This window comes from Amblyomma maculatum, chromosome 1 (genome assembly GCF_055883805.1).
Source record: "Amblyomma maculatum isolate TAMU_Amacu chromosome 1, ASM5588380v1, whole genome shotgun sequence".
Classification (NCBI taxonomy): Eukaryota; Metazoa; Arthropoda; class Arachnida; order Ixodida; family Ixodidae; genus Amblyomma; species Amblyomma maculatum.
The window spans coordinates 90,040,219-90,184,397 of NC_139344.1; the positions used below are offsets into that span (position 1 = coordinate 90,040,219).

Here is a 144,179-nt window from a genome sequence, read left to right on the forward strand (position 1 = left end):
TGGAGAAGGAGACCAGAGAAAAGGAAGCAAGCCGAGAAAAGGGTGAACTAAAGCTAAACGCAAGCAAACTCCTTATCCCGTTGATGAGAAAATAGATTATTTAGACGCATACATAAGACGTTTTGAAAGCCTTGCGAAAAGCCAGAAGTGGCCAGAGAGCCAGTGGTCGACGGTTCTGGCTACTTGTTTGAGTGGGGAAGCCCTCAGCGTTTACTGGCGTTTGCCACCGGGGGATGTAGCCGACTACACCACAGTTAAAACGGCCCTTTCGAAGAGATTTCGTTTCACGGCGGACGGCTTCAGAGACAAATTCAATTCCGTAGCTCAGTTCTCAGTGCGTCTCAACCACTATTTTGATCGCTGGATCGAGCTGTCAGGTACGAAAACGGAATTCAAAGACCTGCGAGAGCTCCTGATTAGGGAAAAGTTTCTGCATGGATGTCATTCCCACATGGCGTTGTACCTGAAGGAAAGAAAGGCGAATGCGCTGGAAGAGATGCTGGATTTAGCTGACCAGTTTTTAGAGGCTCAGGGAAGTCTAAATCTTGCTAAATTTTGATTTGGCAAGATATAGCAAGCCGAGACGATACCGGGAGGCCCGAAGCAGACGATAAAAGAGGAAGCCAAAGGACAGCTTCCCGATGTTACCTTTGCAACCGCACTGGGCATCAGGCTTCACAATGCCGGACTCAGGCCACTAACAACTACAGCCCCACCTGCTTCAAGTGCGGGCGAAAGGGTCACAAGGCGGACGCGTGCCGTGCAGGGCCGAACGATAGGACACAGGCGTCATGTGTTTACTCGCTCGCCCAGGAAGTGAATCGAGAAAGCATTCGCGATGGCTATGTGGAGCTCAAAAACGGGGAGAGAATCCCTGTCGTGAATGAAGTTATTATGACGCGACCAAAGTTTCTGGTCGAAGGACTGCCGGTGGTGGCGGGCGCGTTTGAAGGCAAATAAATTTCCGTATTACGGAATACCGGATGTAATACAGCCATCATGAGGAAAGAGCTCATCCACTACGATCAGTTGACTGGAAAGAGCAGGCCTGTTTACTTAGTAGACGGAACAACGAAAATGCTGCCCGAGGTGCGGGTTGAGGTTGACACCCCGTATTTTTCGGGGATCATCACCACTCTCTGCATGGAGGAACCTCTCTACGACTTGATTCTGGGAAATGTAGAAGGAGCAAGGGCACCTGATGATCCGAAGGAGGTGGTTGAAGAACCAGTTTGTAGCGACCCCTTCGACGAGGACGCTGTAGCAGCAGTTGTAACTCGCGCACAAACCAGGAAGCAACAAAGAGAGTTCCAAGCGCTCAAAACGCCCGATGTCGTGGAGGAGCCGAAAGAAAGAGTTACGCGGATCAACAAGCAGAGGACAAGTCGCTCGAGCCTTGTTTTTCCCAAATTGGCAAGGAGCTCACGTGCCGGGACGGCGAGCGCAAGATAGAATTCAGGCGGGAAGATGGGCTATTATACAGAAGCTACACAGAGAAAACTGGGCAGGTACTGCGTCAGCTGGTTGTCCCAAATTGCCACCGCGAGGCGGTATTGAAAACCGCACACGACGGAATAATGGCCGGGCATTTGGGCGCGAAAAAGACCAAGGAACGAATATTGGAAGAATTTTTCTGACCGGGCATCACCGCCGACGTAAAAAGATTTGTTGCTTCATGTGACATCTGCCAGCGAACAATACCGAAGGGCAGGGTACCCCGGGTGCCGCTAGGAAAGACGCCACTAATTGAGACCCCCTTCAAAAGAGTGGCCATAGACATCGTGGGTCCAATTCAGCCCCCTTCCAAGCACGGAAATCGGTATATCCTGACCCTAATGGATTATGCAACCCGATACCCAGAAGCCGTAGCGCTGCCGAGCGTGGAAACTGAGAGAGTCGCTGAGGCGCTGGTAGAGATGTTCTCTCGATTTGGAGTCCCTAACGAAGTTCTAAGCAACCGGGGCACCAATTTCACTTCCGACTTGATGAAGTAGGTGGCCAGGCTTCTCTCCATACGCCAGCTTCACACGACGCCGTACCACCCGATGGCGAACGGGATGGTCGAGAAATTTAACGGCACCCTGAAATTAATGTTGAAGAGAATGTGCGCCGAAAAGCCTAGAGATTGGGACTGCTACCTAGCGCCGTTGCTCTTCGCAAACGGGGAAGTGCCGCAAGCAAGTCTCGGTTTTTCACCCTTTAAGCTTTGCTGTATGGAAGACAAGTGAGAGGACCCTTGGCGATTTTGAAGGAGTTGTGGACTAACCGCCAGCTCGACGAGGAGACGAAGACAACGTATCAACATGTTTTCGACCTCCGGAATAGTCTAGAAGAAACTTGTAAGCTAGCGCACGAGGAGCTCCCAAAGGCCGGAGCACGCTACGCGAAAATGTACAACCGAAAAACCAAAGAAAGGATGTTCGATCCTGGAGACAAGGTCCTGATTTTGCTGCCTACCGACAACAACAAGCTAATACTTCAGTGGAAGGGGCCCTTCGAGATCAAGGAAAAGAAAGGTGAAGCAGACTACATAATCGAGACAGCAGGAGGGAGAAAGATTTTTCACGCCAACCTGCTTAAAAGATACGAGGAGCGAGAAAGCCAGCCAAGAAAAAGGGTATGCCACGCGGTCTTGCGACATCACTGAATCGGACAGCGATGGGGCTATTCCTATTCCGGCTTGTCAGAAGACAGAGGGCGAACAAGACGTGAAGCTTTCTGATAGCTTGACGGTGGATGAACGACAGCAACTTCGAGGTGCAATTTCAGAACACGGTCGCATTTTCTCCGGCGTTCCGGGAAAAACGGACTGGGCTGAATGTCGGTTAGAGCTCACCACCAGCACTCCGGTGCACGTAAGGCAATATCCCCTTCCATTCGCAACGAGACAAGGTGTCGAAAGAGAGGTGCAGCAGATGGAGAAACTCGGAATAATCGAGAAATCGCAGTCCCCTTACAATTCTCCAGTCATTTTGGTGAAGAAGCCGGACGGCACGAACCGGCTTTGCATCGATTTCCGGCGCCTGAACAACGTCTTGGTCGCCGATTCGGAACCCATGCCCAGAGCTGACGCTGTCTTCGTTACAGCCGGAGAGAAGAAATACTTCTCCAAGGTAGACTTCGTCAAAGGATATTGGCAAATTCCGTTGATCGAAGAGTCCAAGCCCAAGGCTGCGTTTTCAACAACTGCGGAACTCTTCCCATTTTGTTTTATGCCGTTTGGCATAAAGACAGCCCCCGCAGTATCTTCCAAGTTGACGCGGAGAGTTGTGGAAGGAATTCCTGGAGTGCAACACTATTATGACGATGTCCTGGTTGCCAGTACTACGTGGGAAGAGCACCTATCTTCGCTACGACAGCTGTTTGCAAGGTTCCAAGCAGCCGCTCTGACAGTGCGACCCAGCAAACGCGAGTTCGGGAAGGAGAACATCGAGTTCCTCGGGCATCGCATCGGTGGTGGTGAACTCGCGCCACTTGGAAAAACGCTGGAAAAGATTCAGGCGGCACCAACCCCTCGAACAAAGCGTCAGATACGAGCATTCCTCGGTTTGAGTGGATATTACCGCGACTTCATAACAGAATATGCTCGAATAAGTGAACCCCTCACCCAGCTCACGAGGAAGGGTGAGATTAACGTCGTAAAGTGGACCCCGGTCCACCAGGAAGCTTTTGAAGAACTCAAGCGGCGAGTTTCGACCCCTCCCATACTGCGACTTCCAGACTTTTCCAAGCAATTCGTGCTGCGCACGGACGCCTCTGACACCAGCCTCGGCGCGGTGCTAATGCAGGAGCACGGTGGGACGCTTCACCCAGTGGCTTACGCTAGTAGAAAGTTGCTCCCCAGAGAAGCAGCATACAGCACAATCGAGAGAGAGTGCTTGGCATTGGTTTAGGGGATTCAGAAGTTTACCACCTATCTGTAAGGGGTGCCCTTCCTTGTTCAAACGAACCACTAACCGCTGAGCTACATGCAACGGGCCAAGCAACTAAACAGCAGGGTCCTGCCCTGGAGCTTGCTGCTCCAAGAGTATCAGTTCAGAATAGAGCATATAAAGGGCAAATAAACGTGGTAGCCGATTATCTTAGCAGGTTATAGATTATTTCGCATGATATTCACTGTATTGACATTCAAATGCTGCATCATACGTGTAGGTTGACTTATGTGCTAGCTTTACATAACGGTTATGTTCGTCCCGCAAGCTTACATGTGTATAGTATAGGCCCATGTGCCGCTTTCTGTGTGTCTAGAATATTATGCGATAATATTCCGAAAGTGGGGGGCCGTGTCACAGAATAGACGGCATACATTAATTTGCCCATGTTGCATGCATACACACGCAGAATTGTTGTTCTGTAAACCCCATATGTTCACGGGACCTGTATATGTGACCATCGGTCGGGCGCGCAAGAACGCGTACGTGCACGTTGCCTCGGAACGGTATAGCTTTCCCTGTGTCAGCTACAACTCTCTCCATGCTCGAGCAGAAGAGTACGTGCTGCCTGTGTCGTACGATCCCCACTCAGTCACCCCTACTACTTCCTTTGTATATCCGTATATTATTTTCCCCTGGCAATGTAACCCCCAGAAGAACCGAAGTTAGGGGCGTACGTGACTGTTGTTTTTGTTGTGCGTTATGTTTTTCAAACCTAAGATGGCGGTCATGCACTGCTGAAGTGTGGTGTGTCTACGTGCGCCTTCCTCTGAGTGAACTACTTTGTGCGCTCTATGTGTGTGTTTTGTTTCGGACCCGACCCTGCGCACAAGGCATCGTCGACAAGGGTTTAAAAAGGAGCCGCCGAGGCCCCAAAGTCAGTCCGCCCAGTTCGCTCCCGAAGAGGGTAACCCGAGCTGCCGCGTGCTCCCGGGGGTTACCCCAGCGCCGCCGCCGGCACCGCATTCTCAGGCCGCAAGCTGCACCGGAAGGACCGTCGCCTTCGAGTGTCGCCCGTCTGCGTCGTATCAGTAATGGACTGCCGCCGCACTCCCCGGTCAATTGTATGTTCGAAACTGCTATGAACTTTCCTTCCCTTACTGTTGCTTGAATTGTTACTTCCATCCCGGAAAAGCATGACCCTGTACACGTAATTTGAAGTATTTAATTCTATTGTTTCTTCACTCATGTCGTTGCCTTTTAGAATGTTAATTGCTGCCCTCTAAATGTTTGTGTATTCCTTGTTCTGAGCTTATAAACGTCTTCTTATTGTTGTTTCATGTCAACGCGTCTTCGTCTCATTCTCCACGTTTGCTTACCGGCTACGCCGGGCATCGAACGACCACCCCCCCTCTTTTTTCATGTCTCGGTGATGACCTCCGGTGATTACCGAGCGCGTGACAGTATTCTTTTCCTCCAATGTAATAAAGCAAATTTGTGCCGAGGGAAGTGATCCTTAACTCCTATCTTTAAAGGCAACATCGGTATGCTATTTTTTTAATGCGCTTCCTTCAGCCTCGAAAACGTTGACCACACTTGCCAAAGCGATGGATGAGCGTTTGCATTCTATAGCTCACGCACAAACTCGCATAACACATCATGAGCTAGTTGGTTTTTGATCAGAATAAAAACAGCCCGAACTCCATGACGGACGCAGAAAGGGAAGACTGCGTCCTTCATGAAGTTTGCTTGGTTTTATTGTCACAAACTCGTCGCGAAGCGAAGAGCGAACCACGGCAGTTACGCAGGCTACAAATCATGGCATTCCTGAGAAAGAAAAAAGCGCGCGCTGCCGAACGCCAACTTTCTACACGGCGCGGACAAGCAACAAACCCTTGCATGATGTATTGAATGTGCCCCTGGCGAGCATTGATGGTATCAGCGCAGCTTCGCTCGTGGCGGCGATAACGCGACCATCCAGTTGTCGAGATGGATCAGCCGGATGTGCCGGCGTACCCTCGCTCTTTGCCGCGCATCTGCTGATAGAGGGTGTTATTTTGGCATGCATTTTTTTTCCAGTTCGGCCACAGCTATCGTGCTCCGCATTACTTTTGGGGCACCTGTACTGTGTTATCGAGGTTTTCCGGAGAGGCGACAACTAGGAGTAGGTTTCCTTGTCAATAAGTATATAGCGGGTAATATAGACGAATTCTATAGTATTAATGAGAGGGTGACAGGCATCGTAATTAGGCTTAATAAGCGGTATAAACTGAAGGTTGTACAGGCCTATGCACCTACATGCTTAGGCCTATGCACCTACATCGTAGAAGCTTTCAACCGCCTGGTCATCATAAGATGACCACGCGGCTGAAAGCTTCAACGATGTAGAATCGGCAATGCGAAAAGTAAAGACGCAGTATACTGTACTATAATGGGCGACTTCAATGCCAAGGTAGGGGAAAAGCAGGCAGGAGACCGGGCAGTAGGTGACTATGGCATTGGTTCTAGGAATAGCAGCGGGAGTTACTAGTTGAGCTTGCAGAGCGCAATAACTTAAAAATCGTGAATACCTTCTTCAGAAAACGGAAAACCCGGAAATGGACATGGAAAAGTCCTAACGGGGAGACCACAAATGAAATTGACTTTACACTGTGTTCAACCCCCGCCATTAAGCAAGATGTAGAGGTAATCGGGAAAGTGCAATGAAGTGACCACAGGATAGGTGAGGTCCCGAATTAGCCTAAATCTGAAGAAGGAACGCAACATATTAGTAAGAAAGAAATTCATTATCGAATTAGCGGTGAGGTAGAGGGCAGAAGAGTTCAGGACCTCGCTAAAGAAAAGATAATCAGCTCTAACCGAGGACGGCGACATTACCCTAGAAGCAATGACACATAATTTCAGAGATATCATTACTGAGTGCGCTGTAGAAGTAGGCGGTAGGATAGTTAGAGAGGATACCGGTAAGCTGTCTAAGGAGACGATATTAGGAAACGCCAGAGTATGAAAGCTTCCGGTCCTCTTGCATGCGAGGCAGATGGACCGGGGTTCAAATCCCGGTGCCGCGCAATTCTCCACCGGATGAAACAAAAAAAAGAAAAAAAAAATCCGCTTGTGATGGAATTGCATAAACAGGTTTGGGGTGCGACCTGATGCCGGTGAACACCTCCGGCAACGCACTCCCTCGCCAGAACAGGAGTTGGCCACCCTGGTGCAGTAATTGGCCGCAACTTCCTATGATAAGCTCTATAAAACCCCGGCCCTCAGTCACCAGCGGCTGCGGAACAACTGACCACGGCGGCGGTCAGACACGCAGCAGGGGGTGCCAAGAAAGCCTGGCTCCGCTGGACAGGCCGCCATTGGAAACTGACCCTGGCTACGTATAACGCTAGAACCCTAGCTAGTGAAGCTAGTTTAGCAGTGCTGTTAGAGGAACTAGAGGGCATGAAATGGGATGTCATAGGGCTTAGTGAGGTTAGGAGGCCGAATGAGGCATATACTGTACTGAAGGATGGGCATGTACTGTGTTATCGAGGCTTACCAGAGAGGTGACAACTAGGAGTAGGTTTCCTTGTCAATAAGTATATAGCGGGTAATATAGATGAATTCTATAGTATTAATAAGAGGGTTGCAGGCATCGTAATTAGGCTTAATAAGCGGTATAAACTGAGGGTTGTACAGGCCTATGCACCTACGTGTAGTTATGATGACCAGGCAGTTGAAAGCTTCTATGAAGATATAGATTCGGCAATGCGAAATGTAAAAACGCAGTATACGGTACTAATAGGCGATTTCAATGCCAAGGTAGGGAAAAAACAGGCAGGAGACAAGGCAGTAGGTGACTATAGCATTGGTTCTAGGAATAGCAGGGGGGAGTTACTAGTTGAGTTTGCAGAGCGCAAAAACTTACGAATCATGAATACCTTCTTCAGCAAACGGAAGAACCGGAAATGGACATGGAAAAGTCCTAACGGAGAGACTAAAAATGAAATCGACTTCAAAACGTGTTCAACCCCCGCCATTATGCAAGATGTAGAGGTAATCGGGAAAGTGCGATGCAGTGACCACAGGGATGGTGAGGTCCCGAATTAGCCTAAATCTGAAGAAGGAACGTAACAGATTAGTAAGAAAGAAACCCATCAACGAATAGCGGTGCGGGGGAGGACAGAAGAGTTCAGGATCTCGCTACAGAATAGGTTTTCATCTCTAACTGAGGATGGCGACATTACCCTAGAGGCAAGGAACAATAATTTCAGAGATATCATTACTGAGTGCGCGGTAGAAGTAGGCGGTAGGATAGTTAGAGAGGATACCAGCAAGCTGTCTAAGGAGACGAAAGATTTGATTAAGAAACGCCAGAGTATGAAAGCTTCCAATACAACATACCAGATCGAATTGACCGAGATATCAAAGCTAATCAATAAGCGCAAGGTGGCCGATATAAGGAAGTATAACATGGAGAAAATTGAGCATGCTGTAAAGAACGGGGGAAGCATTAAAGCGGTAAAGAAGAAATTGGGCATAGGCAAAAACCAGATGTATGCGATAAGGGACAAGGCGGGCAACGTCATCACTAATATGGAAAAGGTAGTCAAAGTAGACGAGGAGTTCTATACAGATCTCTACAGTAGCCAAAGTAGTCAGGACCGTAATGAGATTGGCGGTAGGGAAAAACAGCCAGACGTTCCACCAGTGACGAAGGACGAGGACAAGAAAGCACTAGAAACTATGAAAAGGGGGAAATCAGCTGGAGAGGACCAGATAACTACAGATTTGTTGAAGGACGGGGGGGATATCGTGCTAGAAAAACTGGCCACCCTGTATACGCAGTGCCTGGTGTCATCGACGGTACCGGAACCATGGAAGAATGCAAACATTATCCTCATTCACAAGAAAGGGGACCCTAAGGACCTTAAAAATTACAGACCAATCAGCTTACTGTCTGTTACGTATAAGGTATTTACTAAGGCAATCGCTAATAGAATCAGGACAACCTTAGACTGCAATCAAGCAAAGGATCAAGCAGGGTTTCGGAAACGGTACTCTACTATCGATCATATCCATACCATCAATCAGGTGATAGAAAAATGCTCGGAATATAACCAGCCCTTATACATAGCATTCATTGATTACGAAAAAGCATTTGACTCAGTTGAAACCTCGGCGGTGATGCAGGCATTGCGAAATCAGGGGGTAGACGAGCCGTACGTGAAAGTGCTGGAAGATATATATAGTGGGTGCACAGCAACCATAGTTCTGCATAAAGAAAGTAACAAAATTCCCATAAAGAAAGGTGTTAGGCAAGGAGACACAATCTCCCCAGCACTATTCACAGCTTGTTTAGAGGAAGTATTCAGAGACTTGGAATGGGAGCAGTTAGGGATAAGGATAGATGGAGAATACCTCAGTAATCTGCGATTTGCTGATGACATTGCCTTGCTAAGCAACTCGGGGGATGAACTGCAAATAATGATTGATGACCTAGACAGGCGAAGTAGAAAAGTAGGCTTGAAAATCAATATGCAGAAGACTAAGGTAATGTTCAACAGACTCGGGAAGGAACAGCAATTTACATTAGGTAGCGAACTACTGGAAGTAGTAGGCGAATATGTCTACTTAGGACAGGTAGTAACCGCAGATCCGGACCACGAAAAGGAAATAACAGGAAGAATACGATTGGGATGGAGCGCATTTGGCAAGCACTCGCAGATTATGACTTGCAGCTTACCGGTATTGCTCAAGAGGAAAGTATACAACAGTTGCATCTTGCCTGTACTCACCTATGGGGCTGAAACGTGGAGGCTAACCAAGAGAGTTCTACTTAAGTTGAGGACAACCCAGACGGCTGGAACGAAAAATGGTAGGGGTAACATTAAGAGATAGAAAGCGTGCAGAGTGGGTCAGAGAAATAACTCAAGTTACCGACATTCTAGTGGAAATTAAGAAGAAATGGACATGGGCAGGACATGTAGTGCGAAGAGAAGATGACCGATGGTCGCTGAGGGTAACAAACTGGATTCCAACGGAAGGAAAGCGTAGCAGGGGGCGGCAGAAAGTTAGGTGGGCGGATGAGATTAAGAAGTTCGCAGGGGTCAAGTGGATGCAGCTAGCACAGAACCGAGTTAAGTGGTGAAATATGGGAGAGGCCTTCGCCCTGCAGTGGGTATAATCAGGTTGATGATGATGATGATGATGATGATGAAAGCTTCCAATCCAACAGACCAGATAGGATTGGGCGAGATATCAAAGCTAATCAATAAGCGCAAGGCAGCCGATATAAGGAAGTGTAACATGGAGAAAACTGAGCATGCTGTAAAGAACGGGGAAAGCCTTAAAGCGGTAAAGAAGAAATTGGGCATAGGCAAAAACCAGATGTATGCGATAAGGGACAAGGCGGGCAACGTCATCACGAATATGGACAAAATAGTCAAAGTAACCGAGGAGTTCTACACAGATCTCTACAGTAGACAAAGTATAGTCAGGACCATAATGAGATTGGCGGTAGAGAAAAACAGACAGACGTTCCACCCGTGACGAAGGACGAGATCAAGAAAGCGTTAGAAACTATGAAAAGGGGGAAATCAGCTGGAGCGGATCAGATAACTACAGATTTGTTGAAGGACAGGGGGAATATCGTGCTATAAAAACTGGCCACCCTGTATACGCAGCGCCTGGTGTCATCAACGGTACCGGAACCATGGAAGAATGCAAACATTATCCTCATTCATAAGAAAGGGGACTCTAAGGACCTTAAAAATTACAGACCAATCAGCTTACTATCTGTTACGTATAAGGTATTTACTAAGGTAATCGCTAATAGAATCAGGACAACCTTAGACTGCAATCAAGCAAAGGATCAAGCAGGTTTTCGGAAACGGTACTTTACTGTTGGTTTCACCGCGCTAACACATTGAACGACAGAAAAGACAAACACCAACATGAATAACCAACTAGGCCCAATTCTCGCCATTTTAGCGGTACTTTACTATCGATCATATCCATACCGTGAACCAGGTGATAGAAAAATGCTCGGAATATAACCAGCCCTTATACATAGCATTCATTGATTACGAAAAAGCATTTGACTCAGTTGAAACCTCGGCGGTGATGCAGGCATTGCGAAATCAGGGGGTAGACGAGCCGTACGTGAAAGTGCTGGAAGATATATATAGTGGCTGCACAGCGACCATATTTCTGCATAAAGAAAGTAACAAAATTCCCATAAAGAAAGGCGTTAGGCAAGGAGACACAATCTCCCTAGTACTATTCACAGCTTGCTTAGAGGAAACATTCACAGACTTTGACTGGGAGCAGTTAGGGATAAGAGTAGATGGAGCCTCAGTAATCTGCGATTTGCTGATGAAATGGCCTTGCTAAGTAACTCGGGAGATGAACTGCAAATGATGATTGATGACCTAGACAGGCGAAGTAGAAAAGTAGGCTTGAAAATCAATATGCAGAAGACTAAGGTAATGTTGAACAGCCACGGGGAAGAGCAGCAGTTTACATTAGGTAGCGAACTACTGGAAGTAGTAGGCGAATATGTCTACTTAGGACAGGTAGTAACCGCAGATCCGGACCATGAAAGGAAATAAGAACCGGATTGGGATGGAGCGCATTTGGCAAGCACTCGCAGATTATGACTATCAGCTTACCGGTATCGCTCAAGAGAAAAGTATACAACAGTTGCATCTTACCTGTACTCACCTATGGGGCTGAAACGTGGAGGCTAATCAAGAGGGTTCTACTTAAGTTGAGGACAACCCAGAGGGCTATGGACCGAAAAATGGTAGGGGTAACATTAAGAGATAGGAAGCGTGCAGAGTGGGTCAGAGAATTAACTCAAGTTACCGGCATTCTAAAGGAAATTAAGAAGAAATAGGCATGGACAGGACATATAGTGCGAAGAGAGGATAACCGATGCTCGCTTAGGGTAACAAACTGAATTTCAAGGGAAGGAAAGCGTAGCAGGGGGCGGCAGAAAGTTAGGTGGGCGGATGAGGTTAAGAAGTTCGCAGGGGTCAAGTGGATGCAGCTAGCACAGAACAGGGTAAATTAGAGAAATATGGGAGAGGTCTTCGTCCTGCAGTGGGTATAGTCAGGCTGATGATGATGATGAATCCACATTTGAGAGCAGGGCTTTCGGGTAACTGTGGAGCCGCCCGACTGCCGGAACATGGACGAGCGTCTGCAAAATTATGCGGAGATTCTGGAAAATTACAGGTTAAGTAGGAGACTGGTGCCACCCCCGGATAAAACCTTAAACAATAGGGAGGCAGTCGCATGGCGGCGCCTGCAAGCTGGGAACTTCGCCAACCCCGGTCTCTATGTCCAGATGGGCTATAGAAAAAGCGATAAGTGCTAGCATTGTGAGGAGAGAGGGGCCCTCGACCACATAATCAGGGAATGTGCTAGCTTTCCAGGGGCTAAAGCAAATATAAATTGTCGAGAAGCCTGGGAAGTGCTGCTGCGGAGCGAGGTCCTTGCTTCACAGCAACAAGCCGTCCACCTGGCGGAAGAAGCCACGAAGAACCAAGACCTCTTTGCCTGCTTCTGAGGTCCCGGCTACCGTCCCTTAGGCCTGCGTGCCGGGAACGGGGACTGGGGGCCTCCTTATCTGATGGAATAATAAAGTTGTCATCACATCACATCTTCGGCAGCGTCGTCTGCTAGGAACCGAACGCGTTTCAGGCAGGCTGAGAATTCGTGGCTCAACACAAGGTGACGCAGTCAACATACGAGGAGCTTGGCAAGGCTGTCTACGCCTGGTTCGTCGAAACGCGAGCCAAGAACATCCCGCTTAGCGGCAGCATTGGTCAGCAGAAGGCCCTCAATTATGCCTGTTTGCTAGGCCTGGATGACTAAGGCCAGCACCAGTTGGCTTCAAAGCGAGGCACTATATCGTAGGAAAAGTTTTGTGCGGGGAAGCTATAGTTCCGCGGACACTGGCGGCGCCTCAGAATGGGTGGTGGACAACGTGGCTGATCTTAAGAGCGGCTACGTACCATCCAGTATTTGTAACGCGGACGAGACGAGCGTCATTTATGAGATGCTTCCAGCAAGGACGCTAGATTTTAAAAGGCATCTTTGCCAGGATGGCAAGCACAGCAAGAAAAGGGTGACTGTGCTGCTGTGCACAAACATGAATTGGTCAGACGAGCGTCCCCCGTTAGTTATTGGGAAAACTGTCAAAACGCGCTGTTCCAAGGAGAACAGAAGCCTTGCCGTCAAGTACGTCGCTGACGAGCGGTCGTGGATGACCCGTGCCATATTTGCGGACTGGATTATGACATTTAACCGCGACATGAGCAGGCCGAACCGAAAGGTTTGTTTGCTCTTGGACAATTGTTCTGCCCACCGCATCGACGTCAAACTGACAAGTGTCGAGGTGAGATTTTTCCCGCCGAAATGCACTTCGATCATTCAGCCACTGGATTAAGGTATCATCCGAAGCGTGAAGTGCGCTTATTGGGAGAGGCTGACTCAGAGGATTCTCTTTAACATACAAACTGGCAGGGAGACAAAGGTGGACCTATTCATGACTCTTCAGATGATGGCTGCTGCGTAGAACGTGACCCGGTCCACTTTGATCTACAACTGCTTCCAGCACGCCGGATTTGTTTACCAGGAAGCAACCAGCACAACTGCAACCACGGAAGATGACCCTCCATCATCATCGACTCTAGGGATCAGTACGGCTTGGAAATCCCCCCAGGATGCAGGAAACATCAATGGCGATATCGAGCTGGACGATTTCCTCAACGCTGACGCGAATGTGCTTGTCTACGAGGAGCTGAGTAATGAGGACATTATTAAAAGCGTTCGCGAGCCTAAAGAGCCGCCGTCTGATGCTGAAGACGGCTCCACCCAGGATTCACCCGCCTTGTCAACCTCTTCGCAGGGGATGGATGCCTTCGATGTTACCAGAAAGTTCCTGGGCTCTCCCGATGACGACGTTGCAATGGCTCTCTTAACAGAGTGTGAGAGTCGCGTGACGCCGCTGCTGGCAGTGAAACGCAAAGCTTACGAATTTCTGGAAATAATTTTGTTTGCTTGAGCTAGTTGTCTGTAATTTCTAGACAACGAAATTTTTCGTACGCCCCGCCGATTTTGTTGTATCAGGATTCAACTCTTGAACTTTCAACCTTTGGCACAATTTAGCTGAGACAAACAAACATACACATCTACAGACAGACAGACAGACAGGCAGACAGACAGGCAGGTAGCTAGCTAGCTAGCCCCGCCGATTTCGATGTATCGGGATTGAACTCTTGAATTTTTAACCTTTGGCACAATTTAGCTGTGGGGGTTGAACACATTATGAAGTGTTCAACCCCCGCAATTGTGCAGGATGTAGAGGTAATCGGGAAAGTGCGATGCAGTGACCACAGAATGGTGAGGTCCCGAATTAGCCTAATCTGAAGAAGGAACGCAACAGATTAGTAAGAAAGAAACCCATCAACGAATCAGCGGTGAGGGGGAGGGCAGAAGAGTTCAGGATCTCGCTACAGAATAGGTATTCAGCTCTAACTGGGGATGGCGACATTATCCTAGAGGCAAGGAACAATAATTTCAGAGATATCATTACTGAGTGCGTGGTAGAAGTCGGCGGTAGGATAGTTAGAGAGGATACCGGTAAGCTGTCTAAGGAGACGAAAGATTTGATTAAGAAACGCCAGAGCATGAAAGCTTCCAATCCAACAGGCCAGATTGAGTTGGCCGAGATATCAAAGCTAATCGATAAGCGCAAGGTGGCCGATATAAGGAAGTATAACATGGAGAAAATTGAGCATGCTGTAAAGAACGGGGGAAGCCTTAAAGCGGTAAAGAAGAAATTGGGCAAAGGCAAAAACCAGATGTATGCGATAAGGGACAAGGCGGGCAGCGTCATCACTAATATGGACAAGATAGTCAAAGTAGCCGAGGAGTTCTATACAGATCTCTACAGTAGCCAAAGTAGTCAGGACCGTAATGAGATTGGCGGTGGGGAAAAACAGTCAGACGTTCCACCAGTAACGAAAGACGAGGTCAAGAAAGCACTAGAAACTATGGAAAGGGGGAAATCAGCTGGAGAGGATCAGATAACTACAGATTTGCTGAAGGACGAAGGGGGGGGGGGGGGGGGGGATATCGTGCTAGAAAAACTGGCCACCATGTATACGCAGTGCCTGGTGTCATCGACGGTACCGGAACCGTGGAAGAATGCAAACATTATTCTCATTCACAAGAAAGGGGACTATAAGGACCTTAAAATTACAGACCAATCAGCTTACTGTCTGTTACGTATAAGGTATTTACTAAGGTAATCGCTAATAGAATCAGGACAACCGTAGACTGCAATCAAGCAAAGGATCAAGCAGGGTTTCGGAAACGGTACTCTACTATCGATCATATCCATACCATCAATCAGGTGATAGAAAAATGCTCGGAATATAACCAGCCCTTATACATACCATTCATTGATTACGGAAAAGCATTTGACTCAGTTGAAACCTCGGCGGTGATGCAGGCATTGCGAAATCAGGGGGTAGACGAGCCGTACGTGAAAGTGCTGGAAGATATATATAGTGGGTGCACAGCAACCATAGTTCTGCATAAAGAAAGTAACAAAATTCCCATAAAGAAAGGTGTTAGGCAAGGAGACACAATCTCCCCAGCACTATTCACAGCTTGTTTAGAGGAAGTATTCAGAGACTTGGAATGGGAGCAGTTAGGGATAAGGATAGATGGAGAATACCTCAGTAATCTGCGATTTGCTGATGACATTGCCTTACTAAGCAACTCGGGGGATGAACTGCAAATAATGATTGATGACCTAGACAGGCGAAGTAGAAAAGTAGGCTTGAAAATCAATATGCAGAAGACTAAGGTAATGTTCAACAGCCTCGGGAAGGAACAGCAATTTACATTAGGTAGCGAACTACTGGAAGTAGTAGGCGAATATGTCTACTTAGGACAGGTAGTAACCGCAGATCCGGACCATGAAAAGGAAATAACAAGAAGAATAAGATTGGGATGGAGCGCATGTGGCAAGCACTCGCAGATTATGACTAGCAGCTTACCGGTATCGCTCAAGAGGAAAGTATACAACAGTTGCATCTTGCCTGTACTCACCTATGGGGCTGAAACGTGGAGGCTAACCAAGAGAGTTCTACTTAGGTTGAGGACAACCCAGAGGGCTATGGAACGAAAAATGGTAGGGGTAACATTAAGAGATAGCGTGCAGAGTGGGTCAGAGAAATAACTCAGGTTACCGACATTCTAGTGGAAATTGAGAAGAAGAAATGGACATGGGCAGGGCATGTGGTGCGAAGAGAGGATAACCGATGGTCGCTGAGGGTAACAAACTGGATTCCAAGGGAAGGAAAGCGTAGCAGGGGGCGGCAGAATGTTAGGTGGACGGATGAGATTAAGAAGTTCGCAGGGGTCAAGTGGATGCAGCTAGCACAGAACCGGGTTAGGTGGAGAAATAAGGGAGAGGCCTTCGCCCTGCAGTGGGTATAATCAGGCTGATGATGATGATGACAATTTAGCTGGCACACACAAACATACACATCTGCAGGCAGGCAGGCAGACCACCCCCCCCCCCCCCCCCCAGCAACCTTTCTACAATAATATAATAATTGGTTCACAGGAGGGGAAAGGGGCAGTATCTGTCACATTTGTTTCTGTGGACACTAGACCCGCGCCGTAAAGGAAAGGGAGGTAACTGGGAGTGAAAGACATAGAGACAAGCACATTGTTTTCCTACAGACAATGCGCGTAGAGGAAGAAAAGGCAGATAAATATTAATGAAGGTTTTACTTTGGCTTGAAGTCCTTTAGATGAATCGCACACAACCACATTTTTAGGGCGCATTTGTCCTTGAATAGCGTAAAGACGTGCAGCTGGAAGCAATATGAAACGAAACTCAGAAGCGCGTGGTCTCCACGCTTTCAAATGTCACCGACAGGTGATAAGAATCAGTGGTAAAAACGCATCCAAAGTAAGCTTGGTCGGCTGATCTTCCCGAGCGTGCCCTAGGTGCCACCCATTCTCGTCTTGTGTTGATGGCAGCGCTTTGTAAAGCACGGAAGCCACGTACTCCTGTGTTCCCTGTCATACTGATTCTAGCGGTACTTTTTCCCAGTAATGTCGGCAAAGCACAAAAATTAGGACACCTAACTCCGCCGTTAAGGTTACGACGCGATAGCGCTTCACACACACGGACGTTTTTCTACATTTTATTTACTTTTAATTTTTATTTTTACGCCAATCTTAGCATCAGCGAAAATTGGATGTTCTATTCATTCTGAGCAGTTTGACACCTTTGAATGCATTTTTCATTATTCAATTGCTTCAAATAATTAATTGATCAATTACAAACTGCAAGTATTCTTAACTGGCATCATCAAGCATTCGCTTTCATTCCAAGAATTTTGACACCTTTGGCATCCTTTCTACAATATAATAATAATTGGTTCACAGGAGGGGAAAGGGGCAGTATCTGTCACATTTGTTTCTGTGGATACCAAGACCGCGCCGTAAGGAAAGGGATATAAATGGGAGTGAAAGAGGAAAGAGGGAAAGAGGAGCCGTGGTGGAAGGCTACGGAGCAATTTCGACCATCTGAGGATCTTTAACGTGCACTATCATCGCACAGCACACGGATGCCTCTGTTTCGCCTCCATCGAAATGCAGCCGCCGGCGGTCGAAATCGAACCCGGGAACTCCGGCAAAGCAGTCGGCCGTCCTACCACTGCACCACCGTAGCGGGGCCACCCTTTCTACGTTTTCATATTTTGAATTTTTAATTCATCAATTACAATGAATTACACAAATTGCGATCGGTATCACACAGCAGTCAATGACTAGAAGCACAAATTACCATGATTCAAATTTTTTACGCAGTCCCCAATTATCTTCGACACTTATTACCATCTACTACGCCGACGGCTTTTCAACCAAACCACGTGTATAAGCTATTTCTGACAACCTGAATGAAACAAAGAACCCTGTTTTCAGCTCTCATGATGAAGCCTAGCGGCCAGGAGGGTGATGGTGATGAAGTTGATCACACACTGGCAGTACCCTTTTTAACAAGATCACGACGTCAACCGCACGGTGAAGCCACAAAAGGAAAACAAAAGAGAAAGCTTGTACGCAATGCTTCGGACACTCGAAGGGTCTCTTGAAGTCCCTAGGGGCCGAAATGCACTCGAAGGGTCTCTTGAAGTCCCTAGGGGCCGAAATGCCCGCAACGAAGTCCCAAGCCACCAATGCTCAAGACAGCGCTTCGTCGCTTCGAACGCCACGCTTCCGTCTCGAGTCACTAAAAGAAAACATGGCCATAGTGAATCCGTGCTGGTCCACGATTGAACTGCACTGCAGGCTTTCACCACATCCTGCATTGTTTCTTCATTTGACCGCAAAGGGGACAATCTGTCGATATGTTCGCATTAATCTTATCTGCAGAGCACCACAGCGTGCGACTGCCAGCCGCCCACTTCATCTTCGTTTATAACAGCAGTCCATTGCAATAGCGTTTCTTTTTATTATTTATTTCTTTCTTTTATTCCTTTTTTCATTGCTTTCTATTACTATCGGCTCAAAATTACAAATTATTTCAGCAACACTAACTCCTAATTATTAGGTTATCTATCATACAGTCAAATCGACATTATCAATTATATTATGTCACCTACAACGAATTCTGGCCAATCCCCCATTGTGGGTATCTGCCATTATAACGAGGGAGAAGAAGATAGTTTCCACTGAGCCTACAGCGCGAGGCAGGACCGCGGTGCAGGCAACACGCCCACGCTGAACGCCTGTCTCCCGTGTCGCTGTTCGCCACCGGGCGCGTATACGTGGTGTAGCGGCCTGAGAGCTCGAACGGGGATTCCGCCTGGTTGTTCGCTACGACGAGGATGTGTCACGGCCACCACGAGTAGAGGATGCCGCCATCGCGGATGCAGTACCTGGTGGCGACGACGCGCCATCACCGCGATTCGCGCACAAGACCGTGAGTGCTTCATCTGCCCGCCACCCTGTATGAGCGTTCTGTGCGACTAAGCCGGGGACATGGAGGAGATGCTCTCCGAGGTCGACCCCAAGGTTCAGCTATCCTTGAGCAGCAGCCCACCAACTAGACAAAGTGGGTCTGGTACGACAGCGGGCTCTCAACTAGGCTCGCCCACTTCACTGCCCGCGACGTTCCCTGCACCGACATATCATAGGGAAGGCAGCAGAGGAGGCAACCCCTCTTATGGCGGCTCCGCAGACCGTGCAACTCTACATCAGCTAAACAAGAAGTGCAGCCGCTGCCATGGTACCTTCACTATTCCGAAAATGTTAGACTGCTTACACACAATTTGTCAACTATGCCTGGAAAAGGAGCGCGTTGGAAACAAAATTCGCTGCTCCCAGTGCAGCCAGGACACACCCTTGCCACCAGGAGGCATAGCTAGCCTTCCATTTGACAGCGCAGTCTCCAACATCCTAGAAATTGCGCCCCTTGAAGACGCTAGCCTTGGGTGTGCAGGTTGCAAGAGCAAAGAGTCGAGTGCAGTCGCCCGCTGCTTTGACTGCGCCAACTTCCTGTGCTCGAACTGTGTGATGGCGCACCAGTTCATGCACTCCTTCGACGGCCATCGGCTATTTAAGTTGGGAGAGCCGCAAAGCACGAACAGTGGATCGCAGGTGCCCCAAGACAAATCGGTCACCTGCCTGCGCCACCGTTCGGAGCCACTGTGCTACTTTTGTCTATCGTGCGGCCTACCTATCTGCAAAGAGTGTGCTTTGTTCGACCATCCCGAGGCAATGCACGAATTGAAGGCACTAAGTGAGGCGGCCCCTTGGCATGTGGAAGGCTTGTCGCGCATTATGGAGGACGGATGGGTGATGTCACGTGACCTCCGAGAAGCACTCAAGACCCTTGATCAGGTATCCAGCCGTCTTCAAGCTCAGTACCAGCGAGCGGAGGGGGAGATGGCAGACATATTTCACTTCTACTGCGCCATGCTGGAGGAGCGGCGGCAGGAGACGCTGCGTGAGCTCGAGAACATCTGCAGTGGCAAAATGATGGCCCCTGACTTTGTCGAGCAAAAGGTTCAAGATATGGTCGAAAGGATACACCAGGTGTGTGCCTTTGTGCAAAAGTTGACTCCCACTTCTACAAACACAGAAATATTGTTCTTGAATCTTCTATTAGAGAAAAAGTTACAAGGATTTCTCTCATTGCATCCTGAGCCTGCGCTCCATTGCATGGACCTGGAGTTTGTGCCCAACTATCAGGCCACCCAAGTTGCAGTGCACAACACTTTTGGCTACATCAAAGAAGACGCAAGTACTGAAGGTGCTCAGCGCCAACCGCCATTCACACAGTCCAGTGGTGTTCTCGATCCCGCTGACACATTACATCAGAATGGCCACCATCCACCACCTCTGATGTCCCCTTCTGAGCGGAAACCTCTGTACATGCGCTTCAGCTCTGAAAATAACCTAGGTACCTTCTCAACCAGCCATGCAGATGTCAACACTTGTGCGAAGTGGTCGAGTGCAGCTGCTGAAGTCTTTCAGAATGGTTCAAACTTCGGTGCTTCCCAGGTTGTTCCGGCGCCTCCACCGCCGACAGCTCTGGCTAGTCTCTCGTTCGAGTGCCTAGCTGGGACTGGCGCAGGGTTGAGCCCTCTGAGGTCGCAAATCAAGCGGCGGAGAATTATTTACCATTGCAAGTTTGGAAAGTTCGGTACCATGGAGGGACAGTTCACTGAGCCTTCTGGTGTGGCTGTGAATGCCCAGAATGACGTTATCGTCGCCGACAGCAACAATCATTGCATCCAGATATTTGACCGCAAGGGGCGGTTCAAGTTCCGATTTGGCGAGTACGGGAAGCGTGATGGCCAGCTGCGTTGTCCCAACCGGGTCGCTGTGGTGCGCCAGTCTGGTGAAATTGTAGTGACTGAGCGCTCACCGATTCATCAGATCCAGATTTTCAATCAGTACGGACAGTTCATGCACAAGTTCGGTGCTGAGATACTGCAGCACCCTCGCGGCGTCGCCGTTGACCCCAAGGGTCGCGTTGTGATCGTAGAAAGCAAAGTGATGCGTGTCATCATCTTCGACAAGAACGGCAGCGTACTGCAGACCTTTGACTGCTCCAAACACCTTGAATTTCCCAACAGCTTGGTAGTAAACAGCCACCAGGAGATATTCATCTCCGACAACCGGGCCCACTGCGTGAAGGTGTTCAACTACGACGGCATGTTTCTGAGGAAGATTGGTGGCGAGGGCGTGACCAACTACCCTATTGCGGTCTGCATGAACCAAGGCGGCGATATCCTGGTGGCGGACAACTACGGTAAATTCAACCTGACCGTGTTCACCCAGGATGGACAGCTGATTAACGCACTTGAATCTAAGGTGAAGCACGCCCAGTGTTTCGACGTGGCCCTCATGGATGACGGCTGTGTAGTGCTCGCCAGCAAAGACTACCGCTTGTACGTGTACCGCTACATGAGGCAGCCCGCGCCTTCAGGTCCCGCTGGCTCTGGGGGCTTCTGATGGAAGAAGAGGGGGGGGGGGGGGGGGCGCCCTTGTTTGTTTTCCCATCTTCTCTATTTGTTGCAGAATCACAGGACCTCATTTTCATGTATCTTGTTCCTTATTTTAGAACAATTTGGCAGATATTGTCAGGGGTTGTTCCGGGAGCTCGAGAAGGCAGCCGGGAAGACCAGAGCGTCCTGAACCAGCAGCTTGGCAGAAGCAGGACCGGGCATCAGGCGAGCGGCGGCCACAGAATACATGTTCACACCACACGCTCCTCTTCCTTGCCGACCTGCCCCGTGCAGGCACCAGCAGGTATAATTAGCACGCATGAGACTACTATCCGCAGAAAGGCGCATCGTTGCGATGGCCTACCTGAAACAATAAAGCTTAAGCAGAGTGCAGACTCACAATACGAGGTCCTATCAATCTCAGTAGGTTTCAGGCGAATCACGTGCACGACTTCAGATTCAGGGGGCCAACGGTATGTTTGCGGTAGAATCGAAAGCATCTCATATTTTCCTATACGGCGAACCCCTCATATGGGCCAAAGTAGCGTTTCAGGAGCTTCTCGCTAAGACCACGGCGTCTAACTGGAATTGACCCCCACACTCATGCGTGCCAATTATGCTTGCTGCTGTAAGGTGTGGCAGAGCACGGCGAAAGTTAGTGACAGGAACGTGTGCGCAGCCTATATCCAGCGGCTCGACTTCGAGCAACATCAAGGCACAGGTCATGAAGCAGCTGTTCACTACTTTAGAGTAGAACCTCTCCAAAAACTACGCGATCGGACATGACACGCAATAACAAGCTCCACTTGAAGCGGTAAATACACGCGGTCCGGCAACACTCGTGCCGCGCAAACCGTTGGCTTCATCGCAGTATTGCCAAGTTAGCGGATTTTTACATGTCTAGAGGGCAAAACATTTTTATTCCGAGAGGTGGGAGTTTTAGCGGTTATAAGTCCTTTTGGCTTTATTATCGGCGGTTTTAATGGTCCTACGGCATTTGTTTAGAAAAATCCAAGTTTTTTTTTATTATTACATTCATTTTTGAGGGACAACGTCGCTGTGAGCGCATGACGTCACAGAGATCTCAGAGTGAAGAACGCTCGAACAGGCTCAATACCCACTAAATTGATTTATGTAGCATTTTTAATGCAATCATCAAGTCTACACTACAAAAGTCGGGCAAGCGGTCCAGCGGACTGGGACCTGTCAAGTCTGTGCAGAAGTTAAGGGAACAGTTGCTGCAGGACCCTAAGTTTTCAGAAAAAATCACTGCCATTCAAATGCAACCGAAGAAGTCCGCTTTTGTCACGTGGGACAGCTGTGGGAACACAGCCGAATTCTTAGATGAAGTACTAGTGCATGCATGCTTCTCACAAAAATTCCTTCTTCAAGCAGGCAGAGTTTGCTCTATCCGCACTGATGCTGCTCCGGGCGAATGCAGAGGCTGGACTCCATATTCAGTCACCAAAATATTGCTACGGAATACTGTTGCGGAGTATTGTTAAACCTGAGAAGGCAGGCAGGATATTCCTGAGAATAAAAGTGTTCGTATTCCGAAGTTTCCAGTCCAAAAAAAAAGAAGCAAAACAGGACTTTCTAGCGTATTTCAAATTTTAGTACCGTCGTTCACAGTATAAATAACACAATAACGTGCGTAAAAACTAGTCCTGTCTTTCTTGCCTGTTTTGTCGTCTCTGTTGCGCTTATACAAGTTTACGAACATGAACCAACTAGCCCCGCAACGCATATTACGATGTCAGTAATCAATTTAGCCGTTTTCAGCGCGTTTTGGAGATTTTCATTGCAGGATTTCTATTTTTGAATTGGCAGCACTGCTTCCTTTTCGTCCGGATAATGCGAGGTCGCCGAAGTGCGAGATGGAAGTCAGTGAGGTTGAGAACAGCGCAGAACCATTTGAGCAGCCGTTCCTCATTTCGGCGGGCTACGAAAAGATGCAAATACAAAGAACTGGTGCTATATACATACGTTATTCCTCCGCTCCTCTGCTTTATCATTTTTTTTTTATTATCTGAGTGATTTCTCAATATAGCTACGTCTGAAGCAGCTGTCGGTGGCCTGCCCATCGCTTATCGCAGGACAGGGCTTGCGATGTACGGACAGAATGCTCTCTCTCACTTTCAAGATACATGCTGACGATTAAGTTCGCTTTCAGCATGTTTTAGGTGACGAAAGCGAAGGCTGCATCAATTCATAAATCGTTCGGAAGCTCTATAATGCGCTAGCAAAAATATGTGAGCGCGTTTTTGTGTATTGTATCTTCTGTGGGTCTTCTTAAAATTCTGGACAAAAGGACCAGGCAGGGTGGATTTAAAAGGATGGTATGGTTTGGTTTGATCTGGCTATGAGGTTTAACGCCCCAAAGCGACTCAAGGTGTGAGAGACACCGTAGAGGAGGGCTACGGAAACTTCGATCACCTGGGGTTCAGAACACCGGCGCCTAGCTTTCCACTTCCACCGAAAGACAGCCGGGCCTGAATTCGATCCCGCATCCTCAGGCATACCAGTCGGCCGCCTTAACCACTGCACCACCGTGGCGGGGCTAGAAGCGTGACGAAGATGGGGGCCAAAATGATTAAGATCGTTTGCGACACAGCCTCCGACTGGTAGACAAACAAGCACTCAAAGAAAGTAATAAACCATTATTCGAGTGCTGTGCATCAACAAATCAAGATCAAATATAACAGACCCCGTTTTAGAAATCGCTAAATTGTGGTGCTGAAAGCGTTGTGCTCAATTTTGTATTTTTATGGCAACAAACTTACTGCACCCTTGTTCATAACAGCGTTTGTATTGGCAGTATGACCAAGGTCAATGTATGACTTTCCAGACCTTGTTGCGGCGCTCGCCAAGGACGCAACGAAGCATTTTCTTATCGCTGCAGTCTCGCTGTCTGCGCTGGTACTCCCGAGAAGGTTACGAAGTTAGCCGGCTTTTATCAAAATGTGCCGGTTGCGAAGCTTATGTTGGTAGGATGCCTCCCAGTTTTGCAAGTCTGTCGTATTATCGTTTTACGTGTGTCCAGAGCGAAGTCTTCGTGCGTCGTTGTGACAACCTTTCCGTTTCTTTCAAAGCGCTTGGGGGCATAATCAACTCAGCTCCCTGCTTCTGAAGCCGCGATGCACCATGGGACATCGTGGCATCGTGGACTCTAGCGTTGGTGTCACTACAGTGTTTCCAGCTGAACTTTGACACGGGAGCGGCTGTGTCGTTTGCTTTACGTATTCGCATTGGTCGCTGTGCTGCGTCATGCATTTTGTTGACATGCTAGCCATTGTTCGTTTAGATTTGTTGATGTATTCAACGTCCCAAAGTGATTCTGGGTATAAAAAAACGTCACATTGGAGAGGTTCAGAAATATCTATCACGTGTTTTTTTTTTAATTATTATTAACGTGCACTGCCATCTAACAGTGCACGGGTGCCTTTCTTTTTGCCGCGCCGAAAACCAGCCGCCACGCCATCGGGATTTGATTCCTCGCCTTTGGCTTCTGCGGTACAGCGTCCCAACTATTCAGCCAACGAGGTGGGGTCTTAACTTTCTGCATGTGAATGGTTGGTTGATTAATAAATAACAAATAAATACCAGGCATACATGTGCACTGTTGCGATTTCCGCGGGTATGCCAGCGTTTAATAGGTGACAGCGCGCTTCAGAGGTAAAGTACTTGTGCAAAAATTTGTAACAGCAATTATACTGAACCTGTCCTGAGCGCTCCTCGCAGGCTCATTCTGATATCACCCTGCCATATGAAAGGACCGGCAAATGTTGGCAGCTCCTGCCAAACGTAATGTCAGGCAACCCTGCGTCCAGTCAGTGTTCGGCCATGTCAGCCCCAGCTACCGCCTGCCAGCGTCATGCTTGTGACTTCGCTCACAACGCCAACGCCGGATGTCCGGTGAACGGGGCCTTTAACGCTATCGTGTTAACAAATGTTATAGACCTTTGCATCGGGCGAGGAGTATGTCAAAGCACCTCCTCTCTGGAGTGTTGCAAACCTGTTCCGCTGCCGCTTCCACCGTGCTGACGTCAGAAGCACAGGACAGCCCAGCGAGCAATATGGCAACGCCTAGGAGGCCCTCGTTGCAAAGGTCCACTCAGGGGCGCTGGGGAGCCCATGAGCCACCATTTTTGAACCTACGGGAATCTATAGAAGCTTCTCTATATCAGAGGGCATGTATCTATATTGAACCACGTAAGTGATACCTCGGTAAAACAAAATGGATCAGTCGTTTGTTAACCCGTTCTACAAAACGAAAAGCGCCTGATGCTAAAGTTAACAACAAAAATTCTAAGGCAAAAGCCTTTCTAAAGTCATGGTAAAACTCGTGTCGGCGAGATTTGTTCGAGAGATGAAACAATTTCCCCAGTCAGGATGTCTCAGTAGGTTCATCATAATCATCATCATCAGCCTGACTATACCCACTGCAGGGCGAAGGCCTCTCCCATATTTCTCCACTTAACCCGGTTCTGTGCTAGCTGCATCCACTTGACCCCTGCGAACTTCTTAACCTCATCCGCCCACCTAACTTTCTGCCGCCCCCTGCTACGCTTTCCTTCCCTTGGAATCCAGTTTGTTACCCTAAGCGACCATCGGTTATCCTCTCTTCGCACTACATGTCCTGCCCATGCCCATTTCTTCTTCTTAATTTCCTTTAGAATGTCGGTAACCTGAGTTATTTCTCTGACCCACTCTGCACGCTTCCTATCCCTTAATGTTACCCTTACCATTTTTCGTTCCATAGCCCTCTGGGTTGTCCTCAACTTAAGTAGAACTCTCTTGGTAAGCCTCCACGTTTCAGCCCCATAGGTGAGTACAGGCAAGATGCAACTGTTATATACTTTCCTCTTTAGCGATACCGGTAAGCTGCTAGTCATAATCTGTAAGTGCTTGCCAAATGCGCTCCATCCCAATCTTATTCTTCTTGTTATTTCCTTTCCATGGTCCGGATCTGCGGTTACTACCTGTCCTAAGTAGACATATTCGCCTACTATTTCCATTACTTCGCTACCTAATGTAAATTGCTGTTCCTTCCCGAGGCTGTTGAACATTACCTTAGTCTTCTGCATATTGATTTTCAAGCCTACCTTTCTTGATGTATTTGTAATTGCTAGTTTTTGTTTTTTTTTCATGTACGCTACCTTAACTGTGTTGTTTTAAACGTCTGTAAATGCTTGCGTCGTATAATCCTGCGTATAATACTGAGAATATATAGTTCTTCCATCATTGACTTCGTGGCTCTGTTCTCATTCACAACGCTGAACCTAACCGGCTAACGCTGGGTGTCAAAGTTCCAACTACCTTTGCCTCGGTTCGAGAAGGTGTCTCGCACCCCTTCCGGAGCCGTGACAAATTCTGGCTTCCGCGACAGGACGCGCACGTACGCGTGCTCTTGACATTACCGACAAGGCAGAGGCACACAGAATACACTGAAACATCCCAATCAACTCTTCTAGAATACTGCATATGATTACCTGCAATATTATAAAAATATAAATGCTGCCACTTTTGTCCTTGTCCTTGCGGCGGGGGAGTGATGCTGCGATCGGTCACAGGGGAGACAGTGCGTGCTCCGCGTTGTGGGAAAGAAGGCCGATAAAAGGTAGCGGGGGGCTGCTTCCACTGGGTGTCATTCCTGAAGCGTGGTGCTTGTTATAGAGGGAGTCGAGAAATTTGGCGAAGCGGTCAAAAGCGGGAAATTTGTCCGCTGTGGATACAGCCATAACATATCAGTGGATGGTGACCCTGGTAGCTGACCGCAGGATCCCTTGGAGAAGGTATGTTGCTGGGCGAGTTGGTTATTCATTGTCAGAGAAAGAACCCTAGCAGACGACGGACAAGGAAGATGAGGATACACACATGCTCTTGGAGGCCGAGACGAGGCGACGGACGCGCGACGAGGCACTGCACCCAGATGGAATGGAAGCTGCTGGAAATAAGGATGCAACGTCGATTGCTGGGTCCGCTCAATACCGTAGTTGACGGTTCGCTGTTTGGTGCAGTCCATAGCATACGCTGCTCGCATGATGGCATGGACCTCAATGTCTGGTGGTTAGGTAAATCCAAATTTGTACGCTACCGCTGAGTACCCAACTCCTTGCGCACAGTCCTCTTGACCATAAAAGCGATGTCTTCAGCCTCCGGAATGTCGATGCTGGCAACGGTTGTCACATTGGGAAGGCGGCCGAATTTGGGCGTTATACGGCGTGCTTTGAGCGCCTCAAATGCACGGCATTGCTTGATGACACCTGCAACTGTAGAAAGGGCGTCTCGGGAAGTAAGGAAGTTATACATGTCCCCAGCAATCCCTTTGAGAAGGTGCCCTACCTCGTCTCCTAACATCTGCCGGTTTACAGTGCGACACTCGATGTATCATGTGCATGTCTCACTGGGCAGCTGGGCGCGCTGGGAAAGCTGATGCTCAGCGCGTTCCTTCTTCGCAAGAACGTCTCGAAACGATTTAGTAATCTCAACAAACCAATTTCAGGTCGAGAGGATTTCCTCGTGGTTGGCCAAACCAAGCCAGAGCCGTGCCAGCAAGGATGAAAACAACGTTGTACAGGCGAACGGTAGAGTTTCAACGGTTATACTTGCTGCACTTTTCGTAATGTCGGAGCCATTATTCAACGTCATCTTCGGGCTCACCATGGAACGTGGGCTGCCCTCGATGATGGGGTAAGGTCGTCTCTTCTCCAGCTCGCCGTTCCTGAGTCTGTTTCTCTTGGGTGATAGAGCCATTGCAACTATTGAGACGATAATAGTGGCAAACCTGCTACACGGCGGCTGCGATGTAGTACTGGCGAATCCGGGACGTTTTTCACACATCACCTGCCCCAAATGTAGCGGATGAAATGGTTTTAATACAGGTGAAGGCTTGATGAATGAAAGCTGGTCGCAAGCGCCTCAGAGCCCAGATCAGTCTGCACGCGTCTCCATCTACTTCCTTCAGCTCCAACTCCTCAGAAGCCGCTACGCGGCGTAACAATATATTACCAGTAACGATCCCTCAAGTTACTGACATTCTAGTGAACATCAAGAAGAAATGGGCATGGGTAGGACATGTGCGAAGAGATGATAACCGATGGTCGCTTAGAGTAACAAACTGGATTCCAAGGGGAGGGAAGCGTAGCAGGGGACGGCAGAAAGTTAGGTGGGCGGATGAGGTTAAGAAGTTCGCAGGGGTCAAGTGAATGCAGCTAACACAGAACCGGGTTAAGTGGAGAAATATGGGAGAATCCTTCGTCCTGCAGTGGGTATAGTCAGGCTGATGATGATGATCCCTAAAAGGCCCCCTTTATGAAGGGTGGCATGAGCCTGGGGTAGCCGCCATCTTGAGTGGCACCACGTGACCTAGGGTGGGCCTTACGGTGGCCGCCATCTTGGATGGGCGTGACTTAACATGGCCCTTAAGGTGGCTGCCATCTTGGTCGGCTAAGGTGGCAACCCACCATGATCACTGCTTCGGACTTGAATTCTAACTCAAGCCGTTGGTGGTCACGTGACAGACCCGGAAAAACCAAAGTGAAATCGCCAAACGTGAGAAGCGGGGACACGTGCGAAAAGCCAGTGCGATTAACTGCGGCGCCTGCGTCCAGCAGGTAGATGTCGACGACGGGTCGCGTGCGGCAAACGAACTGGTAGATGGCGACAGCCAATGCGAGCGCGAAGAGCGCCGACGTCATGGTGACGTGCGTGGAGGTGCTGCCGTGCGGGAGACCCGGCCGCGACGGCCTGCCAGCGCTGAGAGTCTAAACAGCCAGTACCGACCGCTTGCATCTGAAAATGCTGTATTATTGTTTCTTCACATACATAAAAAATCATTGAATACAGAACTGTCAATGACGGGTAAATTGTGAAGATCACTGGTCGACACTGAAGTGCTGCGACGAGTGAAAACTGCGACACAAGCGACACAAGCAAGTTTTTTCCCACAGCCGCTCAGCTGCTGCTTCCCAGTGCAATCGCCAGGTGTCTGCTAGCTCCGCTGCTGAAGGCATCGCGCAAACCGGCCACATCCTCATTTTATTATTACATGGGCTTCCCAGTATATCGGTGATGAAATTCGAAACCTTTATTACAGTGTTGGCCCGTTCCGAGGCACCATCCACTGCCGCTTTGATGCAAAAACCTCCTAGGCCTAGCGACTAGTGCAGGCAGGCAGCTGTTTGTCGCCATTGCTAAAAGCCCCGCATTTGCGCAGACATGCTGTTGTTGCACGAGTACAGTACATCAAGCAATCTTTCTGATAACGTTGCTGTGCCGTCTTTTCCGTTGCGAACATCAAGGGAAGAAGCATTTAGACTGCTGCGCGCTGATGTCGTCTGTGGGCGGAGATTCGGAGAATCCGCTCGCTGGTGCTTTCTGCCCCATGTGTGCCTGCTGGCATTGTGGCGGCAGTTCGCAAGCGGCAATTGGTGCGGCGCGTCGGTGACGCTTTTGCACATGTGTCCCCTGCTTAAGAGAAAGAGGAGGAAACTTTATTGAGAAATTGGAGCTATCTTCTTACGTGAGAGGACGCTTCTCAAGCCGCCCCAGGGGTGGTCGTCGCTCGATGGCACTCGACGACCTCTTTGGCAGAGCTAAGCAATGTGGCCTCCTATTGTTCTGGATTGGTTGGATTGGTAATGTGCATGCAGGCCCTCCGGCATACATGGCAGTAATTGAATTACAGTAATGGAATTACTGTAGTGTAAATACTTTTCTCGGTAATTTGTAATGTAATGAATTCCTTTTTCGGGTTGGTAATTTAGTAATGTAATGAATTACTTTTTAGCAGTAATTTCGCAGCAAAAGTAATCAATTTCTTTCGAAATTACTTTTACTAAAATGCGCCACTACTCGTTCAATAAACAACGAAGTAGAGTGCCGCGAAAGCAGGAACGGCGTGCGGCAAGCGAAGCCAGCGTAAAGGCACGCTCACACTAGCGGGAAAACGCGCAACGCTGGACGTTCTCCGCGCGCCGCTTCCCGCAGAAACCGGTTTTTTTCCCGCAGGCTGACTTGTTTGACGTTCCGCGGAGCGATGGGGTCGGGAGCTATTTTTCCCGTCCCGCAGAACGGAGTAGCCAATCGGAGCGGAGCGCAGACCGTGACGTCAGTCCAAGTTCAATGACTCCCGGCGGCGGCTGTGCGGGCGACGGGAGCATCGCTGGTGTCGCTTGAGTAGCCCGCTCACTTGTGCACGAGAAAAGCGCGTGCTTTCCCTTCGCTCTTGTCACGTGACTACTCTTTCTCGCTCCGCTCGCCTTCGCCTCCTCTACATTCCACGACAAACGCAGCGGGAAAACGGGCGTAGTGTGAGCGTCCTTCCGAGGAGCTGCGACGCTGCGGCGCCATGAACGTTGCGCCGCTGCGGGAAGTTTCCCGCTAGTGTGAGCCTGGCTTAACGGATCGGCAAAGGGGGACCAGTGCGTCTGAGACCTCAACCATTTTCCAAGCAGCAGGATACAAGGCGTCAAGGGAATGCCGAATGGAGAGATGTTGCAAGAAGGCTGGAGCTGAAAACTAGTTTGGAGCGCGGCGCAGCGTCACTCCCTGTTGCGTCGGCTAGGGCACAGTGGTGCCTGGTTACACTCAACACCACGGGGCGAGGAAGGATTGGGGTTGGGGGAGATAGGCAGAAGGGTCCATGAAGTGAGGCACCGTGACTTGAACAGCGAGTACAAATATGCCGACATCGATTCTTGGGACCTAGCTTCTTAGGCCCTTCAAATGGCGGAGACAGTTCCGAGCCAGCAAGACGCTGGGTTCGCCGGTCATTTCAAGACCGTTCGACCATGCTTTTTTTTTTTTTTTTTTTGCGGTAGTTTTGTTTTTGTAATCGCCCGTACTGTAGGAAAGAGGGAATAGCTCTCTGGAACGGAATTTGGCGGGAAGACGAATGTTGTTTTGTTTACTAGCTTTGCTTAGTTTTCGCATGGATGGAAACTAGAAAGTAATTTAAAAGTAATTTAATTACTCAGTATAAGTAATTATAATGTAATTTCATTACTTTTTGAGAGCAGTAATGAGTAATGTAATTTAATTACTTTTCTGCGATTTTCAGCGAATTAGTAATGTAATTTAATTCCTTTTCAAAAGTAATTTTGCCATGTATGCCCTCCGGTGGTTGCATGGTTTCACATCTAAACATGATGTGCTCTATATCTACCCTTTGATCACCGCAAATGGAACATGAGGGGCTGTATTGGCCTGGATACCATTGTGCTAATTTGTGGATTAAAGTACGTATTTGTCTGAAGTTTTCTGAGTAGTGTTGTGATTTGCTCAGCGTGAGGTGGGGCTCTGGATATTTCGGTGTTCTGATACCAATTCGTAATTCATTTTTACGTGGGGTCTCTCTCGCGAGCCGATCTTAGCTCGAGGTAACGCACCTTCCGGCCTACGACGAATCCTCGGGCATACTGGTGCGCCGCCTCGTTTCCAGGGTGATCCGCGAGTGCGGGGACCCACAAAATTTTGATAGAACGCGCATTTTTAGAGCGATCAAAAGCCTTCAAAATTTCGGCTGCTGGTTGATGAATTCTACCTTTTATAAAATTCTGAATGGCTGTTTTCGAGTAGCTAAAAATTAATTTCGAGTTCTTCGTGGCAATCGCCAGAGCTACAGCTGCCCATTCTTGCCTCCTCTGGGGTTCGTGCTTCATTTATCGTTGCTGCATTTTGTAAAAGCTAACGCTCTTAAAACGCAATTCGAAAATCCCGCAGTCTAAAATCAACGTCCCAGGTCCATCTTTGTTCTGCGTGGGCTGCAGCCACGAGTTGGGGCGAATATCGCAGCGCAGGCGGGACAGAGAAGGGCGGCGCCACAGATTGAAGACGCTGGGTATTGCTTTTGGAGAGCGGGCTTTATAGCGGTAGCCTTACTACTCCATGTATGAACCCGGGCACCGTTTTGGTACCTGCGGATGACCTTCAAGCTCTGCCAAGGTCGAACTGGTACTTGGCCTGCCTAGAGACAAGTCTCGCTGAGTGCAGTGTCTTATGGTGAACTGATGCGTGGCCGCATGGCTTACTGACCGTTTGATTAACTGACCGCTTCACGTGTCGTAATTATTTATTAAAATTGAACGTTATGGTAGTAATCAAGTCATATATCGTTCGATAGCTTGAGCATACTTGCAGGATTAAAGTTACCTTTACATTGCAGTCTCGTCATATCGTTGTATAGCTTATATCGAGTATAACTGCTCTACACTATTTGCAGGCCTTTATTACTCTTCATTAATCGCGTGATTAAAACTAAACTTTAGCTACGCCATTGCTGCTGAAAGCAGAATCCGTATACAGCCACACAGCCATCACTCGATCTTGGGTGTACCCAAAGTCAACCTTTTTTTTTTTTTTTTTTTTTAGAAAGTGCACTTTGGTCGCGAGTCAGTGAAATTTCATTGAGCCACAGTACTGAGAGAAATCGCGTATTATTCTAGATTCGTATGATCATTGCTAATGACCAGCTACAAATATCTTAACAGCGACTACGCGCCTATTAATGCTATTATGGTGCTGCAGGAGCCATCGTCACACCTAAAAATGCAAATTAAAAAAAAATAGTCGCCGGTTTTCCTAAAACTTCTGAAAGTATAAAGGGAGAAAGCGGTCGTCACAGCTCGGTTGGTACAGCACCACACGCGACATGTATTCTGTTTGTTGCTCACGCTGGAACCGAACAGATGAGCATGCAAGCTCAACAGGCACGCACATGACATCAAACCCAAGAGTGCGGTAATACACTTCTATAAGGAACCGCTATTCAGGGGCTGCCCGTGGGCTATGACTGTGGTGGACAAGTGCTGCCGTTTGAGCCAGCAATCGCATATTGGAAAAATTCGGGTAGAAGTGGAGGCTTGAGCATGCGTTGCACGTGCAAGATGAGTGCCATGACGGCTTGTTGCGAGGGGCAGTTTGGGCATACTTACGCTCGCCTTTCTTCATTCTTTATCGTGCCGCACGAAATGTGCACCGATGACTGACGGCTAATAATTAGCAGTGCAGACTACTGCTGCATTGTTACACTTTGTAGGTCATCAGATGCGCACGGAGGTGCACTATCTCCTGTATGTTACGTTTAGGTGGCCTGCTCAAGAACAGCGCTACCCAGTTCTATGCAATGCTTTGCAACCAGGCGCACGCTTTCCAGTGACTAGCCTTCGATAGCCAACACGCTTCAACCGCGCAGGAGGGAACGGGCCACACCAGCCGCGCTATACATGCCAACTGGTTTGAGGCAAGGTTTCTTTTTTCACAGTATCGAATGTATGGATTTTTTTTTTTTTTTTTGCCGGATAACAAATGTCGTAGTTAAGTATCAATTGATAAACTTGATCTGCCCCCGCCTATTCCACCAGGTGAAGTTGATCTACCAGGAACGGAGTCGAGTCTCGGAGCCATATATGCTTTGGGTGGGCCTTGCAACCGGTTCACTTATGGAGGTGGGGGGATAGGAGGGGGTGGGGTTGGGGGTACGGCGTTTAACCACTACTGCAACCTGGAAAGGGCGAAAGTTGGTTTTTTTGCCGTTACTTCTGTTCAAATTCTTGGCTACCTGTACACCAAGTTCCGCACGCACAGCATGGTCGGCATTCTGTGCAATTAAGTATGCGTGCAGCTTTGCCTAAGCCTTTTTTACAGAACAAATCAATTTCGTGCATAGGACACTAGAGTAAAATATGGCGCTGCAATCTTGAGGAGCAACCAGTGTATCTCACGCGCGAATTATGTTAAGCACCATGCTTGTTTGCTAAAAAGCTTAATAGGATTTAACGTCCCAAAGCGGCTCACGCTATGAGGGACGCCGTAGTGCATGGATTCCAGAAAATTCGACCACGTGCTCTTTATTAACCCGCACAGACACTACACAGTACCGAGGCGCCTTGATTTCGCCTCCATCGAAAAGCGGCCGGAATCGAACCCGCGACATTTGAATCGGCAGTAGGCTGCCCTCAGAAACTGAGCTACGGCGGCGGAGCGAAGTACCATAAATGATTGTATATGTACCAGCTGAAGCGGCGAATCACATTTCACAGATTTCCGAGCGGGCATCCCGCTGGCGCTCACACGCACGCATCAATAGTCATGTCCAACCGGGCTGCGCTGGAGAGTTTTAGAACGGGGCATCGAACGTCTTGCCCCCTTAGTGGCTTTTATACTAGGTTTGTCACGTGGCAGGCACAACATATATGCGCATGATTTATTTATTTACCCCGAGGCAAACTCGTTTCCTTGCCTGCAAAATAATGCAAGAGTTCTGTTCCCAAAAACGAAGTAACAATATCATATCGCTGCGCTTACTGCAACTACAGGAGACTCCAAATTTTGAATGTTTTTTTTTTTTCCTCCTTTGGAACGATGAGTAATTGGTTCACAGGAAGGGAACGGCGCAGTTTCTGTTACACGTTTCTGTGGACACCTGACCCACGCCGTAAGGGAAAGGACGAAGGTGGGAGAGAAAGTGGAGAAAGTGAATAGAAAGAGATGCCGTAGTGGTGTGCTACGGATTAATTTCGACCACCTTAGGATCTTTAACGTGCGCTGAAATCGCACGTTAAAGATCCAATGAGACTTCAGCAAACAGAGATGCCACATCAAAAATTCGTAGTTTTATTTCTTACACACATGTCATTTCACCTGTAGAACCTCAGCTGCAGTTCCAAACGGTGGCGAGATTTTGTGACCAGTGAAGTATACAACAAAACTCACGCCACTCGGCAGTGTGTGCCCGAATCACCAGTGGACACGCTGCTAGCATAAACTGAAGTTTTTGCATTTTTGAGTGCCTTTGCTGATCAGGAACCTACCAGTCAAAACCATATATAGTTTCACTGCTGAAGCCGAAACTACATGAGAGAAGAAATTCAAATTTGTCATGCACGTGCGAACTCCACGAGTCGATGCGTTTAGTCTTGCGCTTCACTACAAAGAAAACTCATGCAACGACAAAAAATAGCGTGTCAAGCCCTTAAAGCATCCCAAAAACGAAGCAACATACATACCTCACCATTTTGCTACCACCGCAGAGTACTAAAACCACAAGAAATCGCGCTACTGGTGCGTAACCCGTGCTGGTGTCACTCACCGCTAAGCGAGTTAGAGGAGCACAATGTCTATGCAGCATTTTTCATAAAACTCATCACTCCCTTTCCCGGTGCTAAGAGTAATAGAAAGGGCACTGATATCCCTCAGACCAACCAATATCTCCTGGCCACTCACAGAGTGGCTGCACGACTGCAACGTCATACCATCACCTAGCAATCCAGGTACACGAGTATAACTGCAGCCTTCTGTGCCGCTGCATTCCCTTCAGCATGTTTTGAAGCATATGTATTGCGCCACACTCGCCTGCATTGGCTATATCGCCGCATGCGTAAAATTCCCCAAGCCAGAGTACGCGGAACGAGTTTCCGACGAAGTGGCGAATTCGCTCCGTCCGACGGCGTTCATCGAACAGCCAGCATGAAAAACTAAGCAGACTCTAGGCAGACCCTAGACCTCTATGAAATTGGAAATGGCGGTAGACTTCAACCACGTGCAGCGTACATCTATGGCGTTGTGTACCGCAGACTTTGCAGCACAAGTTCGTTCTATTTGAATCAGTTTTCGTTCAACCCGTAGGTGGCGAGAAAGACCGCTCCCACCAGAAGCCATCCCCATCCCTCCCCTCCCCTCTTCCACTACGCCGTGGAACGGCTACCAACACACATCGGTAGCCAACCAATCATGTCTAGCAGTGGGTTGATGCCGCTGCCGCACCCTGTACGGGTTATGGGTAAACTATGGGGGGGATACCCACGGAATGCTTCAGTTTCTCTCGGAAAATTCTACAAGAATCACCAGACTAGGTGTCGTATAGGTTTTTTTTTTTTTTTTCAAGCCAGTCTACAATTTTCTATTTATTCGCGAGAGTTTTGTATTTCCCAAAGACAAATTTCGAGCAAACGCGGCACGCGCACACGAGAGCAATCAATCAACGGCGTCGCAGCAACGACGGCACTCTGGTCATTTCACTTGGCTCCAAACAACGCCTCCAAATTTTCGAAGCTATTGCATATCACTGCCCATAAATAACTGGCACAATCCAATTTTGATCAGGCTTTTTCATGGCCTGTGGCATTCATGGCAGAATGGGGTTTATAAGACATGTCTCGGGCTTCTTGCCGCCGGCAGAAGATAAAAAAGAAGCGTACTATACCTAGCTGGGATGAGGAACAAGATTAGCCAAGCAAGTACCGAAGCCAGTGCGCAGTCCCTGGTAGCGCAGGGGCTGACGCGACGGTGTAACTCAGTGCTTTAGAAAGACGTGGTCCCAAGAGTTGATCACAATGCATGTGGCTAAAATACTCACTGTCGTGCCCTGAGGTAACAACTCATGCAGTGGGCAAGTGTCCCCTCGTTTCTCCCGCCGGCCGACCGGTTTAGAGAGAGTCGCCCTTGAGAGAAAAGTGAACATCCACTCCGAACCTTACAAGGCTGCCGACGCACGGCCCGACCTCGGCGGACGATGGGAAGCGCGGTGCTAGCGGATGCCGCCGTGCAGCCCCGCTGTCCATGTGGGCCTTGAAGGTGATGTTGGTCGTGTGGCCTGCGCTGAGCGTTAGCGGACAGGAAGTACCCGGCGTGGCGCGCATCACTTCGGAGGCGCCGTACCTGCGCGACGGTGCCGTCAACCTCAGCTGCGGCATCACGTACAGCAAAGCGGCGCACACAGCGTGGACTGTTAACGGCAGGCCACCCGACGACACGGCGCTCGAGAGCATTTACACGGGTCGGACCGGCAAGAACCTGTGGCTGCGCGCTCACGGCCTCGTAATACGCCGCCTCGACCGGGTGCCCTCGGCATCCGGCCGCTACGAGTTGCGATGCCTCGCCGTGGCCGATGGAAAGCTGAGCTCCGATTCCGTCTTCGTGGGCTCGCTCTTCAGTGATGTGTGCCGCGGACCAGAGCCTTGTCTGTCTCGAGGCGCCGTGTGCCGCCAGGGCCTCTGCCGGTGTGAAGGCGCTATGCCTGTGCGCCTCGCGTCCCGCCACACCACGTGTCGCCACGCTGCCATGCTCGGTTGGCCGTGCAACTTCGACGAGCAGTGTATACCCCACGGCGCCCACTGTGGCTTGCAGGGCACTTGCGTGTGCCGGCCGCCGCTACAAGCAGTGGCGCTCAGCTGTGTGACGCCCAACGCCAGCCAGTGTCCGCCTTGCGCCAGCGCCACGCCAGCTGTTGCACAGACCGCCGCTCAGGAACAACCGCCGCTACAGTCGAAGGCAGTCGATGGCGCCGGTCAGGGCGCACCGACGCTGCTGCTGCTGCTGCTGCCGCTGCTGCTTACAATGCTGCTACGATTGCCCCCCTAGGTCAAGGTTCACCGGTGCGACCCCCGGGCCGCAGAATGCTTTATTGAACGCGATTATAAATAAATAGGAGCGGGCTCAGTGCCAGCTCGCTCGGCAGTGGTCGGGCGGCTGTAGGCCGAAGATCCCCCATGAACTGGAGCACCTGGACGAGCAACGCGGCTGCAGCTGCTCCCGGGTGGGCGTCCACGAACCTCGGCTTTCGGCGGTGCGGCCCTCTGCGAGAACGGCTCGACTTCACCGGGCACCCGAGAATCCTCGATGCAGATCTTCATGTCCTACCACGAACGCCCCGTGACACATGCGCGGTCGCGAACGTCAACATCGCACACCAGGGCTTACCCCATTAAGACTCACGAATGAACTAAAGCGTTGCACCGCGAGCTCCTACCGACACCAGACATCACAAACAAACCGGTGTCTCAGATGAGTGTCTCTATAAAGACACGTCAGTGCGAGTGTGCCTCGTCTTTCCAAATGCTGATATTGCATAAAAAGTGGCGTAAAAAAAAAAGAAATTAAACAAAATCTTTGGTTTCAGCAAACGCTTTAAAAACTTCCCTACGCAAGATCAGTAAAAGGGAGAACATTTTTGCCGGTAATCAGCGCGCAATCACGTCACACACGTCACTCATGCGTGTCCTGCCGTTTTTTTTTCTTTCTTTCTGTAGGGAGGAGGGGGGGGGGGGGGAGTGCAAGCTCTCTCTCTCAACTCGAATGGCCGGGAAGGACGAAAAGAAGAGCTGCGCTGGCTGGCCTAACAGCTGAGTGTCGGGATACGAAAATGGCGCGTTGCCGTCGGAGCGCGTTCAAACAAGTGATGATAGCTTCGAGATGCCCTCGACGCTTGTGTGTGAGAAGAGAAAGGGGGTGGGGAGCGGTGTCTAGCCGTCCTGCGAACAAAGTACAGAGCAGAATGCACGCTTGCTTCCCCCCCCGTCCCCTACCATTTCTAGCTGTGAAGTATGGGCTGCGGTAGCCTGAGCGGCATGCGGAGGGGAAAATTTGTCTGCTTCCGTACGCAGCGCGTTAGAACAGTGGGCGCAATCGGACACTTTTGTACCTTAGATTACCAATTATGTGAAACAGCTATGGTGACGGAAAATTGCCGATTCATCAGACAAGTGGCATTTTGTGTAATTACACACCTTAATTCCAAAGGTCAACGTATACGCGCTGTCAGTTTTCAGTTTTCTTTCCCGCGGCCACTACAACCCAGCATGTGCCATGCTGCGCGCGCGGAGCGTTGCGTTTGTGCGTGTGTGCAAACTCATGCGCAGGTACTGCATGCGACCAATTTATTGCCGCACTGCATGGTTAGTATAGTACGCTTGCTTATTACAGCGAAGAAAGCAAACGCACAACCCCTGCGACGCTTCCCTTTCCAACCAGGCCGGCAAACCGGCGAAAAAAAAAATACGCTAAAAAAAGGGGGGGGGGGGGGGGGAGTAGAGAATCGGCGTTCCCTCTACATTCTCGAGCATCGAGCATTTTGACTGAGCAAAGCGCCTCCGGTTTAAAAAGAAAAAAAAAAAAAACTCCACGAGACACGTGTATGTGACCTATACGCTACATCACCCATGTGTCACGCAATTGCGCGCTCAGGACCTGCAAAAATGTTCTCCCTCAGAACAATACAGAAGCTGAAACCATTTTCATGACCTAAAATAAAGATCCAGCTTTAACTGCATGTACTAGACTTTAAAACTATCCAGTTAAAAGCATCCTCAAAGATTTTATTCCTGTACATACCTCATTACTGTGATTTTGGACAAACTAATGACTAAGCAGCTGTACTGCATTCCAGTAAATGCAGCTTTGCAAATGTAAGGACAGCAACTACAGGCTTTAAAGTGAGAAACAGCTTAGTAAAGTTCCAGCCCGCCGCCCCAAAAAAAAATTTTTTTTTTTTTGCTGGAGGTGGATGGTCAGCCTCGCTCTCTTCAGCCCACGACCAACATATGCACAGAACTATAAGTGCGCTTTTCCAGCAGGCATAAGAGCCTCTGGGCATGTCACCAGGACTGAGAGCATTTCATCTGATGCTCGCTTACTTAATATACAATTTTCACTGGCAAGAAGGAAAGTCCAGCTGTCCAAATTACCATTACAAGGCCTAAAATTGAAACAAGAGGGGTCCTAACCTAAACAAAGAAGGGCAGACTAACATCATTGACCATGAAATTACAATTACCTAAAAATTAAGGATGAAATGCATATTACCCTGGTTGCATACACACACTTTTGGCTTTCAGTGGCAAATGCTTCAAAAAGAACCATGACCAAACATGTCAAAACGTTTTCTTGAACAATCCAATAATAACGTTTAGCAGCGCACAATTGGTAACAGTTTTGTGTTAACTACACAGCCACACTATAAGTAGATGAGTACTGAGACTGGAAAGGTACACTCAGCAAAAATTTGTTAGCCTCCAAATAAAAGTGGAGTGTTTAAAAGGACCGACAACTGACCGAAACATGTCATGATATTAGGTGGAAGTAACAAGACCTTACTTTGTATTGAAAGAACTAAGCACCGTAATGTTAAACAAAGTAAGATCCATATTTATTATTTGGCACAGAAATGCACATAGAGCAAGATGATGGAACGTCCCGAAGTGAAACCTTGCAATTATCTTATTTCACCATGCGACCCCACCTCAGTAAAATATTACTAATATATGCTAAGTGCATAGTGTATTCACTATTATGCCCTTCAAGAGTCATGCTTCCAGTATGCTCTTCAGTGAAAAGCAACTCTCTTCACCTCATTGACAAAGTGCTTTCAGATTTTGTTCCAGATGAAAACACAAATATTGACATTTCTTGGCTGAAGCAGTAACCACAGTCCACTAAAACTGTTGGCATCTGAGTGGTCACCAAGTCGTTCTATGCTTGGGAGTAGAAATTTAAATGGATGCTACACTATGCTCACACTGTGTAATTTACTTTCTTGCGACTGGGGCTATATTAGTTTCCAGCTCAATGTTGCTAGTAGGTAATCGATTACTAATCTTGGTTTCCAGCATCAAGATATTCGAATAAATTAGCACATCCACTGAGAAAAAAATTGTAAGTAAAAATATTTACAGAGTTTTTAACAAAACCACTGCAAGAATTGGTACACTGAGCTATAATTTTTATTTGGAAAAAGAAAGATAACAAGTCCTTAAAATTCTGTTCTCAGACTAATTATATTCAAATTACTCTCAAGTGAATGACAAAAATTAATACATTTTCAAAGAGAAAGCAAATCCTGGAGATTTATCACGACTAAGCCTTATCATGACCATTTACTCACTCACTGGTTAAATTTACTAGTCTCTGGTCATGCACAGTTATCTTGTGCAGTATCAAAGCTCCCAATGTTCTTCACAATAAACCATGTCATCAGTTACACAATCTAAAACTCAACTTTGGTTTTGAAGTATAATTAGCTATTACCACAAGGGTGAACTGAATAGAGTCAAAAGACCAAGTATGCAAGAATGTGAAACTCCCCAATAACCATGCCCTTCTGTGAATGCCATTGGTTCCCTGACTATTAGGCGTAGAGATTAATACTGTATGTTTGGGCACTAGTAGCAGCAACAAGTATAAGGACGATGCCATATAATCACAGTTTTGTTTAGATGACAAAAATCAAGAAAGGTTAGCCAAGAACATACTCTGCTACCCATCAGAAACCTTTATCTGCTGCCTGAGGATGCTTAACTGGTATCTAAAGGTGTCGCACGAATGCTGGGAGTATTATGACCCTTACTTAAAGTGTGTCTATATTGTGTGGCCACGTCTTTAGCTGGAGCCTGCTCAGGAAAGTTCTGTCCAGTTCCTGCATCTTTTGACGGCACTCTGCTGTGAAGCCAATGACAATGTGAGGAAAAACCAAGCCAAATGGCTCACAAGAGCAGTCAGTATTTTTCGGGCAGATCTTTCCTGTCAGAGGTAATGAGAGTTGAGCCAGCCCAATTATGTCTACATAGACATCCCAAGCAAGCAAGCCTGTGCTTGTAAAACGAAATTCTTTCATACTGAGCCAAACCACACATTTGCTTGCTGATTAACATGGGCATCATTGAGCTGCTATGACTGCATCTTTGCTGGAGCGAAGCTAGCTTATTTTCTGTTCCCGTTTTTATCAGGACAATGTCCAATAGGCATTATCTTCTTGCTTCTAGGCCCGCTGCCTGTTTGTATGCGCTTTAAAACATCAAGAAATTGTTTCATCCAGTGGTGCACAAGTCTTGGCACTGAACGTTTACCTTTGTAGAATAAATAAACAACTAAAATTTTATTTTTCACTAGCAATACATTTGAAATATTATGCGCATGTTATACATGGTGGCCAAATTTTTATTCTCTGATATACGCATATAATTACGTAAAACAGCATTTAAAAGATTAGATTTCAAGTTAGCTGAGACACCCGGTATATATATATATACATAGGAATAAAATAATGGCATCACTATTCAAGCTGCTACGCACAAGCATGAATGAGCTTTCATAGAAGAAATCAAACCACGAAAAGCACAATACTGAAATAGGTACAAACTTTGCCAGGGTTACTCTCTAAGTTTTTCAAACACAGGAAAAAGATCAAGAGGGCTGAAGAAAGGCCAAATAAAAAGCTGCCAAGTGTACTGTAGTCTTACACTGAATGTTCCAGCATTTCAGGCACATTAGCCAAATAAAGTAGACAGTTTTAAAAATAATGGCCCCATTTTTTCAGTTTGCGTCAAACCCCTTTTTGATGCCCTTCAATTGCTCAACCCTTTAAAGCCCAAATTATGGGCAGGACACATAAGGCAAAAAGGGGGTAACCGATGGTCGCTAAGGGTAACAAATTGGATTCCAAGGAGAGGAGAGCTTAGCAGGGGGCGGCAAAAAGTTAGGTAGGCGGATGATGTTAAGAAGTTTGCAGGGTTAAGTGGATGCAGCTAGCACAAGACTGGGTTAACTGCTGGAATATGGATGAAGCGATTGCCCTACAGTGGATATAATCCGGCTAATTATCCCCTTCACGGATCACTGCCTTGTCGTGGCGGAGGGGCTTGCGAAACTCGAAGTCGTGAGCTCTGCTGTGTAGGGCCACCCAAGATAGACAGGTCACGGCAGAGAGTTCTGACAAAATGTGATTCACTGGAGAAGGTAATGGCAACCCACTCCAGTATTTCTTGCCAAGAAAACCCTATGACCAGTCACAATAGCATTAATGATATGGCGGCGGAAGATGAGCCCCCCTGGTTGGAAGGCGTCCCACATATTACTGGGATGAACAAAGAGCGATTCCTAGTAGCTCCAGGACGAATGAAGCGGCTGAGCTAAAGCCAAAAGGACGCTCAGTTGTGGATGTGTCGGGAAGCGAACGGAAAGTCTGATGTTGCGAGGAGATACAGTCGTGCCCCATTAATATGACCCCCGTTAATATAGACGACCTGAATTATAGACAGTTTTTCTGGGGACGAAACCTTTTCAATGTATTTATGCCTCGTTAATATGGAAACTCGCTGTCCGGACGATGGACAGGGGAAGAATGCACGCGCCCCACTTGGACCCATGTATTTTTGTCTCGTTAATATGAACAGTGCTTGAAAAAAAAGCAGAGGAGTCCGAACGCAAGTTAAAGAAGGGCACGCCGCCCACGAACCTACGCGACAGCCGATACGGCGGGATGCCTGAACGAGTCCTGTGGGGTTGCAAAGAACCAAAACGGATGTGTCGCCGTTCTAAGGGAGGGGGGAGCGCAAGAGCGGAGAAGAACGTACACAGCAAACCGAGGGTCAGCGTAAGAAAGACCCCGAAAGGGGGGAACCAGGAAATTTCTGGGTGCAGCGGAAGCGCCACCGCAGTCGGGAAAACAGCAACATGTGGTTGCAATAAATTCTGCTGAACGTGAACAGAGAGGCCGGTAAAAGCGTAAGAAAGAAATGACAGGAAGAAAGACAGTGGTGGTGGAAACTGAAGTTTTCTTTCCCAAAGCGCAATGTGTGTTCCATGAAGCCGCTAACGCTTTTCGGTGAGAGTTAAGACACACAAAGTAGAGCGACAAAAGAAAGGCGACGTACGAACACGCAACCGGGACCGGGCGTCCCGTCCTGGACGCGCTTCCCTCTCATGCTCCTGGTTTTCATCCCTGTTGCGCTGCCGAACTGCCAAACTATGCACACTAGGCGGTCCGTATGTCGGCTTCGCTCAATGATGCGGCCTTGACAAGGCCTGAGCTCTTCGTAGTCGGCTATCCGTCGTTCTAAACTGTACTTCAGCTTGCAGTGTTTGTTTTATGGGAACACACAAAAACGGCGCCAAGAAGATGGGATGTTCGATAGCCCTCTGCATAGCAGTTTGCCAACTTGACTCCCTTGCTTCCTTACAGAAATAGTACAAAGCAAAAAAAAGAAAGAATCAGAAGAACGAAAAGGCAGAAAGGTTAACTAGGCAAAAAAGTGCACAGCATCAGGAGCCTGTAACCCTCAACTTGAGTCTGGCTTTTGGCATGACGGGAGTTAAACGTGAAAGAATAGAGCTGAATGCAGGCGCGAAGAAATCTGTGAATATAAGCGGCAAAAGCCATCTCAGTCAATCCAAGCTGCGAGCGACTAGTATCGACAGCTCAGCTGTTTCCTCGTCTCAGGAGAATCTCAAGCAGCTACTTAGCGACTACTTTGCTCAGTGAAGAGGCCATTTTGGAAGTGGCGGTGAGTAGAGAATCAGACGCTAATTCATTGGCCAGTGAGGAGTTCGTGCTCGAAAGTTCGACCAACACAAAGCTCAACATCACGGGTGTCATGGTAAGCGAGTCACTTCAGACTGCACTACAATTTTTCGAAGACAACAATGACAAGAATAATGCACTCAAAATTGCCGGTGTTCTGTGAAATTTTGAGTCCAGTGCGCACCGTTATGTACAAAAGCAGTCGTTAATTACAATTCTCTTTTCTCAATAAAATCCTTTTTGTTTTTATTCATGACTCATTATTATGGATGACTCGCTTTATGGACAGTTTTGGTCGGAAACCAAAGTGTACATATTAACGAGGCATGACTGTATATCAAACAGCAACATGGAATGTAAGATCTATGACGCAAGGTAAACTGGGTGTCGTCAAGCGAGAAATGGACAGACTGAACATTGATATCTTGGGTATCAGCGAGCTCAAGTGGACCAGAATGGGAGAATTTAGTTCCGGCGACCATTATGTCTTTTATTGTGGGCACAAATCCAGGAGAAGGAATGGGGTCACTCTCATAGTAAACAGAAGAATGGGCAAAGCAGTGCTAGGGTACAACCCCAAAAACGACCGAATGATTTCACTTCAGATCCAAGGTCATCCTTTCAACATAACAGTTATCCAAGTCTATGCACCAACCACTACTGCTGAAGAAGCTGACGTTGAGAGATTTTATGCTGACCTGCAATGCCTTTTAGACTGCACTCCATCATCAGACGTCCTTTTTCTCATAGGAGACTGGAATGCTAAGGTGGGGAGTGAAGAAATATCCGGAATTACAAGCAAGTTCGGTCTTGGTGAGCCAAATGAAGCTGGGCAGAGGCTAGTAGAGTTTTGTCAAGAAAACAACCTGACCATAGCGAATACTCATTTTCAACAGCACAAGAGGCGCCTTTACACATGGACTTCACCGGACGGTCTGTACAGGAATCAGATTGATTATATTCTTTGCCGGCAGAGATAGAGAAGCACTATACAAGCTGTAAAAACAAGGCCTGAGGCCGATTGTGGCACCAATCATCAGCTTCTGGTTGCCAAATTTAAGCTTCGATTGAGGAAGACGCAGAAAACTAGAAGGCCTTTCAGGTATGATCTGGATCAAATTCCATCAGAATATGCAGTGGAAGTGAGGAATCGATTTCAAGAATTAGATCTAGAAGACAGAGAGCCTGAAGAGATGTGGACTGATGTTCGTGATATAATACAAGAAGTTGCTACTAAGGTAGTTCCAAAGCAAAAGAAATGCAAGAAAGCAAACTGGTTACCTAAAGAGGCTTTGCAAATAGCTGAGGAAAGGAGGATGGCAAAAGTTATGGGGGAAAGAGAAAGATACAAGGTTCTCAATGCGGATTTTCAGAAAATAGCAAGAAGAGATAAGAATGCCTTCCTGAACATACAGTGCCAAGCAGTTGAGGACAACAGCCAATTGAGGAATACAAGAGCTCTGTATAAGACAATCAAAGATATCAAAGGAAGCTTCTGTGCTAAGATGGGCGTGATAAAGGACAAACGAGGCAGGGACCTCACTGAAGCATCAGAGATAAGGAAGAGGTGGCAGGAATACACAGAAGAACTGTATAAGAAGGACCCGGATGTGCAAACCCAACATAAGACGGTTGTGATTACTGACCTCGAGCCGGGCATCCTGAAGAGTGAAGTTGAATGGGCCTCGGCCAGCCTTGCTAAGAACAAAGCTAGCGGAATTGATGGCATTCCTGCTGAGTTGCTTCAAAACCTCAACCATGACGAGGCTGTTAACGTTCTGTATACATTATGTCAGCAAATTTGGACAACCCTGCAGTGGCCACAGGATTGGAGGAGGTCAGTTTACATCCCCATCCCAAAGAAAGGCAGTGCCAAAGATTGTCCCAACTACCGCACAATCGCGCTTATTTCGCATGCTAGCAAGGTGATTTGAAAATCCTCCAAGGTAGGCTGTAGCAGTATGTGGATCGGGAGCTTCCGGACGTGCAAGCTAGGTTTCGCAAGGGCAGAGGAACTAGAGACCAGATTGCCAACCTTCGCTGGATGGCAAGCAAGAGAAGGTTGGCAAGGAGAAGCAAGCAAAAAGCAAGAGAATTCCAGAAACCCATCTACTTCTGCTTTATTGATTATGCGAAAGCGTTTGACTGCATAGATCACAGCAGATTGTGGCAAGCTCTCCAAGAGATGGGAGTTCCAATTCACCTCATCTGTCTCCTCAGGAACCTGTATGAAGGGCGAGAGGCCACAGTCAGAACTGGGCATGGTCTTACTGATTGGTTTACGATCGAGAAAGGAGTGAGACAAGGGTGCATACTGTCGCCCTGCCTATTTAACCTATATGCTGAGTGCATCATGAGGAAGGCCGGTCTGGACGAGTCTTCAGCTGGAGTGAAGATTGCTGGGAAACGTATCAACAACCTTAGATATGCGGATGATACCACTTTAATAGCAGAAAGTAAAGTGGAACTGAAGACACTTCTGATGCGCATACAAGAGAGTGAGAAGTTTGGGCCTAAACTGAACATTAAAAAGACAAAGATCATGGCGTCTTGCCCTATCAAGTCCTGGAGCATCAATGGACAAGAAGTGGAAGCTGTGACAGATTTTCTCCTCTTGGGCTCCAATATTACCTCGGGAGGAGACTGCAGCCATGAAATTAGGAGACGCCTGCTTCTGGGAAAGAGAGCAATGGTTAGCCTTGACCGCCTAGTAAAGAGCAGAGACATTAGTCTGCCAACCAAGATCCGTATAATTCGTGCTATGGTCTTTCCAGTTGTGATGTATGGATGCGAGAGTTGGACTGCGAAGGAGGCTGACCGCCGAAGAATTGACGCGTTTGAATTGTGGTGCTAGCGGAGACTCTTGAGAGTTCCTTGGACGGCCAGAAGATCAAATCAGTCGATACTGCTCATTGGAGGGTCAAATTCTAAAGTTAAAGCTCAACTACTTGGGTCATCTGATGAGAAGAGAGAAGTCGCTGGAGAAAGATTTGATGTTGGGAAAGGTTGAGGTCACCGGAGAAGGAGTAGGCAGCGAACGCGATGGTTAGATGGCATCCTCGAGGTGCTGCAGATGAAGTTATGTGATGTTAGGAAGATAGTGAGAGACCGGAAAGCGTGGCGTGATATGGTCCATAGGGCCACGAAGAGTCGGAAATGACTGAACTGAACTGAATGATAATTATGAATGAATCAAAGAAGTAATCATTATCATTATCTGCTCATTACACAAGCTAATCTACCCACATTCAAAAGTCATCAAAAATTTGTTAGTGCCATTAAAATTTGAGAAACCGGCATGTTGCCAACTAGTAACAATAAGCATTTGGTCCATTTTGTGTACCAAGTGTCAGCTTTGTAACGGGCAAACTTGAAAGGCCTTAAACCAACTCAAATGTTCAGGGGCAGTGTAGCTTTTTGCCCAATAAATTTTCCCATTTTTTTCCACACAAAAAAAAGTGTGGGGGGGAGTTGAATTCCAGCTGGAAGTCAAACACTCATGCTCTCCTTTGTTCTTCATGCAGCTTCCTTCGAGTTATGCCACATATTGCAATCAGAAAGCGATGGCTACTGAGAATATGCTGGCATTGAACTGTATGCAAGTTCCAAGTAGTAATTAGTATATATTACATGCAAACAGCATGTGCAACATCGGGCATTAACTGTATTGAGCTAAAGCTTTAACCATGCCTCCTTTCTCTTGAGCCTGTTCCCTTCTACGTAAAGAAGTAAACAACTAAAATAAATCTTGCCAAAGGTGAAGAAAGATTAAGAAAAAAAAAGAGCTTTTGAGTTTTATTTACTCTACTTTTCATTTACTCTTCATTTAGCTTTTTGTCCATGAATAATATTCCCAGTTCGGAAAGAAAATTCTAATTGGCTAGCATACTCTGATCACGCACGAAAACCAAGCTGCTCAAGCCTATTATTATTACCATGTGTTTATGCACTGTACCTTTCCAGCCACAGCACTATGTTAGTGTAGCTGAAACCCCATACAAAGCCACAAGACGTTTCCCAACAAAAGCAAGTTAGATAAAAGATGCCAAGTTGTGTTAATTTACTCTCAAATGCAACTTCAGCACTCACTTCTCCAGAAGAAAGAAAAGTCTTTCTTTCCCCCTTCAACTACTCGCATGAAAAAAAAAAGGTTCAAACCCAGTGTAGGTACTTCGTTTATCTGGAAAGAAAAAAAAAAAAAAAGAAAACTCACGTGTTTGACGGCCACGGTAGACTTGCCTGGAGCGGCTTGCTGGCGGCTGAGGCCCATCACAACAGTGCCAATCCAGGCAGCTACGACCAGCCCAAAGAAATGCCATAAGTTGCATATTGCAACAAGTCCTTTAATGTGCCAGATATACTTGCATCTTTCTCAATCAGGTCCGAACCTACAAAGTCTCTAATATGTGTCATTGTTGTCTTTTTGTCTTTGTTGAAGCACCGGCTCTAATTAACTAAATACCGAAGCCAGAAACCGTGCCTGCGGCCACAAGTTTAACTTCTCTTCTGAACGCTTCAAAAGCAGTTCTCATTTCAGCTGGGTCGTTTTGGTCAAAAAGCCTGACAAAGACGGGCACACCGGAACAAAAAGTACAGTTTCTGCGCTATAGTATTTTGCTCACTTTACGTATATACCAACATTAATTGGTATTAAAAATGTATACTACTGAACAGTAAACACACAGCTTTTTCAAATCCATTCAAAACTGTGTAGCAATTTTAAGTGGGAGGGTCACAGCAACCACCAAGCAAAGATTTTGAAAGGCGGTGTGAAAAATGGCCAGTGGCTGTTGCCAGGGTAGAACCCCTGCCTGACAGAATATGACCCTATCAAGCACTTGCACATGTCTCGCAAAAGAAACAAGTAGAAAAAAAGGCAGGAAACGAACAGTAATATCATGGATATCCATTATAAAAGACGACTTCTTTGCCCGACAAGAAAACAGAGAGCATAATAATAAGTTGAACTCTGGAAAGCACCCACATTCCTTACAGTGGAAAGTAAAGTGATCCTTTATGTCATTCCATAGATAAGGAAGGTTGCCGTGTATGATCATTATAATCTTTTTCTGTCTGGGTGATGTACAACCGGCGGCAGAATAAGTAGGGGCACGCAGCATGTGGCGAAGATCATTTAAGACTGCATCGCCGCGCGGCCTTACATTGCACTTCTGGTGTGGCGGCATAGCGGGCCACAGAGTCCTTTTGTTCTCCCCGCCGTGTCTTCTCCCTCGCTTGCAGCGTACGAATCGACTGCACGCAACGCTTGGCGCCCAGGGGCAGCTTTCTTTATTCACTATGTCACACGTGCAGTTCGGCAAACCACAATGAGGACGCACATGTGCACTGCTATGTCTCGACACCAAAAACGCAAGGCCAAATAGTGTGGCAATACAGTTTTAACTGATCTTTCCCACTTGTCGCATACCCCTACTTATTTTGCCTCTGGTTGCACACATGCTCACAGCAAAATGGCATCAGATAATGCTCGTCACACATTAAAAATATCTTGTGGCCTGTTATATTTTTAACGCAGCCATCAGCACATCTTTATCGGCATCAGAAAGATAGTTTACAAGGGTTAACATCTCAAAGTGACTTGGGCTCTGCAAGTACTTAGGGTATTACCACATCAGGTCAGAATCCAACTTTTTTTGTTATCTCAACCTTAGTTTTAAAGCTTTCAGGAATTCTGTGATAGCAAGAGCCATGGCTAATACTTTGCCCAATACTTTGTAATACAAGTTAAGACATGAAAGGACTGCCTATTCACAGGGACAGGCGAATTGGGCCAAAACCTAAAAGTTATCAAATGAACAACAGGAACAATGGAACTGTTTGCCCAGCAACCTAACTATTCAACCCTTACTTTTACAACGGGACTGGAGCTCAAGGCACAAGTCAGTCTCGCTTATTACCTCTGCCCTGATGTACAGATCGATATTAGCAACAGTATGTTTCCTGTGGATGGAAAAATTATAACTAGTGGAAACAGATGCTAGATACAAATTTGCCCCAGTTAACGAAAAGCAAAATATGTTCACAGCTAAACACTGCATGACCACATGAAAAAAAAAAAAAAAAAATTTGAAATGTGTCAAAGCGTGATTTCTGCGATCGAATCTTGGCCTCGGCAGCCGCTTTTCGGTGGAGGCGAAAAGCAAGGCGCCCGTGTACTATGCGATGTCAGTGCACGTTAAAGAACCCCAGGTGGTAGAAATTTCCGGGGTCCTCCACTACGGCGTCTCTCATAGCCTGAGTCGCTTCAGGACGTTAAACTACACAAACCAACCAATTGACCTTCAAGGAGCGAGACAACAAAGTGTGGTTATTTTCACCGAATTGTGGCGTGTATTGCATTTTTTGTTTTTCTGTGTGTGCTGGTCACCTGGCATATCCCTCCTGCTTGGACAATAAGGCCTGCATTATTTTGAAATAAATAAATAAATAATAAGCAGAGACCATACTTCATTGCTAACTGCATCGTCATTGCCATCTCAGCTTTGCTTGTTTGTTGGAATTGTTGAGTACAGTCGTGCCCCGTTAATATGACCCCCATTAATATGGACGACCCGAATTATGGACAGTTTTTCTGGGGACGAAACCTTTTCAATGTATTTATGCCTCGATAATATGGAAACTCGCTGTCCGGACAATGGACAGGGGAAGAATGCACGCGCCCCACTTGGGCCCATGTATTTTTGTCTCGTTAATATGGACAGTGCTTGAAAAAAAGCAGAGTAGTCCGAACGCAAGTTAAAGAAGGGCGCGCCGCCCGCGAACCTACGCGACAGCCGATACGGCGGGATGCCTGAACGAGTCCTGTGGGGTTGGAAAGAACCAAAGCCGGCGTGTCGCCGTTTTAAGGAAGGGGGGAGGGGAGGCGGGGGGGGGGGGGAGCGCAAGAGCGGAGAGGAGCGTACACAGCAAACCGAGGGCCAGCGTAAGAAAGACCCCGAAAGGGGGAACCAGGAGGCTTCTGGGTGCAGCGGAAGTGCCGCCGCAGTCGGAAAACAGCAACATGTGGTTGCAATAAATTTTGCTGAACGTGAACAGAGTGGCCGGTAAAAGCGTAAAAAAGAAATGACAGGAAGAAAGACAAGTGCCTACAGTGGCGGTGGGAACTGAAGTTTTCTTTCCCAAAGCACAATGTGTGTTCCATGAAGCCGTTAATGCTTTTCGGTGAGAGTTAAGACACGCTCACAAAGTACAGCGACAAAAGAGGCGAAGTACGAACACGCAACCCGGACCGGGCGTCCCGTCCTGGACGCGCTTCCCTCTCATGCTCCTGGTTTTCGTCCTTGTTGGGCTGTCGAACGGCCAAACTTTGCCCACTAGGCGGTCCGTATGTCGGCTCCGCTTTGAGTCAACGATGCGGCCTTGACAAGGTCTGAGCTCTTCGTAGTCGGCTAGCCATCGCTCTAAACTGTACTTCAGCTTGCAGTGTTTGTTTTATGGGAACACATAAAAACGGCGCCAAGAAGATGGGATGTTCGATTTGCCCTCTGCATAGCAGCTTGCCAGCTTGACTCCTTCGCTTTCTTACAGAAACAGTACAAGGCAAAAAAAGAAAGAATCAGAAGAACGGAAAGGCAGAAAGGTTAACTAGGCAAAAAAGTGCACAGCATCAGGAGCCTGTAGCCCTGAACTTGAGTCGGGCTTTTGGCATGGCGGGAGTTAAACGCAAAAGAACAGAGCTGAACGTAGGCGCGAAGAAATCTGTGAATACAAGCGGCAAAAGCCATCTCAGTCAATCCAAGCTGCGAGGGACTAGTATCGACAGCTCAGCTGTTTCCTCGCCTCAGGAGAATCTCAAGCAGCTACTTAGCGGCTACTTAGCTCAGTGAAGAGCACATTTTGGAAGTGGCGGTGAGTAGAGAATCAGACGCTGATTCATCGCTCAGTGGGGAGTTCGTGCTCGAAAGTTCGACCAACACAAAGCCCAGCATCACGGGTGTCATGGTAAGCGAGTCGCTTCAGGCTGCACTACAATTTTTCGAAGACAACAATGACAAGGATAATGCACTCAAATGTGCCGGTGTTCTGTGAAATTTGAGTCCAGTGCACACCGTTATGTACAAAAGCAGTCGTTAATTACAATTCTCTTTTCTAAATAAAATCCTTTTTGTTTTTATTCATGACTCGTTATTATGGATGACTCGCTTTATGGACAGTTTTGGTCGGGAACCAAAGTGTCCATATTAACGAGGCACGACTGTAATGGAGATGCGATTACCGCAGGTCGTACCACGCATATTTCGGTATCTAATCTTTTAATCTGCTCGAAAACCAAAATCATGGTATTGACGGTTTCAGCACACAGTGGTGGTTTTTTGCAGCGGATATGGCTTCAAATGGCAAGCGTTTGACGATTGGATAATAGTAAATGCACTGCAAATTGTGTCCATTAAGAAAAATGTCATGTTGCGTTGTATTGTATATTAAGTTAATGAATCCAACATGTTTGCTTGAACACAAGGGCACTGCAAAGCAAGAGACACAAAAAGCACCAACAAATGCGTTGTTTACTACTTTGCATCTAACGCATTCACGACGTACACACGTGGAGAGCTACCCGTGGCTATGCAGCCAAAGTTAGGCAGGAATGAACTGACCGACCTTGCCAGTCAATCCCCACTATTGTAAGATGCCTGCAGATGGAGAGAAAGGGGCGGTCAAGGAGCTGGCTCACGAGAAAAGTAAAATAGTTAGGGAGGGCATGCTGACAAAGGAATGTCCCTTCCCCTGCCTGCTCCCGGTCTCTTTACTCCTCAATCTATTTCTGCGAGGCACCCACGCGGTCTTAGCCATGGAAGACAGGTCATCAACTTTACCAAAAACATGTTACAGCGACCAGGAAAGCGTGAGAAGCCATCTTCCGCGACGTTGTAGTGACGTGCTCATGTAAGCTGTTTCGATTGGTTCCACAGTGTGTCGTCTCTAGGCGAGTGAAATGGGAAAGTGAAAGACCAGGAACATTGAGCTGAAGGCAATCTTTAGTTCGCTCGTAGTTTGAAAATTCATTCCTTAATAACTCCCGTTCTAGTGCACCAATCCTTCCTTCTTTTTGATTTGGTATTTGCGTGACAAAGAATTCATCTAAAGCATAGGAGACAGGTGTTACAGGGCCCATTTAAAGAAAAAATATCCGTCTCCACCGGGAATCGAACCACTGTCCCTCCAATCCCCAGTGGGGCGCGCAAACCACTACTCCCCACTGGGCTCGTGAGAAACATCGAAATTCTCTTTTTCTAGCCCAAGAATGACAGCAGAGATGGCAATGACTATGCAGTTGGTAATAATGATAGTAATGACATTAGCAATGATAATGATGTTGCAGTTAGTGATAACAATGACAGTGCATTTAGTTGATAATGATATGATAGTAGCAATAGTGATAATGATGAACAACAAGAAACTTAACCAAGCCTAACGAAGCTTCCACAGCGTCTGGGTTTAACAGTGTTAAACCATTGCAGTTTTTCATGTACATCTACAATATTAATGGCAAGATTAATGCCACAACTTTTGCAGTACCAGACTGTACTTATAGCGGGAATGAAAAGGCTGGTTTATTAAAAATGCCACCGTAGCTCAATCTTGCTGGAAGGCAAAAGGTCTGAGAGCTTATTTTTTATTCATAGTGAAGGTAGAGAAAAAAACGAGGAGAAATGGAAGAAGCAAGACACAACTTGTGTATTCACAAATGAAAATTTAACGTAACAACACAAAATATAAACTCTCCTCGCGAAAAAGAAAAATGAGAAGAATGACGCTGGGTAGGATATTCAACTGAGCAAGTGGAAAAGCTGAGCAACAAGTTCAGACACGTGGTACACTACATAAAAAATACTGTTATAACCAAAGAACTCTGGAAGGAAACTATACCATATTTACTGAATTCTATACACCCTCTTTTATTTCATGATCATGATTCCCGAAGTGAGGGGGGTGCTTAGATATCTCCCTTTCCACGGCAATATCTTGATGAGATGAGTGCAAGAAATAACGATTTACTTGGCGAATTAAACATGGCAAACATTTTCGAAAAATGCGATTACAGTTCGCGTAAACTTCAAGCTGTAGGCAGCCCTCTACCAAAACGTTCCGGCTTCCGTTACGGCTGTCAAACAACTAGTAGCACCAAACCATGCAACAAGCTCCCGCAATGCCCGTGATACCTGCCGAGCGCAGCCGATGCTAGGTCTGCCCGACAACATGGTGACAGAGTTACCGGGGTCACTTTCGGCCGGTTTTCGGCGTTCCGTACCACCATCTATCATGCAGTGTCGAAACACAGCAACAAAAGAAGCCAGAGATGATGCTGTGCCACCTCAGGAGTCGCCAACAGCTCCAGCTTGACGATGGAATGAGCGAGCATGCTTGGCAGCCTTGGATACGTGTTCTTCCTTGCAAAAAAGGGGGTCCTTAGATTCATACGTGATCTAGATATGTTAGTTATTTCACGACTGATGCAACTGATGGTATTCTTATACACGATTCTCCCTGCCTTAAAGTGCAAAACTTGTAACCATAAAAAAACTAACATATCTAGATCACACATGAAACTAGTTTCCTTTGAGAGTTCCTTGGTTGTGATGACATGATTTTTTGTAGATAATGTACGTTCTGTTATACAACTTTTCTGCTCAGCTGAATATCTTACCTAGCGCCATTCTTGTTATCTTTAAAACCTCTCCCTTTTCCTTCTTTTTCTTTCGGAGGTAGGTTTATACAGCTGAATCCCATTATAAGAGACATGCATGTAACAGAAAATTGGGTATAAGAGACACCATTCACCAAATGGTTGGCCACCCTATGACTTTCATTAATTGGACTTTTTTTTTTTTTTAGCAGACATTGGATGTAGAAGACAATTAGCTATAAAGAACAAATTAGCCTTAAAGTTTGGTACTCAATCCTGCTTGTAACATACATTTTAACATTAGATGCGGCACCATCCATCACCAGACTCAGTTGCAGCTACAGTGAAAACAAAAGAGAGGCACACCCAGCGCAGTCATTATTAATTATAACTTCAGCAAACAAAGAGCAGGTCAATCAGCTATGAAATGACTAAAGGAAGCCCCTGCACTGGGAATGCAACATAGAGAAGTTCTCCAGGCTTGCCACGAAGAGCACAAGAGCGACTGCATATGCGAGCATCTACACGAGCCTACCGGAATGTGCGTTGCGTTCTCCAATAGTGGAGCTTCCTACCAGGAATCACCATAGGTGTTGCGTCCACTAGTCTGAAGAATAAAATTGTCTATTACATTGCATCCCAGTATGAGAGACAAATCTATCTGGTAAATGCAAAGAATGCACTCAACTAGTGAAACTGACATAAACAAGCCATTGTGACCAGAAAGCGAGACATAGCCAAGCCAAGACCAAAACAAATGGCACAGAAACAGGAGTGGTTCTGCTCTGGCGAGGATAAATAAACTGCTCTGTTTGCTATTCAACCAGTTTCAACTCCACTCAGAAATGCCTCATTTGCTTTTCATTTATTTTTCGTCTGAGTACCAACATTTACAGACTTACTACCCACAACCGCTGTTATCCTTTGTCAAACAAGCATACATTTCTGCTGGTGATGTTTTATAGTTTTGGCTACTATTATGATTTCGTGCCACATTTTTGTTTGAGTTGTTGCAGTGTTACCAGACACATAACTTAGTTGAGAATTGCTAGTTCGCAACCCACAACGCTGAAAATGCAGTTCACCAGCATATACAGCTTTGGACAGGTAGCCATGAAGCTCTTGGCCTCATTTTCAAGCTGGAAGAGGCTGTGCCAAACAGCATCGATACAGCCATGAAGCAGACCAAGATTTACAACTATTTCAGCAGTAAATAAATGTAAGAAAGTTGAGAAGTGTGGCGAGTGTGTGATGGTCCACCAAGCAAATGCAATATGTAAAAGAAAGCTATAATAATGTTTTTGCAGCAGGATATAGCCTTTTTTGCATATTTTAGCTGTAGGATGCCTACGTTGAAATAATGTCTGGTTAGAAGATGTGAACGTGGTACCCTGCCTAAAAGCGACCTCTAACATAAAAGACAAAAACTGCTCCCCAGTGTATGTCCCTTATAATGGGGTTCAACTGTATTCAGTGTTCTTCCAATAAATTTTTAGTCGTGAAAATAGCGCTCATGCCATGTCTTGTTTCTTCCATTTGTCCTCATTTTTTGCACTACCTTTACAACTGATCCAACTTTCCACCTTAATGCTTATCTTTTAACCCAGCAACAAAAAAAAACAACTGGTACAACTGGTATATGACATCTGGTACAACCAGACAATTTGTACATGCGGAGTTCTGGTTATTTACATCAAAGCATACGAACCCTGCATTCCTGACTGCAAGCACTCTACACCAAAGAATTCAGATATACAATGCTTCACTATTTAGCAAATACTGAATGAGCAGCCAGTCAGCCTTCTTCAGCTCTTATCTCTGGCAGCCTGTGGACAAATAGTAAGTGTGAAGTGGAATCAAAGAAATGGAACAAGCTTGGCCCCCTAGGTGGTGCAGGAGCAAAAATTAAAATTCATACCAAAACCACCTCGAAATTATTTGTCACAGTCACTGATAAAGCTATGAACATGTTTTATCAAGAACAGGTGACAGATGCAATGACCAGTAATATGGTCACATGGCACATTTTCAAAAGCCTGAACGTTCCTTCTGGAACTGACAGTCAAATGGCCTCACCCTTTCACTACTAGATGACCAACAAATTCTCCCCTCGATAGTACAGATGTACAGAAGTGCCATCCCCCAAAATAATGTACAAAAGTGTTCCTTTAAATCTGAAACTGCAAAGCAAACTCAGTCAAAAATACATCAGGCAGCTTATTAGCATCTGGCCAAATGCTAAGCAAAAAAAGAAGCCTTTTAATATGCCCAAGAACCGTTCAGCAGAGCAACGGCATCAGGAAAATTTTTTGGGCTATGATCCCAGAAATAGTGTACATATGCGGGTAAAGGGTGCTGGCTGCTTCCCCCAACTTGTAGCCAATTATTTGAAGAAAAAAAAAACTGCTGATATCAACTGCTCCAATGTGTGCACACATTCCCTGAGGAGCTGCCAGAAGGCAACAGGTGCCTGCTCCTTATCATATATATTTTCCAGCATGCAACACTGTGCAGCTGAGTGCTATCTGTGAGAGTCAGACTTTTGTCCACACAGTTTGGCATCCTTTTCATTCGTCCTGCACTTTGAGCAGTCTATTTTGCCAGTCTGCCACAGGTAACAGTTTTCGATAATAAACACACCCTTAATCATTTATGATGCAGCTTTGAAGCATGCTGTGTCACCAGACAAGAAAAATGCGAAAGGATGTTAAAAAGGAATGAAACAAAGGCAGTTTGCCGACAAGCGCAAAATCGAAATAGGTAAGTATTCCACTCAATTCCTCTTCTAATTAATGGACACTTTAGGAAAAGAAAAGCAAGAGTGATGCAACTGAAGCCCTCCTATTTGCTTCTGTAGATGTATGTACAGTTATAGGTAAGCTTAATCTCACTTACCTGCCAACCAAAGAGGAGTCTAACGAATGTGGGCGTCGCACTCGAGGACGGACCTGAAGAAAAATGCAATCAGATAACTTATGCTGACCAAGACAGTAGACTTGCAAGATTGTAATGCGCATCTTATTTTGAGGCGTAGGTTGGCACTGACTTGTTTATCCTGTATCCTCCCCCTGCAATAATGCCTACTGGCACTGCAGGCATTTTCCATAAATAAGTAAATAAATGAACTTCATAAACAACTAATCCTGTGTAGAAGTCTACAAGCTATTAATGCACAGTTTCAACTTACAAAAAACATGAAATGGCAGACTTACAGCTATGTCGCACGCAATGTGCTGAAATAGAGCATAAAAAATGCTGAAGCTGTTTGCAAGGATTACTAAAGAACAATAACGGTAGCATAAATACACTTCCCTTGGAAAGTACCGCACAACAAAAAAACATTGTTAAACGACAAGACTATATTTATACCTCACAAATGCATACTGAACTGCATGTGCCTTCTTAGGAGAAAGTAGATCCATGAGCAAATATGCACTTTCTTAAGTAGATGCAAACACCAGGCAAAAAAAGTGCAAGCAAAAATTATGCCGCACTATTATAAATTATATTTAGCATCAAAGAAAGAATTACGGCAGCGTAAATTACACCCTTGAAGGTCTACAATGCGGATAGCTTGACCCATATTTCATGCAAGAATAGCTGCCATGAGAATATTACTAATAAGCTAAAACAGACCAATAAATTTACATATTTATACTGCACTGCTAAAAACAACTGTCCTGGCTTTACTAACATTTGTGAGATTCATGCAATGAAGATCTACTTCAAGCTATGCGCCACAAACGTTTTAGTACTTTTTTTAAATTACAGAACCTACATTGTGAGGCACCTAATAGATTTTACCAATGCTGAAGGCCATACCCATTCATCTGTATTTCTCTAGCCACAAATAATGACTGCACTGTGATAGAGCATTCTGTGGTCACATTACCATCTCCACAACAGCAAAGCACGTCAAGCACACAGGTACACAATGAGCAAGACTAAGGGCAAACTTCGGATCAGCATACACTGTGATTTATGTGTGCTGTAGGGATTTTACAAGCTATTTTAGTCTCAGTTAGTTACTCTTCCCAACAGTGTAATATAAAAAGAAATCATAACTCATAAGATCTGATTAACTGAAGCTACATTTATAGCAATTGTGCTTATCTTGAATATGTACAAAGCTAAGTAAAACTGTTGCGAAGACATGAAAAACTTTGCAGGGAAACTTGAAGATTCACATTTTACTGCTGCAATATACAAATAAACCCGGTTATTTTTTAAAAAGTGTTTTATAAATTTTACTTCAATAACTATGATAGGTCGGTGCAGTCTGTGCAGGTGAATTGTTCAACAAGGCAGACATTATGCTTGTAATAAAGCATAATGATTAGACCATTAATTAGCTTCAATCAATCAATTTTTTAGGTTGGTTGGTTTGGTTGGTTTGTGGGGTTTAACGTCCCAAAGCGACTCAGGCTATGAGAGACGTCGTAGTGGAGGACTCCGGAAATTTCGACCACCTGGGGTTCTTTAACGTGCACTGACATCGCACAGCACACGGGCGCCTTGCTTTTCACCTCCATCGAAAAGCTGCCGCCGAGGCCGGGATTCGATCCCGCGTCCTTGGGAACAGTAGTCGAGTGCCGTAACCACTGCGCCACCCCGGCGGGGTCAATCAATTTTTTACTTTTTATTTAAGGATCAATATTATATTGTGGTATTGGAAGCCATCAATATCGAAGGTAGCAAGAGTTGAAGTGCAGGCTAGTTGGTTGATGATGTTTGATGAAGCAGTGCAAAATATGAAGACAAAGAGAAAAAAGAGGACGAAGTGCTATATGTGTGTGCTCTTCTGTCTTTGTCCTTGTCCGTTGTGCTGTTTCATCAAGCATGGCAGAAAGTGAGACCCAGTTTTTAAATCTTCTCAGTCGAGAACATAGTTCGAAATAACAAACGCCAAAAATGTGCATTTAGAAAGCTCAGGGTTTTCCCACGTTGCATGTTCCTAAAATTAATTCTCTGCATATGGCATCAATGCCGAAATCATGTTAACTTCTACACACCCAAATACCCAAAGGCATTTCTATTTGATGCATAAAAAATGCAAGCAACACCGTTTTAAAAATATGCAATGAGTGAAAGCTGACTTGACAAGCTTTCAAAACAACACATTTTTGACATTCAATATTTCAAACCATGTTGCTCATTCACGAAATTTAAAAACTAGGCTCACTTGCGATGTTGACTGCATTCATCTTTGCAATATAATATTGCTCCTTGAAATCAAACATAAAAAAACTTGTAAATATTTTAGTTAATGATTTTTAATCATTATGCTGTATCAAAGACAATGCCCACCTTGCTCCACAATGCACCTGCACAGACTAATACGTCTATAAACAATAAAAAGTCAACCGGTATAGCATGGCCTTTCTGTCCGGATTATCGCATGATATCGGCAACTACTTTGGAAAGAAAAGCAAAGATACTGACAGGACATAAAAAATGTGCTACTGCTTCCACTGATGCAGACCTTAGCTCCATTTCTCAGATAAGAATGTTCACCATCAAAGCTATTCAAGCATTCCATTCTATTTGTACAGGATGGTTAGGTCCCCTCACAGCACGGAGGAAGGAAACTAAGGAGAGGCCCTTGCCATTCCCAATGCATTGGAGAAAGTGTGGCAGAAGTGACGTCCAAATTTAGGATTAGCCAAGTAGGGCCATTAGCAACGGCATCGCTGTTGCTATGAAAACTCGGGCCCCTAGCAACAGCGTTGATAAGGGCCCGAGGTACGTGAGCGTCTCGGAAGTAGTAAATGCGGAGGGTAAAGGAGGAGGAAAGACATTGCAGCGTCCGGTCGCGGAGCGGCCGTGCCGGCTTCAAAAAAGTGACATCAGGGCCTCTCCCAAGTTCTTTCTTTCCTCCATGCCTCACAGCAATGTTATCAGCACCTCTCTGCCCCCCCCCCCCCCCCCACTCTTTCTGAACACTCCCTCCCAGTTCCACACTACGGCCACAAATATACTTGAAATATCAGTAGCATAAACAACCACAAAACAAATACCCAGTGAATTTGCTCCATGGGAGAAATGGCTGCATATCACTGGTACCATGACGGTACAGCAGGCAAATGTTTTAGCATTATCGTGTCAGCGTCAATCAACCAGTGTGTGAGTGCCTTATCACAGCGCTAAGCAGCAAAACTAGCAAGAATAAGCGCATGTGCGCAAGTCTGCTCACAGAGCAATTGCAGTCAGCTAGATGCTTCTCATTAGCACAACACAGCCCTGGCTTCCTTCTTCCCAGTCCTCCCGGTAAATGACATTTGTGTCATGAGGAAAAGAAAGGGCTGCCAACGTTTAGATCACTCACTGTTTGACCGAGTCGCTTGCTCTTACTATGCCGTAGTGCGCCACGAATGCATCATTTATGACGATACCTCCTTAATAGCTGTTCAGGAGGTCTACATCTCTGACTAGAGTGGCACATGGAGGAGGTTGCAAAGTCAGATTTCCTGCCTCCCTGAACAGACAATGCTGTTAGGCTGAAACTGACACACACATATGCTCATACACTCATGTACAGGGTGGTCCTAAATATATGTGAACAAAGCGAAGCGTGGCCGTGCTCCGCAGAGCGTCAGCGCATCCAGTGTGGCTGCGCATCGAAGCAAAGTGGCGCAGGCGCACAGGGGCCTGGAGGTGGTGCTTCGTGTCGTCTGCTACAGCGCAAAAGCGTACTGTCCTTGCACTGCTAGTGTTTTTATCACTGGGACAGCATAATTATTAATCAACAAAGGAAAAAAGGCTTTCATACTTTTAAAATTGATATCGTGTCAATCGTCAGATGATGAACGTAAAGATGTCATGGAACAAACTTTGTCAAATCATCCGAGCACCACTCACTAAGGCAGACTAGCGGCTTAGCTTAGCACTGATTTGTGAAAGCTTATCAGCCTCGCTGGCGGATAAGACATTGCCATGCTCAAGCTAGTATGATAGGCCAATTGATAGCCTTCCACGCAGTGAGTGAACCGCGATAACGCCATCACGGCGCGTTTGGCCACTGCCAGTACACAGGTGCGCTTCTCAGTAAAGAAACACAATGCGATTCCGTGCTGTAGCAGACTACATGAAGCACCTCCTCCAAGCCCCTGTGAGCTTGCGCCACTTTGCTTCTATGCGCGGCCGCGCCGGATGCGCTGATGCTCCGCAGAGCGCAGCCATGCTTCGAGGTGTTCGCACATATTTAGGACCACCCTGTACACACAGAGCATGTGAGTAAAAAGCATAAAGACCAACCAGATGCCTTTTTCATTTTTATTGCAAGAGGCAGGTGATTGTACTGACAGATATTGAATCGCCTACCATCTTCCCACAAGAATATTATACTATATCACGTAAGCACCAACAAATAATAGCAATAAAAAACACCCTCCACGCATTTCCTCTCAACTCATACACATTGGCAAGCGCGAAAAACAAGAAATGAAATGCATCCCCAAGCTAATCCAGCATTGTAGTGTATTTTTTTATACCACTCCTTCTACCCGCACTGCTTGACAGAGGAGTAAGTAGAAAGAAGGTTAGACGCACTGAAGTGTCTTTCCCAGCGTGCATCCTGCCTTCTTTGCTGTGGCCCACTGCGAGCCAATGACAACCTCTGCCCAGTGGCATTTCCTGGGCCTTATGAGGCTCAGAGGAAGAATTTATATGAATTACTAACGTAAATGTTGTCTTTTTTTTTTTTGTAAATTATCAATTCACTTCTGAGGATTTCTATGTGACATGCATACTCAGTTGCATTTTTTGAACAAAATGCAAGCATTTGATAGGAAATTTTTGATCTCCCTTTCAAGGATGCTTTACAGAACCGGCTAGGTACACTTCTGAGTTACAAAGATCATAATGCCATGGGTGTCAGCTAGAGGTAGCAAAAGGGGCATTTGCCCCCACACCCCTCCCAAGCCACCTCCTCCACTCATGTTTTATTTTCCCACTGACATCAGTAAGAAGAAACTTTCCTGGATGTTTATTTTGACCGCAACAACAATAACGAGGGAGGAAAGGATGTTTCTCCTACCCTTCCCCCCCCCCCCCCCCCCCCCCCGCTCCACTCCGAAACAACGGGTCTGCCCCTCCCCAAGATACAATCCTGCCAACACCTATATATAATGTTCTTAAGTTGTGTTGATGCCAGCACAGTCATGAAGCCGAAAAAATAGAAGCACAGCTGAGATTTGCTAATTATTATATTAAGAGGCTAGCACTTCAAACTGGTACTAAGAAAACAAATGAGGCATGCTAAACATTACCCGACTTGCAGCTGACATTTAGCAAGTTCCCCAGTGTTCTTCCATCTTTTAAATCTTTGTATGAAGCGTACCTTCTTTATAATATGCTGAACAATCAACTAGCCCAGCTTCCCACCCTCACTGCTGATTATCAGTTTCACTGTGCAAACTAAGAGAGATGCACCATACATAGCTTGCATGGACATCACAGTAGTCTTCATCTTTGTGCTTAAAAAGCGCAGCAAAAACCTAGGTGCATGGCTAGCATACTTATCACCAACCAGTTCACATGTGCGTACACTGTAGAAGCTAGCCTCAACGTCTATAGATGGGATCTATGATATGACGTACAAGTTATAACATCTATGACATCCCATGCCATGAGCCTGAAGTGCAACAGTTAATAATTGATATGTATACTAGGGCTCTTGAAATATTTCCCTTCGTATTTCTTTTCAACATCATGGGCAACAAGGTTTGGTATTCTGACCACACAGCCTTCCGAGTATCAATGATAATCAAGTACCCAGCATGCTTGTGGTGACATACCTGTTCAGGGGGTCGTGGTTGCTCAGCTGAAGACTTAAAAAAGCCTGGGAAAACGGCAAAGTGGTTGCTTTGAGGCAGAGGTTTAGTGAGACCATAATGCCGCTCCAAGAATGCCAGCATCTTCTCAGATGGCTGGTCAATGGCCAGCTGATTGGCGGTCACTTTCTCCGTCTGCGAGGCCATTCCAGTATCAAACCACACTTGATGGAACACCAGCACTTACCTGGGCCATTCGGTCAAAAAGTCGTCGTCCACATCCTTGTCGCTGCCTACTATGGTGCACATAAAAGTCCAAGACACAAAGTGGTCGCACCTGACAGAGCCGGCTGTGTTCATCCCGTAGGAACAGCTGCTTGAAACCAACCTTCAACAGGCCCAGCACGGTGGCTCTGAAAATTACCAGTCACTCAGAAACGCTACTCAAGTAAGATTACCACTGCTGAGCTGCTTAGCAAATGCATAGCTCTACTCAACGTACACAGTAGGAGAGCAGCACTTGCGGGGAAAAGAAAATGGTAGCCACACATACCAACACACTGCAGATGTTATTGAACATCAAGTGTTAGGACCTCACCCTCGGGCGCCTGGCTCGACCAGAACGTAGAGACGATGGCCCGAGTTTCGCAAACGGTCGCATGTAGTCACCGGTGCTGGCAGGCCCTGCGCCTGCGGCCATCCCCGTCCAGGAGTCAAGGGGCATGTAACAATACGCGCGGGCCACTCACCACACAGGATGCTTCGCCCAAAGCGTCAATGACGAGGCCCAGGCGTTCTTGCACTCTGCCGAGGAGTAAGCCAAGGTGCGTTATACACCCACTCACACAGCTTTCAGAGCGTTCGCTGTCACAACCTACGCTCTATGTATGTGGCATGTGCAAGTTTGATTTAACGGTGTCTGGACTGCCATAGAAAATCAATTTACACTCTTTTTTCAGCAACAAGCATCATCTCATGCCGTCAAAATTATTGGAGCTGTCAGTGTGCGTGGGGCTTAACAACCAGCCCAATTGGGGGTTATAAATGGAATACCTATGACATAAGGGTAACGGTTCATTCGGCAATGTTCAATACAACACTGCTTCACTGTTCAGCCCTTTAAAGGAACATAGTTCGCAAAGAAACTAAACAGTTTACCTCGACGACGAGTGAATATGCTGCTCGTCGTGGGGCAAGTCCTGCAGCGGCCCGACTTTAGATGCATCTTGAACTTTAAGGTCTTTTTCAATTACATTAAATTCAAACTCCAGAAAGTCTACTGTAAATAAAAATTCCATCCCCGAATAAAGGGTGCATCAGAAACGGCATGAAAACGAGTAGCCATGCATGGATTACGGTTCTGCTAGTTTGTTTTGGCAGCTACGCCAAGCTGGCTTTCATGCCGGCTACGCGAACAGCTCTGATTGACTCTATACGACTCTAAACCAAAACATCAGGCAAGAAGTTTCTGTAAGCATATATCTATTTCATAATTATTACATTTACTAATATTTTATTGATGCAAGTATTGATCCTGTTTTTGTCCTGACCCTACAAACGTTGCCTACAACAGGGACATAATCATAAAGTAGACGTAACTTGATAACTGCCGCACTGCCGTAAACGAAACCGTTGCCGTTGGCCCGGTGGATGCCGTTAGCACTGTTGGATATTAGAGTTTATGCAGCTTATCTGTCATATTTTATTCGTGCCAGGTGTATCGTTGTTTACTTTGATTAACATCTTCGGCTCTGACTGCTTGTGAGCGAAGTGCAGACAGCGTGTGCAGGTTGTCACCCATGCGCAAACATGCCGCAGGGATCGAGAAAGGTGCCTTTCAGCGCCAAACAGAAGAAGATCCAGTTGCAACAGAAACGCGAGCGCAAGAAGCTAGGTAATGTAAGCTGTGTTACTTATTGTAACGCGGAGCTTATTTTCATTGCAATTACGTGTTGATCTATCTGCAGTTCACGAAGGTAGCGGAGTCCCAAAGCCACGGCCGGCGGAGCAAGTCGTTGCAGTTCAACAAGAAAAACGCTCTTTGGGCGACGTGATACGCATCAATGCCGAGGGAGATCTCGGGCAACGATCCAGCCGGTGCGCTTATACTTTCCTTCTGAGCTTGTACTGCACATTCGTAGCTATTATAAAACTGCGTGCTTTTGGTGGCTTTCATTCACGGAAATATGAATAGATCAGGCGAAGATAGACGGTAGACGAGCGAAGATAACTTGTTTACGCACCCTGCACCACTGGCATTCGCAGAGCGCTTGCGAGTTTATCTTAGGCGCCGTTTAAAAAGGAACTATTCTTGTATTATCAACATTTGTTTACCGGAAAACACATTCAGATGAATAAAGGCAATGGGTGCGCGGAACTATGTAATGGCTAGCAACCACTTTCCTTAATTTTACTGTAGCCCTGTATACATGGACTCGACAGCACCGGGTCGGGTAAGCGTCGAGTAAGCGAGGTCACCATTACTCGACCCGATTGGTGTCTACATGAACTCGCTTTCTAGCGAGTAAGTATCGCAGCGGCGCGTAGCGTCGAGATTTGAAGTTATTGTGCAAGTTTCTTACTCGTAATTGATTCCGTTGCCTTTTAGTATCGAGAGCTTCGATTATTATTTATTATCGTTGATGAGGGCTAAGAAGCCTTCAACTTTGCTGACGCTCCCCGCCGTTCCGGTTGCTTTTTAATCCCAGAGTTCGCCATAACTCGACTCCCTGACTCGACAGCGTCTACATGCTTTTAGACAAGCGGGTCAAGCGAGTTAACCTACCCCCGGCAAGCGAGTTAACGCGACCCGCTCCGCGGCTATTTTACTCGACCCGACTGCGTATACATGAACCCGACAACTGGTTTTTTACTCGACAGACTTACTCGACCCGACTCTGTCGAGTCCATGTAAATTTGCACAGTAAATGTGCAAATTTTCTGTACGTTTTTTGGGAAGGCTGTTGTTGTCCACTCGTGAAAGTATATCTGCAGTAGTATAATATTGTGTGTTATTTCAGGTAGGCCAGTTTGTAAGTCATGGTTAGTCAAGGGATCTCACTTCTATAATCTGATGCAGCTCAAACAAAAAGTATAGCTGCTCCTCAAAGCAGGCCCTTCAGCCAGTGGCATAGACCAATTTTCATGACGCTGTGGTTAATCAGATTTAAGCCACGTGAACTGCTTTCATCTGCCTCACACTGCGTTGTCACAGTAGCCGATCTAAGTGGATTGTCCACAGCATCATGAGAATTGGTCGACACCATTAGCTTCAAGGCGGTTTCTTGAGCAGGAGATGGCTATGCATAGTTTAACTTGGTAACTAAGTTGGTACCATTTGCACCAGTTGAAATTGAAAACAAGCTACACAGAAAAAAAGAACAATAGACAGAGAAGAAAATACCCAGGTAACATTTAACTTCTAGTTACTTTGACTAAAAGTGAGTGCAGTCATAAAACAACAATGTAAAATGCTAACATCGTTAAATGGACACACTGTTGTGTGAAGCTTGGATAAAATTAGTTGGGGATATGAGGATTAATTCAAAGACAAACAATAAACTACATTAATTGCTTGGCTCTGCTTGAGCACATCATTAAAAGTGACTAGCATGTTTGTGTCAGTCTGAGAACATAGCCTCGCCTGCAGCATGTCTTACTGCAAGCATCCGTCAAAAGTGAGTGAGTGTGCAACTCGGTTAAGTTGACATCACTGAGGCACAGCAGGGAAAGGATGGAGGCTTTTGGTGCTTGCTGGCTTTCTGTTTTTGCTTCATAGGTTGCAGTGTCATAGCAGAGGCATATACATACTAGGATGAAGAAAGTGCAGGGACACTGACCTACAAACACAGTTTCACTAATATAACTGTGAATGCAGAAGCAAGTGTTGTTGACAGGACGGTATGAGGATTGAGGCTTCAAAACAGTCTCATGCATGGGAATGTATAAAGTTTCTCTCCTGGGGTTGATATTAAATAAATTAAAAAGGCCCTGTCAATGTGGCTAAGACATACAAGCAATACAAGTACTTTGGGCTGTGTTCAGTACTATTGAGCATTCAAAAACTATTTTAAAGAAGTGAGCAGAACTCTGCACAAGAAATATTTGAAATTTCTAATAATCTTGATTATGGACTATTAGTTTTATATGCGGCATTAAAGAACTAGATGGCTAATTTGGTGTTTGGAAATTTTTAATATTCTTACACCTTTAGAAAAACACATTTATGCCTCGTTACAGTGAACAGGTAAACAACTCTAAAATTGTTCGATGTAAGCAGAATTCGGAACATAAAATTTTGTCAAGTCTCACTCAGGAGAAGTGCAGTTTAGTCATTTATGGGACAGCAGCTCATGATCCTTATAAAAAAAACGAAGAGACATTTGCCTGGGTTTAATGATGCTACGAAGGCATAGCTATTCCAAGAATAGAAAAAAAAAAAAGCTCCAGTTAAGTTGGCTTCTCCGCTCAGTGTCAAAAGTGTGCAGTTGTAGTAGGTTGGCTTTCTTGCTTCACAACAGCGTTGCGAGGAAAATAGTGTGTCAGTTGTGAAAGTTGCTGCCGTTTTCACCACCTCTGTGACAGCCAACATGAAGGCAGGATGGTGACTGCAAAGCTACAACCGTCTTCACCGCTGCTTCCAGAGTCTCAAGGCGTGAACGCATATTGAATGCCATGCTACCAACCCTCCAAGTCACTGTATCTTCCGTGGCTCTGATAGCGAGCGCGAGATAAAAAAATAACTAACCTTATTAGTGGCAAGACGCCCAACGACTGCCGGAGTACCCCGGTTCAACCCCGACCGCAGGGGCTGCATTTCGATGGTGGCGAAACGAAGCGTCCATGTGCTGTGCGATGTCAGCGCACGTTAAAGATCCCCAGGTGGTCGAAATTACTGCGTAGCCCTCCACTACTGCTCCTCCTTCTCTCTTTCCACTTTCACTCTCATCTTCCTCCCTTCCCTTACGGCACGGTTCAGGTGCCCTCAGAAACAAGTGTGACATATACTGCATCTTTCCCTTCCTGTGAGCCAATTAATATTATTATTATTATTATTATTCAATTTACTAGATATTTTGGTCCTCGCCACCGCCGCAATGCAAACTGTATGCTGATAGTTATCTTTAAATAAGAACACCAGTGCGAGAGAAAAGTGCACACTGTGGCACACTCTCAAGCACCACCATCAACGCTTGTATACTGCGACAAAGCCTGCAGCATGTCATCCGAATGTGCACCATTTGGCACTAGAGAGTTTGATATCATATCTATTTCATTACCAGCTGTGTTAAAAGAATTGTGTGTTTATTAAAGATTTTCTTTTGCTTAAAAGGCAATTATTGCTAGAATTCCTGAAAAATTATGTGAGCCGCCTTGTGATTTGATAGCTAAAATGTAACTTGAACATTCATTTTTGCGAGGGTATACAGTTGATTATTATCACTATCCCCTTTCTTCTTATTGGCTACGGTGACCAGTCGAGGAATTGGGCCATCCTTGTTTCCCAGCTATTTTTTGTAATCATTACTGAGCCAAGGTATAATAGACACAAAGCAATGAAAAAAAATAATTTGGTCTGTTTAATACAAGCGCACTTCAAAATAAAAGTCTCAAGAACGCTCTTGAAGAGAGAATGTACCAGTTATGTTTAATTTAGATTTTAATTTTGTTGCCAGAAAGCCCATTGGCATTTTTAATTGCACCTTGCTTCTTTCTTTGCACAAAAAAAAGGTAGGGGAGTATCTAAAAACTTGTGAAAAATTTCATGTGACTGTGCCCATGGCTGCCAGTTTTAGCTTCACCATGACTTTTTCTGGCCTCTCATACTGAGTTATATCTGTAGTAATTTTGTGGACCTTCACGGAGCAGCTTCTTCATATATGTATTTCTTATGTGACTGACCATAGTCATTCAGTAGCTTTGGGGCTTAGCTACTGAGTGCAAGGTAACAGGATGAAGCCTAGGCCTCGGCAGCCACATATTGGTGAAGGCAAGATGCAATAATACCTGTGTGCTGCTTAATGCCTACCTAACCAAAGAACCCCAGGTGCCAGAATTAATCCAGAGCTTGCTACCATAATGTCCTTCATAGCATGCACAAGGCTTTGGGATGTTTAGCGATACATACTATACTTTTCTTTCTTCACAATGAAAAGTGGACTTATGTTTCTTTACTTTTGATGTAACGTGGCAGCCATGCTATAATTACTCTTTTCTTTTCTTTACCTTTACAGTGTGTTTCGCTACTGCTTGCAGTTTCGTAGGGAGACACCGCAGGAACTCGAGAGACGTAAGAAAATGGCCCGAGAACCATATACTCCCTTGGATGAGGTATGGGCAGGTGACGTCATCAACATAATGCGGCAAGGTTACTTGATATGCAGAATATCTGAATCAAACATCATAAATATTTTCATATGAACACATCTGCCAAGAGCATGGCTGAAAAAGAGCAACCATAATGAGTGAGGACATGCTTTCACTTTAATGTCTTGCTTTTTACAACAGTTTGTCTGTAATGTAAAAAGTGTCAGTTTCAGTGTGTCTTGTGTCTTGTGTCTTGAGTTAGTTTTCAGATATGGCATCTGTTGAGCCTTTTGCACTGGTATTCACACCTCTAGTCTTTGTGCCCCGCCGAGGGGGTGCAGTGGTTAGGGTGCTCGACTGCTGTGCCCGAGGACGCGGGATCGAATCTTGGCTACAGTGGCCACTTTTCGATGAAGGCAAAAAGCTAGGCGCCCGTGTGCTGTGCAATGTCAGTGCACGTCAAAGAATCCCGGCTGGTCGAAATTTCCGGAGCCATCCACTACGGCGTCTCTCATAGCCTGGGTCGCTTTGGGACATTAAACCCCATAAACCAACCATCTCTTCTTTGTTTCTAGCATGTTCTTACTAACCAAATGTGGGCCTTTGTACTGACTTGAATTTGAATTCCCTGGATATTTTTTTTGTGCCAGTCAAGAAGTGGCACTTGTGTTTCACTCCAGAAGAAGCCGATCTAAGTTCTCAAAATCGCCCGTAATGAAAAACACATGGAGTGGCGCATGCGACTAAAAAATGTGTAGTCTGCATTATCTTCAAAAGTGGGCGTAAGTATGAAGTGCTGTGCAGAACTGTTGTAGCATATTTTTGGTTTGGTTTGTGGGGTTTAATGTCCCAAAGCAACTCGGGCTATTAGAGACACCGTAGTGGAGGACTCTGGAAATGTCGACCACCTAGGGCTCTCTAACATGCACTGACATCGCACAGAACATGTGCGCCTTGCTTTCCGCCTCCACCGAAAAGCACCTGCCGAGGCCGGGATTCGATCCCCCATCCTTGAGCACAGTAGTCGAGCGCCCTATCACTGTACTACCACGGCGGGACAGGGCACACAGGTATGACTAGATGCATTTCGAATGGGCTTCTGTGAGGTCCCACTACTTGGCTATTTGCATGAAGTTGAAGCCGTGCTTCTCAAATACAGTAAAACCTCGTTGATATGTTTCTCAAAAAATGCCGAGAGAAAACGTGTGATACAAACCACCCAATATTTTAAAAATTAACTGCTGAATGTGTACAAAGCCATTTAAGATTGAGACTTTCACTGCATAAAAGTGTAGATTAGTATTTATTGACATGAAGTAGGCACAGCTCGGTTTTTAGCTCTCGTAGAATTCAGCATTGTCATAAGCAGGGAAGAGAGCAACAGATTTGGTTCGTAGAAGGAATGAGGAGCCCAGATTGCTTCCTTGTTTGTTTCCGGATCCTTCGCCCCCCTACACCAGTGACATGTGGAGAAGCCGTCGCGATGGCTTACATTCGCTGCACTTTTGCTCATGCCCCTCGCATAATGACCCACACACACACGCACTTTTGCCAGTTCGAATTTGAAAAAAAAAAAAGGGAAACGAAAAGAGTTCGTTAGCGCATCCCTCTGTTTTGCCCCGTCACTGTCACATTCACCGCGCATTTCCTGGCAGTACGCTAAGATGCTGCACGTTAGCTGTTGGTGGAAAAAGAAGGCGGGAGGGGGAGGTAGGGGGGGGGGGGGGGGGGGGTCAACTCGCCAGAGTGCCACAGCTCGTCCAATTGTGCATGCCTCGTTTTCACTTTATGTCGCGTTTGGGGCAGGCGCCGTCCAATGGCCAATGGCACACAATCATTGGAGCGTGTGATAGTGCAAATGCCTTCGACGTCATGATCGCGACTGACCACGTGCTTTCGTTAATGACTCATGGGTGGAAGGATGGACGACTTTCGCAAAAACAAAAAAAAAAAAAGCTTTTCCCGCATGATGGTTGGATTCTTAGAACGCAGCTCTTTGGCGCCCGTTCCTGGGTTTCGCGTCGGCGGCGGCGGCCTCGTAACCAGCTCCGCCCCCCTTTCATCCCCCGAGTTCGAGCCGGCGCTTCGGCAAATGGAGCCTGGTGGGGAAGGGGGAGATTACACTCAGCCGCGAATGATAGACTCGCCGCCGCCACTAGCGAGTCAAGACAACGTGACTGCGTAGAACACCGCCGCCGTGCAGAAAGAGGAGGAGGGGGTCCCCCCCCCTCTTCCTTCGTGGCGGCGAGGGTGCTCTCTGGTTGCGTGCATCCCGTTCTCACTCGCTTCACTGGTTAGCGGCATCAACAGCATTGGTCAGTCACTGCTATCTGTTCACCGCGTAACATTCCTATGGGCCCACGCGCTGCTTCCCGCAACCTCCCGATAATTCAATTGCTCTCTTCATTTCTCTGACCACAAAGCTTCTTTCATGACAGCAAAGAACTGTTAGTGGAGTGTTTCTTGAAGAAATACGCGTGAGAAATCTTTACCTCAATCTAACGAAAAGGTGAAACAGCTGATGAGCTGCGCTCAAATTTTGCATTAGGAAGTAATGTAATCGTGGGCAGTTTTTTATTTGAAAACGTGCAGTGTCTGTCCAACGTCATAGCCTTTCATGAGCGTTGGCTGGGACCGCGCTGACAGAAATGCCTATCCGTACTTTCGATAGTCGAAAGGTAGTCCGATAGGAAGTCGAATTAGCGAGTATTTAGTTTCAAGCTTCGGAGGTTGCGCAGAAAAGAGCAGGCAGCCACCGCGGCCGCCATTCCCTACTCTCCGGTGCCGCTGGTCATGGTGCCATATCGGCTTTATCCTCTCTTCCATAGTTTTACCTGGTTTCATCTTCTGTTCCCGCTTGGGATGTGCGCAGCCTCTAACTATGCCTCTCTATCACGGAGGTCTTCATTTGGCCATGTGCTGGGCGCCAGGCCGCCCATACACGGCGGCGCATATTTCGAATTATTCGGAGCGGAACCGACTCGTGTTCGAATTAAAGGTATTTTTTTATACACGGACCTCTATGGAGCTTGACCAGACCAAGTAGTGTAGTTCGATTTAACGGGCTTTCACTGTAGTTACCAAATGGTTCATCCCCATGTCCCTAAGGCACCGCAAAAGGAGCCATCGCGTTTCTCCTCATGAATTCTCACGTTTCCGCGGGAACGGGCACCTGTTACGTTGGCTCATTGGCTTTCTTTGATGCTTCGCCCCTCTAATCTATGCACTGCAGGAAAGCAACTGTGGCGGAGCGCCGCTAATCACTTTTTCACATCGCGAGAGCTCGTTAGGTTATGTCCGGTTGATTGCAAAACATATTGTATGTTCATAGTTTGTTGAAATTCCGAACGTAGTAACCGGGGTATCATGTTTTCCGGAAACATATTAACCGGAAGGAAAATAGTGTAATTCTATGGGAGATGTTTTACTACCCACGATTTTGAACGTATGAAACGGGAAATCGTATGAACTGAGAACATATCGATAAGGGAATACTGTATTTGGATGAAAATTTGTAGCTTTTTTGTCCCTTATTCATGCTTGTGCTACTTGTTTTGTGTAGTATGTCGAGTTGGGGGACGGGGCTTTTGGAATATGTTTCTGTATTTTTAGGCTCTATGCAATGAAAATGTGCACCCTTGATCAGATTTTTATGCTTATTTCAAATAACAGCTTCTTTTCTAGCTCTCGCAGAATTCAGTCTTTATTTGCTTTGTCCTAAGGATTTAGTAATAAAATCCGGTTCGTAGAAGGCAATGACAAGCCAGGATCGCTTCCTTAGTTGTTTCCGGATGCTTCGCCTGCTTACACCAGTGACATGTGGAGAAGGCATCACGATGGCTTACAGCTGCGACTTTTTTGCTCATGCTGCGTCGCCCAGACATGACTCACTCGTATGCATGCGAATAGCTGTAGTTATCAAATGGTTCACACCTATGCACCTAAGGCACCACAAAGAAGCGACTGCGTTTCTCCCGAAGTCGTGTCTCCGTTGGAACGGGCACCTCATATGTTGGCTTTCTTTGATGCTTCGCCCCTTTGCACCTAGGCACTGCAGGAAAGCAGCTGTGGCAGATGGACACTGCTGATCAGTTTTTCATGTCTCGAGCACTCGTTAGCGCATGTCCGGTTTATCGCAGAACATATTATACAACCACAATTTGTCAAAATTTTAAACGTGGTAACCAGGAAATCATGTTATCCGGGAACATATTAACCAGGAGAAAAATAGTGTAACTTTGTGGGAGATGTTTTACTGCCCGTGATTTTGAGCTTATGAAACGGGAAATTGTATGAACTGAGAACGTATTGACGAGGTTCTACTGTATACGGCATAAAGAACACAATATGTGAACTACTTTTTTTAACGGCAATATTTGTCATCTCACAACTTGTTGAAGTTAGATGTGGGGAAAAGTGGTCGATGTACCATTCTAATTAGAGCACACAAATAAATTACCAACCAGAAAATCAGAAATTTGTTCCCATCATTGTATAGTTTCATTACTCAGGTGTATGCTGAAATAAAAATTATTCCTTTATCTTCTCTAAAAACGAAGATATCCTTCTTATATACTAGAAAACCGTTCAAAATTTGTGTTCTGAGAAAACGAGAAAAAACTAGCAGAGATGGGATTGTTCAACTTGTTTGCACCTTATAAAGTGGAATTAAGGAATGGCCTAGGGAGTGAATTAATGAGTAGATATATAGAAGATAAGCTGTAGGCTTCTAAAATGTCATTTTAAAAAGCTGCTTTCTCTCTCTCTCTCTCTCTCTCTCTCTCTTTTTTTTTTTCCAGTTACCCTTAAGAGCCTTATACCTCCTTTAAGGGTTGATGATCCAACAATGAAGACTTTTATATTCGATTTGTGGTGTAATAAATTAGAGTAAAACCTCAATTCAATAGTGCCCGCTCACCTCAGGCAGGCGCACTATAGCTGGTGCGACGACGATTAGAAGTGCCCCATTCCCAAAGTATAGCCCAGCGATAAAGTTTCAGTTCATTTTCTCTTAAAATCATGCCGTCGATCCCGCCGCCACAATCGGGCATACTTCTTGATTTTTCGGCTGTCCCGACTGCATGGGCAAAACAAAGCACTTGACAAAACTGAAAAAAATTGTTGTTGCTTAACTTTCATCTCAGATATGCAGACAGCTGTATTCCAGGTGTTATTAAACAAAGTTGCCATGACGCAAACGGTTTTCAGCTTTGGGGCTGCTTGATAATTCAACTTTCGGACAATTCGAACATTATTTTCCAGTTCCTTGAAGGCCGTAATTATTAATGAGATTTTACTGTAATCACAGAAAGCTTATGATGCCTGATCTACATTGTAGTGTCAAGAACCTTCTGCTTATCTGGAGGTCAGAGTGAAAATGTAAGTTGGCAGTCATTCAGATTCCATGATTGTAACATTCTATTTCATCAGGAGGGTCATCAGGATTTGTAATGCCAACATACGTTGAGTGAAAATTCGTACAGTGTGGCAGAGTTCTTTTTTCTTTTTTTTTTTTTTTTTTTTTTTTTTTTGCCACCATAAAGTTATTCTCGCAGATGAAAATTATATTGTAGTAGATTTGAAATCTCCCTGTACCCATCTTAAAAGATGTACTCTTTGCTTTTTCTCTTTCTAGTCAGCTTTGGAAGTGAGCCCAGAGCAGTTCTTTCTGCCTGGTTCTGCGCTGGACATGCCTAAACGCCCACCGTGGAACCGCTCCATGAGCAAAGAAGCTTTGGAAGCCAGAGAGGCACAGTACTTTCGAGTAAGTGCCACTCTTACTTTTGTTTTCTAGATCGAATGTTTGCATACAGAGACCTGAAATGACACTTTGTGCTTTCTGGCCACGTAATTGTGTGCAGGAGTACCTGGACAAAATTGAGAATGCCTTTGCCGACCAGGAGCTGAGCTATTTTGAGCTCAACTTGGAGACCTGGCGCCAGCTTTGGCGAGTTCTGGAGATGTCTGAGATTGTGCTTCTAGTTGCTGACATTCGACATCCTGTGAGGGCTTTCTCTTTATTTTACTCATGAGTGCTTAAAATGTTGCTTATTGGTTACGAAAAGATAAGGTGCAAATGGAAACTACAGGGAGGGATGCCGTGCTCTCAAGTTAATTAAACTGTTTTACACAAAAAGTAAAAAGCAACAAATAAGGTTTGGGTTTGGCTTGTGGGCTTTAACATGCCAAAGTGGCTCAAGCTATGAGAGACGCCGTATTCGACCACCGGGGGTTCTGTAAAGTGCATTGACATTCCACAGCACATGGGCGCCTTGCCTTCATCTTCACTAAAAAGCGGCCGCCGCGGCCAGGATTCGTTCCCGCATCCTCAGGCACAGTAGTCAAGCGCCCTAACCACTGCACCACCGCGGTGGGGTGGAACAAATAAGGGAGGGGGCATAAAATGATATGTGCATACATCAGTGTACTGGCAAAGGCTGTTTATTAACCTTTTGAGTGTCTAAACATTTTCGTAAAAAAAATTTACCCCAGTGTCAAATTTTTTTATTGCTGATATTAAACAAACAAAATTACTTGCCTTCTCTTGGAAACCACTGAGTTACTCCTAGCGACCATCATTTATCTTTCCTTTGCCTTTCCAGAGCCAATTAATATTTCTTGATTTTGGCTAGATTATTATTAACTCGCTTCGTTCCCTGACCCACTTCACCCTGTTCCTCTCTCTTAAAGGGACACTAAAGACACCGAAATATGCTATCAAAATCTAATAAATGGCATTTGGTGACACTATCGCTGCATATCCGGCAGCAGAAAATCGAATTATTGCTGTGATATTGCGATAAGAAGTTGAGGGTTTTTTGTTCCCGCCGGTCGAATTCAAACTGTTTTCTCCTACTACATAGTAGGGTAGGATGATGCGCACTATGACGCAAGAGGAGACTCTGCAGGTGCGTGCGGAATCATGATCTTCATTCGATACACACTTAGGGTAGGTGCATCTGCTGCTCCGAGCTCGTATTTCAGGTGCCGCAGGCCCAAACCAAACTATCAGAGCACGCACGATGTGCCTGAGCCGGAACATAACCGAAACTGAAGTGGACGCCTGTGGTGCGGTGTTAGCTGAGAGACTAGCGGCATGTACCGACAAGCGGACGAAATGAGTATATCTTTATGTCGTCGTTTACGTGTGATAAAAGCATGTTACCATATTCGAGACAAACTCGACTACCATATTCAAACGGTCAACGTAATTCGCATTTGTCAGCCTCCAGGATCCCTTGCACGTCACGTGATTTGTAGTTGCGAGTCTCGGCCGTTTTGGCTGTGGCGGCGATACCTGTATTCCTGTTCTTCCTCTTTACTACCTTATAACAGCTCTGTTTTCAGTAAGAGTCACTTTTTTGTAACCAAGAACTAGCATTCTATCGATGCAAGCCCACTTCATTGTTCTCTTTAGTGTCCCTTTAACATTACACCTCTCATTTTCTTTTCCATAGCTCAGTGTGTTGTTCTTAGTTTAAACTGAAACCTTTTCATTGGTCTTTATATTTCTCCACTATGAATGTGTACCAGTAAGGTACAGGTGTTATATACTCTCCTCTTGAGCTATACTAGCAAGCTGCCACTTATGATCAGAGGGTACCTGCCAAATGCGCTCCATCTCAGTCTTGTTCTTCTGGTTATTTCATTACCTAATAATGAAATAACCAGAAGAATAAGGTTGTGGTGGAGCGCATGGAGCTGATGATCTGGATCTGCGGTCATTACCTGTCCTAATTAGATGTATTCCCTCATCACTTCCATCTTGCTACATATTGTAAACCACTTTTCTTTTCTGAGGCTCTTTAACATTAATTTAGTCTTCTGCATATTAATTTTTAGGCCTACCATTCTACTTTGTCTATCTGGGTCATTAGTCATCCTTCATAATTCTACTTAGCTAGGCAATGTCATCAGCGGACCACAGCTTACTGAGGTATTTTCTATTAACCCTTATTCCTAACTGTTCCTAATCTCAGTGCCTGAATACTTTCTCTAAGGAAGCACTCGGCAGTCAGAACTGGAGAGATTGTTTCTCTGTGCCTAACATGTTCTTTATGGGGGACTATGGTGCTGTCTAGAAGTATCTTCGTTTTTTTTCACGTATGGCTCTTTTATCCTCTGGTTCTGTAATACCTGCATGGCTGCTGAGATTTCAACTGAGTCAAATACTTTCTTTGACCTTAGAAGTCTGTATATATGGAGGTTGGTTATATTCGGTGCATTCCTCTATCACCTAGTTGATAGTTCCTTAACGGAAGCCTGCCTTGTCCTTTCATTGAGTCGAAGGTTGTCCTGATCTTATTACCAATTGCATACCTTGCAAGTAATGGACAGTATAGCAAGTCAGTTTGTAATTTTCAAGCCCGGGACATCTCATTTCTTGTGGATTAAGATAATGCTGGTGCTCTCCCAAGATTCTGATACGCTCACTGTCATGAGGCATTGCGTATACAGCAGTGATGACTCAAGAGGTTGAGCTGTAGTGCAGTGAAGGCTAAATGCCAAAAACACTTACGTGCTACACCATGTCAGCATATGCCAGAAAAACCCCAGGTGATCAAAATTAATCCAGAGATCTACACTATGGCGCTTCTCGCAGCTCACGGATTGATTGGCGTCGCAGTTTATACCATCATATCAGTATCTGCGTAACACATACAGTGCCTATTGACACCTTCTTAACGAGTGTATGGTTTCAATTCTATGAAGTGGCTTTTGACTAAAGTTACGGGACTTGTAAATGTATATAAAAATTTAAAAATGTCTTTCATGATGATTTCTATTTTTATTTTCTTTCCTTATCTCTCTCATTCCAATCTAAGGAGCCTCGATGCAAACGCCATCGAGGCTCCCTATTTCAATCTATGGTTCCCTTACTGCAAAATAGATAAAAAAAGAATTCTCTGGAATACCTAATTGCATTGTGTGTTGGCAGTAAGATAGCATTTGAAGCTGTTGATGGCTTTTCCCCTTTTTTTTTTTTTTCTTATAAAATATGAATTATTGAAAATGTTGAATGCACAGCACCAACGTGATTCATATGAGTTTGGTTGTGGAGTTTTCCTATCTGTTTGCACATATTCAGCACCTAATGGTGTTCTCTGGTGTTCTGCATTTAGAAACAGGCTGGCACTATATATTATAAAGTAACAGGATGAGGTCAACCAATCTACAAGAGGAATATGCAAAGAACAAAGAATATTTATTGTGATAATAAAGTGAATTGCAACATCAACAAGAAATTCGTATACTTTCTTAATCCTTAAAATTTATTACTGCATGAAGTTAATTTTAGGTTATTGATCACCTCAAGGAGTGTGCCAAGGGTCTAACTCAAGCAGAGGGCAAAATGCTTAACGTTGTTAGAGCGCAATCCATGCCTTTTGTTTTGTTTTTGAAATCTCCCTGTCATCCGCGTTCGAAAAGGGTGCGTTCAGGTTGGTACATTTAATATGGCTAGCCTGATTAGAGATGCCTTGTTTATTTTTGGAATCTTGAGACCATGTATGTATACTAGTTCCCTATTATCAAATTTAAGCGGTCTTCCTTTTTTTTTTTTTTTTTTTTTTTTTCAATACTGCATGTAACTGGCTATTGTATTCTTGGTTGCTTGAGAACACCTTACCGCACTGAAGGTTGTGCTGGGGTGACTGTGCTGTGTTTAACGTATCAATTTCCTCCTCTATTCCTCTGCTCTTCTGACACGGGGTGCAAACTTTTAAATTTTCAAAAAGGCCATCATAACCGGCAATGTGGCGCATGCAGGTGGTGCACTTCCCTCCGGCACTGTACCTCCACATAACTAAAGAGCTTGGAAAGCGGCTGGTTCTTGTCCTTAACAAAGTGGATCTTGTCCCGGACACACTTACAGCTGCCTGGATAAAATTTTTCCGCGAGCGCTACCCAGGCTTGGTAGTGTTGCCCTTCGCTTCATATGCAGGCATGACTGCCAAGGGAAAGAAAGGTCAGTGTCTGCTTCCTTCCTTCTGCCACATGGGGATGATAGGATTGATTTGCACAAAAGGGGGTGGGAAATGTCTTTGCTGCAAGGTGCACTTGTACCGCACGCAGGAAAGCGTCAAGGCAAGCTACGCATGGCCTCTGAAGCCTGCCGGGGTCTTCTTGAAGCCTGCCAGGAGATGGTCAGCAATCAAGGTCAATGTGTTGCTTTTATTTTTGTTAGTACTTGATATGACTTCAGCTTCTGCCTGGGAAGAATTTGAGTCTTTTGACTTTCCAATAATGGAGTGGTCGATGCACTGTTTTACAGACTTCTTGCCCTGGCACGCAGGTAGTATCTGATTATAGTGATGGACGTACATATGTACCACAATGATGGACATGTTGTTTCCTGAGGTATTGCAGGCTTATTTGGATAATGTTTGCCACCTATTTATTCATTCTTTAAATCTGGCGTGCTTCTGTGAGGGCTGTTCTATGCACTGTCATGTCTTTCTGATGTAGGCATATACCCTTCTTGTGAATATACTAATTGGTGGTACTGGTTAACTGCTTCAAAGATGGACACCAAATGCAGTCAGTGGGAATATGTGCTACAGAAGTAAAAAAAAAAGAAATAAAAGGTGACTTGTTAAGAAATTGTTGTTGAAGTAACTGAGGGCATCACTGTGCCATTACAGGTCACTTTGATGAGCACTGCATGTGATGTGCCTAGTTGATGGCTTTTTCTCTCGCTAGCAGAGCAAAATTGTGTTTTCATGAAATTTGTTTTATTATTATTTCCAGGTTCTAAACACCTACATCATTAACAACAGCTAGTTTGCATGGAAGTTTGTTGCCTTAATGGTGGTGCTTTGTACTGAAAGCATTCACTCAAACACGAACTGGAATGCTAAATGACAACAAATTTTATGTCTGTTGCTCATATTCCTGGTACTGCAATATTTATGATGTGGCTTTTTATGGTAAAATATGAATCGCTTCCGTGGCACCTTTTGGGTGGATGTACTTCCGGAATATATAGACTTCTATTTGCTGTACTCCTGCAACACAGCTGCATCTTTATTAGGTGGCAGCGATGGGGCAAGGATGGAAAATCGCGTTCTACTGGATGTCAAGCCATGTTGGAATAGTTAGTAACAAGAGTGCAGACAGTTGTGCAGCACAAGTTTGACTCTATAAGTAGTCTATAAGTGATGAGTATATTCCTGTACATTTCACAATATTCCTTGTTGCAAGACCATACGAAGTGTAAATACGAAATTAATTAGCAAGCTGAATGAGATAACAAAGCAAAGACAAGATGCACCTTGTAAAACTTATCTTGGGAGAAGAAAAATTCTGCTGGCACCAAGAATATGTTTTTTATTGAGACAGTTTTATATCTCTTTCACATTGAGCACACGCATCTTACAGTTTCACATTCATGCAAAACCTTTGTTTGATCACTGGGAAGGCTAGTTCACTGTAAATCCCATTTTGTTTTCGTGTGAAAAACTAAAGCATCTCACTCAGCGAAATATCTCTCACAGATTTGTCGTAGAAGTATCTTTTCACATGCCTAGTTCTTGGAGAAGATGCATTTGTAGGCAGTTCACTCCTTTTTAGTCTCTTAAAACGTGCATGCAGTTGTCAAGAACAGTATAATTTCAAGGAAAAAGAAAGGCACCAAGTGACCTAGCATTTAGGGCATGATGGCCTTAGTTGTTAATGCATCCCACGTAACTAAACGTGGTCGAACGTAGAAATGTGAAAGACGCCATTTTAATTTGTCTTTTCTTTTTTTTTCATATTTCACTGTGCCTTACTAGGTTTTGGGAAATATTTCTGACTGGTATCTCTGCCACTGCAGAAGCAATGAGTGAGTGGAAGTCCATTGTGAGAGGAAGGCACAACAAGGGTGCTGGGTGGGAAGGGGGATATGGGCAAAGGATGTTAGTCACATCTTGAGGTCGAAGTCAGTGTATTGTCTATTTTGATGTGGCTGGACCTAATCAGAAGGGCTTTAGTCAACACCCTTACACTGCACTGATCAAACCGCTTTGGCTCCCATATATGTGAATAGAACTGTGTGTCAGTATCCTTGAGTAGCGCAGGACAGTAAGCTGTATGCTGTGGTTACTGTGAGGCCATTCTCCTAGTTCCAAATACAGTATACATTGCCAGAGTAAATGGGCAAGCTCCATGGAGCCTGCAGTGCAAGCATGTTACCGTGGTGATGTCACGCCATTGCCATTTCGCCAGGGTATACGGGTATACTATGCCGCATCAGCATAAACATTATTCATGAAGAGCCCTTGAGAACATGTAAGGTGAGTCTCGCAGTTGCATAAAAAATTGTGTGTGTATTAAGTGCGTAGCGCAGTATTTTATGCAATAATTTATGTTAAGCTCCACTGTACTGTGCCTTCAAATGTTCTCACAGTTCTCTGGCCTTTGCAGTGGACCTGACCTCGTGGAGGAAGAAGATTGAGGAAGAGCTTGTTGAGGAGGCAGAAGATGATGATGATGAGGAGGAACATGATGCACTTGCTTCAGCGCCTACAGAAGTCGTAGCACCCGACACCAGCTTCTATGAGGAGGAAAGATTCAAGGGAGGACGTCTCACTCTAGGCTTTGTTGGTCAGAGTCATTTCTTTTATGATGCCCTCATTTTCGTGCTGCTAGCCATTTTATTATCTTATGTTATGTGTATTGTTGACAGCGCATTGAGTGTAATTAAACTTGTTTGCTCGTTTCTTCTTTCTTTCCTTCTATCATTTCTTCTTTTGCTATCAGTGTAAAAGTACAGAAGAAAATAATAACACTCCAAATTGTGTGGAAAAAAACTCCAATGGGTTGTTCCAATGGTGTACATTTGATCTCCATATCCCAATAGCACTTTGGTTTAAATTTTTGTTTGTGTCTTTAGTTTTTAGGTCATGAAGGCTCTTGTTACAACAGGGAATGCTCATGCTCTATTCTGCTTGATCAAACTTGTTGCAGTATTTGAAATATACCCCCAATTTAATTTAAGAACAGAAATCTTTCAAGGGCAGAGAATTTTTTTTAGTGTAACTTTACTTTTTAGCTGTTTGTATGACACTAGTAAGCATGTACGACATGGAATTTACCTGCACTCAATAACTGAGATTGTAACTGAGATTTTTTTTATTCTGCAGTTTCATTTTTGTTTTTATGTTGCCAAAAGGTGTTACCATATGAGATTGTGTGACTCATACAAAGGCTGCAATATATTTGTTGCTTTGCAGTTTTAATTCAGACTAAGTTTTGTGCTAAGCTGCTACATAAGCCAGAATTATGACTGGGCAAAGAGCTATTATATTGCAACTTTTGTGGGCCTCGCTTGGCCTTATATGTATTTACGTCTGATGTCAAAACCATTGTTTGCAACCTGAAACTAAAACTGTGGCAGAAGAAATTAATATAAATTAATTACTTAGCATAGGCAAACTTCACGTGGTTATTCATGTTTACTAGTATCTTATGCACAATTCCAAAACAGAAATACAATAAGCAAAATTTGATGTATCTAACCCTGTAAGAAGCATCCACCTACATCTCTTATGTACTCAGCAACGTGAACATCTTGGCAACATTGATGCTTGTTCTGCACTACAACAAAGCCAAGGCTATAAATAGCCGGTCGTTGAATGCAGTGGTTGCGTTAACTTTTCTACAAAAAGTGGCCAGCACACACAAAATCACGCTTCACAAATTAGTGCCACGTTGGCACAAGCGTGGCTGCTTGCCAATCATTTTCACCAGTCAGTGTTGTCAAAGGTGACTAATTTGCACACAAAACATGGCCCACAAAATATTATAGCTGCGATGCTAAATTGGGATTCTTGCACATTGAAAGCCCCGTAACCAGAAGAGTTCGTTCCTTTGAGGCAAAAATTAAGTGCAGTGTATGCAGAAGGGGTCATAATTCCACCCTCTTTCAGTTTCAAGGATAGGCTGCATTGCCCTGGTGAAACGTTGATGGCTATTCAGTTGTTTTTTTTACAACCATGTTTCCACTGCAGCAAATTTTACCTCATGAATTATACTGTATGTCATGCTGGCAGGTAGGCTAAAAGTAGCAAAGCAGAAGTAGAAATGGTTCTAATATTGTTATTATTAAGAGTCATACAGACACTAATACAGTACACTAAGTACAGTATGTTAACAAGGCAAAATTGGCAGCTGTGGTACTATAAAGAGAAATACACACGTTGCAGCAGCCATATTTCTCATGGTATATGTATGACACATGATGACTAAAGTTATGAAAAGGACATGCGCCTCGAAATTTTGTCTTTCTATATATATTAATGCTAGGTGAATAGAAATTGTACCCCTTATAGAGCTTGATCTCCAGTTTCCAAATCTATTCTTAGTACTGAGGTTCCTCTCTCTGCTTTCCTGTTCTAAATGTCATCCACAAGTGATAAACGGTGCTTTCTTGTGCAGCTGCTTGACACATCAGTAAATGCACGTGACTGTAAGGCAGTTGCATAGCAAGAACGGATGCAAATTCATCAACGGATACAGTGGCGCTGGAGCACTACAAGTCAGACCTACCCTTTTGTTTCCTTATATTATAGGCCCTGTCTAGCGACCATTGACGTTGAACCCCTTAGTACCACCATTTGTGTAAAATTTGTGGGCCGCCCATTTGGCACAGAAGGTTCGGGGTGGTGTCAAATAATTCAGCAGGTCACTGAGCACAAAATTGCTTGTTGGGTTGGAACCTAGTCTACACAGGGGATTCACACCGGCGACCTTTGCTGTCCCAACCCATGCCCCCCGGGGATATTCTAACGGCCATTGCGGCTAAATTATTATATTGGCACACATTATATATTGCTTCCTGAGAGTGTGAAGTGACAGATGTGGGGTGAAGAAGCATAGGCTTACTGGCTTGCGCTAGGCCCATTGCAGGCGATGCTGTGATTTGACCAGTCACGCTCTTGACAATGGGTTATATCTGCACCTCTTGTAGCCCCATGAGTACTTTAATAGTTTCTTAATAATTTCACATCTCTTCTGGCTCTGATATTTTTTTTATATATAGGAAAGAAGAATGGTCAAGGTTGCTCTAATGGTAAAAATACCTAGGCCCATTTTTAAAAATAAAATTGGCAATGTTTTTTATGTATGTGTACTCTTAGATAGAATACCATAGTTTGGAAAGGCTGGTGTAAATGTACACTTCAAATGAAGTTACCTTCCTTGGAAAAGAATATCGTGTTGCTGTGTGCAGGGCAGACAGTATATTCAGAATTAATATGAAGGTGATCATTTTTTATCACTGTGTCCCATTCCTTGGTTCCTCACCCCTCACTGCTGCTTTTTTCAGAGAGCAGGTGATGGTCGCCATCACATTGACGCTGGCTACATACCTGCAGTGTACTGCTGTGGGACAAATGTTCTCAGCCTGTGTGAGCAGCTACTGAAGCCATTATCTTTATTATTATTAGCTAATGGTTTCAGGCCACACTTGTTGGGGTGAAGGCAGGATGCACACACACTGTCATGTACTGAAGGAGTGAGCTGATTCCTGGTGGACGCTGCTCCTACGTACCTGGCTTGTTTTCCATATGTTCTGGAAACATTTTTTTGTCGATTGTACAATATCAGCTTTGGGGGCGAAGGGGAGAGAGTTAGGGGAGGGGGTGTTTTATGTGTTTTTGTAGCCCCCAAAGGTATACGTGAAAAATGTGTTTGAAAAATGTGTTTGAAAAATGTGTCTATGGATACGGGCAACAACTCATTTGTCAGAGCGCATGAAGTGTAAGCGGGTAAAACTAATAATAACAATATTGTTTTATCCCTATTATGTTTGTATTTTCCTCCAGCTCACATAAATGTTGAATCGCTTGTGTGCAGAGCAAGACAGACCATGGCACCAATGTGCCTGAACTGAGATTTTTATTCTCAATTGTACAACATGAACTTTTCCTCTTTTTTTTTTCTGTTTTATTTTGTATTTTCATAATAGTGTTCACTATATCTCAGTTTCCATACCTCAAGCAGTTGCTTCAAAAACCTAGCAAACACAGACACATGACTGTGGGAGCTACTGTTTCACAGCCATGATTTCAGCTTTGCAAAACTGTTTTGGTCTCATCACAATGCTTTTGCTTTCTGCAGGGCAACCCAATGTGGGCAAGTCTTCGCTCTTGAATGCCTTAGTTGGGCGAAAAGTGGTCAGCGTATCACGCACTCCCGGCCACACCAAGCACTTCCAGACCATTTTCCTCACTGAAAATGTGCGCCTGTGCGACTGTCCCGGTCTGGTCTTCCCTAGCCTGCAACCCAAGGCTCTGCAGGCAAGACCACTTTTGGCATGCTATCACCATTGCTCGCGTGCCGGTCAGGTCTATACAGGACGCATTAGAACGCACTTATGTGCCATCATTGGCCTGATTGCACCCAATGCAAGGCAAAGGCCTCTCCCATAACCCTCCTGTTAAGGTATGTGGGAAAGGCCTTAATTATGCAGCCTGTACGTCCTTATGCACTTATATGGTATATGGAGACTATTTCTTGCCTTTGACTACAGCAGAATAGGGTCATTGTTATCCGGACTTTTTGACTTCTCTTACTATACTGTTAGAATCAGGTAGCTGGAGTTCTGGAAGTTTTGTGTGCTGTGGTTCAGCTGAAACTTGTTTACACACTTTCGCATGTGTTCTGTCACTTGGTCTATTGCTGCAAACTGCTCTTTTTATGTACCTTTGCACTGCTCAAAACACTTCTGTGATTTTTATTGCAGAAGTGAAAGTGCCATGTGGCCTTTGGTGAAAACTAACGAATTATGCTGCCAACTTCGTGCCATAATTTGCTGGAAATGTGGTGCCCACAAGAAGGCAATGACAAGCAGCTGTTCTGTTTATTGGTGGCTGGGAATGTGGGTTTTTAAGTGGAATAGCTACCTTTTAGTTAATCATCATATCAAACAGCAGGCTCATTCAACCTTTAATTTTATCATTCAGGTACCACAGCCAAACATGGTTCGAAGCCCAAGCTACTGCAAATTATGCCCCTTTGCAAAATATTGAGCTTATGATGCTCACCTATGCTTTAGTCAGGTGAATCATTTGCACCAGCAAAGCAACAGTTTGTTTGTTTGTTTGTGTGTGTGTGTGTGTGTGTGTGTGTGTGTGTGTGTGTGTGTGTGTGTGTGTGTGTGTGTGTGTGTGTGTGTGTGTGTGTGTGTGTGTGTGTGTGTGTGTGTGTGTGTGTGTGTGTGTGTGTGTGTGTGTGTGTGTGTGTGTGTGTGTGTGTGTGTGTGTGTGTGTGTGTGTGTGTGTGTGTGTGTGTGTGTGTGTGTGTGTGTGTGTGTGTGTGTGTGTGTGTGTGTGTGTGTGTGTGTGTGTGTGTGTGTGTGTGTGTGTGTGTGTGTGTGTGTGTGTGTGTGTGTGTGTGTGTGTGTGTGTGTGTGTGTGTGTGTGTGTGTGTGTGTGTGTGTGTGTGTGTGTGTGTGTGTGTGTGTGTGTGTGTGTGTGTGTGTGTGTGTGTGTGTGTGTGTGTGTGTGTTAATCAAAATGAGCGCAGTGTGTTTAGGGGAATTTTCAAAATTTAAAAGAACATAAAATTACTCATTAGCATCCACCAAAGCTCTATTGCTGTTATCTGAATGCCAATTAATTTTAATTTGTTATTTCTAGCATCTCTTGAGTGCATGGAGCATGAAGTAATCAAGGCACACGAAACCAAAGTTGTGCACATATTGCAGCACTGCTTGTCATTATTTTAAGGTAGGCATCCATGGTGGTTCATTAGGATTTTTGTAGAAAGGATGTGAGACCCATTTTGACACTGCACAGTATACAGTATAGGCCAGCCAGAAACTCCTTGTGAGCCATATGTTGGCACGAGAAAATATTCAAATGCAGGTCAACGTTTAGTTGTATCAGAACAGACTGAAATTTGAGAGCAGGTAACGTTCGTTTTGGTGGGCACTGAGTGCAATAAGAGCCTTGAAAAGTACAGGCAGCCCTGTGAAGCCTTGCATAGAGAAAGGAAAACAAAGTGAAGGAAGTCGACAGTAGATTAGGTGACCAGTGTTGCAGTTTGGAGCAATGCGGGAGCTGGTCTGCTAGGTAGTAGTAGCCCACAGCAACAAGCAAACACTCTTTTATCACAGTTACATCACAAGATTTAAGTAATGTGGGTGAGGTGATTCATCATGTTTTATTCTGGTTAGTTGCTAAATGTTCACTTGTTCGGCCAGTTTTCTGCTTGTGCATTTATATATATATATATATGCATGCGAACATTTATGGGCAGAAGTAGCTTTTCGTTTATTGAAATTAAGCCAGCAGTGTAACCATGTCACATTTATTTCTGGTCAAGCATTGCCTTATCTAAGTGGCCCACGGAAACAATGGAACGTGTTTTGCTAAATGCTCCAGTAATCCATCCAGACATTGATGTAGACACAGCTCTCTTCCTGTGCCTCTAGGGTTTACAGATAGCAAAGCTAATACAGTCAATCCTCGATGTAATGAAGTTGGATATTGACAGAAAATTTGTTCCTTATATCCGATATTCTCCTTAAAAGTGCGACACAAATTCCTGTATACAGGTCTGCTCATAAACCCAGATTGATGGCTGAAAAAAACGAGAAAATATGAGGTCAGGATAAAAAATCGGGGAAATGTAAATTTTCGTAGAATTTGTATGTAAATACAAATGGAGAACGCTAAAATGTGACAGGAACTCATCAATGTAACAGGTTGGTTGAAGAAAAATAACGAAAAATACCAAGCATGTTGGTAGCCGCCGGCACCCCGTTAAAACGGGAATGCTTTTATCATCCATCCATTCGTCCATGCATCCGCGTCACTTTACTGGAATTACAGCTGATATCCGTCGCCATTATTTTGCTTATTTAATGATCCGAGTTATGCTATTAGCCATTTCGCTGTCACAAACGTACCGGTACGTTTTCGTGCTCCCCCCCCCCCCCACACACACACACACACACTGTCACCGACGTACCGGTACGTTCTCTATCATGCATTCAAAACTTCGCGCCTGACCGCGAAGCTGGCGCCCTTGGACAGGTTGCGCCATCTGTCAAACCTTTCTACAAATTCATATTTTCGCTCCGCGTTGTGTTCACACGTATATACTGATGAGTATGGAGCGACCATGCCCACCCCCGCCACCTTCTTTGCTGGAGGACGCGGTCGCTCTGCTTGCGCTACTCTATCATGCTAAGAGATCATGCGGCACGCGTGTTTCGTGGCGCGTGCGTACGGTTACGGGTTCAAGGATTGTTCTGCTATCTGCCGCAGGTTTGCAGGTTTTTATTTTTATTCTGTTGGCGTGTCTGCTATGACACGTCACGTTCAGGAGCTCGTGCCGTTGCCTCTCCAATAGGTCGACACAACTGATCGCTGCTTTCGCTCTCTCTTGCCGCACCCTTGCTTGCGGCTAGCCGCAGCAAAGGAGGTTGTTTTAGCCTCTTTCCACCTCCCTCTGTGATCTTGAATTCACAACGTGCCATTTATCTCAGTTGTGTGGGCCACCGAAAGTGCACCGTCCATGCGCGTTGTTACTTTCGGATGGCTGACCGCGTGGGACCTTCGACTGCGGACTGGAGCGATGGCTCTTTTGATTATAAATACGAGTCGAACTTGGATTCGATCTCTCAAGAAGAATTGAGCAGTTTTTTTCTTACATTAGCCTCGTTTATCTAATTTATGATCAGGCTGATAATGATGACGGTGTTAACACCTATAGAACATTGAAATATGCATATTGCGTTGACTGTGTTATTTGTATAGCAATCAGTCAAACATTAATCGCCATGCTCATTCTCTGAAACCAAGCCGACACTGGGGGTGCGTCATGACCAGAAACACCCGACAGCTAAAGGGTTAAAGGTCACTAGTGTTAGCGTTTGGAATGAACGTCCTGGATCTTAGCATTTTGTGCTAAAGTGGAGCAGCACACGGTTGTCGGCCTGCTTCGGATTACCTGTGCCGAGCATTAAAGATCACCATTTTTCTGTGTGGGCATGCTGTTTAACACCGTACATGGTGCTCAGGAGTTATGCAACTTTATGTACATTCTTTTCTTTGCATCAGTTTGTAGAAGAAAAAAAAAGAATTAGGGATACTGAGGTTAAAAGGGCTGGGTACAGAAGTGTTAATGATATCGGGAAACGGTCCAGAATTTTCTAATTTCTCAGTATTTGTCATGATGAATTCCTTACAGTCAATTAAAGTGAAGGTTATTTTTGCATATGGTATATTTGGCATGTGTTTAAAGCTGCAAAAGTATAAAGTGGAGCTGTGGTGAAATTGTGCAGTACATCTTTTGTCTGTTTTTGTTTGTGCTGGTCTGTCTGAGAGAAAGGTGTCAGATTTCTCGGATTCATCATGCATGTGTCAAATTTGTCAATGATAAAAGCTTGTATAAATCCTTGTTTTGCACAGGTGTTGACCGGGTGCTTTCCCATAGCTCAATTGAGGGAACCCTACTCAGCCATTCAGTTTTTAGCGGAACGAATAGACATACCTTCTATCCTGAAACTAAAACCTCCTGAGGGTGCCGGTGACAGTCACAAGCCTTGGTCAGCTTTTGACCTTTGTGAAGGTAGGTTCAAATTTCGGGAATGATGACAAAGCCACCTTCAAAGCTACTTTGCTGTGAATAGCCATGTTTTGAAAATGGAAATGAAGCGCAACTTCATTTTTGTTCTGTCATATCAGGTTGTAGCATGCATATTTGGAATGGATGTTTTATCATTTTACTCCCTTTTAGACATGTTGCTCCCAGTTTGAGTAGAGCTATAAGAGTATTTGCTAGCAGATCAAGTTTTTGGGTCTCGTGAGAGTGCAGACAAGGTTCAACAAACTGAAAGTCAGCATGAAGGAAACGAGTTATTACCTTATTCGAAGGGTAGCTATATCAAGACAGTGTTGTTGCAAGTACTCTGTAAAAGACTGTAATTACAACAATTGTACTTTGCGTAGAAGAAAAAAAAAAAAAAGAAAAGTTCTGAGGTAATTCTTGTCTGGTCGTGGTAATGTGCAGCTGGTTAATTATAGCACTGTTTATAGAGGCACCTGCATTTTAAACCCTGTGCTGACTTTTGATTCCCATTTTGTCTTCAGCCTGGGCCTTGGATCGAGGGTATCTGACCGCAAAGGCAGGCCGCCCCGACGCCTACCGTGCAGCCAACAGCCTGCTGCGCATGGCACTTGATGGACGGACACTGTGCCTTGCATTCCGCCCGCAGGGTTATTTGCAAAGCAAAGGTAATGTTCCTTTCCTTGCCAGAATGGGTACGATTGCAAGAAACCGAGAGAGACAATTTTGCCTCTGAGCGCAAAAATTTGTGCGGCTTGTTATGCCAAAAAGTGAAAAACTAAAGTGATGTTATGTGGCACGTTATGCAAACAAAATTTGCCTATCTGTGGCCCACTTGCATGCTGTGACAAACAAGACCTCATTTCTTACTGCTGTGCTTCTGAAGCAAAACTACGGCATAATGTGCACACATGCTCAGAGTGATAATTTGCTGGGAAAATTCTGCCGTACCATGTCATTTGTGCCTTTGCCGTTCCCATTATGATACGCATGCACCAGCTTCTGAATAAATATTAAAGTACTTCAAAGATGTCTGGGATGTTATTGAAAATTTTTTGTAAGAGGTCAGAAATATAGATTGTGGTTTATCCCAAAGCAACTCAGTCTATGAGGGATGTCATAGCAAAGTGCCCCAGATAATGTCAACCACCTGGGGCTCTTTAATGTGCACTGACATCATGATTGAGCTCAAGTCCCAAGGATCACTAGTCGAGCTTTAAAGGGCCACCGTAGCGTGGCTGGCGAAGAACATTACATTAGAAATAGTGAACATATGAATGGAAGAGCATATTTACATTAGCAGTAATAGCAGCATCGTGATCACCCAGTCAAATGTATTAAAGAGTGGCGCGCCTTGGCGCTGCAACTGTGGTACAGTGGTTAGGGCGTTCGATTGCTGAACCCAAGGTCGCAGTATCGCATCCCGCCCATGGCGGCCACTTTTCGATCAAGACGAAAAGCTAGACGCCCGTATACTGGCAGCCTCAGTGCATGCTGAAGAGCCCGAGGCGGTCAAAATTTCCCTTACCCTTCATTACACCGTCTCTCATAGCCTGAGTCGCATTGGGAAGTTAAACCCCATAAGCCACAAACCAAACCAAATGCCGCCCGCACCTTGGTATTTGATGTAGTGCAGATTTTCTGAACTTGTGTTCAGGAAGTTATAGAATCAGAATTTTAATGAGTATATAAAGTTTTAATTTTTTTATTATGGGTAGCTTGTTCAAAAGGGTACCCTGGCCCCAACAAGAGGGTGCCATAGCCAAGCACGGTAAAAGGGATCTCGTCACCCTCTTGCTCGTGTCAAAGCCCAGCATTTAGCTTTCATTCAAATTTCATATTTTTAATCCAATTCACAACACTACATTTATGTTGCAATTAGATGCCATTCATTGATCCCAGCCATTTAGACTGGATTTGTAACATCGGTTTTTATGCACAGGAAGGTATGGATTCCATCCTCTGTAACCTAAATATATCGAAGAGTTAAACGATCATCGTTTTGGTGCTCTTTGGCTTTAGTCGCCTTTGCACCGTTAAAACTCCTTAATAATGTTCTGAAAGTGATAGCTGTAAAACATGCCCTTATTTATAAATTTGATTTGGCAATACCCCACTATATATAAAGGCATCAGCCACTGAACATTCTGCTCTAATTGCAAATTCTGTCCAAATTGAACTGTGCTATTGTTCACAACGAAGTGACATCAGATATGGTCGTCCTGGCGGATGGAGCCTAAAAGGCAAGTTATTAACGAAAATTAGGGGTGTGTGAATACAGTGAAACCTCATTATAACGAACAGTTAAAAAATTGTAAAATAGTTCGCTATATCCATAATTCGTCATATAAAATTTCCCAGAAAATACACGCAAGAGCAGCAAAATTCAATCAGAGAAGGCACAGCAACTCGGAAGGTGCTTACTCGGGTCACGTCCACTTATTTACGTGCCAAGAACTGTGTTATCGCGGCCTGCTTTTTTGTGTTGATCGCGTTCCGTGTCATGCCCAGTTCCACAGTTTGCAAACACTCAACAAGGACAAACCCACTGCCCTCAATAGCACTGCAGTGGCGGCGCAGTAAATCCAATGCAGCAAGCACTTCTTGTGAAGTCTGAATGTTCTCATCGTCTGCAGGGTCAGCCTGAGCTTCGTCTGCGGGATGTTCACAAACTTCCGCAGCGATTTCGGCGTCCGTCAGTACAACCGTGGTCGCTGCGATGTCGTCGCTGCCTACAAAGCCTTTTAGTCATTGTTGCGGGCATGACACCAACAAAACGCAAAAAATCGTTCCAGGCCTCATTGAGCTCGCAGAGCTCTGCTTCTGCTTTGTCGGGGTCGTCCCCATCGTCACTTGATGCACAGGCCTCTGCTGGAACAAAACCTGCGTGTCGAAAGCAGTTGGCAATTGTTTCGTCTTTCATGCTGTCCCGTGCCGTTTTAATGCTCCCAGCAAGTTGATCTTCAAGTCCTGCTTCATACGAAGCTTCACGAGAAAAGTGTCAATCAGTCTCCCCTTGTAAACTGCCTTAAAGGCCCTGATTTTATCTCGAGCTTGGTCTTTAACGTCGGTGCTGCTCTTTTTTTCACGTTCACCGCCATCACAGCACTACGCACACCCGCACTCGACACAACGACCGACACAGCCTGCACCGAACGCTACGACGACCACGCCGCAACGCCGCTGCTACACCGCTAACACTAAAATGCAAAAGACACAAAAAGGCAATAGCAGCATTCAGTCGCGCCGCTGCTGAAGCGGCGCTGTCAGCGATTGTGAGGTGCGAACAGTTTCTTTGACTGTCTACTCTCAATGCCGACGTGGCATCTGTGGCGCTGTCAGCGCCTGCGAGGTAGTCCTTAACGTTTGCTGCGCCGCACAACACACTTGTAGTGCAACGAAGCCTGCCTCCTGCTGTTAAAGTGAGGTAGTGCTTGGCATCGCGAAGTTCGTTATATCCATTTCATGTCGAACCGCGTTCACTATGAGAAGTTAAAAATACATGTGTTTGACAAAAATATTTCAGAAGAGTTCGATATATTCAATAATTCGTTTTGTTATATGTGTGTTCGTTATAACGAGGTTCGACTGTATATAAATTTTCCAGTACATGCCCAGTGCCATTTGAACCCACCTTGAGTAGAGCAAACCATCCTGTGCCAGGCTATCCTTGCACCAGGCAAAATGAGTGACACATAAATTAACACATGGTTGGGAAATAATAATAATGCGAAAGGTAGGAAAAAGTCAATAATTCAGATTTCAAAAAGTGATCAAAAGAAATGCTTGAGTTACCAGAAGGAGCTATTAAATGCCCCCTCCAATGACGCTCCATTTAGGATTTTTTTATTATTATTATTTTATTTTTTTTTTTTAGAGAGAGAGTTTGAGATGTAATGTTTTGCAAGAAGGAGATTTTTACCTGGTTTCAGGGAACTTTAAGAACTGAAAATTTCTTGCCTTTTTTTTCCAAATTGGCTGTTTTCAAACTGCTGCAGGGGAAAGGGGTCAGAAATGGGGATTTTTGAGCCTAAATTAAGGGAGATTTCATTTACGACACATGTCATCACTACCCAATTCATTCGCAGGAAAAAAATAAAAGTTGCCCAAAATTTAAAAATGCCGTAAAGCCCTGTGAAAAGGCTCCATCACACAAACAGCTCATGGTGAGTGCGGAGTTCCAGTATGCTGGAAGGACAACGCGGACGTGAGAAGGGCAGGTTCTAAAAAGGAAAAGCAATGACCAGTGATGCACCAGTCGGTTTTTGAAATGGCGTGCAGCTGGCAGCCAAGGCCGGAAGCCAATACTGGTCATCCAGGCTGTTTTTAGGCCTAGAAAGAGGGGCCCTTTTATCATCATCAAGCCTTCCGTTGCACACATTTCAAATCTGCATGGGCTACAGTGCACCATCCAGTAGGAATCGTTTACCCTGCCGGTGATACCTCGACTTGCCCCCCCCTCCCCAGGATCCCAAGCGAAATTCTGCAAGTGGCCTCTCCCGCACATCTTAGTTCATTGAAACGAGGTGACGGAGTTAATTTCTAAAAAATCTGTGAAGGCAACAGTACGAGTGCCATGGATTTGGGTGTAAAGTGTGAAACACAACATGGAAACAAAATATATTATATTGCCACCTGGTGTTCCTGGTGTTTTCAGGTGGCGCCTGAAATAAAAGGACGTTGAAGTGGATTCGCGCACTGTCAGCGGAATGCTTCTTGCTCATAAAGCCTCACCTGACGTTTTCGTGAAGTCTATACAATATATATGTGTGCGTGTGTAGAAATATGCTGACCTTGCATATTGAAAAAAGCCAATCAAAGCATGTTGCAAACCTATGGGTTTATCTTAGTATTTACACGAAAAAATATGTTGAAAGTGAATTTTGGATTAGCTGAATGGTGATCATGGAATCTTTTCATGGCTCTTTATTGCAGTACTGAGCACGGTACAGTGCTGCTTTCAAAACGTTTGACTGTTGCACATGTAGTCCCCACGTGCCTTGTACCTCCAGTGTCCGTTTCTCTCCTCCACAAGCTAAAGGTCTACCCGAGCTTTCTTATCATGTGTATGTGTATTGGAGTTGTCAATGTGACTGCTGTAGTCAGCATCCTAGTTGGTGAATCACTCAAAAACTGGCGCAAGCAAATCCAGTTCCAATCTGTTCCCACCTGTGTCTTTCTTTGTATCCTTAAAGAATTACAGTGCTTGAGCTCATGAAGGTATCTGCATTGGTGTGTTAATGGGTGTGCAGTGTAACAACCATAAAGTTCCTTCGCCATTTCTGTCTCACCTCTATCTTTGCAAGCAGCAGCACCATCAGGTCATCTCATGCAGAGCTGCCGACGCGACTCTGTTAAGAGCCCCAGCAAGCCTGTATTTGAGTAAATAAGGAGAACAGTACTCCATAGAAAGGTGGTCCTGCATGTAACAGTGATCGAGTGTTTGTCATTTTTCTGCCTACAGGCTGTGACAAAGACAATGCTCTGCTCGCCCACCTTGCGAGAATTCGTGGCGAGCCTCCCGTCAAGAGTGCATCCTCGGACAGTGAGCAAGAAGAGAGCGGCGATGACGACAGTGAAGATGAAGAAGATGAGGAGGATGAGGAAGACCAATTCCAGAGCAACAAGTTTGCAGCCTTGGCCAATGCAGCAGTGTAGGCACTGTAATCCGTCCTGAACAAATAATAAGCTGCTACGAAATTGCGCAATTACATTCCGGATTCTTCTTTTTCTTTGGGGGTTGCTTTGAAGCCCTACTTTGTGGTTACATTTGTCAGGTCTTTGTATTATGAACTTGAAGTGCTATGAAGTGCCATACACAGGTAGTGCTAAACAGCTAGCTAATAAATCGAGAGAAAGGAACTAGCCACTGCTGGTTTTAACCCTATAATTCCCAGACATTGAAAATTTAGGAAAAAGTAAAGTACATGCAGGGTTTCATCACTAATGGTCCCTCCATTGCAGAAATGTAAAAACTCTGGTTAAAAAAAAAAAAAAAATTATCAAAGGAGAGTAGACACCTAATTTTTGTAATGTCCTAACATTTGAATAATAGATCTCTGTACTAGGAACTAGTGGTTTTCAAGAGGTTATTGGTTGATTTGAGAGCATGCTAGAGCAATGTTGTTTAAGCAGCATATCATAATGAAGGGCTCCAGATTAATTTAGACCAGCTGAAGTTCATAACATGCACCGAGATCACGCAGCACACCAGCATCTTTTGCACTTTATCTCCGTGGGAATGCAGCTGTTGTGGCAATGATCATGCTTATAGCTCTGGGCTCAACATCCAAGTGCCATAGCCTGTAAATCACTGGAGAAGGATTTTTTCTTTTTTTAATCCCACAGCACTTCAGTACCCAACGATGCCAAGCCCTTGTACATCCTAGTCTGTGAAGGTACAAAAAAGGCACCCCTCCTTTTCTGTTGATTTACTAGTTACCACACTATCTTATATAGAGTCAAAGGAAACCAAATGGGCTGAGAGGGGGCCTCGGTCTACTAGCCAACACTTCAACAAATGGACTTTTGTCAGGCAAAGACAAGTCCACTTGTCAAAACGTTAGCTAGCAGACTGAGACCCCCCCTCAACAACCCTTGTCCGGTTCTCTTTGACTTTGCGTACCCATCTTCTAGACCTCATTCTAACCTGTATCTTGTAGAGTATCGCAAAATGGCCGAACTTGTGAAGTTAAATGAGAGAAAAGCACACAGGGAAAAAAAAAAAACAAGGAATGAAAATATATATACACTACCAGTGCCAAGGCACTGTTTGCTAATAAGGTTTGGATTATAAACATAAACTATGAATGGGCTGGAAGGGCATACAGAAGAGAAGGGTGGCAGTGTCTTCTTTAAGTTATATGAACGATTTTCTCGAGAACAGTCGAAAAGGACCAGTCAACATTTTATATAATATTTCATGTGCTTGAACAGCATATCTCAGTAATGTTTGTTGTAACTGGAAACGTGTAAATACTGGAACGTGCATAATTGAAGTGCAGTGTGTAAAATTCTAGTTTCACTGTCCACAGAAAGGTGAGCTTCAACAGAATAATCTGACGTTAGCAGCATCATGATTTTAGGCTGAAGTTGGTATAGAGAAGAAAGCATGAAATGTTTGCCTGTTCGTCCACTGGCAGCGAGACTAAGTATATTAGGTTGACTAAAGTTTTGCCAAAGATGAACTTCAAAGTTTCTTTCTTTAAGGCAACTCGCACAGCAAATGAATAGCACCTCAATATTCAACAGTGATGGCTACATAGTGCCTTTTTTCAGTCATATGTTGGTATTGCACTGGAGCCAATGAAGTGCCGTTTATGCACTTAGTAGAGGCGCACATTTAAAGCCTTATTAGCCATGTTTTGTATCATTGGAAAGCAAGAGCATATTGTTTGTACTACACTCTTCACATATTCCTGATGCCGGGTTGTATTTGTTACTTTAGGATAGATAGTTTATTTTTGACAAGACAATTTTGCTGCATCATGTGTACTACTTTAAAGAAATGGAATGGGACTTTGCGGCCACTTCAACAAAAGAAATTGGATAAAATCCTGCACTTCTAGACTCTCCAGAATTGGAATTACTGGCTCCACTAGGCCTTCCAACCCTCTGCTGCCTCCATAGGGCAGGAGTGCGTTTGCACACATTCGCAACTGCTTTTGTCATTCAGAAAGTAACCTGAAATCTGTGTACAGCAACATGCTTTGAAGCATCAACTTCTGTGCACACTGTGCCAAGGCAGTAATGCACATGCTTCCAGCAATCTTCTCAAATGGCAGTGCAAGGCAAGGTTGAATTCTAGCATCTCCAACAAGCTAATGTATATATTGGGAAAGCATCTAACATGTTCATGTAATTTCCGGTCCCCATGCAGCCTATTAAGACTAGCAGCCCTGCCATTGCTTTTGCATAATTACACAGCCAGTGGTGATTGCATTGTGAATGTCTCGAAAGCCACATTGATAAAGAGGGCTAATTTCGGCTGGTTGGTTCATAATGATGGAAATGACTGGACAGCACCAGCAGATGGGACGGGAGAGAGGCGGATACATGTGCTAGTGTCGTGTACCACAGCAGGTGTCTGTCTTCTCCTTCCCTGTCTCGTCTGTTGGCACCATTTAATTGTTTCTGTCAGCCACACTGATGACTTTTTCTTAAAAGCGGACACTTGGCTCTTCGTGGTCCTTACTCCGGTGTCCCTTGGCAACAGACAAATGACTATCAAATACCAGACTGTGCTCACTAAGGTTTTCAACTTGTGAGCTCAATTTCAGTACTCCACTGGGCCTAGAAGATGGCTGCAGAAGCCACTCGGGTCCTCTGCATATAAGAGTCTCTATGCACCGGCAAGGGCGGTATGGCGATTGCAGCTACCTATGCAATAGAAATCTTTTATGTCGTGACCAAAACTGACCTCCACGTCACTTCATAGCCTGAACAAGCAATGGCATGGACAGTCCCAAGTGACAAATGTACACAATACATGAAATAATCCAGTCTGCTTTTCAGTTGTGTATCCTGGCTCTTATGCCTAGAAAGCTGCCAAGGTTTCTAAACGTGAAAACGATACTTCTGCCCTCCTACACTAATTTTCAGATTCAGGGATGTTGGTAATGCCTTAACTGGGAACTTTTGACACCTCTTCTGTACATGCAAAAACACAATCATTCAGACTCTTGGCACACATACATGGGTAATCTTGATGCTGCCCCACACAACACTGTTGCCCACCTACTGAAACACACACCTGCACATTCAACAAACAAATATTTGTTCCGGATACCTGGTCATGGAGTCTTCCTTGGGTATGAGCATGCTCGTGTGGCACAAGAATTACTCCCCTAGACACCTGAGGAACAAGTGCCAAGCTCACACCATGACTGTCCTTTTTTTGCACTGGCCTACTTCACTATTGGCAATGCCATCCTCCTGCTCACTCAATCTGGCTCATCAGGAAGCAACTGCCTTTTTTATATGCTTACAGACGCTTTCTCTAAACCACTATTTTAATCCGTTCATTTAGCCCTCCCCCCCCCCCCCTTCTCTGTCTGCCAAACTTTTCATGGGTATGATAACACCCTCTTGCTTATGACTCATTAGAGCCATGGCATTCTCACTGCTCCACCCATCTCTCAAACTACCACGGTAAGAATGGCTGATCACCTCTGCCCTCACAGACCAGCGATGGATGGTCACCAGAGTATACAGGCTGGCCTCTGCCACTGGAACTCTTTACCAAGGGCTTGACATGGAGAGGGTATCCTCTATACCTTTTGTTCACTCACTCATGAGGGCTTTTTCAGTGCACATTTTACTTCCTACCATCAGAGTGAAGAGTAAGGCGAGAGAGAAGTATGATGGCAAGCTTCAGCACCATAGCCAATCACACTGACATTTTCAGTATCCACATCTATGGCACTAACTTCCACGAGCTCACTGGTAGTGCAGACCATTTGTACAAGGATAACAATGAAATAGTACCCCCATCAAGAGAAGCACTGATGGAGGAGCATCATTATTGCTCAGCACTGCTGAGAGTTCCATACAAGGAACATCATAGAGCTCGCTTAATGACTCCAGTACAGCCAAAGGAGAAGGTGTTTCAATTCAAAACATGTAGCAATATTACTGGGTTCCATCAAGGATGATTATTTGAGCATTTCTACTGCGCCGAATTATGACTGAAGGACCACGACACAGGGGCAAGGCTCGACTGAATGTTGCACGACACATCCGAGGACAGCTGCAGTTTTCTTTTCACGCCAAATATCGCAAACGGTCCTAGACCACACTGACCACAAACCTGAATTAACCTAATAACTCTACAAGACTCGCACCTTGTCATATGCAGCATGCATTTATCTACGACTGCTGTTGGATTAAATCACGAGCTGCTGAAGCTCTGCATGTTTTATAACCAGTTGTGGCTGTGATTTAGTTCCACGCACAAGGCCCTGTGCGCCTTGCTAACAAATCTGTAATGCTCGAAGTAACGTGCCAGAACAATTCACAGCCTAAAAAAAAATTGCGCACATGATAGCTTCAGCAGTGACCTTCAAATCGAATGCTTCCTTACAATACTGCCTTGGTTGGGGATAGTGCTTAAATTACTGCTGCTGCACACAGAGTGGCTGATACAAAACAAAGGCCAAGGCACCTTATCAAGAAAATCAGTATCCAACTGGGTCCAGTATCCAATTTGGGGTGTCACTATCTCTCAGTCTGAGAGATAGCACCACTTCCCACAGTGAAACAGGGACCCTGCAATCACTATACTTGGCACAATTCTGCACAATACTGGTTGCAGAAGAACCATGCAATAAACCCCACAAGAAGCAAAGAAATGGCTACATAAAGAACGTAGTTGCAGCAAAATGCCATTTATTTAGCCAGAAAACGTTTGTGCCAAAAATTTACCATAGAAAGGTAGGAGCTGTCCAAGTCACATTGTGCAAAGTTTCCGCAGTAGAAAAACTTGGGATTGCCACTCTACAGTAAGTGTTAGTATCAACTGGGTATTTAAAATACTGAAAGCAATCTTTGGCAGTCGATGTAGCATGGAACCATGGATAACTGAAGGCCACAGTCCAAGACGGCTATGCTTGTTCCTTACACTTGGCATTAGTGCACTCCAGATATTTGTCTTGTCCATTTAATCACGAAAATGTGTACGTATACCAAGGTCACTTCTGATAAACAGCAGCATAGTGCAAGAATGCATAAAAATAATTAACTGAACCTTTTAACAGCGAAATATGAGCAAATTATTCCATTAACTACGCCGCAAGACATCAAATCATTTCTCCACTACTACTTCCCTGGAAAGTGCCCACAAGATTGTCACTGTTCAAGCCACAACAACCATTCAAGCAGCAGGCTCCAAGTATACACTAGGTTTTGTATCCGTGGAACAAGAGAATTCATATCTACCTACAATCAGCAAGTGGAATTTTTCAGCTTGTAACGGTACACCACAACAAAACCTGTACACCGAAGATATTGCCTCGCAAGAAGAACACAAAATGCCACATGCTTCTAGCACAAGAAAGACATAGGTCTGTGTGAGACGTACCGGTCAGTAGCACGTGTGCACATGCCACTTCAGCACATGCTCAGTACGACGCACACCACCACGGTAAAAACCTAAATGCATAGACGACCTCGTCTTCACGTAGGAAGCATTCTACTATAAGCCACATAACAAGATTCACGAGCAAAGTAAAACGCTTACGACATCTCTCTCGCACTACCGCAGACAAAGCACAAATATAACAATGATACTTTTTTTTTTTTACCAAGTAGATTTAACAGCCATTTTCAATAACAAAAGTAGATTACCATTCTTTTTTTCGTTTTGTTACTTAGTGATAATTTTACTAAAACATGCATGTCAATCACTTGAATACCAAAAACAACTGCAAGAAAATGTCCACGCAAGGTGCAAAGCGTTCGCATTCTGGCTCAAAGTATTATGTAGAAAAGTTGGTTCTGCTTTATTGCAAGCTGACATCTCCTCAGCAGCCTTACAGCACTGCAAAGTGAGCATGAAAGCACCATTCACAAGCAGAAATGAAACACAAACGTACACGAACGTTTGAGAACACAGCATCACTTCATTCAGTTCTCGGTGAGAAAACAGCCTCATAATAAATAGCCAGTGCCTCTGAGGCGGGCACAGCAGACAAGATCGGAGCACAAGAATGAGACATCCGTGCTCTTCACAGCAAACAAAAAAAAAAACCTGAGAGTTGACTGCACATGTATCTAGACATGTAGCCCGCCAAACACCCGCTTACAACTGCGCATGTTTCAGATCTATTGGAACTCCACCCAAGAACCTGCCAAAAGATTCGCAAGTTTGTTTTTTTTCTCTGCACATAAAATCAAACAATATTTTGCTCAAACACAGGAACTTTACTGTGCGAAGTTTTGGCAGCACTGGAACATTGCACATAACAGTAACACTAAATCCTTCAGCTACTCATGCAAAAGAAAAATTGATGCCAGCTTCATCATTTAGTCAGTTCGACCAAGTACTGATACTAAAAATGAACTGGCTGTCTGATCGAAAACAGAAGAAACATGCACAAGGACTCAGCAGCCTGTCACTCCGACAAAAAAAAAACACTGCCATTCTTACGCCACTCTTTACAAGTAACAATTTGCATCAGCCACTGACCACGGAAGTCTTAAAATAATCATAAACAACACTATTCAGGCGAAGTTCTCTTGACTATAAACATATACAAGACAGTGCACAAGAACTCCACTAAGAGAAAGAAACGAAGGCAAAGCGAAAAGTACGACCACTGGTTTAGTTACAATTCTTGAGTACAACCAACTGGAAGGTGCCTTGCCGACTACAGGCACAGTCGCGTAAAAGCAAAAAGAGCACTGCGGTAAGGTAAAACAACCACGATCATTGCAGTGGCAGCACTGCGATGCTGCTGTACATACAGAGAGATTCTCAACAAATCGAGAGGCCCCTGCTGTTAGTGAGTCAGCGGGGGGCAACCCGCAAGTCAGGAAGGATGCGTAAACAGGAGCCGAACTGACTAGGGGCCAAGGCCTCAAAAAAGCAGGTCCGAACTGGTGGCTGACAGGGACCAGGCCGTGGCGGGGGCCGCTGGTGGCTCCTCAGGTTCAGGAGCTGCAGGCGGTTCGGGGGCTGGCAGAGGCCGGCTCGGCCGACAGAGCCCCAGCTGGAAGCCTTCACCACTGCTCAATGCACTTGGCGTGTAACTGCCCAGAGAGCCTCCTGCAAATGTTTTCCCAAAATATCGGCTGCTTTGAAGTGCACAGAAGGAAATATCAGACTTCCCTTCACTTTTGCATGCACTTCCAGTTGCAATTAAAACCACCACACTGTCAACGAACCTGAATTACACCCAATATTTGTGGGGACCAAATTCTCTGGAACATGCGATAAGCAATCTAGATGCATAAATGACATGCATTGCAACACTTCCCTCACTTCACAGCTAAACCTTAGAGAGCAACACTCTGACGTAAGTGCAGTCTTGAACTATCAAGCTTTGATAATACAGCTGCTCTATTCAGCGCTATACTTGTGTTGTATAGTAAGAAGCAAGCTCGCCAGTGTATATATCAAGGTCGCATTTTTACATTTTTTCTTTAAGTTAGTTTTTGTGCAAAGGAAGATGCAGTATATTTTGGGTGGACTCCACGGAATGGTGCACACGTACCTAGCTTGCAAACACAACTGCATCACAAGTAAAATTCTTTGCATCATTTTTCTTCTATAAATATATCAAAGAAACCACCCGAAGAGCCACCAGCTGGCTAAAACAAGACATTAAGCAAGCTATTAAACAACACAAACAGAATAACACAAATCAAAAAACACACTGGAATGAAAACCAAGTACTTAATAAAAGTTTTCATCACATAATCAGAACCAACAGACATAAGGTGCCAAAGACTAAACCCTCCATGACAGCCTCCATCATTTAAGGCCTGTTAAGATTCAATCTGTTTGCAACACTACAAAATCTACACACATTTATTTTATCTATTTTCATTTTCCAGCAGAGACCAATAGTGGTGTATCTACCTGTGCCTCTCACATAACTATCCAAAGGATACCATACCGTTAACCACCAAGACAGTCCTAGGGAAGGCACAAATCCTGAGAACAAAGTTTGACGTTCCTCAAGTTTCAAGTTTTAGTTTGCAGAAATGTACTTCCTGCAAAGAGCAGAGGTTTTGTGATATGGACCCAAAAAAACTGCTATACCAACTCCATCCAGCTACAACATGAACCGATCAAGACAAGCACTAGCACAAGAGTAGACAGGTGGGCCTAAATCAGCGTATTTGGTTGGACATACCAAGCAGCATGCCTGTTTCATCTTGCATCATTCCATCTCCAAGAACTTTTACTATTAAAAAAAACTACTACATTTTGCTCCTGTTGTACAGTTCTGCAAACATGGCTAAACAGGTATTTTCACCACATGATCATTCCACTAAGAGACACAGACAGAGCCTCACATGTCAGGTAATATTCCTGCTGGGTCAGCATCGATTCCTGCTTTTATGATTGCACACAGCCATCAATAGCACTTACGAGACAGCGTATAAAGCTCATTCCGTCTATAGGGCATTGCCGTCACCATACCTGAAAATTACTTTGCATTGTTTCAAACAAACCGAAAAAACATGGCTGAAAAAATACACAAGTGATGTTGCATCAAAATTGTGACAGAACCGTTCTTTGTGTAGCATTCAATGTGGCGTCATACCGTTTTGCTTCCCATTTACCATCCATCTGTTAGTAAAGTTGAAGGCTACTTTGCCACAGGGATTCGAACTGATAAAATATGTACAGAGTCTATCACACTTGTCTAGAGCTCTCAAGCGGGGCTATGTGGAGGAAGTAAAGTGAAATGATATTGGAGGTACTGACTCCTACTGATAATACTAGACTTCTAACGCAGGCACAAGGCTATGCAAACTGCACAGGCACAAACCCCTCACCCCTGACAAAGCCGCTATGTTAATAATTCACTCAGTTTGCTCCGAAGCACATTGTCGAGTGCTCTAGACAAGTGTGATCGACTCTATACCTCCCGCTGTATGACTTATGTGTCTATCAAGAAGCGAGATGAATACTGCGGCATTCCTTTCTTAAAAAACCAAACTACCACTTTTCCGAACTGCGTTCTAGTCTCTAAATGCCAAACCGCCAAGCAAAATGGTGCCAAATAGTGTTTCAGCATGTCAATCTATTGAAGCATATACAGCTCGTTCCGCTGAAGGGGTGCCAAACATGTTAGAAAAACAGTCATGCAATCGCATCAACAGTTAGGCAGTGCCTAAAAGTCTCCCAAACATTTTTTATCACTGCTCTCATTTCACGGTAGCTAGTCCACAAATGTATAGCAGGGTCCTAACGGCATCACTTTGTCATTCAATGCTGCACACCTGCATGCGGCCCCTTAGTCAAATGAATAGAAACACCAGTTTACAAAGCCAAGGCCCCTTTTCATCTCTAAGCTCGGGATGATTGGCACCACTTGTTTGCTTCACAGACAGTCAGGCTTTGCTTGTGGGGGTTAACGTCCCATAGCAACTTAGGCTATAAGACACGCCATAGTGGAGGGCTCCGGAAATTTCGACCATCTGGGGTTCTTTAACGTGCACTGACATCGCACAGCAAACGGGCGCCTTGCTTTAAGCCTCCATCGAAAAGCGGCCGCCGAGGCCAGGATTTCATCCTGCATTCTCGGGAACAGTAGTCGAGCACCGTAACCACTGCACCACCCCGGCGGGGTACTATGGTGTCTACGCTCACAGCATAAAATAATTTGTGCTGATCCTTCTGAGTGAGAAAAGCAACTCAGAATCTTACAAAGCACTTCCTTATGCCAAATAAACCTTCCAAGGTAGCTGCCAAACATGCTCATGCAAGTGCCATACCAAGTTTTGTTTGGTATACAGGGCAAGCATCACCTCACAGCCGCAGATTTAGGTTCAATGCACACCTTATAGCACAACAACATTCATGACAAGTAAAAGGTCATATCTTGGACAGAACACTGTACTGCACTGGCAATTTATGAATTCTTTCAAGAAGCAATTTCCTTGCTACATAGTGAAAAATAATTACTTCCGTACTGCTTACACAAGGACAGAAAAGGTTAGGCTTCCATGGCAATAAGAAATCTTGCCATTTTATTAATGATGCCCTGCCCTCATACACCTTGCATCTATATAAAACAAATCACTTATCCAAAGCAGGTTATGACCAGCCAGCACCCTAGCTCTAAGCCTGTGTGCACATAACATAATAGCACAGAAGTTTTACATTGGAAAAAGTCACACTTGCATGTGGACTTATTCATAAATCAGGCCCAATGTCTCATCATAAACATACCTGCCATCTGGATTGCCTAAAGCATACAAATGGTCAGAGCAGACTTCAGCAAAATGGCCCACAGTGTCGACCGCCACTTACCACAATTCCTGCCATTAACCGTGGGTGCCTCTGGGTCATGGCCATTTCCTCGGGGACTCTGGCATTCTTCAGCAGCATATTCTATGGTCACCAAGGCGCTATCATTAAACTGTATCTTCAGCTGAAAGACAAAAAAAATAGTAATGAAAACCTCAAAAATTTCCACTAAGATATCAACTCAAGCCTAGTTTTCCTTGCCATACCGTGCCATTACCAGCTTATTTTTATGCTTTATTCATAAGGAGTCCTTTCAGGCTATAAAAGTGTTGTGTTGACAATATCAGATATTTGTGCAATTTACTCAAACCATTATTAAAGTTGCCCTAACACACTCAGGCACTGCCGTATGGAGCAGAGAACAGAATTAGTTGCAATGTAAAAAGAATTAATACAATGAATAAAACATAGTAGAACACCTGCTTTCAGGCGATTATTTGTTGACTGTCAAATAAGCAGTTATTTAAACCAGGTGCTTGCAGGACAGCTCACTAAAGAAATGGGAGAGCCCACATTGCTGTACAGGTGCTATCAAAAGCAAATGGAAGGCAATATTTGCAATAAAATTAATTTCATTGCCCTTATTTCAATCTTGAATAGACATATGGACTAATTTTCGCTGTGGAAATTACAGTGCACTAATAACTTTCATAAGAAATAAATTTTTCTTTTACCAAGTTGCCTTCCATTCACGTTTGACGGCACCTGCATATGCACAAAATTTGAGATAGTGAATGCTGTCTAGGATAACAAAATGATTCTTGCATCTTCTAAATAAAATTATACATTATTACATAGCAAAAACTGCAGTCAGATTTTTTTTTCCAGAAGCATGTATGAAAGACACAAACCCAACTCACTTTTTGTTATTCATTCTATCTGCCATTAGCAATACCTGCATTTCAACTTATAGGCATTTACCACAACCATTAACTTTGTCATCATCATAACCATCACAACATAGCATATCATAAACACAAGAATTGGCCACTCATTAAAGGTAACGAACAGTTTGTGCTTAATATATTTATGTGTATAATAATAACTGTACAGCCATTTTCTCATGCTACACTCTTATTAGTGGAGATTTGGCTACCCCAGCACAACAGTGTGAAGGAAGTACAATATGAAAAGTACTTCATCCCCAAATTAATAATTCAGTTTTTCTGACCACTATGCTCAAAATGCTGCTGTCTCACATGCCTAATTAGACTGGTTGTGTTGAAAACTTAAGACATGCATACCCAAGAACACAGGCGTGCCTTTAAAATTGTGCAAAATAAGCAGGCCTGAAACGTCTCTGCCAACAAGTTTTCAATACAAACATGTATGCTAACTGCAAGTTACAATTAATTTTAATTACTGCATTTATGGTGAAAATTTTTCTCAGTTTGTCTCCCTGGCTATAACCAAGTTACACAAAGAAGTTTTTTGTACTGCTCTGCATTCTTTTTTTTTGCATTCAGCAAAGACGAGGATGTAAGGCAAAGCATATACTGGATGCCCCTAAAACCTAAAGCAAGGATCCAGCAAAGCACTCTACTTCAGTTTGCGTCATAGCAAGCTAAAGTATAGTGCTATTTTCAGCATATTGGCAACCACTCCTCAAATAACAAAAACTAACGTGACATGGAATCTTTAAATGCAGTGACTGTATGAGAGTAAGTTAGCTTCGCATCATTTCAGCACAATAAGCTACATACATACATACATACATACATACATACATACATACATGCATACATACATACTGGCCAAAGTTTGTTAGCAGTCATTTCGAAACATAACCTTTAACTAATTCAGCAATAAAAATGACCTAAGAGTACCAAAAGACACATGCCTACCAGTTTACCATAAATCGGATTTTCATGCAAAAGAACAGCAGCCTGGCAAATAACATTGTTAGATTGCACTGCATTGCGCAACAGGTTGTTGGAGCTAGCATGGTGCACTTCTTGGAGACAAAACAGATTTCTATCAGTAGTTAGTAAAAGCTATGCATTCATGTCAGCACCATTTTTCACGTATATAGCTCAACTTACTGCAATGAGAGGAGAGATGCCTCAAGAGACATTAAGACATGGCGTTTGCTACCGTTAGCAGTGTTCAGCATATTGCAACATTTCTAAATTATCACCATATGAACTAATCACCTACAAAACACAATGAAAAAAAAAATGAATTGCAAATGCTGTCCTTTTGCAATACTTAAGCATTTACCAGCCGCTCATAGGTTTGGTAGTTAATCAATTTCGAAACAGCCTGACTGGCTTACAGATACACAGTATTGTGCATTTTTTCATGAAGACATTAAAAAATTCTTCTGCCACAACCTCAGACCCATTTGCAGTGAAACTGTACATGGAGCTTGGGCACTGCGCTAACATTTGTCTTGCAGCAAGTTTGTCAATTGTAGTTACCTGCTTTGGCTACACATCATGCAAACACATAATCGTCTGTGCCGATATCTGGCAACCAAAAACTGCGACAAAAATAAGGTCACCGCCAAAGGGCGGCGGGTGCACCACCTGTCGTCCGCAGAAGATGCACAAGCCATGCAATGCTCGCCTCGCCGCCTCTTCCATCCTGGTGGTTTTCTTGGCAAATAACAGACGGCTCCACCAATACTGTTTGCAGCAGCCAAAAAGTGGGGAATTGAGGAAGAATGGGAAAATGGTGACATCTGCTCATTCGACTTCTGTGCAGAGGATGTGTTTGCATCGCGCTTGACCAAAACCGTAAGTACCATAGTCAAACTCGCTACCAGACGAAGGTTACCATAATGTGCAAACTCCGTATGCAGTTTCGTTGCAAATGAACCAGCACTTGAGGCAGGAAAAAATTTTTAAGTCTTCACAATAAAGGTGGACAATACCGAACAACTATGAGACGTCAAAAACTAGTTAGCGACCTGCATTCATGACTGCACTATCAAACAAGTGGCTATTGCAATATGACATCAGTCAGCAGAAAATGCATGCAAAGGTGCCACATATGTCTTAAAACGCTCCGGCAGCACTACCATTCAGTTATGAAGGTCACAAAGCGCACAATTTTACAGGGATAAAAATAGTCCTCAGCTCAATGCGAGAAAGACTGTGCAGCAATACTTTCATACTTTCTGAAGAAGATTCCAAGCTATGGAGGCAGCTTATACCTAAATTTGGAAAAGTTCTGTTCACCACTCAGACAGTTCAGAGCATTTGAAACCATAACTCAGTCGAGCCCAATAATGCATGTCTATGGGTAAAGCATGAAGAGCTGCGGCAGCAATAAAATGTGTGGTGGCATGAGTTTCACGCCACAGGCTCAAAATCAGCATGTCTGATGGTTGATGCCAGACAAACTTATATTTACTTTCCATTCCCCTTGGACAAGGGAAATGAGTCTCAGTGCAAAACAACTTGCTTGGAACTTTGCATAGACATTTTGCACTGAAGCACAGACATTATTAAAGCTTTCAGGATCATTTATAAAGCAGTGACAATTGCGCAGAAACTATGATCGCCTGTGTACATAAAGGGAAACAACTTCAATGGAGCAACAGCTTGCTTCAGAAACAGAGCGTTGCAAAATCGAAGAGTAGCTCGCATGCACTTAGAATGACTCGTAAGAATGACTCTAGCTTAGTACCAAATGGCACGTGTTCTCAAAACGGCCTGGCAGGTGGCTCCAATGAAACAGAACTGCTAAATGGCAATTTGGCAAGGATTCAACAAGTTTTTTGCAGTGACCTGTAGAGCTGGTTTACTGTGCAATGACATTGTTCACTTCAATGAAGCAATGAACATATTAAACACTACAGCATGCAGCATGGCACTGGGTGCGCACAGGTGATGCCTCAGGAGTGCAACAGGGAGATGAGACTGGTCAGACACTGACTGCCCTTACATATGACACTCCTGGTGCATCGCCTTTGCTCAGCTGCGAAGCTAGGCCACTAAGTGCGAGCAAGCCGCAGTATTCATGTCTGTCCATGTAGCCGAGAGCGTTGAGCGAGAAAGAGGGGTGTGCCCCGCCGTGGCCCGGAGGGGTCAGCGGCCTACCTTCTTGTTCCTGGTGGTGAGCAGAGCGCCGCCGCCGACCACCACGTTCTCGCCGACGAACACGATGCCCGACGGGAACGGAAGTGGCTCATCGGACGAGTCCAGCTCGTCAGAGTCCAGCGGACTGCCGCAGGGTGCCCGGGTCACGGCCACGTGCGGCTTCACGTCCTTGCCCCGGAAGTCAAACACCACACTGGTGGCCGCTGGCGAAGCCTGCCGAAGCTGCGGCCACAAGGGCCCCGGCGCGGCATCTCGTCGTTCCGGGCGACTTACAGTAAGAGAGGTTTTCAAAGGTGGCTCATCGTTAGTAGGCGGCTCATCCTGCTTTCGCAAAGGCTTGATGTTGGCCACGGGCCTGACTGCCCGTGGCCTGGCCAAAGGCTGGTTGTTCTCCTTGTCAGAGCGTAAGGGGACCCGAGCTCGCAACACGGGCGGCCGCCGGCGCAGTGGCCGCCGGTTGTCAACCGAGGCCTCAAAAATGCGTTTGCAGGTACGAACAATATCTGCTCGTGGCAACTCACTGGCAGTTGTGGAACTTCGTTCAACGATTACGACGTCCTCGTTGATGAGTGGATCCAACAAAGTTTCCATGCTGCGCGCCCGCTGGAACGCAGGCTTCGGCGCCGACGCAGGCCGGACGCTAGATTTCGGTTCGAGCAGGTTTTCCACGCTGGCGTAAGCTCGCAAGGGTTGTTGCAGTCCGCTGGGTTCGCGCAAGCTTAGGCTGAGAAACTTGCATCGCAGCCGGTCAACGAAGCCTGGGCCGTACTGCCACTCGTGGTCCTCCGAACTTTCCAGCTCGGCCTGGCCGCCTTTGTCTTCGCCCATGCTCGGGGGGCCACCTCCACGGGGCGACTGCGGGCAAACCAGTCCGGCCGGAACGCGCGCCGCGTCGCCAAGGTGAACAGCCTTCTGTACGGTCCGGTCGCCGCCAGAGCCGGCCGCCAGCGCCGCCCAGCTGGGGAATGCCTTCTGCATGGTGCGCTTCTTGCGGAGCAGCTCCCGCTTCCAGTCCGGCATGGCCGCTTCCTGGCGCCCGTACATTTCCGACTGCGCTTCCGTCCGGCCCCTTGCAAGGAGCAACAGCGGGCCACCGCTCATGGCTTCCGCCCGGCGTGATGCGGGTGCCGCCGCTGGTCCGCGCACACAACGACCACCGTCACAGCACGTTCTTGTTGACTGTTGTCAGCCGGCCCAGAAAGAAAGCAGCTGAAGCCACCTGTCGGAATGAGTGCGCGACCTACCGCGGCTGGCGCGCGCTGCGTGGCGCTACTGCACGCGAACCGCAGCGACGGCGAAAGCGGCTGGCTGCCCGAAAGGGGCCGAATTACTGCAGGCGGTCGGACTGCTTAGTGCCACGCTTATCGCCACTTTCAGTCGAATCTCGTTCGACAACTGTTAGCGGCTTAAATGCGAATAGCCGTCACGCGCGGAGTGGAAAGCGCTTACGGCCGGTGTGCAGTCTAAATCTAGAATTAGCCGCCGCTCGAAACGCGTACGTGGCACACTTCCTATGAGCAAACAGGTACGATGACATCATTTGACGCTCGTGACGGAAGCAACAATCGCTATGATTGCAATGCAACAGTGACTGCGGGGATGAGTTTCTCCGCCGCAAATGTTAATACAGCGTCTACTCGTCTTGCTTCTTGTTCTTTAGACATACCGCGTTGGATTGAAACGGCGTGTTAGGTAAAGCGCGACCTGACACATCCCTGAAAAATGCAGACTATGTGAGAGCAATTAGTGACGCGAGGAGCACCTTCTTGGAATTAGGCGTATCCAATAATATGCCACAGAATGAATCAGAGTGAAAGGGAGTGGCTTTTTGACACGACCACTGAAAGCTTTAAATCACATTAGTCCTGTAAAGACCGTTTCGTTTCAAATCTCTGCACTGCACGAACTACTCATTGATTTGGTCGTTCGTCGATCTGCTCTCTTGTTCTCTCGTTTTCATTTATTTTTAGTGCTGCACGAGCTGTTCCAGACTGCCTACGTCCACACTAGTTGCGGGTGTACTGGCCTTATAAAGATTATTTACGACGGGTAGTTATGCATGCAGTAAATGGTCAAATAATTAAGCTTCAAATTTAGTTTAAACAATGGCTCAGATCAACACACACAGAAAACTTGTCATCGAGTGCAAACCAAATTTAAAAAAAAATAAAACGACTGGCTCGCACATCTACCTCGTATTATATTATATTATATTATATTATATTATATTATATTATATTATATTATATTATATTATATTATATTATATTATATTATATTATATTATATATTATATTATATTATAGTTGGCGAATTAAAATTTAAAGAACAAAGTGACAGACTTCTTTCTTTTTTTTTTTAATTTGACTAGTATTCCGAGTTCTAAAGCAGAGTTTAAAAACATACGTTTTGTCACAGCAAACTTGTATCAGCTTCACTGCTTTATTTTAAATTAATTGGCTTTGTGTATAGTAGTAATTATACACGCAAAAAGCTGTACGCCCAGCCAAATCCTGTCCGACTAAAAAGGTTTTGGAAGAGGGGAGGGTGCCAAAGTTGGGGATAAAAAAAGAAGAAAGCTTTGAAAGTAATTAAAGTGTTTTCCATAACAACATAATTAACTTCCGTTTGTGATTTATGTATAAGACATTAAACTACTTGACTGAGAATGCCGGCGTGTGCATTTTAAAATTTTCAGCCAATGGGCAGGTGGGGGAGGAAGAGAGAACCAGGTGCTGGGCGGGAAGCTAGAAATTTAAGACGAAAGGGAGCTAAAGGGGTATGTTTAGTAAAGTTTTTCTTTTCTTTTTTTTTTTTGTCGTTGTTTTCCGCCATGCTGCGCCGAGCAGTAATAAATTAATACAAATTGATTACATCTAACTTGTAATAGACAACGCGGAAGATTTTGTTTTTGAAACCTTCCTGTTAAATACAACATGGCAATTTTTACTACCACTTTTATTCCCGAAATATTCATCCTATTATGCAGTTTGCAAGGCCCTTGCTCAAAATTTAAACAGTGTTTCTAATTAAGTATTATAGGACCATGTCAGGTGCATAGTGGAATTTCTATCTTACGTACACAGGCTCAGCCACTAAGTCCATCAAGATACAAAACAGTTCGATCCCTCTAGAAAAATAGTCCCCAATATAAAATTATGTATTATAATGACACATTGAACGGAAACGAAATTGGGTTTTTAAAGATACCTTCAACCCAGTGGACTCTCTCGACTGCAATTTATTGGCGGCCGGGTGTAGGTTCTCCTATTTCTTATTTTTGTCGAGATTGGTACCGATATTATAGCACAGCTATTCAATTTGGTACCCTGTTGTAATCTATAGTCGTCGAGAAAAAAAAAAAGACAGCAGATGCACCTCATAGAAGGTTCTCCAGCCAATTGCGTCGACCGATTCTCATGAGGCCGTGGATAATCTCCCTAGATCTGCTAACGTAACGATCCAGGGTGTCGCAGACGAAATGGGGTTCACCGCGGCTCGATCGGATTAACCGCGTCGTCATGAAAATGGTTGAAGGGCTTCCTTTGAGAAGCATTTACCGCTTTTGTTGCGAAAGCCCGTCGCGTAGTCCGTGGCCGCAGACACGAATAACGTTGAACAGCCGCGAAGAAGAAGAAGAACGCTCGGTCACCCGCAGCTAATACTTTCGCTAAATATTCGGTTCAGCAGCGTTGAACCCTTCTCATTTTTTCCTGAGTTGCACCCAACTACATGTCTAGTGCCGAAAAAGGCTGCCGTTCTTTCGCTTCACTCACGTAATACTCTGGCTAGGATGAATTATCTCGAATTTAATAGCATTAATTATAAAGATAGGTTGAGCTTAATGAATGAAAATACGGACGGCGAATCCTGCATGAAATAAATACTATTATTGGCACTATACCTGATGGCGCCAACCAATATTGTGAATGGTTATTTTGGTGACTACTGAGTGTGCCGCACATTTTCGGGGCGTCACAACTTGGTTGCGAGGCATCCGCCTCGCATTCTGGAGGTGCTGGTTTGATTCCCAGTGCCGCTGGCTGCCCACCAATTTTCTGAGGGATTAAAAGGCTTCCCCCTGCTGCTCGGCTGTTCTGGGGTGAAATTCTTGGTCGAAACCGTGTTTATGGTGCCGCACATGGAAAAGCGAGGCACAATAAACAGTTAAAACAGGCTCCCCCCCCCCCCCTTTTTTTTTTTCTTTTTCTTTTCTTCACTGGCGTATCTCTCTTCCCATGTCGTGTGAGCCTGTGTCACGTGCTGAATTGTTGATCCAACTTGTCCGGCTAGCTATGTTACGCTCAATACGGTTTTCAAATGCAGTGTTGCGCACTTCAGTACGAGGTCTTCTATCGCAGTTGAGCCGTGCAGCAGTGCACTACCCCATAACAAGTTGCAGATAACAGAAACAATATCGTATTGCAAATGGAGAAAATAATGCGAGCACCGATAACAGGTATAAGGTAACCGAGGCGGTGGACAAGGTGTCCGTAATTTTTTTTTTTTTAATACAGAAACGAAATGTGTATAATTGAGGCGTAATGTATAGATGTGATATGAGTTAATTCTGATACCAATTTTATTGTCTTCAGAATTATTGAGAGCTTAGCCGAAACTTTTCATGAGCTTTTATCAAATATATTGGTGAAACATACTGCAGGGCAATTTGTTTTGTCTCCGATCGGAGGATATTTTTAACGTTCAGAGATTCGTATTTCGAAACCTATGAGCAATCTGTGCAGGTGAGTAGTAAAGCAAGGCGCGCATCATGTGTTACACCGGGCATAATGATTATACAATTACTTAAATAAAATAATTGTATACTTTTTATTTTTTATTTTAAGGAGCGTTTTTTTTTTTTTTTTTTTTTTTTTTTGCAGCTTTGGAGGTTGTGAACACCTTATTTTAGCCCAGATTTTAAATTTTCCGAATCGGTAATGTAGTTCATGCGCATTATAAGAGGGCTTCTCCGGCCGCGTTGCATATTTATAGCATGGCTTCACTGTACGTGGCATTGTCACAAATGCATGTTATTATCTTCTTCATCATCACGTACACAAACGGCGCCTGTATGTGAGGCATAAAAAATGCGAGCGACAGCGTTTCATAAGTATGCAGTGCTGAAGCCCGACTCAACGAGCTTTGAATGCAATTTTGAGACGGTTTGTAACCACATTTTAATTAAAAAAACATAAAAGGGATACGTACCCAACATTGATATCGACGGTTTTCAATTTCGCAATATTGCCCCTTAAAATAAAAACAAAAATGATTTAAATTAATTATTTTGATAATTAACGACCTAAACACTAAGTTCTGTCGCGTACAGGCACGCGCACAAGTATATACGGAGCACGCTGCTTTGTTCTAACTGTGATCATGTCTCCCCTATCGGAAGTTAAGAAACACTCTTTGTCCACTTGAAAGCGCACTTTGCATATCCATCAGCCGCCCAAATATTTAACTGCAGCGTGCATGACGGCCGCCTTTTCTGTGCCCTTGTGCCTTAGGGCGGTCAAAACTTGCCGGAAGGTCAAGATTAAGCAAGTACTTAATGAGCCCACTGCGCTTATACTTGGACTTTTCGTAGGGCAACTCCTCTGCAACGCTCAGAATCAAAAAAAAAAAAAAAAATGCGGGCGTCACGCACGCCAGTTAAAGATTTGGACGACTGTACATCTTTTTTTATCCGTAGGTATATAATGCGGGCGTACGTTATATTTATAGATATATTATATATGAAGCTGTAAATTGCGTTCACCATTTCACTATGTGTATACTACAAGAAAAAAAAAACGCAAGAGGTAAAAAGAAGGAGGGCTCTTCGTTCCGAGAGGGACCAAATTTAACTCGTTGAGGACTCTATAATCTGCTTCAGAATTACATGTTCTCGTGGGAAAATACGCGGTATAAGCATGCTTAGTGATTTGTTTGAGCATAAGCTTTCTTTTTATCTTCAGTGATTTTCAATTTTGAAGCAGAACATTGCCAGAAAGACGAAAATTTAAACAAAACAGCGAAACTTTGGAGTTCGGAACGCTTTTGTCGTATCTTCTGCGTGCATGGATAAGTCGTATGGCCCATGAATGGTTCACTTGAGTTAAACAACACACTGCATTCGACATATATCCCGATGCATACACGCGCCTTTGGCGGAAAGTTGAATAATAAATCGAACTGCAGCCGGCAGTTGTCAGCTGTTCGGAGGCTATGTCGTAAACACCTCAAACTCCCAAGAGCGGCGCGTGGGCGCGATATCTGCCTGGGCACGCCTGATTTCACGTCCGTATACAAGGAATGCTACTTCCAGCTTCAAGTTGTCGCGAGCAGATAGCGCGGCTGTATGCCTCGGCTTGTTCTGAAAACTTCCGCTCTCGATAGTATACTGTAGCTGCTGAAACCAATCCTTTTTCCTCGCGCTGCATCCTTAAGTTGACGAAAACCTAACGCTAAATGCATGAACAGTTTTCTAAAGCCGGTAACTTTTGAATTACTAACGTACACCGATAGAAAAAGTCTAAAGCCCTCGCCTTGTGTTCCTTCAATCGTTTATTCAATGAACTACATAATTTGAGCTCGAGCATAACATTGCTTTAGTAAAAAATTGCTATAGATGGACCTGCTTTCTTGTGCGAAATGGTATTTTTCTTTTTTTACTTCTTCGCAAATTTGAAAGTTTGGGATAAAAGTACCTAAAAAAAAAAAGCTGTTAATAATGACCATCCTCTTCTGATTGTTACCTAATTCACTGCAATTACAGCGCTGGTTTGAACGGAAGCCGCGAGAAGAACCTATATCCATTAAAGAGAAACAAAACAAATAACTGGCAGCCCATAAGATATGTGTCAGTTTATCTATTTTTTGTTCGTTTATGTCAGAATTTACCTAAAATCAGTCGTTCTACAAGTGTAAAAATTTGGCCGACGATTACGATATTTGGTAATGCGAAACCTGAGCGTAGCTGTTCAGGTATTTTAATGAGGTAAGGAATTTAAGATACATGTTTTCATATATATGCAGTTTTAGCCTACTCTATGTTGCCTCCCATATAACCATCCATCCATCAGCTCCGCCGTGATGGTGTAGTGGTTAGGGCGCTGGGCTGCTGTGCCCAAGGATACGAGATCAAATACCGGCCACGGCGGCCGCTTTTCGATGGAGGCGAAAAGCAAGACACCTGTGTGCTGTGCGATGTCAGCGCACGTTAAAGAACCCCGGGTGGTCGAAATTTCCGGAGTCCTCCACTACGGCGTCTCTCATAGCCTGAGTCGCTTTGGGACGTTAAACCCATAAAGCAAAGCAAACCAAACCATCCATTAACTGGTAATCAGTCTTATCCCATTCTTGGTTGTTGTAAGGGATGCGGTACCTCGTTGCCCTCGCGCTGGGCATCAAGGCGCCCTGTAATAAAGTAGGCTTTTTCATGCCACCTGTCGGCGCCGCCACCGTGTTCCGACGACCTCACCTAGAGCGCTACATATGGGCGACGTGGGCGCGTCTCTCTCCGTGCGAACATATTTCACTGCATTGGTTTCCGAATGCGACACCTTTTCCTGATTTACGTATCCGTCCGTGCGCTTTTCTACTCTCTGCATTACTACATTCTTAATATGTGCCCCTAAAGTGAATCGCACGGCACGCAAAGACCACCCGATATAGATATAAAGCCCCGTTTTAGCCAAGCCTTACGAACGCTACTGCGTGACCTCTATAGGGGTTTCACGTCTGACTCGGGACACTGCCCTATACCTTGTCACGGTTCAAGGCTTCACCGGGTCAATATAGTCACTGTTGTGGGATATCAGCCTGAGAAATTAAGCAGGCACGCGAATAGAGTCACAGTTATCGGTGCCCCACTTTCAACGCTATTCAAAAGCGACCGTTTCATTACGTTTACTCGCTATCAAATGCCCCCTATTGTGACTGGGTATTCAATTAATCAATCGCTCTGTTTTTGTCGCATAAACCTGGGTAAAAACGACTTGAATTGAGAAGTCGTCTGCATTAAAGACTCAACTTTGTCATGTGTTTTTCTTTCCTAAAGAAACGAGCGATATGTCCCATAAACGCAAGCAAAAGTTATCTATACGCTCGCCGGAAACAGCAATCTGATCGTCTGGGTAACGCACTGCGTGCTGTAATTGGAGCCCTCTCTTCAAAGCGGATACGGCCTTTCGAGTCGCCCTGTTCGCAGTTTGACACATGTGGGCCTTTTATCGCTCCCATTCAGCGCACTATGTACGCTGTTCTTCACTGCGTCACTCAAGGTTACGATGTAGCCCCGCGTTGCTCCGTATGCTTCTATGAGTCAAGAAATCGCCTTTTTTTTTTCTTTTTTTTTTTTTTTTTTTGCGAAATCAATACTCCGACAGCCAAAGCGAGACCTCGGGTGGCCGCCGCTATGACGTGAACAGGCGTAGCTACGGCCTCCTAAAAAAAAAAAGAAAAAAAAAAAAAAAAAAAAAAAAGAATCAGCCTGACATGAGACTTAAATTCACGTTACCCCTATGCCACGGGCAGGAGCTGCCAACTCGGGTCGCTCCTTTCATATGGGAGGATGATTTCAGAATCAGCCTGCCTGCATTCTCGTTACCCCTACGACACGCAGACACGTCCATACGGCTTGGCTGAAGCGTGGCTTCATCTGTGGGCTGGTAGCTTACACTCTCGCGTCATACCCCTAAATGATGAGCTTAAGTGCCCCCAATAAGGTAGCACCTTACACTGCTAGGGCGTTATAGAGGAATAATGTAGCACGCAAAAGAGGCTTCCGCCGTTGCTTTCGCAATTCAACTAGGGTTAACCAGAGCTAAACCACAACTAATTTTCATTCAGATCTGCTTGCCGTAAAACGAAGTTCTTATTGTGTTTTAGTAATATTCTGTGACAGTTCTTATAAAACTGCCCCGCCAGGGTGGTGCAGTGGTAAGACGCCCGACTACTGTCCGGAGCTCCCGGGTTCGAACCCGACCACGGCGGCTGCGTTTCGATGGGGGCGAAACGAAGTGGCGTCCGTGTGCTGTGCGATGTCAGCGCACGTTAAAGATCCCCAGGTGGTCGAAATTACTCCGTAGCCCTCCACTACTGCTCCCCTTTCTCTCTTCCCACTTTCACTCCCACCTTCATTCCTTCCCTTACGGCGCGGTTCAGGTGTCCACATAGCAAGTGTGACAGATACTGCGCCTTTCCCTTCCTGTGAACCAATCTTTTAATCCTTCTTCTACATTGGCCACAGACAGTCTCGCCATTTAGCCTTGCCTGTTTGTGCTTGTCCGAAGAGAGGAGGAGGAGGAAGAGAAGTAGTAGTAGTAGTGGGAGGCGGTAGCTGGCAGCTGACATGGCCGATCAATAACTGAACGTAGAGCTTCATGACATTACGTCTGGCAGGAGCTGCCAACTCGTGCCTCTCCTTTCATATGGGAAGGTAATATCACAACCAGCCTGCCAAAACCCTTGCATTCAATTTATCCCTAGACCACGCAGGCACGTTCATACGGCTCGGTTAAAGATGTTGGCAGGTAGCTTACGCTATCGCGTCATCGCGAAGGTGGGAGTGGAAACAGAGAAAGAGATGCCGTAGTGGAGTGCTTCGGACCACCGCACAATAGAGGCTTTCGCCTCATCGCACTTTAGTGGTAAAAAATGCCCCCTATGGCATAAATAAAGCTGAAACCATAGAGTAAACTACTATGTGCAAAAGCCCTGTCTTTACTTCCAAGCCGAACCTAAGCGTAGCCATGCAGATAGCTCTCGTATAACTCCAGATTTAACCACAAGCTAAACCACAGGTATTTTTTTTTTTTAGTTTCCAACATAGTTATTGCGTCTATAACCAGAAAGTGCCTTTTGAAAGTCGAATGGAAATAGCATTTGCACTGTGACGAATAAAACAGTGGTGTGCACTAGTGCAGTCAAGAGCCCTTGACAGGAAATGTCAAGTATTACAATATATACCGCATTGTTTCGTAAAAGCCCGTTAGAGCAGGCGAATAATGTACCCAGGCTTTCCCATTTTATACTACGCCTGTGCCCAACGGATACAATCTTAAATTTTAAATTACCGTACTGCGTGAAAACTCTATCGCATTCATTTCATTGCACTCAAAATGACTTGAAACATTTTGACAGCAGACAAAAAATCAAAACTATCATTTGCAGCAGACCCCCTTCGACTGCTACTTCACAGCAAATTTACAATGTCAGCATTAAATGTCTGAAATGCTTGACTGAGACTGACATCTGTTGCAAGTCGCTATATATGCTAGAGCTGCAGATAACTTCATGCCTTACCTCGTGGAGGGGTCAGAGACCCGTGCAAGCTGTGGCGCTGCCGATCGATTCGCTGGGACCACGAGATGCACGATTTACTCTTCGTTGGTGCATATAACAAATACTCTTCTAGTGCAATTCCACAAACTTGTTGCTCTTTAATCGCTCGGCCTCACTGATTTGCTTGAGATGCGCTCACGAAAGAAAGTGTTCATAAAAATATAGTCTGACTAACGAAAGCAACATCTTCCGGTGTTGTTTGTCTTTAGAACCTCTCCTAACGCAACCGCGGCACCAGCGACCTTCGGTGAGCAATGCCTGCGTGACTTTCAGCAAAATCTAAAATAAGAAAAAAAAAATAAAAACTCGTTCTGATGATGAGTAGCATATTTACGCCGGCCTCTATAATCGTTTCGCGTGAGACTAAAATGGCAGACTTATATAGTACTGTTTATTTTTTTCCTTTTTGTAAGGTCATGGGCACCCTTGGCACACTCGCCCAGAGCAACAATAACTCCGTGGCTGTCTCTATCCTCCTCGCAACTTGGCCAGAAGTCGTTTCTCAATGCTCGTGCTCCAGCGCATCGCGTCTCCGTCAGTGCCATTTGACACGAGCTTATCTCTTCACGCAAACAGCATTTCTCTTTAAAAACACGCACTATGAAAGGGCGAAAGGACAGCGCTTAGGGCAACTCTATTTGTACCGCCTCGGTTGTTTATAGTTATTGGAAACAAATCAAACCATTACTTGGTTTAACCGCTCTAACACATCCACACTAATATCTCGTAACTAGATCACATTTGATAGCACCGCACCAATTTTCTCAACATTATATATACTGCTTGCGTGGAAAATAGAACACTTTGCGCTTCTTTTGGGGTCGTTAAGGGCAATTCGGCGACGACGGTGATGGACGCGTTTGCCTATAGTATCACGCAGAACTGTGTAACGCAATGCAACAAATATGTGCGGGTTCAGCGCGACCTCACGTGCAATCCATGGAAAATTGCAGAAAGAGAACGTAAGTATTTGTTCTGCGGCATAAATATTGCATTCTTCCAGGCGTTGAGTAACGCGCGGGTCTGATTTTCGCATGTAATTAGCGGCTGAGACAACGATGTATGTCTTTTGAAACACGATACGACAGGGAAACAAGTTTTCATTTTTTCTTAGAGAGGGACGGGGGCGCAGTAAAAGGCTTTCGTTAACCTATATACTTTGAAAATTCTCCTAACAGGGTAATCCAGTTCCTTATATATATATTTAATATACATATCTTTTCTATATTATATATTTTCTTTAAATCACCCATATGAGTTTGTACGGTGCATTCGAGGAAACCATTGTTTGCTTCCATTGTTAGGTTCGTTGTCTAGGTACAGCCAGTTCCATTATGCTAAATTTTCACTTATGGTAACCACTTCCAGTATGTACACATTATCATTTTTTCATAGTCGCGCTTTTCTTAAAAATTCTTGATGGGAAAGCTCAGTTGTCTAAGCTATGTTGCAAAAAAATCCACAACGTGATGTCGTAACATGACGTTGAAAGCTTAGCCTATCGTTAGAAAGTTCGATAGATTGCACCATTCCGACCAAAATGAAATCAAAGGTCCGTGATGATTACAATGAAACGGCAAATAATTCAACGTATACGAGTGATTCAGTGCGTTCGAGAAAGGCATTAAGGGGCGAAAGGCAGCCTGGAGAGAACGCAAATATTTGCTACAGGTGCCTTTAATCAGTGTTCAAGAGAACAAACTTTGGTATAACGAGGAATTTAGCAGGAACTCTATGAGCTGAAACAACGAAGGTCTACCCCTTTTAGTTGAATGGACCGATTGCTTCGGCCGGCCGAAGTCGTAGGGACGTTATTGTAATCGCGAACCTTCAGGTGCGCATCCGCCGCATTACGCACCTTTTTTTCTCAGTTGAGCCGATTGCCGATTTCTCCAATACCGAAATTATCCGTCCGAAGCCCCCCTTGTCACCATTCCGGGCACGTTGACGCAACTCGTCTACTTACTGCGCCGGCATCGCGTCTCGTGGCGAGCAACAGGAATTTCTCGCATCGCCACGCGTACACGAACCGCACTTTTCCTCCGTCGTGTATGCGTCATCTGCAATTACAGAGTCGGGCCGGTCACTTCTTTCCACGAACCTTGGCGGCGTTACACCACAGACGCGATCAACTATGCAGCTGGGCCGAGAGCTGCTATAAAAAGGGGCTGCACGTGCACGGTTCCGCTCGCGACCAGAAGTACGCGCGCTCTGCTTTTAACTTCTTTCCGACCACGATCTCATTAACTGCGCGTTAGTTTGTTCGTCCTTTGTTGGAAAACGAAATGCAAAAAAACGACGCCAGTGTGCTGCTTGATGTCAGGGCGACGAAATTAATCCGAAACTCTCCACTACAGCGCCTCCCTCAGTTTCTCCTTCACCCCTCTCGAAGCGCGGTTTTGGTGCCCGTCTAGAGAGAGGCAAATAGAGTTTCAGTATTCTCGTAAACAATTTTTACCTCCTTGCTCAAGGTAAAACCGGTCAGCGGCATCTATTTGCATTAGGAGGGCTTCGATACTGGTGAAATGTATTAAAAAATAAGACGAGAGATTCAGGGAAGAGTCGAGAAAAATGTTTCAGGGCTCCTTTAAGTGAAATAAATCTGCATGGATTACAGGCCAGACGCGAGTTGAAAGTAACCTTTATGAAATTAAGAATAAGAGATATAGACCTGCAGAAGTAAAACGCAGGAAAGACAAACGCGCCGGTTCCTAGTGCGAACGAGTCGACACCCTGCAGGAAAAGTGATGTCAGGGGCAGCAGAGAATCACATGCAGTGAGATGTTAGAGGCTTGCGAGTATAGGAGGCCGCAGCTGGCGCGAGACAATGTTCCGGGACATGAAGGTGACGGGACAGACAGCTGGAGATTAATTGTAGTCGCCTTTGTTCTGCAGCGGATTTAGCCCCACACGCGCGCTCATACACATACATACGCGACCACATATTGGTACTTGGAAACCACTGCGTAGGTTCCAACTTACCACAAATCTTTTCGCCCGCATTGGCGAGGAAACTGCTGCGAAATAAAAGAGGGATTAATAGCTTAACAATGGATATACCTGATGTTTATAGCGCAACAGGACAAGACACAAGCGCTTATTTCCACTAAAGACTTTTTGTTTTGCGATCACAGAATTTATGCTGGGACGAGCAAGATGAAGGTTAAAACGGTGACGTGTGAAGTTTGACAACGTACTTCGTAAACACAGCAAAGAATAAGCTAAAAACTAAACGTAAAAACCGAAAAACTTGTGAACACGTTTCATCGGTTTTCACGCTGCCCAGCATCTAAAAAGGCGTTTTCTTTTCCTTTCTTCCTTCTTTTTTTATTGCTAGTTACACTGACAGACTGCTGACAGTTTTCAAGCCAGGCTTTTTCGATTGCTGCAGCCTCGATAATCTCTCTCGACAACTGTAAATTCGCTGTCAAACTTCACACGCCACCGTTTTAAACTTCCACCTTGTTCGTTCAAATTGTAATCGAAGTAAGCATTTGTGCCCCACCTCTTTTTTCTGCGCTGTGAAACACTGTAAAAGAGCACGACGGTTATTCTCATATGAATGCCTCTGATCTTTTCAAGCAAGGCGAATTACCAATGCTCGTCGTGAAAAGGCATGGATGTATGGCGAATAAAGCCAGGGGCTTTAATGGCGAAGGACGCTGTCCGCCGCTCCGGAAAAACAAACGAAAATGTGTCGTCGTTCGCCTCGCCGGGTGACTACGAACGAAGCAGGGTGGCAATAATATGGTAAACACGGTATCGTCGATGGCGGTTTGAAGCCTCTTATAAGATAACGAAAAAATGAAATAGGAAAGCAATCTCTCTTCTCTATGGGCTCTTCAACGGTGTTGCTAGGGGAGGGATGGAGGGAATAAAAGAGGGAGGAGAAAAAGAAAATCGCTTTGTGGAAAGAAAAGGCAGTTAATGTCTCATTTAGCAGTGAAAATTTCAACCTCGATGGGATGCAGCAGGGAATGAAATAAGGAAGAGAAAATTAAAAAGAGAAGCGCAGTGCATTCCTGTAACTGAAAGTTTTCTGAGTGGACGCGGGATGGACTAAAAGAATAAGATTTTAATTAAAAAGGTAGCGGTTTCGCAGCCCTATAACTGCCTCCCAAAAAGAAAGCAAAAGAGAGCCTTTTGAAGTTTCTTCTCCTCGGTGGACACTTAAACCGCGCCGTGAGGGAAGGAGTGAACATGAGATGGAAGAAAGAATGAAAATCATTTTTGAAAAAGGGAAGGCGCAGACACTCTCTCATTTCGCGCCGTGAAAGAAGGGACGACAATTAATTTCGCTGGTGTGAGTGAATTCAGTTCAACACAAATAGGTCACATAGTTGGAGTCGCCATGCTAACACATATACCCCTCCGCATCAATCGCAATGGGCGTCTGTTTTATTTTTATTTTTATGTGAACGCGCAGGACGTCTGCGTATAGAATGCGCTTTGACCTGCATAGTCGTGTTGTCGAGGTCTGTCACAGCGCGACAGCAGGCGCCGTTCGCTGCCCCCACTTGAAATACCGCTGTTCCGAATATATATATGAAGGCCTCTCGGCTTGCTTGTCGAAGTCGATGTCGAAACCGCAGCCGCTAATGCCACGAAAACCCTGAAAACGGCATCGAAAGCGGTCAACTGCATGATCACTGCGCACATAACCTATACCTCTCCAAACGGCATGTTTGGCTCGGCAGAAGCAGTCGAACATTTCGCTACATACTCGTTTAATTAATTGCGATATTATGCCCACGGAATGAAAGCTTGATGTTTTAGAGCTTGGCTTCTTTATGCCATAGCGCGAGGAGCCCGTAGTCGAGGTGTTTGCCGGTGTGTGCCGCGACCCGGAGAAGAAATTAAATCCCCAAGAACTTCCCAGCCGGGCACCGGGACTAAAGCCGGCGCGCACAGATCCATTCCGTTAGCCGGTGCTTCCGAACAATACATCAGGGCTGCAGCCAAACACACCGCGGGTTTAACGACCAGCCTCCGACGATGTCACTTGATGCCCTTTTCTTCCACTTGTTGTCGCATGTAAAACTGCCAGTCTCTTGAGCTGCGTCGCAGCCGCCGACACAACTCCACACCAGGCTATGCATTTCGTACGCGTTCGCTGATTTTTAACGCGGTGGCATTAAAGGCCTCGTTCTTCAGAAAGTCCTAGCTGTGCCGGCGTTGTCGACATTGTGAACGAAAAATCACAGCAGCATGCCTCTGCCACGGTGACATGGTCGGAGCCATTATTGGTCGGGGGGTTGTGTGACGTCATTAGGGCATATCACATGAACGAATTGAGAGTAAATGATAAGAGGGCAGGAATTGGTAGAAGAAGGGAACAGAACCCGGAAAACTCGAATCCCGAATCAGAATTGCTGCCCTTAGTCCACGCATGCACGTTCACACGGCTTGGTTGAAGAGAGTCTGCATATCTATGTCGGGTGATCCTTCATAGAATATAGTATATTGGCCTCGAGATCGAGCAGAGTCGCCACCTTGCGGCTCAGCGGCGAAACCTACTCAGTGTGGATGCGTGTTCGCGTCGCGTGCCAGCCCGCAGTGATTTACGCGCGCGCATGCGGCGTGTACAGGAGTGTTTTTGTTTGTTTCGGGGTTACTGTGCACGTTTGCTTACCTATATGCCTCTTGCGCAATAAATATGAACAGTCTCTAACCCCACGCTTCATTAAAAAAGAAAATACTTGTTCGTATCAAGTATGTCATGCTTGGATAAGGACATCATCCATCGCGGTCTTCGGTGCTTGAGATCCTTTGACATGCAATGTCTCAAACGAAGTGGTACTGTCGTTACCGCCGTGTCAAATCAAAACAGGACGTTGCCGTCATAAAAAGTTAATGCAAACGCTCAGAAATCGCATATTCCCGTTTCTGTTTGGAATACCGCAGCTACTAAAACATGTACTACCGCAGACTGCTTCATATAGCAGAATGCAGTTTGAACAGACCACTCTATGCCTACTATGCCGTCTGTATGCACGACAGAGTTGTGTGAGTACTTTTTTTTTTTTTTTTTTGCTTTTAAACCTCTGTCGCGGTGTCTCAATGGTAAGGGCGCTCGACTGCTGATTTCGAGAACAGGAGATTCAATCACAACCGTTTCGAAAGGCGTTCCTCTGCTGTGGAATTTGACTGCACAATAAACAATCCCAAGTGGTAAATGTGGTGTGAATAATGAAAAAAAAAAAAAAAAAAACGACACCAATACCAGCCTTTGCAATCATCCGTCATAGCCGATGCCGCTTTCATGCGCCAATGTGCATTTCTTTTCTTTTTTGTTGTTGTTGGAGGCTTCTGTGCATCCGTAAAAGTTTTAGTGAGCACATTTTGCTTTAGAGAAATGCTCGAATGTTTGGGAAACATATTCCCTGCACCTTATTGTTACCCTAAATATTACACTACACCTAGATCAATGTACTTTAACTGGTAGCCTATTATAATCATTATAATCCCTTTTCGTCCAAGTGCTGTCTTCCGAGCAAACTCGTCATTTCTGACAAGGGGAGCAAAACAGCTTCATGCGGGCTTAAATATCGGTGTTTAGTTCGGGAATAAATACATTTTTATAGTCGCATGATAAGATGGCCTCCATTTCTTTCGGAATAGTTTTATATCCGGCATCTGTTTTGGAAGCAACCCTAATATTTTACTTCGCATAAGATTTAGTCACTGCTAAATAATTAGTGATAAAGAAATTTTCAGCTTGTAAAATTGCGTCCCAGAACATGACAGTGCCCATGCGCAGTTTATAACGATGTCTTCGCAGCGAGTAATTCGTAGCTTGCACTTTAACGTTACTGAAAATTAATCGCTGATTATTGCAAATTCTGTCAAGTGTGTAAAAGTTCTCTCACACGGTGAAATTTATTCGCATTGCAAAACAAAATAATTACACTACTAATTTACCGTTATATATTAACATCACACACATCGGAAATCCTTTATACTTTCCTCGGTTTCAGGAAATCATTTACAGTTAGTGGCGCATGCAGTAATACACTATCACATTCTATGACAGTGCCCGCAAAAAGCATCTCGGCAAATTCAATCCACTTAGCGCTGTACACGTGAACAATCAGCTTTCCTGTGCGGCGAGGTTTCCTGTATTGTGTCGGCGTGATCTCATTCTTGGGGAACACTTTTGCGTGGTTGTCTGGGCCAGAGTTGATGCGCACTCAGTCTAAAGCAACTCGCCATGCAGTGCGCTGCCAATGCTACATTTAACCTGCTTAATCCTCGAGTCAAGTACGATATAATGAACCAGGCTTTCTCGATTCAATCTAAAGTACTGCAGGTCAGAGCACGATCGATGGGTTTGACACTAAATTCGCCGGTCTCACTCGCATGAGACACGCGTAAACTGTTTAAAAGCGATAAGAAAAACAAAGCTGTCATTAGGCAGGCCCAAGCATTAGGCGCGTGAGCGCGGTACAGCGCAAGAAACGTGCAAAGTAAATCTAGAAGACTGGTGGTTGCGTGCTTTGTTTTCCTAAAATCCGCTCTTTTTCTGCTGTATTGGTGAAATCCTTGGATCTTTTTCTGCAATATTGCAGAAATACTGCAGAAAACACATTTTCATCGCCAACAAACCCGCCGTAAACTCGGAAGCAGACCTACGCAGCGTGCGTTTCTGCGAGCGCCGCCAGCTGCCGATCCACACTACTGGAGTGACGGTGGCGCCACCTCTAGGTCGATCTCGCGGCGAATAGCTTACGACAGCATGCCAATGAGTGTGCATGGGCCAACAAAAGCACGAATTAAGCGACGATTGATTGAGCAACCAGCAAAATGCATGCTTTTGAAAGAGGGTCTTCTAGAGAGGCATTAACGATGTCGCGACACATTCTTAGAGGCGAAGCTTAAGCGTGCACCAAGTTTTATTGTTCCAAATATACGCGTGAGTACAAACACAAGAGTAGACGCGGCGGGCCAAATGGAGGATGCTATATGCTACGCATTGGCGCTGCATAAAAGTGCAGCTCCGTTGCGTAGACAGCGCCTCCGCCACTGCCAAATGAAGCTGCCAAGAATGACAGCCTGAGAAAACAAACTCAACAAAAGACATTACGCCAATCACTGTCATTTCTCCAGGCCCTGCGGGAAGATAGGCATGTCTGGGCTAAAAAAAAAAAAAAAAAATAAAAAAGGTCACTTTTTAATGCCTTATCGCTGACGGCCGTTTGGAGTATGCACGGTTTTTATTATTTGCTCTCGTATTCATTTTGCCAACATCTGTGTGCAGTGCGAAAAAGGACACTGTATACACCAACTCGGAGACCTCACATCTGTTACATATTTTCGCGTTCAAACGTCACGAAATGCCAGCTAACTTTTTTTGACGACTTCGAAGCTTGGTGAGAAAAGTTTGCATTCATTGAAGCAGCTCAACCAGATTGTGCCGGAACTATTGAGTCACGTTTGTGTTTTTGAAAATGAAGTACATGACAAGTGACCTCTGCAAATTGAGGCGTAGCGAGTTATGCTGAATTGTGGCGTGAATACGAGCATTGTACCACAGCCACTCCCGGTGTGGCCAGTCTGCGCTCTTCTTAACTTGAGGACTGCCCCATCTATATGCTGCCGAGAACACGCATGACAGTAGTTGTTAGCTGGCCTGCGAACGCCGTTTCTTAGCATGACCGATGCCACTTCGAACGAAACAGTCGGGACAAATCTCATGCACAGTGGGCTACAAGTTCAACTGTTAGATTTTAAAAAAAGGGGTGGGGGGGAAGGGGGACGGAAAAAAAACACTCAACGCGCAAATAAAATACGAAAATTCGAGGACGCTTTGGCGACTAAAGTGATGAAAGGCGAAAGCCTGAGTGCTGCATTCTGCTACTCGACTGTTGCGCATATAGCGATGAATGCTGCTACGAGTAAAGCGACGACTACTTCTTCCACATTCTGCGAGTGCATTTATTCAGTGAATTCTGCTTGGCAGCGACGAGATCGCGCTCCATGTATCTTCGTAGGTGTTCTACGTTTACTGTTGTGGGGTTGATTTTACCGAGTGTGCGGAAGTAATTAGTGCTTAATTAATAAAGCAAATGGTGCTGATTAGTAATTCATAAATAAATAGTTATTGATGAGTAATTAGTTATTCAATGGTAATTATTAATTAAGCATTCCCTAATTATAACTAATTAGTGAAATGTATTTAGCACTTTAGCCATTATTAATTGGTAATTATTTATTAGCCATTAATCAGTATTTGATCATTGATTGTCATATGACCATATAAAGCACGCATTCGCGCATACTGTGGTGGTGCTCTGTGATTGGTCGAGACCTCCATGACGTCATCCCGTCTCGACCAATCAGAACCGCCGGAAAAGCGTGACACTTTTGCTGACGACAACGATGAGGCAATAAAGGCTTTCGCCTTAAAACGTACAAAGGTTATATTGAAAAATTTAACTACTTGCAATTTCACTCTGTCTTCATCGCGCACTTTCGCCAAGCGTCCGCTCTCGTCGACGCACTGCGCACTGCTGTGAGCCTCGAGATCGCACGTTCGCACTCACTGCCATCAGACATAGGACGCTGTATTCGCTCGCGCACTATAGGTCCCCACTCAACACGAAAACACCATAAACAAAGGAAGGCAAACACGGACGGCACGGCGCCAGCCACCGCGGCGCCGACTCGCCGGTGGCGCATGCGCGCTGCAGACAGGAGTTGTCGGGTTATATGCTGCGCGATGCAATCGAGACGCACGCCCTGGGCGTTTTACGTGTGGTTGTAGGTGCACACGATCGCCGTCCAGGTGGGAATTTACGACTTAATAAGTCAACCGCTAACCAGTATTGCTGAATCGTGGGAAATTTCCCATTGCGTGGGAAATGCAAGCTCCCAAGTGAAAAATGGAAATTTATTTTCAGCCCATTGAAAATGTGGAAAATATATGCTGTTGCTGGAAATTGCTGTTACATATATGTTTCCACAGGAAAATGTGCAGAGACGAAGTGAGAACGTCGCGTCGCGTTGACCTTTTTTGAGGAGCAGAATTTCGGCCCGTCTTCTCTTTCCTGCCTGGCCTTGGTTGCAAAGCCAATGAATTGCGCGCGTGGCACCCCGCACAAGGGCCCCGATGGTGTAATGTCGGAAGGGGACAGCTTCATTTTCTCGTAGTAAAGTGTGTGATATCTTTTCAAGCACAGACTGTATTCCCAGAACGCATTCAGATACATTCCGAACAATTTTCTGTTGCTCAGCGGCCAACGTCAGGGAGGAGACGGATTTTTGTCCCTGTGCCGTGGACTCGATCAGGCCTCGGCACAGGGGTACGAAGTGGGTAATTAAGTTGGAGAAAAGGTACGAAGTCGCTAGGGGGAAGTGTTAGCGCAGGCCGCTATCTTCATAGAGTTTCTAAATAGCATTTATTTGGAAACTCAATGGCTAGTGTCAGCCTGCACAGACAACTTCGAAAAGACGCCACGAAGAGCTATCCCCTTGATCAACATTATGCGTGGGATTTATGTTTTATCTTATTGTGCTTATTTTTCCAATGCATACATTGAAAGTTATCACTCTAAAATTATTCTTCCTCGCAAAATTATTTTGGGAGAAAAAAAGGGAAATTTTGTGTTAACACCTGGGAAAATCCAGCTCACCAACTTTGCCGTTAACACAAGCAAACTGGAAGAAAACATCGCTGAAAGATTGCTTTTATGTTCACCTCAAGCCCCTCTTAAAATCCTCTTCCTTTTTTTTTTTTTTCGTAAAAAGCACGATGGATAATGATGAAACAAAGTGATGTCTGCACCATATATATCGTTTCCCCATACTCACAGATGCGCCCATAGTATATCGTCACATTGCGACCATACCCACCTCCTCCCTACACAAGCGAGACATTTTGCTTTGAAAGACCATAATAACCCCCCCGCTTTTTTTTTTTTTCCCCGACCAAAACAGCCCTAGACATACATTGTTCAAATAGGACTCTGCCCCCTGCAAGACCGACCCATAAAGGCGCGCCAATGAAAAGACGTGCGCTTTCGAAATTCTCGCTCACAAAGCAATGCCGCCAGTGCACATCTCTACACGGCTCAAGTACCCTGTGAGTGACGCGACCTCCTCTGTTCCGCCTGCGCTGTGGTGCTCGCCTCTGCTCGCTGTCCCTGCCCACACAAGAGAGAGAGTTCATATGACAAATGCGCCACAAAGGAATGTTGTGGGAGACGTTGTGTTTATCCGTGCGCGGGCATTTCAAAAGCGCGCATCTTATAGCAAGAGATGGCCGAAATTTGTTTGGTCCCATCAGTATCGAAGGTAATTGCGTTTTTTTTTTTGAATTTTTAAAATCGATATGGCGATTACTAACGGCCGGTTACGAATATTTAATTGCAACTAAGCCACTTAAATGCAATATATAGAAGGTCATCATAAATTAATTATCTTACCTCTTATCTATATATACCGGTTCTTTAATGTGTGCCTCACAACATTTGTGTTATTGTGCCGCAGAAGCTGTCCTTCCATCTCTAAAACCTTTCTTTCTGAAAAAAAAAAAAAAAGAAAAGAAAATAGTGGGGGTCTTTCCTGAAACACTTGTTACGTATGTCTGCTTTCCCCCCAATAAACAGTTGATAGTGCTCGTGTTTTTGGCGCTTTCTTGAGCCTGTATCACATGCAAATGAAAACGCTCGCGATTTCTGCCGCCGCGAAGCAAAAGCATGTGTTCCGAGCGGCCGCGGAGGATCGAACCACCAGAACGACGAGGCATCTACAAATTGGACACTTTTTACCGCGTCACTGTCACTTGCCAGAGTTCGCTCACTCACTTGCATGCGAACCGGCGTTTGGTGGCCAGATGTCAATGCGATAGCATTATAGAGCGGATGCTGGGAGCAAACCATGTTGTGCTCTGTCATGAAACTAGCGAATGGTAGCGAGGGGCTCGTGACGTCACAACCATGACCTCGCGCGGGTTATTCAAACACTGGACAGCGATTATACATTGCAAGACTGATGTCGTCGCTACACAATTCCAAATTGAATCACAGGGTCGTGACGTTATACGGAAATAAAATCGGTTAAACGATCACATATAAATTATGATTATAAGGTCGCAAATGGACTCAAACGTCCTTGTGACATGTAAGAATATAAAGTAAATTGAGCTGAAAAGGCAATAGCTGTGAAATGGGAGTCGGACTCGAAACCCGGGGTAACGAATCAGGCATGCTACCCTCAGACCATCGATGCTTTTGTTCTCCTGACATGGTATTTATTCGAAGTGGCTATGTATGTACGTATGCCTACGTAAAAGGCCGATATAGACATAAAAATTTACAAAACACTCAGCTAGTGCCTGCACTGTTCTACTCGACAGAAAACGCCCCAAAACTAACAGGGACGGCAACGATATACACCGCACCAGCAGCGGACACCGGCTCAATGAAAAGTCTTTTTCATCAAATGTATGAGAAGGAGCATAATTCTGTTAAAATGAAATTTATGTGAAGCAACAGGTTTAAACTTGCGATACAACATGCGAATTTTCCACGGGCTATGAAGTTTCATGAGAAAAATAGTCGCATACTATAGGGTTCGTGATGAGGTTGGTTGGTTTATCGGGCTTAAACGTCTCAAAGTGATTCAGGCCACGAGAGACGCCGTAGTGGAGGACTTCGGAAATTTCCCCCTCCTGGGTTTCTTTAACGTGCACTGATATCGCACAGCACACGGGCGCCTTGCTTTTCACCTCCATCGAAAAGCGGCTGCCGCGGCCGGGATTCGATCCCGTGTCCTTATCGGGGTCAGCAGTCGAAGGCCCTAACACTGAGTCATTGCAGCGGCGCCTGAATGTAATATCTATAGTGCCGTGGTGGATGTGTAATACATAATAACTTTTTTTTTTTTTGCCAGTAAAGTGTTACAGGCCTGGGCTCGACCAAAAGTTGATGTGCCTGAGTGGCCTAAACCTTTTTCCCGCATCGGCGGCATGGGTTAAATTGACACTGAAAGGGGGTACTGAATAAGGCGCGCTATGCTGGTCGGTTAGCGTCACACAATAGCAAATATGCCATTTTTACCGAAACAAACTTGTGTAGCCAGAAACTTGCGTGAAAGCGAAATGCCAGTGGCTTAATTGCGCTTTTACGCAGGCAATATGGGGGACGTATTTACGAGATTTCTCGAGGAGCGCTATTTCGCAGTCTCAGCGAGCAATTAGTGTCGATACATGAGGAAAGCGAGCGTAGCTTATATAATGAGGCGTCTCATAATTAAAACAGCGCAGAAGAACAAACAATTGAGAGAAAGGTTGGCTGGGCGTAAACACGAGCGCTGAATCTTTCTGTATCTGGCCGAAGAACGCAGCAAGCCGCAATATTTAAGCGGAATTCGCTCTATGTCGTACTTGCCAGTCGGCCGGTGAAGCGGCTTCGTTCTCATTTCGCCCTTTCGAATCGGCTCCTTTATGCGGACTGCGACCGTGTTGAAACTGCCAAGTTTTCATTTTTTCCCGCTTAGTTCGAGCGCATACATCCACGTCGTCAACGCCTGAAGCACGATGCGGGAGCAGGGCCTTCCATTTTTTTTCTTCTTCTTTTTGTTGCGAAGTGGAAAGGCGATTATGCTTTGAGATATGCTGAAAAGCAGCACATGCAGGCAGTATCACCTCTTATTTGGCTCATTGAGAAAAAAAGATCCCAACGCAGGTCATCATGTATGCTGTAAGTGAGCGGCCGGCACGCAAGGCAGGGTTTCCGCGAGCAAAATGTTCAACCAGCTGATACGTGTTGGTAAAGGTTTTGCATGCATTCCCTGCGATGGCATAGGTGGAAGGCGGCGGACAACAGCTGAGCAGAATGTGCCGATTCCTCACCGCTTACAAGCGACAGAGAACGGTCCGCCATATAAATCGCAGCGACCACAGCGCGCAGAGTAAATCACAATAGTCGCCTGCGATCATATTCACAGGTATGGATAGTATGGGAACAAACCAGCGATAGCCTATACAACACAGTGCATCGTTTGTTGAGCCATCTGCGTGCTACTGTTCACTGATATTTGATGCTGTGTGGAACGACGAGTGCGACTGCTACTCACGTGCATTTGAAGACCCCTCGAAGTTTCCGTGGTACTTTACGACTGCACACAATTCGTACAGACAAGCTCGAACCGTCGTCGACGACATACGTCTAAACGTGAGAGTGAATAGCAGTTTGTTGTGCGCACTGCGCTTTCCCTCCATAGCTTTCGCACCCACGGAACCCATTTCTACTGTGCGCGACTGTTGCAACAAGAACACGGTGCAAGGTATATATCTCACATTGTGAACAAGACTCAGCAGCGCACGATGCAGCAGGGAGCAGGGGGTGTCTGAAGCGGCTCAAACGGCTTAAATTTGCATAACGCCGCCATGAACACTGGTTTTTACTGACTTTCAGCTTTCGGTTTCCGGCCGTGTTACCGTACTTTGGAAAAGAAGATGCCACTGATTGTTCGCAGAGCTGTTTTGCAATTGCGTCGTACAAGGAACGTAATTTTCCTCAATTTTTCGCAGGGCGGTTAGCTGTATGCGGGAGGATTTCGGGACTTTTATTTGCTTTTTCCTCAGCACTGCACCTTTCCGCGCAGAAAAGGCGTCATTATAGTGTTCAAGAGGAATAGTCTGTTCGTCTGGTTCTTTTTCTTTTTTTTTTTATTTCTCTCTAATGTCGCTTTAAAGAGAGGCCTTGTTTTTCACGTAGCAATAAAAAAAAAAGAAAAAAAAACTAGATAACAAACAGTGTTCTTCTGTCTGAGGTGATATGCAAAGAGGCTACCGCTGAACAGACCCATTAACGCTATTGTATTATACCCTTTAGGCGGAGCATAAAGGGCAACAGCATCATTTTTTCTTTTTTCTGAGAATTCCGCAATATTCAAGTATTCATATCTGTAGAGGTAAAACATGCTGATCTTCTCTTCTTTTCGCTTTTTTTTTTCGCTAGCATTCAAACTAATGACGTAATGGGCGAATACATTTCAAGCTTCTTCTCAGAACATCAAAGAACTGCGGTGGATGACGGCACGATCCGGCGCGGCCCGGAGAGGTTTGAAGACCGCGCCGCGGTCATTGTGGCCCTCTTTCAAATGCCAGCTCCAAAATATTTCGCATGCTTCAACTTGAAGCTTTGTACAAACTAATCTTCGAATCTCAAAGAATTCTAAACCGGTGCAGCTTCTCTTCAAATGTGCCCCGACTTTATTTTTTGCTCTTTATAAAGCCCAGTTTGAAAACTTTCCTTTGTGAAATGTAAAGTCGGTAAGCCGGTAACCTTTATTTGCAATGCGGATGTATATTCTTAGAAACTGCCAGGTCTACAAACCAGCATCATCATCATCAGCCTGACTATACCCACTGCAGGGCGAAGGCTTCTCCCATATTCCTACAATTAACCCGGTCCTGTGCTAGCTGCATCCACTTGATCCCTGCGACCTTCTTAAACTCATCCGCCAACCTAACTCTCTGCCGCCCCCTGCTACGGTTTCCTTCCCTTGGAATCCAGTTTGTTACATTAAGCGACCATCGGTTATCCTTTCTTCGCACTACATTTCCTGCCCATGCCCATTTCTTCTTCTTGATTTCCACTAGAATGTCAGTGACTTGAGTTATTTCTCTGACCCACTCTGCACGTTTCCTATCTCTTAACGTTACCCCTACCATTTTTCTTTCCATAGCCCTCTGCGTTGTCCTCAACTTAGGTAAAACTCTGTAAGCCTCCACGTTTCAGTCCGATAGTTGAGTATAGGTAAGATGCAACTGTTGTATACTTTCCTTTGAGCGATACCGGTAAGCTGCTTTTCTGCAAATTCTGCAGCTTTTCTGGAAATTTGTTGTATTTGAAGATAATATGAATGTTAGGCCGCTACCTTTTAATTGGTTTCGGAACGCGACCACTGTGGCTTTTGTCGCGAAAGACGTCCCCATAATTAGAGGAAGCAACCGTGTCCTGTCGCGGGCTCTTCGAGTGTCGCCTGCGCTGGAGATGGGGTTGAGTATTTTCTTTTTCTCAGCAGCGAATACCTGCAGTGACGATTCAGGCGATCGCTTTCTTGTTAGCTGCTGAACGTTGAACCTGACGCATTTGTGAGGACTGGAGCGATAGAGAAAGCAATCATGTCGCCTCCGGGATATCATTCACGTGTCCCCTGCGTGGGATGCGGAACTGAATATTTTCTTTTTATTTCACAGTGGCAACCAGCAAGTTAAACATGATTATACCATTGCTCATTTTAAAGTGGGAAACAGCGTCGCCCCAGACAGTCCCCCCCCCCCTCCCCCTCCTCCAGCGCAGACTATTCAAATGCATAGTCTGCGCTGATAACTAAACCCATTTTATTTGCGCCTGATTTGTACCTTCCAGGAGCGCGAGGCGCGAGTCCTATACTTCGTCTCACAAGATGTTTGATGTTTGCAGCACTGCGAAAGGCAGAGGCACCCCGGTCCAATCAAGGTCACGCGCACTACAATAGGCAATTGTGCTCCTACGCGCCTCTCGCCCCTAAACTGGCAGGGGTGACAGCAGGAGCACAATCCTCTATTGTAGTGCGCAGGGGCGAGAGGCACTAAAGAGCACAATTGCAAGGGCTCCTCTGCCTTTCGCAGTGCTGCAGATATCTTGTGAGACGAAGTATAGATCTGCCTGCACAATTCACATGGTTGGCTTGCGAGCTGTGACAACAGCACGTGTGTAGAAGCTGCCGTAGCTGTAAGCTTCCACCTGCACTATGTGGCCCGACTTTTCGAAAAGTTCCTTTTACGTCTAAAATGAGCCCCTCGAATATACAACCATACAACCATACAGTCATACAACCATACAAATACATTTTGGATAACCGTATTATTAAACAAGAGGTCGAGTATGAACATAGATTTTTAGTGTGAAAGAACTTATCCTGGAGGCCGGGGGGGGGGGGGGGGGGGGGGGGGGCTAGCAAAATCTAGCTAACATTCGTATGTCCGCTTCAAATAGATGTCCACCGAGTAGTGAAGGGCTCCGGAGATTTCGACTACTTGGAGTTCTTTAACATATACGTAGCGGTGATGCAGGCATTGCGAAATCAGGGGGTAGACGAGCCGTACGTGAAAGTCCTGGAAGATATTATAGTGGCTGCACAGCAACCACAGTTCTGCATAAAGAAAGCAACAAAATTCCCGTAAAGAAAGGTGTTAGGCAAGGAGACACAATCTCCCCAGTACTATTCACAGCTTGCTTAGAGGAAGTATTCAGAGACTTGGAATGGGAGCAGTTAGGGATAAGGGTAGATGGAGAATACATCAGTAATCTGCGATTTGCTGATGACACTGCCTTGCTAAGCAACTCGAGGGATGAACTGCAAATAATGATTGACGACCTAGACAGGAAAAGTGGAAAGGTAGACTTGAAAATCAATATGCAGAAGACTAAAGTAATGTTCAACAGCCTCGGGAAGGAACAGCAGTTTACATTATGTAGCGAAGTACTGGAAGTAGTAGGCGATTATGTCTACTTAGGACAGGTAGTAACCGCAGATCCGGACCATGAAAAGGAAATAACAAGAAGAATAAGATTGGGATGGAGCGCATTTGGCAAGCACTCGCAGATTATGACTAGCAGCTTACCGGTATCGCTCAAGAGGAAAGTATACAACAGTTGCATCTTACCTGTACTCACCTATGGGTCTGAAACGTGGAGGCTAACCAAGAGAGTTCTACTTAAGTTGAGGACAACCCAGAGAGCTATGGAACGAAAAATGGTAGGGGTAACATTAAGAGATAGGAAGCGTGCAGAGTGGGTCAGAGAAATAACTCAGGTTACCGACATTCTAGTGGAAATTAAGAAGAAATGGGCATGGACAGGACATGTAGTGCGAAGAGAGGATAACCGATGGTCGCTTAGGGTAACAAACTGGATTCCAAGAGAAGGAAAGCGTAGCAGGGGGCGGCAGACAGTTAGGTGGGCGGATGAAGTTAAGTTCGCGGGGGTCAAGTGGATGCAGCTAGCACAGAACCGGGTTAAGTGGAGAAATATGGGAGAGGCCTTTGCCCTGCAGTGGGTATAGTCAGGCTGATGATGATGATGATGATGATGATGATGATGAAGATGATGATGATGATGATCATCACACAGTACACGGGGGCTTTCAAACTCTGCATAGATGGCAAATTTGTGTATAGGAAAGGAAGGACGCTGTATCTTCCACACTTCTTGCGGGGCACTTGTCGAGAGAAGGTGGGAGTAAAAACATGTACCTCTATGAAACGCTTCGGAATAATTTTTAAAATATTTGGGCCAGTTTTTCAAAGATAAAGTGCCAAGCAAAATCATGCGAAACAGTGCTTTCGATCGTGTTATTGGTTTAGGCGGACCAGGGCTAATTTTTCACGCATCATAAGATTGCACATAATAATAAAAGCAGCCGCTGCAGATCTCCCCCCGGCAAGCATTCATTTCTTATTTTCAGTTATCTTCAAACACATTTCCCCCCCTTTTTTTTTCTTTTTTTTTATATGTCAGTTTTTACTATTCGATGGGAACGAAGGGCAAGCTTCAAAAGAAAAACTTTGCTGCGCTTCGGAAGAGTTGGCCATCCCCTTCAATATATTTTTGCATAACAGCTAGCATCTGGCAATATTTCACAGTTGCCCACAAATTAAAACTTATGCCCAAGAAAGCTGGACTCGATTAGAAGCAGTTAAAGCCGCATCATATGCACTCCCACTACACAACATAGACCACTTGCCAAGCACGTGCTGGGGCAACTTCAAACCACCTCATTCCCACTCTCTCAGTTTGCTCACTTGCCCCTCCACCCTTTTCTTCCCGTACCACCTGCTCAGCCAGTCCGGCTCAGAGTTTATCGTTACGCCGGGGAATGTCCACACCCAATCACACATTCCATCCGCCGCCTCAACACTCTTAAAGACCACTTGATTCTGGCCGTACAGGCTCAGGCTGATTTACTAGGTCAGCTGCACACACGCCTCTTAATCTGTCTTCTACGTTTCTGCAAACTAGCTCGAAATACCTGTTCATGCGTTCATTTCCTGCTATCACGTGCTTGTACTAGATTTTGTGGGGCTGTCCGCGTATACTTTACGTGAGCCGAATCGTCAACGGCTTTCCTCAAAAATATTTGTTCCGTATCTCGATCGAAACAAGTTGAGACTATGTTTTTCGGTCTGCATAAACTGCGTCTGTATGCCGCGAGAGAGTAAGTCAACGACAACTGCGCTGCAATCCATCCTCTTCCCAGTGCTGTCCACCGACAAGCCACTCAAGCCATATTCGCCTTCGGATATGACGGGGTATAACGCGTGCATGACGATGATGACGATGCATGAACCGAGAATCTTTACTCCGAAGCCGGCATGATGGATACAAAATAGAGCGGGTCGTAAACAGCGCTCGCCGTTCTCGGAGAACGCGCGTGCGGCAACGCACGTTTTGCTTACGGCGTGGCCGGCTACATTCTGCGGTGTTCTGCAGAAACTCTGCCGCGGGTCTAAAAGTCTAAACTGTAATTACAGACAGCCGCCAATCGCACACGAAAGGGAGCTGGGTGGACGCTCTCGTTTTCCAGTGACCACTACGCCAGTTTCGTCGCGACCGCTTCCGAGCTCTGTGCCGAAAATATTCGGCGTCCTCGTTTTCGGCCGCCTCTATCTCGTTTGTTTTCGGCGCCCCTTCGGCTTCCTCACGAATGCGAAGCACGACCACTCGAATGACCGCCGCGGCACTTTTCTCCCGAACGTGCCTCGCATTCGGTGATATTACGCCATTATCGCCGCGTATCCGCTCGGCAAAAAAGGCACTTCCGAGGCACCGGGAGAGAACGAGACGCCGCATCGAGTGGCCTGTCCGAATGCGCGGGCTTCGTCGGAAGACAAGCGCAAACGCGGAAGCAGTGTTACGGGGAGACGGGAAGAAACTGAACGAGTTTCTTCTTCTTTTTTTTTTTTTTTTTTCGACAAAGCTTACGAGTCTGGAGATAAGCGTACGTTATCGCACCCACTCAGATGTGTCCCGGGTGAAGTGGGCAACGTTACGCTTTGTGCAACGCGAGAATCTATGCGTGCGTATGCGTGATGTCTGCGTTGATTTGCTCCTGTGGGTGTACGCGTACGGCTGTGTGAAGGCAACGGCGTCGAGTCGTGCTCCACGCTGTTCGGGCGTCAATCGATGTTTGAGAACGATGAACCCCTACCCCACCCCCGATCGGGCTCCCACAGACGTCTGCTCAAAATGCGCAGCTGATTATAGCTTACCGTACCGAGTTAATCAAAAGTTTTAGTTCGCTGGCGTATCGATGCAATCCCTTTGGACTCGACGGCACCTTTCAAGATGATTTCGGGTGGTTCAGTTACAGGAAAATGTCAGCCAATACATCCTTTTACAGTCAGCTCCGCCAACCATGGACGCTTTCTTTGATTTGAAAAAATAAGAAACAAAAAAGCCCCATACTCTCCCTTCTCACGACAAAACGGCTTGCACACGGCGTCATTTTCTCCTTTCATGCCCTGAGGCGCAATGCGCGCGATGGGAATTCGGCGCTTAAGCACGATGTCCACGCCCTCGCCGCGCCGGCGCCAGCGTCTTCTATCATTCCACAGTTGTTTTTTCTCTTTCGCTCTCTTTTTACGGTTCCTCCCGTGATGTGGCAGCACATACGCCTACGACGCCACAGTGTCTTTCCACGCGAAGTGCGATCAGTCACACACGATGCACACGTGGGCCAACGGATCGCCTTTAAATTGCTGCCCAGAATTTCCGAGCCGCCGTGCGAGCTCAAGCGACTTTCCATTGTGCTTCCCCCGGGCGCCGCCATCTGTTCCGCTTTGATGCAGGAGCAAGGGCATGGCTGTGTGTGCTCTTGCCATCTCTCGCTCCATCTGAAGGCGCAGCAGAATTGTTTTCGTAATAGAGCGTAAGCGGAGCGTTTCTTTCTTTCTTTCTTTCTTTCTTTCTTTTTTTTTTTTTTTTTTTGGTAATGTCCATAATTCGTGGCGATACTCGATTTAGTAACGCAGTAGTAAACTGAACCAAAGTTACTGTATTTTTCTCGCGTGCGGCGACACCACCAGAAACCACCGCCCACAGCACCGATGCACCAGTTTGAAATTTTCTGGCCTCAAACACGCTACCATGCAGTTTATTAATAATTTGAGGGCTGTTCGTGTACAAGGTATTGACAGTAAATTATGCGATTGATCTCTCTAGAATTCTTACACTAGCTAAAAAGTTAAAATAAAGTTAAATTGGTTCACAGGAAGGGAAAGGCGCAGTAACTGTCACACTTGCTCTGTGGACACCCGAACCGCGCCGTAAGGAAGGGAGGAAGGTGGGAATGAAAGTGGAAAGAGAGAAAGAGGAGCCGTAGTGGAGGGCTACGGAGTAATTTCGACCACCTGGGGATCTTTAACGTGCGCTGACATCGCACAGCACACGACGCCTCTTCGTTTCGCCTCCATCGAAACGCAGCCGCCGCGGTCGGGTTCGAACCCGGGAACTCCGAGACTTCATTTTTTATGTCACTGAGCTATTATTAGAGCTCATATGTTTTCCTGAAAACAATTTTCCCATTCTTCTGTAGAAGCATTCCACGCTTTGCCTCTATGTCCTATTGAGTCAAATATGGAGGAAAAATGGCCATGTTTTGTTTTGCTGTGTTCTCTTGCGTTTTCGTGTTCACGCGCATACCGTAATTCTAGGTTCTGTCGCGTAACAGCTGATGACTCGACGATTGCTAAATTGGCTGCCGCGGGGATAGAGGCTGTAAAATTATCTTTATGTTTCTTTTGAGATTTTTTTTCTTCTGGATCTAGAGCTCGGGTTCCCCGAGTTTTCTTCCAGGTCCTGCCGACCATAGTTGCGACACTTGTCGTTCGGTGTTGGGGAGACGTCCGCTTTGTGGCCTGCCTCGTGACAGGCTTGGCATTGCATGCCTGGTCGGCCAATATGGGCAGGACGCCGTCCCGCCTCCGCAGTAGATGACGCAGCGAAGGAAGCTAGGGCAAAAGAATAATACTACTGCCACGCAAGACACATGTACGAAGAGAATGTATCAAATGAACTTAATAGGCTGAGAAAATCTTCTGCGGAGGGAGGATCATGAGGAGGAGGTGATTTTCTTTTTTCAGAAAAGTGATCTGTGGAGCAGTTGCTCGCACAAGGTTACAATGATGCAGGTGTGACGTAAAAAGGTGTTAAACAGAAACCTAAATAAACTTCAAGAAGACAGGCGGTACAGAGATGGTGCGCAAACCACACCAGCAACCTTAACGTATACATCATATAAATATGGAATATAAAAAAGAAATGCGAACAAAGGGGCGCTGTCACGTTCCGCTGTTCGAATTTCTAGTCGTCGCGCTTGTACCTGGGCGGTCATAAAAGCAGGCTGAGGTCGCCTACGATACAACCACTGAGTACAGCTGTCTTTTTTATCAACTACATAGAATCCCAACGACAATTCTGAACAGCGGAAATCATAGGTGCTGTGTTGTTCGCATTTCTTTTTATCGCGATTTTACTTGCGTATCTCATACCGGTTTTCCGCAAACCAGGCGCATAATAATTTACAGCTAATGATTTCTGTATTATTACTCGAGGCATGGCAGCTGTCTGTGGGAAACAAAATACTTTTTTTTTTTTGTTTTCGGGCGAAATGGCATAGCTTTCGTTTTTGAAATATTTAACTGCAACGCATCACAGCTTACCAAGTGGGGAGCCGCTGAGAGAGTCTTATTTTGCTAGGACGATTTGGTCATCTGGGCTGTGACCTCTATATATTTAGCTCATGTCATCAGCGTATTTTATGAAGAATGAATTCGTATTAACCTATGTTATATCACGGATACATAAATTGAAGGAAAATTGGCCTAATATGCCCCTTTGCAGGATGCAAAAATAATTTGAGTCATTCGCGAGGAGTCACTCATCCGTCGATATCTACACATTGCCATCGGTGTGAAAAATATCGAGTTAGCTCAAGCGCATAGACACTGACACCATATCTCCGAATCAGTACAAGAAGAGCGTCGTGACTGACGTTGTCGGA

General features: G+C 45.4%; 3 protein-coding genes and 1 pseudogene across 3 annotated transcripts; 2 read left to right on the forward strand and 2 right to left on the reverse strand.

The window, feature by feature from the left end:
* Window positions 1–18,905: 18,905 nt before the first annotated feature.
* LOC146203148 (protein brain tumor pseudogene) lies at window positions 18,906–21,416 on the forward strand (annotated as a pseudogene).
* Window positions 21,417–37,772: 16,356 nt separating this feature from the next.
* Window positions 37,773–65,229, reverse strand: LOC146203149 (alpha-tubulin N-acetyltransferase-like). The gene is made up of 9 exons (XM_084588538.1): window positions 65,058–65,229; window positions 64,649–64,703; window positions 64,498–64,589; window positions 64,147–64,312; window positions 63,924–64,094; window positions 58,341–58,361; window positions 58,024–58,076; window positions 48,697–48,776; window positions 37,773–37,986 (listed from the first exon to the last, which is right to left on the reverse strand). The coding sequence occupies exons 1-9, from the start codon at window positions 65,195–65,197 to the stop codon at window positions 37,847–37,849; spliced, it is 918 nt and encodes a 305-aa protein (XP_084444664.1). The 5' UTR covers window positions 65,198–65,229; the 3' UTR covers window positions 37,773–37,846.
* A 275-nt stretch (window positions 65,230–65,504) lies between these two features.
* Ns4 (Nucleostemin 4) lies at window positions 65,505–96,477 on the forward strand. Its single transcript, XM_084588537.1, has 12 exons — window positions 65,505–65,793; window positions 65,867–65,996; window positions 70,133–70,229; window positions 75,841–75,969; window positions 76,067–76,207; window positions 79,974–80,172; window positions 80,280–80,363; window positions 82,611–82,790; window positions 86,307–86,485; window positions 90,608–90,767; window positions 91,289–91,432; window positions 96,229–96,477. Exons 1-12 carry the CDS (start codon window positions 65,709–65,711, stop codon window positions 96,420–96,422), a joined length of 1,722 nt encoding a protein of 573 aa, XP_084444663.1. The 5' UTR covers window positions 65,505–65,708; the 3' UTR covers window positions 96,423–96,477.
* A 4,656-nt stretch (window positions 96,478–101,133) lies between these two features.
* Window positions 101,134–112,209, reverse strand: bif (protein phosphatase 1-binding protein bifocal). The gene is made up of 3 exons (XM_084588539.1): window positions 110,793–112,209; window positions 106,750–106,870; window positions 101,134–103,527 (listed from the first exon to the last, which is right to left on the reverse strand). The coding sequence occupies exons 1-3, from the start codon at window positions 111,891–111,893 to the stop codon at window positions 103,340–103,342; spliced, it is 1,410 nt and encodes a 469-aa protein (XP_084444665.1). The 5' UTR covers window positions 111,894–112,209; the 3' UTR covers window positions 101,134–103,339.
* Window positions 112,210–144,179: the final 31,970 nt, after the last annotated feature.

Excerpts from the sequence above, each read along its gene's own strand:
- LOC146203149 (XM_084588538.1), bottom strand. The coding sequence starts at position 65,197 with ATGGAATTTTTATTTACAGTAGACTTTCTGGAGTTTGAATTTAATGTA. Across the intron at positions 64,313-64,497 it reads GTCGAGCCAGGCGCCCGAGG|AGCCACCGTGCTGGGCCTGT; the intron begins GTGAGGTCCTAA and ends GGTAATTTTCAG. Across the intron at positions 58,077-58,340 it reads ACATTGCGTGCGACATAGCT|GTCCGTCCTCGAGTGCGACG; the intron begins GTAAGTCTGCCA and ends ATTTTTCTTCAG.
- Ns4 (XM_084588537.1), top strand. The coding sequence starts at position 65,709 with ATGCCGCAGGGATCGAGAAAGGTGCCTTTCAGCGCCAAACAGAAGAAG. Across the intron at positions 76,208-79,973 it reads TTGCTGACATTCGACATCCT|GTGGTGCACTTCCCTCCGGC; the intron begins GTGAGGGCTTTC and ends TGGCGCATGCAG. Across the intron at positions 82,791-86,306 it reads TCTCACTCTAGGCTTTGTTG|GGCAACCCAATGTGGGCAAG; the intron begins GTCAGAGTCATT and ends TGCTTTCTGCAG.
- bif (XM_084588539.1), bottom strand. The coding sequence starts at position 111,893 with ATGAGCGGTGGCCCGCTGTTGCTCCTTGCAAGGGGCCGGACGGAAGCG. Across the intron at positions 106,871-110,792 it reads TCACCACCAGGAACAAGAAG|CTGAAGATACAGTTTAATGA; the intron begins GTAGGCCGCTGA and ends TTTGTCTTTCAG. Across the intron at positions 103,528-106,749 it reads GGTTAATGGCAGGAATTGTG|GAGGCTCTCTGGGCAGTTAC; the intron begins GTAAGTGGCGGT and ends AAACATTTGCAG.